Source organism: Acinonyx jubatus, chromosome B3 (assembly GCF_027475565.1).
Source record: "Acinonyx jubatus isolate Ajub_Pintada_27869175 chromosome B3, VMU_Ajub_asm_v1.0, whole genome shotgun sequence".
Lineage (NCBI taxonomy): Eukaryota > Metazoa > Chordata > Mammalia > Carnivora > Felidae > Acinonyx > Acinonyx jubatus.
This window is the reverse complement of record NC_069386.1, coordinates 138,875,204-139,016,591: the sequence shown is the minus strand read 5'-3', so window position 1 is coordinate 139,016,591 and position 141,388 is coordinate 138,875,204. Positions and strand designations below refer to the sequence as shown.

The 141,388-nt window shown below is 51.6% G+C and overlaps 1 protein-coding gene across 4 annotated transcripts; it reads left to right on the top strand.

Moving 5' to 3' along the window:
- The first annotated feature begins 32,842 nt into the window (after window positions 1-32,842).
- BCL11B (BCL11 transcription factor B) lies at window positions 32,843-130,497 on the top strand. Of its 4 annotated transcripts, none has more exons than XM_027066585.2 (4): window positions 32,846-33,978; window positions 47,498-47,866; window positions 74,484-74,696; window positions 123,346-130,497. In XM_027066585.2, exons 1-4 carry the CDS (start codon window positions 33,921-33,923, stop codon window positions 125,394-125,396), a joined length of 2,691 nt encoding a protein of 896 aa, XP_026922386.2. In that variant the 5' UTR covers window positions 32,846-33,920; the 3' UTR covers window positions 125,397-130,497. The 4 variants fall into 4 exon arrangements, with proteins under 4 accessions (XP_026922388.2, XP_026922389.2, XP_026922386.2 ...); XM_027066586.2 differs by having other exon boundaries at window positions 32,847-33,978; window positions 47,501-47,866; XM_027066587.2 differs by lacking the exon at window positions 74,484-74,696 and having other exon boundaries at window positions 32,843-33,978.
- The last annotated feature ends 10,891 nt before the right edge of the window (window positions 130,498-141,388 follow it).

The window sequence follows — 141,388 nt, the reverse complement described above, 5'->3', positions numbered from 1 at the left end:
GCTCCATCCAGAAAACACACTGGAGAAGGACCCAACTAGCCATCTTTCATCCCACGGCCATGTTTGGACCAATTACAGAGGCCAATGGACTCAGCCTGGACTGTGAGCTCATCCCTGTGGCTAGGAGGTGAGACCTATTTCCCAAACACCTAACTGGGGAGCTGTGCTAGGCTGAAAAGGCAGTAACAATGGGAGGAGTCAGAAAAGTGTCTGGATGTCCAGGGAATTGCCTGGGAATGTCTAGAGAAGCTCTTTGAGGACAACGAGGAATCTGGAACTGCCAGCGAGTAACCAATAACAGGATGGATCCCTCAGGGAGCCCCTGAATTCATGCTTAGAAATGTTTATTAAAATTATTATGTTATTAAATATATTATTAATATATAATTAATATATCATTAAATATATGATTAAAATAATAATTTAAATTATTTAAAATTATTTAATGTCCCATGGGGCACCTGGGTGGCTCAGGTCGTGATCTCCTGGTTTGTGAGTTCAAGCCCTGCATTGGGCTCCATGCTGACAGTGCAGAGCCTGCTTCAGACCCTTTATCTCCCTCTCTCTCTACCCCTCCCTGCTTGCACTCTCTCTCAAAAATAAATAAACATTAAAAAAATTATTTAAACTCCCATCCAAAGCCAAACGAAACTAGCAAAGATGCATTGTATGGCCTCAGTTTAAAGAGGTCAGGCCAAAGACTTCACCCATCCAGCCCGCCAGCCTGCCAGCCATTCATCAAATGTTTGTTGGGTACCTGCAAAGTGCTAGGTGCTGGACATAAATTGATGAATGAAGCAGACATAGCCGCTGCCTCAGTTTGCTTGATGGTGACACTCTCCTGCTCACAAACCTGCCAGGCTCCCTGGTGTCTAAGAGTGGGGAGGAAATTACTCAGCCGGGCATTTGAGGCATCAACTATCCAGTGCCCCCCTTCCCTTCTAACCTCACCCTCACTCCCCTCATGGGATGACCCATGGTTCCCCACAATCACTCTACCTTTGAAGGCCTCTGTGCTTTGGTCTGTGCTGTTCCTTCTGCTTGACATGCTCTCTCCCAGTCTCTTCCTAACCCTGTCTGAAGCCCCTTCAAAGCCTGTCTCTTAGGCCACCTTGTCTCTCAAGCCTGTGTTCCCACATCTCTTTGGTTGTAGGGAACAGAGTGTTGTGGCGTCAGATGCTGAGGTCAACCAAGCAATGCAAAGGGTCTTTGTGGCATGAAATGACGGACTTTTCTTGGGGTTGGATTCCCGTGAAGCCCTGGACACTGGGCCTTCCTGTGCATCCCCATTGCTTTCTGAGGTGTTCCATCCCGTTTTCTCACAGCAGGAACATTTGTTTACAGCTTAGTTACAAAACTGTTGGCCCATTTGGTCCTCCAACTAACCTGGAGAGCAGGGATAGTGGCCCATTTTGAAGATAGAAAAGCTGAGGCCCCAGAATTTCCATTTCCAGCAACACTGTGGGCCAAAAGGATGATTCTCTTACTGGAAGCAACTAAAAATCTTGGATTGAGAGAACCCTAAATGCATTTATGAGTTGGCAAGAAAATAAGGTATACTCAGCCAGGAAATAAGTGAAGACAGAGACTCAGGAAGGTGAGCAGAGGGTGAAGCCAGCTCGGACTTGAGGATGTTTGTTGAACCAGGTACAATTGCACATTGATTTCATATATTCTGAGATGAGGAAGTAAAAGTAAGAGTGAACTGGAAATCAATGTCCCCTCCTGAGACCACAAGGAGCACTGCCTGTCTTGGACCCGGGGCCGGGTGGAAGTGAAAAGGAAGATTCTTCTGAGAATTTGTCACCAAGGACAGTTTGTAGCCTGAATTAACACAACCTGGGAACCCAAAGAACTTCAAGCCAAAACTTTAGCTTAAAGTGGCCCCATCCTGGTAGTGATCCCGGGCACCTGAGAGGCGAGAACACAAATCCTCTCAAAACGAAACCACGTCCATCCTAGGCTTTAAGCACTTTCTATAAAGCTCCATGAAAATGAGCAACTCTGATTTAAAAATCACTAGACAGTGGCGCCTGGGTGGCTCAGTCAGTTAAGCATCCAACTTGTGATTTCAGCTTAGGTCATGATCGCATAGTTCGTGAGATAGAGCCCTGTGTTGGGCTCTGTGCTGACAGTGGGGGAGCCTGGTTGGGATTCTCTCTCTCCCTCTCTGTGCCCCTCTCCTGCTCTCTCCTTCTCTCTTAAAATAAATAAACATTAAAAAAAAGATTTATAAAAAATAATAAAAAAAATAAAAATCACTAGACATACAAGGAAACGGGACACACACACACACACACACACACACACACACACACACAGAACATAGAATCAGACAACCAAACTGAAAAGCTTCAGATATTAGGATTGTACAATGAATGAAAAAAGTACATTTAATATATTTAAGAAATAAGAGGAGGCTAATTTTTTTTAAGTTTATTTACTTATTTTGAGAAAGAGAGAAAGAGAGAGAGAGAGAGAAGAGGAGGGGTAGAGAGAGAGGAAGAGAGAATCCCAAAGAGAGAGAATCCCAAGCAGGCTCCACACCGTGTGGAGCCTGACTTGGGACTCAAACCCACGAATCACGAGATCATGACCTGAGCCAAAACCAAGAGTTGGTGCTTAACTGATTGAGCCACCCAGGCATCCCAAGAAAATGCAGGAGGTTTAAAATGAGTAAGTAAAAAGTAGATTAGAAAATGAACTCCTAAAAATGAAACATATATATAATCATTGGAGTTACAAATTTAATGGACAGATTTAATATGAGTTTAGACAAAGGTTAAGAGAGAAGTAGTGAATTTGAAGATGGAAAAGTAAAATTATTGATAATTAACCCGGATAAGGAGACAAAGATGAAAATATGAACATGAGGCTAGGAGACTTAAAAGATAGAGTGAGGAGTGAGAAGTAGTCTAATTACAACTCCAAAAACAAAGGAGAGGAGAGGAGAGAAGGGAGAGGAGGAGGAATACTGGAGGTGAGGGAGGGGAGGGAATGGGGCAAAGCCAATAATATGAAGAGATAATGGCTGAGAACTTTCTAGAACTGTGGAAAGAACAATCCTCAGAAGCCCTAGAAATTCTAAGCAGGCTAAATTAAAAGAAAAACATAATGCAATGCAATGATGCATAAACATCATTGCATAATGCAAAGAAAAACATAGTGCAATGAAACTGTAGGGCACCTAAAACAAAGAAAAGATTTTGTAAGCAGGAGAGTGGAGAGATTTAACATAAAAGAGGGACAGGCTGACAGGTGACTTCTCAACAGAAACAGTTGGAGTCAGGGCATAGTAGAATGACCTTGGAAATGTACTGGAAAACATCGGCCAATTCCATACCCAGTGGAAATATCTTTTAGCAATGGGAATAAATACAGTTAGTTTTAGAGAAATAGAACCCAGAAAATCTTCCACCAGTAGATCCTCACTATGGGAACTCTTAAAAATATACTTTAAGCAGATAGGAAATGATCTCAGATGAAAGGTATGAAGTGAGGGAAGGAATGAAGAACTAAGTAAGTGTAAAATGTGGGTAGAAATGGCTTTATATGGGGTATAGAAAACAAAGTCCAGGAGCACCAGCATGTACATATAGAATAGGTGTTCATCAGTGGTTGCAATGACAATGACGATGACGATGACGATGACGATGACGATGATGAAGAATACAGCTCGCAGGGTGGGTACACAGAATGGGTGCACGATTGATATCAGAAAAACTAGGCTTGATCATAAAACTTCCATTAATGAGCTGAATAAGTTTGAGAAAAATTGAACCGTCTGTAGTTTTGTCACAAATTAGATAGGGATAAAAATAGTGCTCATAGCGTTTTTTGTGAGAAATAAATTAGATAACGTGAGAAACAATCAGATCATTAAAACCCTAATCACAAGGCTTGGTGCATAGTTGGAACTTTGATCTCAATTTGAATCTCGACTTCTCAAAGTCTGGAAATAGAGGGATAAGAGGTTGAGGAAGATGGACAGGGGACCAGTCAGTTGTGCATATTAACAACGAAGGTGACCATGTATTGGGTATCTGCTATATACTAGGCACTGTGCCATGAACTTTGTACACATTTTTTAAAAATGTTTATTTATTTTTGAGAGAGAGACAGAGCGTGAGCAGGGGAGGGGCAGAGAGAGAGAGGGAGACACAGAATCCAGAATCTGAAGCAGGCTCCAGGCTCTGAACTGTCAGCACAGAGTCTGACGCGGGGTTCGAACTCACGGACCGTGAGATCATGACCTGAGCCGAAGTCGGATGCTAAACCGACTGAGTCACCCAGGCACCCCTGTATACGTTTTCTTATTGAACTCTTATAGTACCCTTGTGAAGTGGTCAGTAGCAGCATACCTAGTGTGTTTGACTCCTGAAGCAGGTAATTTTTTAACACTTTACATCCTCCATATAATAAAATTATTTTCAATAACAATTGTACAATAATCAGTAATAATTACTGTTTTCTTGATTGTTTTTCCATTCTAAAACAATTAAAAAAGAAATATCAATATTAAATACTTTTAAATTCAGTAAAATATTTTATTTGTGAACTAAAATTTTCATTTATCAAATGAAAATGCTAAACCTCTCAATTGGCAAGCCTGAACAATTCCCAACCATTATGCATTCACTTTCCAAATGAACACATGTAACTGAGTTCATGTGTATTGTGTACAAGTCTTTTAACTAGAAGTTCTTGGAATTAACTTCCTTGTAGGAGGCAATATTCAATAAAGGGTAAGTAATAAAATGTGTTAATTTGAAACTTGTCTACATATTATTAAAACTCAAATGTAATAGCAGCAATTATTTAGAGTTTAGACCAACAAAAATTTTGGGGTTTTTGCCAGAAGAAGTATTTTATTATTGTCATTATTTAGAATGACAAATGCATGGTGTTAATAACAAGCAGATCAACTTTTTGTTTGTTTTACTATTGTTTTAAAATTATCTGTAGATAATTGCCTATACACAGGGCAGACCATACTCATAAGCTTACACTTGATATGCCATGATATGCCATTGACTTAGGTATTTTCTTTGAAAATTTTCATATTGGTTGGGACTCTTGAATTTCACATTTATTGTATGTTTGTGCTTCATTCAAAACTATTTTTCATCTATCCATCCATCTAAAATGAATGTGTGTGTACATACATACACACACTTAAATGTATAATAAATAGATCATTTTGAAATTTAATATCATACTATATGATTTTTGTTGTTGTTGTTATTTTCCTTTGAGGTGTGTTAAGGACATTTTCTTTTTTCTTTTTTCTATTTAAAAAAATTTTTTTTTAACGTTTATTCATATTTGAGAGACAGAGAGAGACAGAGCATGGTGGGGAAGGGGCAGAGAGGGGGAGACACAGAATCTGAAACAGGCTCCAGGCTCTGAGCTGTCAGCACAGAGCCCGACGCGGGGCTCGAACTCACAGACTGTGAGATCATGACCTGAGCTGAAGTCGGATGCTCAACCGACTGAGCCACCCAGGCGCCCCTATTTTTTCTTTTTTTAATTTTTAAAATTTTTTTAATTTTAAATTTTTAAATTTTTATTTATTTTTGAGAGACAGAGAGAGACAAGGCATGAGCAGGGGAGGGGCAGAGAGAGAAGGACACACAGAATCCAGAATCCAAAGCAGGCTCCAGGCTCCGAGCTGTCAGCACAGAGCCCAATGTAGGGCTCAAACCCACTAACCGCAAGATCATGACCTGAGCCAGAGTCGGAGGCTTAATGGACTGAGACACCCAAGTGCCCCAAGGACATTTCAAATTAGTACATACATGGAAAGTTACACCCTTAAAAAATGGTTATGTGACATTTTATAGTGTAGACGCACCATAATTTTAAAAAAATGTTTACTTATTTTTGAGAGTGGGGTGAGGGGCAGAGAGAGAGGAGGGGAATGGAGGATCTGAAGTGGACTCCCCCCTGACAGTAGAGAGCCTGATGTGGGGTTTAAACCCACAAACCGTGAGATTATGACCTGAGCCAAAGTTGGATGCTTAACCATCTGAGCCACCAAGGTGCCTATATCACTGTAATTTTTAAAGTAATCTTTACCATCTATTTTCAAGCTATGTCTTTACATTTAATGTATATCTATTGCAGATAGCAGTTAGCAGGGTTTTGCATTGTTTTTCTAGTCTGACAGTCTTTGCCTTTTCATTTTAGTGTGTGATCCATTTTATTTACCCTAATTACCAATTTGGTAAGGTTTATGTCTATCATTTTTATATTTGTTTTCTATATGTGTCCTCTTTGTTCTTTTGTTTACCTTTTTCTGTCTTATGGGTTAATAAAGTTTTCTGATGTTTTATTTAAATTCATTTGATGGCTTCATGGCTATGTATTACCATTTTAATTTTTAATGTCCTAGAGATTACAACGGACATCTTTTATTTATCTACTTAGAGTTTATATTGAAAAATTTCAGATAAATGTAGAACCCTTGAAACAATGTTTTAATGTTATAATCATATATATTACCTCTGTACTGATTATAAACTCAACAATGCAGTGTTGTTACTTTTGCTTTAAACAATCATATGCCTTTTAAAGACATTAAGACAAGAAAAAATATATATCCTAAAATTTACCCACATATTTGACATTTCTGGTGCACTTTATTCTTTCCTATAGATTGAAATTACCATCTGGTGTCATTTCCCTTCAGTTTCATTTAGCATTTCTTGTAAAGTGGAACTAATTACATAATTTTTTATCTCTATTTTGCAGTCATTTTTGAAGGACAGTTTTTTGGTTGAGAGTTTTATTTTTCTTTGAGTACGTTGAATATGTAATTTGAATAAAATTTGAATAAAATTTGAATTTTAGTCTTCACTGTTCTTTTTTTTAAAGTAGGCTCCATGCCCAGTGTGGAGCCCAACAAAGGGCTTGAACTCACAACCCTGAGATCAAAACCTAAGGTGAGATCAAGAGTCAGATGCTTAACTCACTGAACCACCCAGATGCCCCTAGTCCGCACTGTTTCTGATGAGAAGTCAGCATTTAATTTTATTCTTTTTCCTCTCTATGTAATATGCCATTTTTCTTGACTGCTTTCAAGAATCTCTGTATCTTGGCTTTTAGCCTTTTGATTATGGGATACTTAGGTGTCATTTTCTTTGTATTCATCCTGTTTAGGGATTGTTTGGCTCCTTGCTCTGTAACTTAACACTTTTCACCAAGTATGGGAACTTTTAAACCATTGTTTCTTCAAATATTTTTCTCAGACTTCCTCTGTCATTGCTCTTTTTGAACTCCAATTATACATATGTTGGATTTCTTGGTATTGTTTCCATAGTTCTCTGATGTTCATTTTCCCTCAATTTTTTCTCTCTGCTTTGGATTGGATAGTATCTATTCATTTGTTTTCAAGTTCACTGATATGTTTCCTTCTGCCATCCCCAATATGTTGCTAAGCACCTCTACTACATTTTTATTTTTAAGTTATGCACTTTTCCTTCATAGAATATTTGACTTTTTAATAAAAAGTCAAATAAATCAAAAAAATCAAAAAGTCAAAAAAATCTTTACTGTTAAAGTATTCTGTTTGGTTACTTACTCAGTTGACATTTTTGCTTAATCTTTTAAAATACCACGTTTCCCTTTGTACATGTTCAATAACTATAATAGCTGCTTTTAAGTCTTTGCTTGCTAACCTGATGGCTGTACCCATTTGGAGCTTCTATTGATTGATTATTTTTCCTGCATGTGTGTCCCGTTGTCCTGTTTATTTGCCTGTCTAGTACTTTTTTTGTTGTTGAAAACTAGACTTTATAGACAATACATTGTAGTGATTCTGGACTCTGCTACGTTTTTTAAGGATTGTTGGTTTTTTGTCCTAGAAGGCAGTTGATCTGGCAGGTACTCAATCTTCAAACACCATCCCTTCCATCCTCAGTTTTTCCAATTCTCGCTGTATTTTCAGCTTGGTTCCCTGGGCACACCGCTGCATCAGCATAGTTTGGTGGTTGGCCAAGGATCTGAACAGAGTTTATGCCCACATTTTGGCATTCAATCTGTCTCTGACTTCCTTGTTCCTTTGGTTTTTCTCTTAAAATTTTAGCTGTCTGCCATTCCTGAGCTCTGAGCTCTAAAGCCAGTAAGTATTCAACTTTCTGCTGCCTGAGCACTCCGTGTGGGGGAATACCTTTAGTAAAAAATACAGCGAACTTACAAATCTTTTCCAGTGTAGTTCTATCTTTTAAAGGCAGACTCTTCTCTGATTTCTGCCTGCTTTTTTTGCTGGGCTCCTTGGTTTCTCCTCCATGCATATAAAATTAGCGATCAGCCAGGGATTTGGGCAGAGTCTAGAGTGGTATTTTTTGTTTGTTTGTTTGTGTTTGTTTGTTTTTAAAATAGGTTTCACACCCAGCATGGAGCCCAGCATTTTCAAAGTGTTATTTTCTTTTTTCTTTAAGAATTTTTGTTTATTTTTGAGAGCCAGAGAGAGCCAGAGTGTGAGTGGGGGAGGGGCAGAGGGAGAGGGAGACACAGAATCCGAAGCAGGCTCCAGGCCGTCAGCACAGAGTCTGATGTGGGGCTGGAACACTCGAACTGTGAGATCATGACCTGAGGCGAAGTCAGATGCTTAACCTATTGAGCCACCCAGGCGCCCCTAAAAATTTTTTTTCTGATGTTTATTTTTGAGAGAGACAGAGACAGAGACAGATTATGGGCAGGGGAGGGGCAGAGAGAGTGGGAGACACAGAATCTGAAGCAGGCTCCAGGCTCCCAGCTGTCAGCACAGAGCCCAACGTGGGGCTTGAACTCATGAACCATGAGACCACGAACTGAGCCGAAGTCAGACACTTAATGACTGCACCACCCAGGCGCCCCTCAAAATGTTATCTTATAGTTTGCTGCCGTTATAGAGAAATAAGAGTGATATCTTTATGTTGAGCTAGTAGTTGGCAATGTTGCTAACTTCCCTTATTAATTTTAATATTTGTGTCTGAATGACAGCTTTATCTTTTCTGATTCTTACATCCTTTATTTCTTTTTCATTCTTTATCGCACCATCTAGGATCTTCAGAACCATTCTGATATAAATAGTAGCAGTGATATCCTTGTCTTCTTTTCTATATTAATGGGAAAAGATAAGGATGATGATAATTACAGATTTTAAAATATATAATCTTCACCAGTGTTTGGAGGTTTAGTTCTATTCTGTGTTTGGTAAGATTTTTCTTTTTTTTTTTTTAACTAGGAAAGGATGTTGAATTTTATCAAATGATATTTTTTCCTGCATTTTCTGAGAATGTACTGGATCAAATGGGTTGATTTTCAAATATTAAACCATCCTTGCCTCTCTGAAGTAAATGATATAAGGTCATGATGCGTTATTCTTTTTACAAATCATTTGATTTGTAAAATCAATTTGCTTACACTTTGTTTAGGATTTGGGCATCTATCTTCAAAAGAGGAACTGACCTGTAATTTTTCATTCTTATCACATCTTTCGACAACAAGATTATGTTGGTCTTGTAAAATTAATTGGAAAGTATCTCTTCTTCTTTTTTTTTATTCTCTGGAAAAATGTGTGTAATATGGACACTATTTCTCATTTGAATACCTGGAAGAATTCACCCGGGAAACTGTATGTGCCAGGACATTTCTTTTTGGGAAGATTTTAAATTACTAAATTATTTATTCATTTATTCATTCACTCATTTATTTAAATGTATATTTATTAAAAAAATTTTTTTTATTTTACTTTTGAGAGAGAAAGACAAAGTGTGAGCAGGAGAGGAGCAGGAGAGTGGGAGACACAGAATCTGAAGCAGGTTCCAGGCTCTGAGCTGTCAGCCCAGAGCGAGACGAGGGGCTTGAACTCAGGCACCGTGAGATCATGACCTGAGCCGAAGTCAGATGCTCAACTGATTGAGCCACCCAGGTGCCCCAAATGTTTATTTATTTTTGAGAGAGAGAGAGAGAGACAGAGCACAAGTAGGGGAGGTGACAGAGAGAGAGGGAGACACGGAATCCGAGGCAGGCTCCAGGCTCCGAGGTGTCAGCACAGACCCCAACGTGGGGCTCGAACTCACGAACCATGAGATCATGACCTGAGCCAAAGTTGGACATTTAACCCATTGAGCCATTCAGGCGCCCCTAAATTACTAAATAATTTGAACATATTTATATAGTAGTCACATTTAAAATTCCTTCTCATGTCAATTTTGAACACGTTCATTTTTCTACAACTTTGGACAATTTATCTAAATATTCAAATGCTTTGGACAATGTTCATATTGAGTCCATGGAATCTGTAGTGATGCCCATTTTTTTCATTTCTAAGTTGGGAATTCATTGTTTCTTGCCTGATTTTTCTGAATGTTTATCAATTTTAATCATATTTTTCAAAGGAATATTATTTACTTTGCTGATTTTTCTATTATGTTTTTCCCCTCTTTCATTAATTTCTGCTCTCTTCTTAATTATTTCCTATTTCTGCCTTTCAGTGTTTCTTCTTTTGTCATATCTGCCTGTGAGACCATATATTCCCTCAGACTTCAGTTCCATGTCATGTTTTGGTTTGTTCTATTTTTGGTATCATTTCGTTCAGAATATTTTCTCATTTCTATTTTGATTTATTGTTAACCAAGTGGTTATCAGAAATCTTTTACTTCACTTCTAAGCATTTGGAGGTTTTCTGGTTTTCTGGTTTTTTCCCTCTGATTTCTGCCTTAATTCCACCAGGGTCCCAGAACAACTGAATTATTTCAATCTTTTCAAATTTGTTGAGAACGGCTTTATGGCCCTCCATCGTCCTGATGTCTTAAAAAATGTTTTTTAAACTTTATTTTGATGTTCTACTTGTTCTTCAAAGGCACATTGGTCTCCTGAAAGCAATTTCATCCTAGCTGAAAGCAAAACTCCATTACCTCATAATTTAATTAATCACACTTCTATTGGTAAACATTTAGTTAACTTCTAGTCTCCTGTAATATTAAAAACCCTGCAATGGACATCTTTGTAGTCTCTTTTTGTGCACTTCTGTGACTCTATCAGAGAATCAGAATTGCATAGCACAGTGGTTGAGGGCATGGGCTCTGAACCAGATTCCTGGGTCCAAATCCTGGCCCCTTATCTTGTCAAAAACACATTCCTCCGGCGCCTAGGTGGTTCATCTCTTGAGCATCTGACTCTTGATTTTGGCTCAGATCATGATCTCACAGTGGTGGGATCAAGCCTGGTGTCAGGCTCTGCACTGAGTGTGGATCCTGCTTGAGATTCTCTCTCTCCCTCTGCCCCTCCCCAGCTCATGCTCTTTATCTCTCTAAAAAGACAAAACAAAACAAAAAAACATGCATTTCTGGGCTCTACCTCAGACCTATTGAATCAATAGTATCCCAGGAGATTCTCATGCTTCTGTAAGTCGGGAAACTATTGTTCTAAAATAAAGGCTTGGGATGATGAAGACACATTGACTAGAATTGCCAAAGCACAACAGCAGGTCGCAGATGTTCTGGAAGGGAGGAGAGAGAAAGAATGAGGAAGAGAAAGAGAGAGAGAATGAGAGAGACGAGGGAACAGGTATACAGATATGTAACTGCCTTGGTTTCCTTTGCCTCTTCCCAAGTTGTTCCCGAACTTGTGTTATAAATCAGGCGTTCTGGGATCTTCCTTTGTCCTCCAGTCATGCTGATGAGGAAAAGCAGAGTATTCTCAGAGATAATATTTAGGGGGTTTTAACTCATAGTCCTGGGTCTTGGTGGGTTCTGGTGGCTGCTGGAGAGTTGATTTCCATTTCACCTTGGGGGCTAAGGAGAGACATGTCTCAGGCATTTCTCTTGGGGCCACACCAACAGCTGCCTCACTCCCGTCGGAGGTGGGGGTAGGCTCATCAAAACCAGGTTAATTCACGGCACAAGCTCCAGTGACAGCCTGTGGGGATTTTCTATCAGGATCTCCCCATTCATATTTGCTCTCTCTCTTTTTTTCTAGAGTTTATTTATTTATTTATTTAGCAAGTGGCGGGGGGACAGAGAGATAGGGAGAGAGAGAGAATGCCAAGCTAGCTCCATGCTGACAGCTCCCCAATGGGGGGCTCAAATTCAGGAACTGTGAGATCATGCCCTGAGCTGAAATCAAGTCAGACGCTTTACCGACGGAGCCACCCAGGCGCCCCTGTTTGCTTTTAAGTATTAATCTTGAGACCTTCACCTGAGAGATGTCTTTGGCTAGAGAGGACCTCATTTCTCAGGTTCAGCTTAACATTCATTTTTCCCACTCATTCACTCAACAAATATATATGAAACACAACTGTGCAACACATAGATTTAACAAATACTTACCATTAAAATTCAGTGGCAATTACTGTTCTAATTGCTGGGCACACAGTAGTAAACAAAAGAGATCCAACACTCTGCCCACATGGAGCTTATATTCTGGTAGGTGAAGACAGACAATAAACAAAATAAGTGAGACGTGCTCTATTGATTTGTTAAGAACTGTTACAGAAAAAAAAAAAAGCACAGGGAGGAGACAGGAAGTGATAGGAACATTTTACAATCTACTGCACTCACTGATTAATGAATTATCTGACATAATTTTATTTTTTATTTTATCTTTTAATATAAGAAATTTATTGTCAAATTGGTTTCCATATGACACCCAGGGCTCATCCCAAAAGATGCCCTCTTCAATACCCATCACCCAACCTCCCCTCCCTCCAACCCCCCATCAGCCCTCAGTTCATAATTTTAGACTTAACAGAAAATTTGCGAGAATAGTACCAAATACTTTTCAGACACTCTTCATCCAGGTTGCCCAAATGCTAATATTCTACCACATTTACTTCCTCTCTGTCTCTTCTCTTTCCACTTCTCTCTTTCTTTCTCTCCTCTCTCTCTCTTTTATGAACTATTTAAGAATGAAATGTAGATATGATACGACGCTGCTTTATCTCCAAATACTTCAGGGTCTTTACTTCCTAAAAACGAAGACTTCTCTTACCTGACTACACTCCAGTCATCAAAACAGGAAACCGATATCGTTATAAAAGTATTATCTAAATTGTAGTCCTTATAATGCCCTTACAGTAGAAGAACACCCAAGGTCATCCATTGTACTCATTGTCATCTCTTCAGTCTCCTATTTCATGACTCTGACACTTAAAAAAATTTTTTATGTTTATTTATTATTGACAGACAGAGCCTGAGTGGGAGAGGGGCAGAGAGAGAGGAAGACACAGAATCCGAAGCAGGTTCCAGACTCTGAGCTGTCGGCACAGAGTCCCATGCGGGGCTCGAACCCACAGACTGTGAGATCATGACCTGAGCCGAAGTCGGACGCTCAACCGACTGAGCCACCCAGGCACCCCAAACATTTTTTTTAATGTTTATTTATTTTTGAGAAAGACAGAGACAGAGCATGAGCAGGGGAGGGGCAGAGAGAGAGAGGGAGACATAGAATCCAAAGCAGGCTCCAGGCTCTGAGCTGTCAGCGCAGAGCCCGACACAGGGCTCGAACCCATGGACCGTGAGATCATGACCTGAGCCAAAGTCAGACGCTCAACTGACTGAGCCCCCCAGGTGCCCCAATGCTGACATTTTGAAGAGCATAGGCCAGTTATTCTGTACAATGGGCTTGTTGACGTCTCCTCATATTCAGATTCAGGTTGGGCACTTTTGGTGGGAAAATCACAGAAGGGACATGTCCTCAGTGCATCATATCAAGAGGCATACACTGTCATTTAATGGTAGTGGTGGTGGTGTTATCTTTGATAATTTGGTTAAGATGGTGTCTTCCAGGTGTCCCCAGTGTAGTTACGATTTCACCTTTTGTAATTAAGAAGTATCACATGGGGAGACACTTCGAGACTATGTAAATATCGTGTTATTCCTCACGCTTTTATCCATTAGTTTTGGCATCCATTGATACATTCCTGGCTGATTTATTTATTCCTGTCATCATTATTACCAAATGGTGACTTTCTAAATAGGTCATTCCTTCTACTTTTCTTAGTTGGCTTTCTACTGTAAGGAAGAGTTTTGGGTCTCATTTATTTTTTTTTTTACTTATGAGTCACAATGGCCTCGTAGATTCTTACTTTATTCTGTAGGTTATCATCCCTTGCTGCCATTATTTATTTTGATGGTCAGGTTGTCTCAGCTTGGTCCAGTGAAAGCCCCCCCAATCTGGCTATGTGCTTTTCACATGTTTCCATCACTTTGAGGTACCTCCTCACCTTTTGCCACAGGAAGATGTACCAAGCTCATCTCGTACTTTCCCTGCCATTTACTCCTTTTAGTGGAGAATGATGTTTATATGCCGAGATCTGGTCTATACATACGTGCCCTGCTATTCAGGTCTGTTAGCACAGAGAGCTGGGGAATTTCACGTGCACATACATACACACACTCATATACACAGTCATATACATTTATATTTACTTCTATGTTTAGCTATCCATATGTATTAAAACTATTAGTTCATATTAATAACCAAATCCAAACAATGCCTCATGGTCCATTTTATATATCCCCTCTCTGCATTGGCAACTCCTTTCTTGACAGTGAAGAGTCTGGATCCCACTGTCAACAATATATTTGTATATTTGTTCCATTCTGGAACGTGCAGAGAGTAGTTTCAGAATTGCTAACCCGTTTCTTTGCAGAAAGGAAGGCCACTAATTAGAATTCAGGATTTGTTTAAAGTCTTTTTCTGCTGTCTGGGGGCACATGATGCAAATACTGAGTTCGAAATTTACTTAGTTCTCCCCTTTGTTTTGTTCTCCCCTTTGTATTGTTCTGTGATGTCTGAAACATTGCTCTGTGTTGTTTATATTCTCATTTAGGTCCTCTTCCCCAACCTTGTTGATTTTTCTTTTTCTTTTCTTTTCTTTCTTTCTTTCTTTTTTTCTCTATTTCTCTCTCTCTCTCTCTTTTTTTTTTGAGTATGTGAAACATTAACATGGTCAGGGTTATACAAAATATTATAGTCAGAAAAGTACATTCCACCACCTCCCATCTTCCCTATTCTTCCCACTGCATTCTCACTCAAGCTCTGCATGCAGCTGTTATAGACTTTTAATGTACCTCACAAGTCCATATGGTGAAGCCCTAACCCCTGGTACCTCAGAATGTGACTGTTATTTGGAGTTAGGGTCTTTAAAGAGGTAATCAAGGTTAAGTGAGGTCATACGGGTGTGACCTAATGCAACAGAACTCTTTGCTTTTAGAAGAGGAGGTTACGACACAGATAAGCACAGAGGGAAGATGGTTATTTATAAACTAAGAAGAGAGGTCTCAGAAGAAATGAACTCCACCAACACCTTGATCTTGGACTTTCAACCTTCACATGTGAGGATATACATCCCTGCTGTTTCAGTGCCCCCCACCTCAAACCAATCTGTGATACTTTGTTAATGCAGCCCCAGCAAACATACAGTAACCAACCTCACTAGTCCTTCATTTCTTTCCTGTTTTTTTTTTTGTTATTGTTGTTCAAATGAGCAGGCATGTACATATTTTTTTATTTCTCCTTTTCTCTTACATCAAATGTAATATACTATAGTATGCTTGCATTTTTTCCTGTAATGTTATGTCCTAGAAATCACTCCACATCAGTACATCAACTGCTGAATAATAAGCCAACCATACATTCCTAGAGTAAATCCCACTTGTTCATGATGTATCATTCTTTTAATACGTGTATTAAATTTTCTAATAATTTGTTTGGGATTTTCACATCTATGTTCATTAGGGATAAAGGTCTGTAATTTTCTTTTCTTGCAACAATCTTGTCAGGTTTTGGTATTAGTGATATTTGTCCTCATCAAAGGAGTTGGGAAGTGTTCCCTCTTTCTCTAAAAAAATGCATAAAAATTGCATAAAATTGGTGTTATTTCTTCCTTTAATGCTTGGTAGAATTCACCGGTAGAGTCATTTGGGTCTTTTTTTTTTTTTTTTCTTGTTTGTTTTGTTGGGGAAAGGTGAGGAAAGAGGAAAGGAGAAAGGTTTTATTTATTTATTTACTATTATCATTATCATTATTATTATTATTTGAGAGAGAGCATGTGAGCAGTGGAGAGGGAGAGACAGACAATCTCCAGCAGGCTCCATACTCAATGTGGAGTCTGACATGCGATTCAATCCCATCAAGACCTGAGATGAAATCAAGAGCCAGGTGGTCAACCAACTGAGCCACCCAGGTGCCCTGAGGAAGGTTTTAAATTACAGATTCAATGTTTAGCAGACATGACTGCTACAGCTTTCTGTTTCTTCTTATGTCAATTTTTATTAGTTGTGTTTTTCAAGGAAATTTGTCCATTTCATCTAAGTTGTCAGTGTTTTAATGTACAATAGGCTGGTTCAAGAGAGCCTCTCTGCGACAGCAATATATGAGCAGAGACCTGAAAAGGGGGTGGGGGCAGCACATCATGAAGATACCTGGGGAAGAGTATACCAGAGAGAGAAAACAGAAGGTGCAAAGGCCTTGAGGCATGCATGTGCCTGGTGTGCTGAAGAACAATAATCAGGCCAGTGAAGAGCAAGAGTGAGAGAGAGAGAGTGATAGAGATGAGGTCAGCAAGGTAATGGAGCCCACACCACTTAAGACCATCTAAGCCATTGTCAGGTCCTTGGCTTTTGCCCTGAGTAACTGAGGGTTTTAGGCAGAAGTCTGTTGTGATTTGACTTATGTTCCAAAAGTCAGACTGGCTATTGAGCATAGATTCAAGGATGGAGAGGGAAAGACCACACAGGAGGCCTTTGGTCCAGGGAGGTGGCCGTGCAGGTTGTGAGAATTAGCACATCTGGAAGGTTTTTTAGCGCAGAACCAGTGGGATGCGCTGATGGCTTGGATGTTGGGTGTGGGACAAAGAAAAAGGGACAGGGAAGACTCTGAGGGTTTTAGCCTGAGCAATGACCATTTACTGGGTTAGGGAATATTGTGGGAGGGGCAGGTTTGGGGGAGAGTTCAGAACTCAGTCTTGGAAAGGTATTATTAGTTTATTATTAGACACCCAGTGAGGAGTTAAGAGCACGTGGTTGGGAATGTGCAAGCAGAGTTCGGGGTAGGGATAAAAATTAGGGAGACATTGGCATGTGGGAAGCATTTAAAGTCGTTTGATAGGTGGATGTCACCAAAGGAGTGAGTGAGAATTAGGAAGAGGTCTGAGGGATGACTCTGGGGCTGTCCTATGTCCACAGGTCGAGAGATGAGGGGCCAGGAAAGAGATTGCTGACCAGTGAGCAAGAAGAAACAACCAGGGGCATGTGGCCTCCTTGAAGCCCACTGAAGAGGAGGGAGGTCAGCCTTGCTATAGGCTGCCAATGGGTCTGGTACAGTGAGGATTGAACGCTAGCCATTGGATTTAGCAATGGAGGTCACTGGTGACCTTGACAAGAGCAGCTGGGCACAGCTGGAGAGCCAAAGCTGACAGAGTGGTTGCAAGAGGGAATGGGAAGACAGTAATTCATCTGAGTATGTATAGACAATTCCTTCCAAGAATCTGTTCTTCTTGGAGAATTGGGGTGGCACCTGGGGGAAATGTGGAGAAAGTACAGTATATTTTAATTAAAGCCACAAATACAAGAGCCATGTTCTCCATGCCTAGGATTTGTCATTGCTGCAGCACTCTGGGGACTCAGAGGTGATAGAAGATGCCATCTCTGACCACGTGGAGTTCAGCAGCAGAGATGGGTCTATAGAGATTGACAGCCCAATGCGTGATGCACTGCGATGGGTGAAGCCCACGGGCTGGTGGGAGCCCCGCCGTGGGGCCTGAAACCAGCTGAGCAATCCAGGAAGTCTTCCTGGAGGAAGTGGTGCTGGGCTGAGACTTGAAAGGGAGGCGAAGGGGCCTCCACCCTGGGCAGGCTTTTCCATAATGTGTCTGGTTGGTAATCTTGCCTTTGTTTTTGCACGGCATTCCCCATCCTTGTCTCCTTAGAACTTGCTTCATTCTGCTTCTATTGGTCATTTATCTGGATTCCATTTCTGGGTATCAGACACCTTCCATACCCAGATGCTAAGCTTGGTACTTTCTCCTGCATTATCTCAGTGCGTCTTCAGAGAAGTACCGAATTGCCCCTTGCCTTCCTTGATCTTTGAAGATTCCCACCACGCCCATCATTTCCCTGTCACCTGGTGTTGTCCTAGGTGACTGAGATTCATGGGCCTGTTCCAAGCCTTTGTCAGGCCTAATGGAGACAAAGTCCTATGGTTTCTCAACATCTTGTTTCTTATTGGTTGATGGCACATTTAAGAGAGAGTTGGGGAATGACTGGGGACGCAGCCCCAGGCCCCGGGATCAGGGGCATCAAGGCCCACCTAGAGGCCTCAGGCACCCGCTCTGGGCATGTGCCTCCTCCCCTGGCCTCAGACTCTCTCCTGAGGTAGGTGGACAGCATCATCTCTCGGTTCCTCCCAGCTGTAAAGTTCTCTGTTCTAAATCCATCCATCAAACACTATTTTGAGGGTTTCGAAGTGCAGCCTGGGTGTTTTACATTATCCCACACACCTACCTCACACCTTCCAGAGTTCAAAAGTCTCTTTTGATTGGCACGGGCGGCAAACGGTCACATTTCCGGACCAGAGGGGCTCCGTCCGCGAGCCTCTTCTGCCCAGGAGCTGACTGGTCGTCACCTCCAAATCCTGCAGGGTTGTGTGCTCCCGGCGGCAGGTTGCACAGCGAGGAGCAAATTCTCCTAAAGTTAGGCCTCTGAACCACCCGGAAGGGCCCTTATTTCTTCAGTGTGGCGCGGCCAAGCACAGGGAGAGTCGGATGAAGACACAGGGCCATCAGTAAACACCGGGGGATCGGGAGCTGGGGCGGTGGGAGACCCCGATTGGCTCAGCATGAGTAGCCTAAGTCCAATCATGTCACAAATCCTGCGTGTTATCACTGTCACGGAGCCATACTCCCGCTCCGCAAATTGGTGAATACATTTCCAGTTAATCCCCCTTTGCCCTTTCAGTCAGGACGCTCACGCGGTTCCTGGCTACGGTGGCCGAGAGGCACAGGCCGCCGGGATCCCACCCACGTTCGCGCCCACATCTCCCAGCCTCCCTTGCAGTTAGGCGGGGTCACGTGAGGAGCTCTGGCCAATGGGCTTGAGTGCGAGCGGGCTGAGGCCCCGGAGAGCCGGCGCGAAGCTACCGCGTCCTCCTTCCTCTGCGGTGGCCTCGGAGGCCCCGAGGTGTGGCTGGAGCGGCCGGAGGACCGTCCCGGAGCCCCGTGTGGACGCTTTACGGCCAGGGGTTGGTTTGTACCGCAGCCTGGCTCACCCTGACGGACATGAGGACGTGGAAGGGAATGACTCCCGAGTCCCTGGCAAAGCAGCCTGCGGGCCCCGCCTCTGCTGCCGCGGGCAGGGCGGCACTGGCCTGGCGCCGAAACTCGGGTGTCCCCTCCGCAAACTGGGATACGGAGTCTCACTGACAGGGCGGACGTGCGGGAAGAGAGGATTTGCACGTCCAGCTGGGGCCTGGGCCCCAGGAGGGGCACGGACCGGTGTCAGTTTTCCGCTCCCTCCGGAGCTTCGCGGCCTCGCAGGGAGACCAGCCCCTCCAAGAGCTCAGTGACATCAGCTTGCCATCCGGGCGTACGTTTGGTCAAAGGTGCAGACGCCTGTGCCTGGGCGTGAACCCAGCACTTCTCAGAAGTGTGAACTCTCCGCTCGCCTCCCCCGCGGCTGCGCACGCAGGACCGAAGGCGGCGGTGGAGCCATCCGGAGTCCGCCCTGCCCTTGGCGTCAGCTTTCTTAAGAGGGTAGGTGGACGACGAAGGTAGAGAGGCCTCTCCCTGGTCTTCCACATGTGCAGGAGCAGGGCTGGGTCTCTTTGCCTGAATGATACCACGGGTGTGTGTTGGGGGAGAGAGCAGTGCTTCCTCACTCGATTACATCCAGAGCAGTTTCAGCAAAAACTCAAGAGACCTGTCTTTTATCCAGTTCCATCTTCCTGAGCACTGTATGGTCAGTTACTACCACTACCACTTAGCAGTCGGTTCCTGTTGTGGGGGGGGGGGGGGGTTAATTCTTTGCTTGTTAAACCCCAAAGTGAAAAATGAAACCCAACCACCCACCAAGCTAACACCTCCAGTGGCGGAAGAGTTTCAGAGAGGTGCTGGCTTGTTTTGAGTGTGCTTCCTTGGGGGCTGTGATCGGAGGCTGCTGGACGGATGCTGGAAGCTCCCGGATATTTCCTCCACCAAGATGTGGCTTTTCCCCAGCTTCTGCCACTACAGTCGGAGTTTGAAGGATGCACCAAGCTCCCAGCTAGGACAAGAGGTTGGCGAGGGAGGCACGAGTGGGTTTCTGGGTGGAAGGATGAGTCTGCTTTCACCTTGGCCTCCAGATAGTCATAGTCCAGTCATTACTACCCTTTTTTGAGGCCAACAGTTCTCATTAACATTTTTGCAAATGCAACATTCATGAGTTGTAGGGAGGGCCTGTGGCCTCTGAGCCCCCTGAGGGCAGGGTCCTCATCTGTGTTGTTCAGCTCTGCTCCCCTGTGCCTCGTTCATGCAGGAGCATTATTACTTTCCTGTGGCTGCCGTGACCGAAGTATCACAAACTAGGGGGCTGAAAACAACAGGCATTTACTGTATCCCGGTTCTGGAGGCCAGACGTCTGAAATCAAGGCATTGACAGTGTTGTGCTCCCTCTGAACACTCTAGCTTCCCTCTGAAACCCTGTGTCTCCTTGCCTCTTCCAGCTGCTGGTGGCTGCTGGGCTTCCTTGGCATTGGATATATGACCTTTCCCCTGTGTGTCTACTCCTTTTCTTAAAAGAACAGCAGTCATTGGATTAAGAGTTCACCCTAATCCAATATAACATCACCTTAACTAATTACAGCTGCAAAAGCTCTATTTCCAAATAAGGTCATATTCACTGGTACAGGGGTTGGGGCTCAGCGTATTTTTGGGGGACACAATTCACCCCACCACAGAGTGCAATCCGTACCCACCAAGTGAAAGATCAGATGTTTGGGAGCAGAGAGGGCATGGGAAAATGAGGCAGAACGGGTCACAGAGAGATGGGCTTTGCATGGCAAATGTGCTTATGTAGCAGTCCACACACCGTGGTACGCCGTGATGCAGGAGAGAGAAATGCTTTTCACCCAGTTCGCCACTTTGCGGAGGCCCAGGGTCTTTCTCTTCTAAGGGCCATTGTGCACTTTTGCCATTCATTCATTCATTCATTCATCATTCATTCAGTGACTCTATTGAGGCCAAACCCCAAGCTGAGAAGTAAGGTACACTTCGCTCGCCCCAGGAGCTCCCAAGCGAACAGGGGAGGCAGCTGTGACAAGGATAATTTGGATATCTTGGGCCGGTAGATGTAGATACAGAACTCTATAAGGAATCTAGCAAAAATGTGTCAGAGCAAGGTTTTTTTTTCTTTTTAAACATGCCCCTTTTTTGAGTTTTATTTTATCCAGATCAGGACCCCTGGCCTGAAAGCTGTTTGACCTCATGATTATTGGGGAAAATCTGGGTGCCTTGACAAGGGTGAGGATGTTCTCTGCAAATATCAGAGCAGTGGCACTGATGACAAGGGCACTTCCCCACGACTGCTCAGGGCTGGAAGCAAAACATCTCGAACACAGGTTGTGAAGGTTCCAGGGGCGAATGTCCTCTGCAGGAAGAATAAGAGCCATCCTGTAGACTTCCCTGTTCCAGAAGGCTCCGTGGTGAATACATAATTAGGCCCTCTGTAATTACCAGTTTGAATCTGCCTAGGACACTAGGGCTCCCACCCCCTAATTTACCTTATAAATTTATTCTGCTAAAAAAGTCGAAAATGTCAGTCTTCTGTGAAAGCTGCATAAATGAATTATCTCCCCGGATGACAGAAGGTGGGAAGGAGGGGGAAGCTTCAAGAGGACATTCTTCATTGTGAGTGTCTAAAAGTACCCCACACTTAGTGTGCACCCAGCACAGAGCCCAGCCGGGCTGCTTTCCGAGGCCGAGGCCCAAGCTGTGTGTGGGGGGGGGGGGGGGGTGGGAAGCCTGAGCTCCACCAGGGCCAAGAGCATGAGCTCCACATCCCTGGTGGGTGGGGGGAGGTGGCGTTTCAAACCAGCCTCTGCGGACCTTAGAAAATCTTAGCTCTGAGAGCCGTTTCACATGCTGGAGGCCCCCGAACGGAAGGGAATGAGGGAAAAAAGAGGCAGCTTCTTGGGAAGGGTCTCATCCAGTCCGACAGTCCCCTTGCACCTAGGATGGCCCCATGCCAGGATGGGGCCCTTCTGTGACCCTGCATGCATCTCAAGGCCAGATGCCCCCATGGAGCTCTTCACAGCCCAGTGCTGGCCTTTTTAATTCTTTCACAAACCTATATAAAAAATGTATGGCGAGTCTTCAGTGACGTTTTAGGAGGTTTGGGAAATCAAGTTCTTCTAAAAGCCCTTCTAATGCCATAACCCTAGCATAGTATCGGCCGCCATTCCGGTATCTCTGTCTAGTCTTTTTTTTTTTTCCACAGGTGGCTTGTATGTTCCCACCCCCACCCTCCAAGCACTGCTGCTGCAACTTTTTTAACTTCTGGGGGCAGAAGTGCCGATCCTGGGGAATTTCGAGACTAAAAGGAGGGAGTGACTGGTGGCACTCTGGTCCCCATCTCTCAAGTGACACCCACTCACATTCTGAGAGGCTTCCTCCCGGCCTTTGTTCTGCGGGCTTGGCTCTTCCAGCTGCCGTTCCAGGTTGTGGATGTATGAGTCTTGTACTGAGATCTAGCTGGCTCATTCATTGATGACCTACTATGTGCCCACCGAGGGCAGGGGAGAAGAGGCACGTCCCGGCTGTCTGCTTGGAAGAAATCAAGGCCCGGCTCTGTGTGGCAACCCACTTGCCGATGAAGACTGTGGGGTTTTCCTCTGGGTGTTTCCAGAGGCTAGTCGGATCCGTGGCACATAGTAAGGGCTTCATCAGGATTAGTTGAATATGTTCATGAATGAAACCTGGGGAGGATTCCTCTCTTCCTTCCTGAGATGAAGTGCTGAAGTGCACGCAGGTTGGGTTGGATGTGGTTCTCCTCCAGAGCCCAGCACGAGGCCACCAAAATAATCATGTATGTCAGTTGTTAAATGCTTACCACGGGCCAGGCCCTGTGCAGATAGGTGACCTGAGGTAATCTTCATGATTGTCTCAGATGTAACACAGGGGGACCTAGGACGCCAAGACCAAGAAAAGAGGCTGTTGACCTGAGGTCTACCAGCCACCAGTGGGCACAGTGAGGCCTGAACCTGCGCCTCTTGGAGGTGTACGTCCAAGCTGCTTGTGCCCTGCCCTGCATATCTCACAAGGTTGCTGGAAGGACAGACTCAAGTCAGGGAAGTGGAGGGACTTTGTCCCCCGTGACGCTCTGTACTACTCTGAGTGAGTTGTCTGTTCCAGAACTTCAGCAGCAGAACCCCTGTCTACACCACTCCCTCTCCCTGCAGAGGCTCATTGCCTCTGTGAGTCCTTTTTGGGATTCCAGATCTTACTTCTCTCTCCTTCTTCATCCCATTTTTCTCTGCCTCTGTTATTTTGGTTTCAGAGCCATCGGTCATGTTTTTTCCCTGGATGTTGCCATCCCAAATGAAAGGGAAAAAAAAGCTGCTTCTGCTAATCCCATCGTAGACCTGGCTTCTTTTAAAATTTTCTCCTTCTTCCTCTGTCCTCATCCTGTGCTGACTTGGCCTTTGCTCTTGTGGTTCCGCATCTAGTAGTGTCCCCAGCTGCTCGCTGCTGTGGCCCTGCAGGAGGACTGGAAACCGAGTCTGGGTGGAGACTGGTGTGGTTGGACATGGAGACAGCCTGGGGTTCATTCTGGCCCTGCCTCTTAGTGGCTGGCCTTGGCTTTCCTGGGAATGAAGGTCCTTATCTTCCCAGGATTAGATCAGGCAAATGACCTAACAATGTCTTTAGACCATCGCTCTTTGACCTAGTAGGCCTTGAAGGTCTTGGAGAATTCTGTCATCTGTGACCAAAGACCCCCGCCCCCCATTCCTGTGCTCCCATGGCACTTAGGACACATGGGCTGGAGTACTTTTGGGGGGCTCTATTAGATCTGGCATAGTCCTGTCACTGTGTCATTGACTTCTGCTTTACCTTGTGTATTCCTCAGAGCAGGGGCGGTATGTGAAATTCAGGCTTGTCTGAATGAGGAACCCGGGTACTGACCGTCACACGATGCTGCCATCTGGGGCCCCAGCCCTCCACGTTGTGTCTAGCAAGCTGGCACCTTATCGGTGTGTGTTGTTGAAATGTTACGAAGTGACTGCCATGTGCCAGAGCCTGGGCCAGGCCCGCTCACCTCTGCTCCCACGGGTTCTGAAGCCCTGTCTGATGAGGGAGGTCACCCGGCAGAGAAATAAACTCCCTCTCCTCAGACCACCCAGCCGCTGGGTGCCTTTCACGTAGTGTGAGACGTCAGGCGTGCCCCCGGCTGGATGCAGCGCGGGATGGCGCAGGGTGGGGGCCTGTGGCGGGGGGACTTGGGGCAGCAGGCGGCCCTCTTGGCTGGTGGGGAGGGGGCTGACAATTGGCCTGGCTGTCACTCCTGGCAAGCAGGGCTCAGGGGGTGGATGCCTCATCCAGACCCAATGTCCATTTTTCAATCAGAAGGAACCCTCGATGGGCGCTGTGGTGGTGGCTGAGGCCAGTCGAGTGGCGCTGGGAGCCAATGTCCTTGTCACCTTCTAACAACTCACGGGGAGCTTCCGCCGGGTTACGTGGGATGTTCAAGGGCCATGTACGTCAGTGGCGGCTGTCACCACCAGAGGCCGGGCAGGGCACCGGTGCAGCTAGGGAACCTGTGCCACTGTGTGTGACCACTGCCCAGCCCGGCAGGTCCTTTGTAGTCACTGGGAATGTTGAAGTTAAAGACTTTGATGGGGAGCGGCAGCGGGGAGCAGCCCAGCACATCGCGGAGGAGACGGTGTTTCCTAACACTTCTGGAGGAGAGAGTGCCAATTGGCGTGGCCATCTCCGCTTCGGGGGTCTCCTGCAGCCTCTGCCCAGGAGTCTGGGGGCTCACGTGCATTTGCCCCTTACTCGGGAACCGTAACCCTGAGAGATCAGAAGGAGCATGGGAGTAAGACGATTCAATAAACTCACAATAAAACATCCAAAGCCTTTCATACTTTCTCACTTTCTTTAACTCAATTTATTTTTCATTTTGTGGACAGAGATTTAGTCTGGGTATTAGTTTATGATTTTTTGCTGAAGGAATTACTCAACACACACACATATAAAAAGGAAATATTATTTTTATCATTTATTTTGTGCCATGTATACCATAGGAGAAAAAAATGGAGCGAAATCACTTCAGTACCGCTGTGTTTTTCATTACAAAGTTATTACATATAGAAATTACTCCAAATTATCTGAAATGAATGGAAATTATGAGGTTTAAATTCCCCAGGTTACTGCAGGCACAGCTCTGGAAATTTATTTTGTCATCTTGCTGAACATAATTGCTACAACAAAATTTCTTCCATTTTACAACTGCAGCATAACTTATTTATACCGGTGTAGCTGTAATTTTACATCAATAAGTTGAATGGGAAGGAATACACAGGTGGTAATTGAAAACAATAATTTGTGCTGAGGTCCAGGTGGAACGGTTGGCTGAGGAAAAGACTCCAGTTACCATCGGCAACAGCTTTGTGTCACTGCGGCCTCTTCCCGTCCCGTTTGCCAACACCCGTCGCACCATCCAAACATCCTCAACCGTGTCCCCCGGGGCTGCCACCGGCAGAGCCAGGGTTTGCCCGGCTTCGAACGGTGGCCCGTAGATCCTGGTCAGGAAACTGAGGCCTCGGGGCCCTGGGGGGGATCGAGGGGCCCGTGCTGCCTCTGCGGCTCTAGTCCTTTCCTTCTCATGCTTTCCAACCTGCCTGTGGGTTGGGTGCCTGTAGGTACCCGCAGCTAATTAAGGTGTTTGATAGATTTCAATTGGAGTATGAGTTCTTGCCAGAAACATTGACAGTTCGATTCCCCGAACGCGACGCAGAGTGTTAAATCCACTAATGCTTTGTGCATTACTGTGTTCCTTCCCACCCGGAATGTGTGGTCTGGGTACAATCCCGAAACGGTCCCCAAGCAGGCGTCCTCACTCTTCAGTTCTCTAATTGTTCCTGTTAAGCAGATACAAATAATGAAACTGCAGATGCCAGAGCTAACTCCCAACAGCTGATGAATCTACCCGCATGAATACAGAGGTCCAAATTCAGATAAAAAAAAAAAAATGACCGTAAATCTGTCCTGTTTAGATTGCAGCCCATTGGAGACAGGTAAGAGAGAGGTGGGTGTCTATGCTCCCGTCTCGTGTTCCACTCCGGGACACGTGTGGGAGGGGACGAGGGGCTTTGTCACAAGGTCAAATGGGAAATGTTACTGCCACAGCCATATTTTAGAAGCCATTGTTGTTTCAGTGTTCCCAAAGGCTTAAAGTCACAGTGAAATCATCTTTTTTAAAGGACCCAGATTAAACTAATGCCAGAATGCACAGCAACCCAGCATCTCGGTTTTCCCTGGGTGGCATTAATTATCTTTTGTTGTAGCAAATTGTCTGCCTTGTAAATTGAGCCGAGAGAGTGTCTTCAAGCAGATGCAATGGTTTAATATGCGCACAATGAAACAACTTTTATAACTTCCATGTACTCTACATATATTATTCCATCCCCAATTATGTGCCTGCAGTTCAAACTTTGTCACAGAGGCTTGCTTGTCGTCCTGCACCCTGACCCCTTCTCTATGGAACAGAGGGGAATCCACTTAAGTGTTTTCTAGCATACAAAGTACCTTTGTTGAATTCACTGGGAAGCATTTGTGACTGTTTCTGAAACTACAAAACAACAGACGAGACCTCCCAGATCCCTCTTTCTTTTCCAGGTCTGGAAGGCATATCTGAAACAAGGTGTTGGCTGGTTCTTATTTTTATTTTTTTGGTAAGCGCCCCCTTGCAGCATTTCATTAGCTGTGCCTTCTGAGGGATGCTAGCCTGACTCATGCCTCTCTCTCTCTCCTTCTCTGTTCTTCCCTAAGCGAGTACTTCCCTCTCACTTCCCTTTCCCCCACTTCCTTTGTAGAGCGCATCAAGGCGCAGACAGGAGTTTTCAGAGCCTGGGATTGGGGGGGGGGGGGCGGGTGGCGGGTGGAGCTTGCAACTGAGTCACACTCACCTACAACTCCAGTTTAGCATTTCCTGAAACTTCCTCTTTCTCAAACTGCTTAAGGATACAAACTAATTAATCCTCACAGCCTCATAAAACCCTTGTTAGGAAGGTGATCATTATTGTCTCCAACCCCAGCTCCTCCCCATCTCCTATCACCAGACACCTCATTGTAGTGCCAGTCCTGACGACAGCGGTTGACAGCCAGACTCAGAACTGAAAATTCCCTTCTGGATCCCCGTTCTTTCTCCAAATGAACCATTTCAACTCTCTATCTCTTCCTTGTCTGTGCTCCAAATAGGGTGGATCGACGGTCACCAGACCACTAAATTCAGACTAGCGTGTGCATGTGTGTATGCACGCATGCATGTATGTTTTGCATTTTCAGTTACACAATTTGTAGGCTCGGTGACTAGAGGGAAAGCAGCATAGAGCCCCTTTCTGTGCAACACACACACACACACACACACACACACACACACACACACACCACCGCTCAGCCACTCTGTCTCTGTATAAGTAGGGGTGGGGGGTGGGATTTGGTGGAGTTTGATCATCTTTGTGAACAATATTTTTTCCCAAGTCGACCAACTGGGTGATGCCAGTCCCTACCAAATTTGAATTGATGACTCAGAATTAAAATTAGCAAGGCAAGAAAATTCCAAATGAGGTGAGAAAGCAGTAGAAATAGTTCCAGATCCCCTAGTACTGAGCCATTCAATATCATTTCTGATGACAGGGACAGAGCTAGGAACATTCCATGTGGGTGTGAGTCTTTTTCATATACGGAGAGTTGGGTAAGTATTTTTAAGGAAAATAATACATGAATCAGGAACAGTGAATTTGTTTTAACCCCCTGCAGGCTGCAGCTATAAAGACAGCAGGCAGTGATGTTTCTTAGTTTTCCTAGAGCTTACCTATGCTTCATGTCCTTAAAGCAATAGTTGGAAATTTACCAAGGTATCAAGCCCGTGTTTCTTGCAGAAACAAGTGAGGTGCAATAACCATGTTTTAACAAAAGCAACGTTGCTAAATTCATTACATGGAAAGAATCAAGCGAACAATTGCTGGAAGGCAAGTGTTGTGGTCCTGTCTCTGCAATAAAGTGACAATGCAAAAAACCCCTCCAAATCCAGCACAGCCTTAATTGAGTCCTTATGGCATTTAGAGGTTTGCTGTAATTTTCAGAAATGTCTTAAAATAATTCTAGAAGATATGCCAGGAAGCACAAAAGGCCTCTTTCGTCTTTTTATGCTTCTGGATTTGAGAGCTCCTAGAGATTCTAGAACTGTAAGGAAGGAGATAAGGGCCATTTTGAGAGCCTTATTAATATGTATATTAAGAGGCACCTGGGTGGCACAGTTGGTTAAGCCTCCAGCTTCCGCTCAGGTCATGATCTTGAGGTCTGTGAGTTCGAGCCCTGCATGGGGCTCTGTGATGACAGCTCAGAGCCTGGAACCTGCTTCGGATTCTGTGTCTCCCTCTCTCTGCCCATCCTCACTCATGCTCTATCTCTCTCTCAAAAATAAACATTACAAAAATTTAATATGTATATTAATATGATTTGCTTAGTACCACGATTAGTTTCCTCAAAAATTAAAACAAGTCAATCAATCCACTGATCAGATTGATGTGTTTTATATGTCCTCATCTTTAGTCAATAGTGTTTATAGATCCTGAGGTAAAGAAATTAACAGGCAGTTTGCTTCTGAGTTTGCTTTACACCCGTGAATATGGAAAGATCTGCCTTTTCTTTGCAGATTTTTTTTTTCTTTTTAAGCACCAGAAATGAAGCCCAAAGTAATTTGGTAAGATGTGTTGCTCAGTTTTCGCATTGCTACAAAGTTATTTGACTACATTTTAGAGGGTGGATCCCTGTTTAAAAAAAACAACAACAAATGAAATGTGGATTTTCCTTCTACAGAAACATTGGGAGTTCCCATTTCTATTGACACGACTTATCTTGGTTCTTTCCAGATTTTTGTAAAGACGTAATATAAAATATAACTGCTCAGAAGGCAAAGATAACATTGTAGGATCTCAAATAGAACCCCACCTCGGCTAAGAGCTAAATATTGAGAATCATTCAAAGAATTTCAAACAAGAAGCCTTGGCTTAGGGGGTCACGTGTGTGTTTAATCTGCCCCCACTGCATGGAATGCTGCATGCGCACACACAGGGAATCCGAACCCCACACAAGGTTAATAAAAATGCACTCTGATTTGATGAAATGATTTATGATTTTTGAACTACTCCTCTATAAAGAAATTTAAAGTGACTAAGAATATGGGGGATTATCTGCTGGAATGCACTGTGAAGCTAGAAAAAGAAAAGCAGGGAAATATTTGTGAGTTCAGAAAGCTTTCTGACATCTGCTCTTTCTCTGTCTCTCCCCTCCGTCTCTCATTCCCTTCCCCTCCTTCCTTCCTTCTTCCTTTCCCTCCCTCCCTTCCTCCCTCCCTCCCTCCCTTCCTTCCTTCCTTCCTTCCTTCCTTCCTTCCTTCCTTCCTTCCTTCCTTCCTTCCTTCCTTCCTTCCCTTTCCCTTTCTTCCCTGCAGAAAATACGGCATTTCTTTCCATCTAATTCCAGTCTGCACGAAGCCCCCAGTCTGGACCAGGCACACAGTAGGCCTACAGCACGTGCTGGAGAAATGAGTTTGAGGTATGGTAATATTACTTCAGGATCACATTTGTACCTGTACTTTTTCTTTTATATGTTACTGTGTTAAGCACCTGTGCGCACAAGTGAGTGCACACACACGCACACACACACACTTTTTGGGGACAGGACAGACTTTTATGTATAGAAATGTTTGGTAGATAAAGGGGTGGGGTGGGGTGTGTGTGCGCGCGCGCGTGCAGTGACCTTCTCAGAAGGGTACTGGACACCCCGCCTGTCTAGGGTCCTGAGTAAGGAGTAGGGCCCAAGCTCCGCCACCCCCTCTGGCACCGTCTGTGGTCTGGGCATCAAGAGAGGGGACATATTAGTGGGGGGCTAGCTGCCAAAGCCAGGCGGGGTCGAGGGAGAGGTTAAGGTCGGGGGAGAGGCGGCTATTGATCTTGCGTGGAACGAGAGACAGAGAGCGCAGCAAGACTAAAGGGGGAGCTGTGAGACCAGACATTAACAGCTTTCAGCGCTAATGATGCCCGTGCCAGACGGGCAGAGGGAAAAAAAGGAGACTGGAGCGGCAGCTGGGATTGCTCTCTGCCTGCACCCGGCCGCCTCTCGGGCGAGGAGGAGGGAGGTGGCGGAGGAGGACGACGAGGAAGGGGAGGAGGAGGGCGAAAAGGAGGAGGAGGGGGGGGAGGAGAGGGCGAGGGGGCCAGCCCAGGGCTGGGCAGGGGCAGGGCGGCCTCTCCGCGGCCGCCGCGAGGTGGAGCGCGCCGGCGGGTGGCGGCGTGTCCGGCCCTGCGCCGGCCCGCCCGCGCGTCCCTCTTCCCGCCGTCGGGGCAGCGCGGGGCCAATGAGGAAGTGCTCTCCGGGTCCGTCGCGGCCCGCGCCGCCCCCTGCCCGCTACTTCCTGCCAGGGGTGGGGCAGGGGTGCCCGGGTCCGCAGACCCCGCCGCCGGAGCTCCTGCCGGAGCTCCTGAGCGTCCTGCGCAGTACGCGGAGGGGGTCCCCTTTCTTGCAGAGGGCTGTCGCAGCCCCCCCCCCCCCCCAGGCCACAGACCGCGTCCCCAGTCCTGGTAATTAACCCCAAGAGGGCCAGGGTCGCAGGTTGGAATTTTGGGCGCCGGGCCACCGGCGGTGCCGAGCAACAGGCTAGCCTCGGCGATTTGAGTCAGACCTGCCCCAGGCGCTGTGTGACCTTGGACAAAGCGCTAACCCTTTCTGGACTTCACCGCGCCGGTTCTCAGACTGAGAGCTAACTCCCAAATTTAGGAGTGTGGGCCGGTTGGGATGACAGTTTATGCTTTTCTTAAGTTTATTAAAGGTGCGTGTGAGCATTTTTTATTTAGGCCACTTTCCTGGAAAGATTTTCACGTTGGGGCTGGATGGGAGGAGGGAGAGGTAGGTACTTCTGGACTTTGGGCCACGTGGAGGTGGGGTGGAGGGCAGCTGTGTGTAGTCGAGGTGGGGGGAATGCCGATTCCTACCCACCCCCTCCCTGCCCAGTGCTCACCTCCTCGGACGCAGACCCTTCAGCCCAGTCCTTAAAATTGCATGCTAGGGCACATTTTATTGTTATTAAATTAGGGGTGGGGGTTTGGACTGGGAGTTCACAGCGCTCTAAGTTGTTGGTGTCTTCGCCCCACCCAAGACCTTGGGGGCGAGCTAAAACTCCATGTGTCCCCCAAGGAAAAGGCCCCGAGGGAGGCGGCGCGCCGGGAGGCGTCACCGCCCAGCCAGTCGCTGGAGTGCAGCCGCCGGAGCCCGGCCTGGGGGCGGGGTGGGGTGGGTGCAGCTGGGCTCGCCCGCGAAGCCCAGCCCTGAGCCAGGCCCCGACCCGCCCTGGCCGCCTCCCGGCCCAGACCAGAGGAACCCTGAGATGGGAGAGGGGTCCAGCGCCTGGCGCTCCCAGCCATGGAGGCAGATCATCACATAAGACGAAGTTGGCCGCGGCCTGCGGAGGGATGGGGCGCGGGGTGAGGGAGATGTCCACGCGGCCGAGGCCTGGCCTTGTCCCCAGGCCACGGACAGGCCCCCACAACTCCTCTTGTCCTCGCCGGCTGGAGATCAAACGGCTGACAAGGCAGCTGTGTCCTTCCCAGTCTGACGGGAGATTTCAAGTCCTGCCCTGGGCGGAGGCGCACTGGGGGTGGGGGTGGGGATGGGGGTGGATGCTTACTTGCAGGTGTCAGTAGTTGTCAGGGGGGTGAGAGGGGACTGGGGGACCGGAGGGGGTCACCCACCCGAGTATCTTCAGCGATCCAGCCACGCCCACTTCTGGGCCAACCCGTGCATGTCCCTCTCCCACGCGGAGCACCCTATCCCCTGACCCCTACGCTTCCCGCAGACCCAGGCCTCAGGGAGTGGGACCCGTGTTTGACCTCAATGAGTTTATGGGGGAAAGGCACAGATTCGGGTGAATGAATATTCCCTCCGGAATGGGACTCACACAAGGTCTCACGTTCCCTTTTCCCCCAGTTGTGCTCTTAATTCTTTCCTTCTCTTACTGTCTTTTATTTTGTCGGCGTGGCTCTCCCAGAGTGTGTAATATAAGGATTTCTATAGGAGACATTTTTTGGAAGTTTAACCCCGACCCCCCCCCCCCCCCAATAAAACAAAAGTAAAAACAGCTAAGCTCTTCTCCAAGGGGGTGAAATAAACTGACCATGTCCCCTTGTCGACCTCAGTCCACTCAACACAGCCCTTCCTCCCTTCAGTCCAAAAGAGCTTTTGGCGGGGTAGGTGGGGACTAGCGTTGATTCAACTAACTTCCACGCACTCCCTACTCCTCCTTCCTTCTCAGGGGGTCCTGCTCCCCGGAGGGGAGGAGGGATGAACAGGGTTTTCTTTTATTTAAAAATACCCTCCTACTCCTCCCCTTTTGCGCTGCGGGTGCACAGGGAGAAGAGGAGCGCCCAAAAACGCTGTTTGCACGTGTGGCCGGCCTGGACGAGTGTGCGCACGGGCGAGTGTGTGTGTGTGTGTGTGTGTGCGTGCGCGCGCGCGCGCGCGTGTGCCTCTGTGTGTGCTTTCTTGTTCTCTTACAGGGTACAATGTTAAAAAGCCACCGCTAGTCGCCCCCAGTGCTCCGACTCTCTGGGTCTTTTTGTCTCTAGTGCAGATTAAACGTCACGTCCGCACTTGAACTTGAATTTTATCCCATTGTACAGAGGCAGCCCCAGCCATAGAGAGACCGAGAGCTCCCAGAGAACCCGGACTCCGCCATCTTCACGTTGCAATCTATAGCTCCCAGTCCGCGCCCGCACCGACCCAGGCGCACTGGGCGAGCCGCCCCTCAGCCCCGCTCCCCCCGGGCCCGCGGCGCCAGGGGAGCGCTGGGGAGCGCTCGCGGGGACCCGGCAGCTTCTCCGGCCGGCGCCAGCCTGCCAGGTGAACTGGGAAGGAGCCGCTCCTGGAGTCCCCCCAGAGCCTCGGAAGGGTCAGTCTCTGAGAAAAAAACAGGCAGCCCGCAGAAAGCCCAGAAACAACCGAACCCGGGCAGTTTTACATTGCTTTGGGTTTTTTGAGGGGGCGGGGTGAGGGGGTACGAGACAAGTCCCCAAGTTTTCTTTGCTTTTTTTCCCTTCTTTTATTTTTTATTTGTTTGCATTTTTCTCCCCCCCCACCCCCCCCCCCCACCCCCCCCCACCTCCTGGTAGAAGTGCGCTTTCCACCTACCAGACCCTGAAAGAAAGTGTCAGGAGCCGGTGCAAAATCCGGTTTAAGTTCAAGAAGACATTTGGAAGTCCAGGAGGCCAAGCAGTTTGAAGAAGTGTAAGCGATTTTTTTTTCCTTGAAAAGAATATATTTTTAAAGAAACCAGCCAGTCCGCGGCAAGCAACAGCAGATTTTTTTTTTTTTGCCTCTTTCTCCTATTTTAGATCGAGAGATTTTTCTTTTCTTTTTTTCCTTCTCTTTTTCTTTTTGCAAACAAAGCAAAAAACAGCATAGAAGAAAGAGCAAAATAAAGAAGAAGAGGAGGAGGAAGAGAGGGCAAGAGAGGAAGGGGGAAAAAAAAACACAAAACACCAACCCGGGCAGAGGAGGAGGCGCGGCGGCGGCGGCGGCGGCGGCGGCGGCGGCGGCAGCGGCGGCGGCTCGGACCCCCTCCCCCGGCTCCCCCCATCAGTGCAGCTCTCCGGGCGATGCCAGAATAGATGCCGGGGCAATGTCCCGCCGCAAACAGGGCAACCCGCAGCACTTGTCCCAGAGGGAGCTCATCACCCGTAAGTGTCCGCTGCGTGCGCGCCAGGGGCCGGAGGATGGGGCTCCGGGTGCCCGGGGCTGGGTACACCGAGCCGGGCGCTGCCGGGCCGAGCGCTGGGGCCGCCCGCGGGCTCACAGAGGCAGCTGCGTCGGCCCAGAGCATGGTGGGGGGCGGGGGGGGCATAGGAAAGTTTCTTTGCAGCCCCGAGAGTCGGAGCGCTGCGCAGGCAGACGCGCCTCGGGCTCGAGGGCCTGCGGAGCGGGCTCCGGGCCGGGGAGGGGGCGCGCAGGCTGGAGGAGGTGTGTGTGCACGCGGAGCCTGGCTGGACGCTCGCCCCTCCGAGCGGCGTGTGTGGCGGCGGCGGCGCTGGTGGCGGGGTTTGGAGAGGAGGGGGAGGGGGCTGGGGGAGCGGAGGGGGAGGGGGGAGCCGGGAAGTGGGGAAAAGTTGGCGAGCGCGTGGGTCCGCTCTTACGGCGCGGGCGGAGGAGAGCGGGGTGCGCTCCGGCCTAGGGGAGATGCGGGGCTACGGGCCGCCGGCGGCCCCGAGTCCCCGGTCGCTGCACTCGGCCGGGCAGGGCGCCGGCCACGCCGGTCCTAGCATTCCGCTGCCGCCTTTCTCTCCCCTCCTCTTGCTATTTGCAAAAGAATCCAGCTGCGCGGCTGTTTGCTGGGCTCTTGCCTCCCCCCCCCCAACACCCCATTTCCCCACCTCCGTCTGTCTCCTGGGATGATCTTGTCTTCTATCCCCCACTCCAAAAAAAGGTGGGGGGATTGGGGGCTGGTGAAAAAAACCCCGCCACGGGGAAAAAGAAGGATTGCCAGCCAGGATTGGTAAGACAGGGATGTGCTTGTAAAATAGGGAAAAAAAAAAAAAAAAAAAAAAGAAAAACAAAAAAAAGAAGAAAAAAGAAAAGGAGAGAGACCTATCAATCTCTTACCCATCTTTCTATCTCAGTATGTTTCATCTCGCTTCTCTAAATAAACAAGGCAGGTCGCCGTGGAAATCCGCCGGCTGAAATCGTGTGGATTTCCAGCAAGGGGCCGGGCAGGCAAAGTCAGGCAGCGGGGCAGAGACGCAGCAGTTTCCAGCGCCCCAGTTGGGTTTATTTAGAAAGGGGAAAAAGCGAGCGCGAGCCGGCCAGGTACGGTGTTTGCAGGGGAGCTCGCCCCGAGTGCCCGCACAGTTGCAGGGGGAAGGACGGCTCGCAGCGATCCCGGCCCGGCGCAGCCCGCGGGGCCGCTGATCCGCGGCGCGCGAACATCTCCCCGCGGTCCTTTTTCTCGCGGTGCCTACCTAGATCGCCATTGCTTTCTTTCTTTCTTTCTTTCTTTCTTTTTTTTTAATTGCAATAGAAATAAAACATCCTCAGGGTGCCATCGCGACCATGGACAGGTTGTGTTCCTGGAATCGTCCGAGCACCTCGTCGGGCTGGGGCCGGGCAGCCCGCGCGGAGGTGGAGAGGGCTGCGCGCCCAGCCGCAGCCGAGGACTGGCTGCGGGCGGCCGAGAGCCGAATATTTATGTTATATTTTAAAAAATTTAAATAAATAAATAAATATATAAAGGGGCTCTCCCCTCCCCTGAACACCCAGCATAGGAGCCATCTGCTCGGAGCATTTGCTGCTGCCGTCTCTCCTTTGTTACAGCAGATACATTAGTAAGAATTTGTAGATTTATTATTGTTTTTTTGGGGAGGGGAATAGATTTTAAAGCGGGGTTCGCCTTGGGAGAGGGATGCGTTTTTGGTGGGAGGGAACAGAACTTCCCTTTTATTTTGCACCATTGAAGACTCACTGGTTGCATTTAAAACAAAATGTTTTACAACCAGACTTGAGCATGGTTTGATTAAGGTCCCTTTTTGGCTGGTTGACATTCTGTCCTTTTACCAAGCCAGTAGCCATCAGCTTATGCCTCTGCGCCCCCCCACCCCCTTTAGATGGTGGACTGGTGGTTACAATGTCTATATTGGCAGAGGTTAATTTCTCTAGGAGGCAATTTGCCCCTCCATACCCTCTGTGTAATTGTGAGGGGTTTTGAGGAGGGGGAAGTTGAGGGGGGGTGTTCGGGCAGTGGGGAGCAATCTTAGGGCTGCATCGCCAGGCTGGAAGCAGCGAAAGGAGTCGGGAGTGTTTGCAGTTGTGTTTAAGGGGGGGAAGAAGCAGGTAGGTTTGTTTTGCCTTTGCTCTCTCCTCCTCTGGCATTCCTGGGACAACAGGAGAAAGCCCTGGTCAGGAAGACTGGTGGCAGCTGGGCGTGGGGGACAAGGCGTGCCTGGTGCAACATCCTTCCATCCTTCATTTGTTCCCCCTCTGTCTCTCAGCCTTGCTTGGAGTGGTGCTGGGGACAGACAGCCGCTGGCTGCCACTGGAGCAGGGCGGGAGGGAGAAGAGAGAGGCAAAGGAAAAGAGGGGCGAGAAGGAAATCTTGCCTGCCTTTCAGGGGCACATGGAGCTCAGGGCATGTGCAGGGGGTCAAGCAGAGAGAGTGGTCCAACCAGTTTTCAGACAAGGCTATTTATGATCAAAAAGCAGCTGGCTTTTCTGTTTGTCCTGTGTCACCCCGGGAGGTGGGAGGGCAGAAAGGGGAATGGCAAGAATTAGATGCAGTTTAGGCTGCGTGGCCTGTAGAAGTGTCTCTACACAGTGATGCAGGAGTCGTGGGTTTAGGGTGCTGGAGAGCCCTGGCCAGCAAAATGAGTGCTGTCACAGCCCTGACCCAGGGTTCGCATTTTAGATTTTAAATGTGAAAGGGACTGCCCCAAATGTGGTGTGTCTTCAGTGGGGTGGCAGCCCGTGGTTCTTTAGAGACGATGCAACTTAGCATAACTGCTGGTCTGGGAAACGGGAAGAGCACAGAAATAGCAGATAATCTTGGGGGGGGGGGTAGAAGAGCTCTGTAGTGAGCTGGTTAGATATACAGTCAGGGACGGAGAGAAGTATAAACCAGTGTGGGGGACAGCTGGGGATGGAAACCTGGGCTTCTGGTTTGTTTCAAAATATTTGACCCAGATGGGTATGGCTTTTAGAACCGGAGGACAGACACAGCTATTAATAAAAACAAACACAAAACAACACAGTGACAACAGTGAGGAGGGAAGAAGAAGGGGGCAGTGGCTGACCAGGCAGAGGGAAGGGTTGTGAGCCCACTGTGCCAGACAGGGAGAGTAGGGGGAATGAAATGCAGTCCAGTCCATGAAGGAGCTCCAAGGCTTTTCAGAGAAAATAAGATGTCCATGGCAAATTATACAACCCTAGCGAAGGTGATTTTTCAACAACCTACCAACAGGTTTCCTTGGAAGATCAGTGATTTTCTGTATGAATTCACGATTTTGCAAAACAACTAGAGACCCAAGGTTTGACACGGGAAGTTAGGCTAACTGTGTTAATTTCACGGTTGCCTTTTAAATTGGGTTTTGCTGTGGCTGTGTGTTTTGGAGGTGGCTGGCTTCACAATGACCTTAACTCTCTGGGGTATAGTGTATCTCCAGTTATCCACAGTCTTTCAAGATTGGGCCTCCGATAAATTTCACAAGCCATGGGCCCCTCTTTTTTTGGGGGGGGTGGTGGGTAGGGGGAGTGAAGTTTGTCTCCCACTCTGCACAGAAGGGAACCCCATATCATTAGAAGTGTGATATAAGTCAGCTGCTCTGATTCCACGGGAGAATAAAAATGTGTTCATCAGAGGTGTTATGCCAGGCTGATTTTATTCATTTGTAATTCACACCTGAGAGAAAACAGCCGTGAGCGTATTTTAACAACCCTTAATATTTTTAAAGGGTATTCTTTCCCTCCCTGAATATTATGTACATATGCATATTTCTTCCTTTAAGGGTGGGAGCTTGCTATCTGCCCGGACTTTGGCCTTGGCGATTTTTGTCTGGCCTTCAAAATATTTCGTAACCGAAAACGAATCATTTCTCAAGTGCTGGAGCGAATGCGGTGGCTTTGGTGAAGCCTTAGGAACATGGAGGGAGGCTGGGGTCAGACGGCTGGGGTGGGACACTTTGCTGACCACAGTGCAGGACCAAAGGGGGCTTCGTGACTGAAGAGAAGGCCAGCTTTAGGTGCATCTGACGGTAATTGGCGTTAGGTCTCAGGTCAGATGGAAACACGCAGAGCGGTTCGTTTACAGATGCCAGCTGCTGACTGTGGAGCGCACCAGTTTCTAGTGCCTTACCACAAGCGAGCTCTCGACGCTTTGAGCTTAGAGCATGTCTTCGACCAGCCTTTCCTTTTCTCCTTTTTCATCTCCCTTCCTGATTGCTTTGCATTCTCTGTTGCTTGTTGTGATAAAATACTTTTCCAAAACAAACTTTCAGTTGAATTGGCTTCTGGTTGATGGCAAGCCTGAAACGCCGCGCCGTGCCTGGTGCCACTTGGCAGCTAGGGGGAGCTCGGTGCCCGTGTCATGCCTTGGCGCCTCGCTACAATGGGCCAGGAGCGAGCTTCCGTGGGTTTCCACCCGCTGCCGCCGCACTTTGCATTGCTGCTGCAAAATGTCTTAAGTGTGAAGTTGTAATATTGATTTTCCTGCAGAGATTTGAGCGGGACAAAAATGAGAATATAAGTTTGAGAAATCATTTTCAAGCTATTGGCATTGATTTACAAGCCCTCACCAGGCAGATGGGGGCCTTTTTCTTTTTTCTTTTCCCGATTTTTTTTTTTTAAACAGTTAGAATGGTTAGTTCGAACGGGTGTGTTTCCCCCTATTAGTCTGTGGTCTTGACTTTCTGCAAATTCCATTAGGCTCTTAAGGCATCCGTGATCAGATTGAGGGCGGGACTCTGGGAAGAGTATACATCATTTTGTCCATTTCTGTGTTGTATGTCAGAGACCCGGGGAACGGTCAAGAATCACTGCTTTTGGGAGTCATGCTCCTAAAACAGCTTGATGAATGGAAATCCTTTTAGCTCAGGTTTTATAACACTTGGATTCTCAATTCCATTTATTAGGTAATGTTCCCACTGTACTAAGGGAAATAGCACCATTCCCCAAAGATATCAAATGCCAACTCAAATAATGTGTAAAACTTTGTTTGGAAGGAGTATAGGCTTGCTAGACCCAGCGTTGCTAATACCTTTCACCCCCAACAGTGCCCTTAATGGATGGCTCTTAATGAGACTCTTTCTCTCCTAAACATGTAATTTAGTGCTGGGGCATATATGTGCTTTTGATCACGGGGTTTCTGGATCTATCATGTCTTCTCCAAGTTCAAGAAATCTGCAGACAGCACAGTTAACCCCGAGTCTTGTGCTTGAGTTCAGTATATGGGCAGAAGAGGTTGCCCTGAGACTGGAAAGAGTGCTTTATTCTAACCTGAAAGAGAAATAAATTAGGTCAGACAAAAGCCTAGTGCTGTCATCAGCTGAGAAAGAGGCTTCACTCTCCAGTGCGGAGGGCCAGCAATTTATCTGATGATTTCTCTACTTCATTCAATGTTTGAATTGAGCCAGTCGCGAGCATATCGCGGCTCATTTGACAACTCAAGATGAAGTGGCACAGTCACCTCACAGCCTTGGGCTGGGCAGTGGCCTTCGGCCTGCAGAATATCGTTAAAAAAATTCAGTTTAGAAATAGCCAATCCTTCACCTTGGAACTTGGGAGAGTTTCGCGAGCTGTAACTGAACACGGACTGCAGATATGACGGTGCTTGACAAAAACAATGTATGTGGGGAGGGTAGAGATGGGGTTCTTGACCTTTGGGGACGGCCTCCTGCATCCCGTGTGGCTAGAGGAAGGCCCCTCTGACTGTCCCGTTAGGGCCTACCTTTAGCGGAAGCTCTCTGAGGACTTGGGACTCCAGGTTTAATGCTGGGGTCACATCTGGGAGGACAAGGAAAAATAAACGCTCCTTGGGGACTGCACCCAGCACCACACGGTCAAGTTGCTGATGCCGGCTGAGCATCCTTCTCTGAAGGTGGTGGTAGCTGTAGGCACACTGACGTATTTTTTCATGGGGAGAGGGCACAGAGAGATACTGGGAATGAATGAATGCCACCCAGCTGCTCTGAGTATGGCTTTGTCGCTTCGCAGTGCTCTCCATTTACTCACACGATCGGGTCTGGGGTCCTGCGTGCCCTGTGGGCCCCCCCACCCCATTCCCTCTTCCCACAAATCTCTCTTCCTTTCCAGGGAGGCAGTGAGATCTGCTCGTGTTCTGGTCCCCATTTCTCTACCCCTCCCCAAGAAAAGCTGTTTGTTGATTGCCTCTTGAGCAGTACTTTCCCCAAGGCGTGTATAAAAAGTGCCAAAAGCAGGCTATTTGGAGACCCGCGAAAGCACAGGGACACACTTCTTTCGTCTACTGCACGAGCCAGTGGGGGGGGGGGGGGTGCGGGGGGTGGGGAACAGCATCGGTTTTACTGGCAAAAGTGACACCAGATCGAGGTTTGATTAATGGTGCTGCGTTCACCGGGACTTTGCGTCCGGCATTTTGACACACGCAAGTCTTTTGTGTAGTTGCTGAAATTCAAGAAATTCATTCATTCTTTCTTTCTTTCTTTCTTTTTTTTTTTTTTTTCCCTCTAAGAGAGCTGATAATCTGCTTGGGTGTTGAATTAGCCAGCCCGAGTTATTTTACTAGAGTGAAATCCCAGACCACACAAAATTAAGTAACTTCAAAGTAAAAAAAAAAAAAAAATCCTCTGTTGTATACAACTTTTTTTTATGACCTCCTTCCACTGAACTGCAGAAATACAAATACATTTGTGAATGTGCTGGTGAGTTCTCTACTAAAGCAACGCGCATAAATGACTCGAGAAAGTTGAATGCCAGTGTTGCTGTGATTAGCGTGTGCTTCAGAAATGGATGTGCTGCTAAGAAAAAAAAATTTTTTTTTTCATGGGGTCATGTTTAAATTTCTACCTTGGAAAGGAGATGTTGAAAATGGCTTCTGTCCTTCCTCTGTCGCTCTCAGCCTCACAGAATGTCCTCCGGCTAAAGGCTTACAGGCTGGTGTCCTGTAAGGGTCCTTCTTTTCTGCTTAGCACCTTTGAAAAAGCATAGCATTAAATAAAACAAATCTCTTCATTTGGCCTCAAAGCGTGCTTTTATATCCTGTCATTATGAGCCCTGTTGTGGCTCTGCAGATTTAAGGCATTTGCAGCTTTGTGGACTCTGCTGAACGTGCTTGGAAGGGTTTCTATGGTGGTAAATCTTTTTTCTTTCTTTCTTTCTTTCTTTTTTTTTTTTTTTTTTTTTTTTACTTTTAAAGCAACTATTTTATTTATCAAAACATAAGTCACTCCATTCTCTGGTTTTGTGGAGTTGGCTTTTTATTAGTAACCTTTTAGTCATGGACAGGATCTGTGAGCGCACCTGAACGCTGTTTTCTTTATTCATTTCGCCCTTTTTTTTTCTTTGGCTGCCTTTGAATGTGTGAGACCAGGCCCCCTGAGCTCAGTTTTTGGAGTTCTGGAGAGGTGGATGCGGTGGGGGGGAAGGGAAGGTCGGGTGATGGTCTTCAGTGCAAGTTGGGATGTTTTTCAAGGAGCTGTTGTTGAAACCAGGCTGGGTTGTGTAGGGCAGTGTGTGCGTGTGGGGGGGTCCTCCTCCCACCCTCAGACCTCCCCATCCAGCCTCTGTCACAGGGCTGGGTGACTGAGATTCTTCCTGTACCCCCAACAGGAATCCCCGCCTTCCTGGAATGCAGGCCAGACTCAGGCCTTCCCCTGCAGGCCCCGTCAGCCAGACCCCAGGTCATGTCCACGGGTTGCCCAACAAGGAGGTGTCTTCAGTCTTCTCCCTGTCTTCCTACCCGGCTGCCAGAAATCTTGACAGTTTCACTGGAGGCTCCAGCAGGGTTTGGTGTGGAGCAGAAGGGGCCTGGTGGGGTGGTGGCCCCCACGTGTGCCCGTCCTGACAGCGGATTTGAGGGCGGTAGACAGGAGGCCTTTGGAGCATCTGGGAGAGGCACAGGGTCTCGGCCAGCAGCTCTGAGACCTGGACCGGCTGCACTGCTCAGTCCTCCCGAGAGGGCAGGGGGTCAGGTGAAGGAGCTCACCTGTGCCAGGAGGCCTGCTTATACCTGCCAGGCTGTGTCCTCCCAGGGCCAGAGGCCGCCCTCGGCCTTGCTGGCTGCAGGAATTCGGTGGGCAGACGGGGCTGGGGCCCGGAAGGTGGCTCCCACCCTCAGACGTGTTCTAACCCCTCCTGGCCCCGTGAGGCCATTCCTCCTAACGCATGCCTGGCTGGGCTGACGTTCTGCTCTTATCTCCGCTGCCTCTGCCGGGCACTTCATTATTCCCAATGTTCGGAGAACTTCATAAAACCTCTTGTCGTGCCTTTAAGCGCCATCTAGTCATAGATTATTTTCTCCACCAAGAATTGATTCCTTCTCTCTCCCATCCACCCGTCTCCTTCCTCCCCTCCCCACGGTTGTTATTTTCTCTTGGATCCAATAAATTAAAAATTGATGGCAGCTCAGAAAGTGTTGTGCTCCGTCGAGTGCGCGTGTTGGTGGCAGTGTCAGTGCTGCCTGGAGTCTCGGCCCCTCCCGGAACGTTCTCGGGGAGGAGAATGAAAAGATCCCTTCACAGATTATTGGTGAGCATGGCTTCCGTCTTCGTAGGAAGCAGGTGTAAAGTCTCCAGTCGGACGCAGAGCTCTGGCGGACAGATGCTGAACATTTCTCGTAAACACGTGTACACATCGTGATGGCGGCTGTGACGTTGGTGGCACACGATTTTAAGAGCCTGGCACCCCTCCCCCCACATCCTTCTCCTACCCACTCCCCCATCACCGAAACAATAATTCTTCATAGGTTTCTCTTGGACTGGGGCTTAGCGGTTAGGGATTTGGATTTGAATCGGTGCAGGGTAAGGGCGACATGGGCCTGTGTGCTGTATGTGAAGCAATGCACACACACTCTGGGGACAGCAGGCGGTCGGCCCCTTGGCTGGAATCCCCCAAAGGGCAGGTGCATGGGCAGTTGTTACAGATGGACCAGGGCGGGTGGGGCCCTTGGAGCCCTGCGTGTGGGGGAAATCACTGGCCAGGTAAGGCCCTGCTAAGCCTTTGCAGCTGCTGGGGGGTCCTGTTGGCTGCTTGGCCGGGTCGGTGTTAACGATGTCTTTCCATTTCTGTCTTCTGCCCCAAATTCCTTCCCAGCGGAGCTAAGGCATGGGGGAGTTTGTCTTAGGCTCAAGCGCTTCCCCATCTACTTGACAACAAATAACCATTATTATTTGCGAACCCTGATTTCATTGCTTCTAAATGCGTTTATCAGCTGGGAGGAGGCCTACCCTTGTAAATAAAATGTGGTTTTGTTGTAAAAGAAAATTAACTCTGTGTGTGTGTGTGTGTGTGTGTGTGTGTGTGTGTGTTTGAGAGGCAGGATATGTATTTGTCTGGGAGCTTTAGGATTTCGTAGTTCAGAACTCACCCCAATGTGACAGCTGACCCTGCGTCCACTCGTTTTTCCTCTTAATAAGTCAAACATTTTAGCAATCCCTGTACTTTATTTGGCTCATAATAGTGAGAGCAGCAAGCAGTATTTTCCAGAGCTGCCTGACAGTTGGGGAGCTTTTCACGAAAGCAGAAATCCTCCCAGAGGAAGGACCTCATCTCTGCCTTCTTTCTTTAAGGCCTGAGTTTGCCGGACAAGGCAGCCTGAGGGGCTGGTTTGTTGGGTGGGTCTGGGAATTCGAAAAGCTGTTTTTGTTGTGTGTCTTTTCTCTTTCCTGGTGGTTTGTTGTCTCTGGGTGACCATTTGGGCCGCTCCGGCTCTTCCAGCAGAGGCATGGGGTCAATGAGCTGTGTGGGGCCCTGAGGCCCCAGGTGCCCGCAGGACAGGGAAAGGAGGGTTCCCGGAGGGCCAGACGTGTCTCCCTTTGCCCTTCCTTGAGCGTGGCCAAGTGGCTTTTTCTCCTTTTATTTCTTCCAGCGTCGATACGGTTCTAAGAAGGGACGCACACGCGCGAGTGCACACGCACCCCACACACCCGGCTTGGTATCCGCCTGTCGACGGAAATGAAACCACAGCCCGTCTTTGGGGGTGTCTCCGAGGGCTGTGAGCACAAGCCTCCAGGCTCAGCCAGCTGTCTCGGTCCACCCCCTGCGACCCAAAACTTGACAGTTGAGGGGTTCATGCTGACTCTGTTCCCTGAACTTTGGGGGTGATGTTGCCACCTTCCTGGGAAGTATCTCACCTGGCAGGGCCCCACACCCCAGGGCTGGAGAGAGGAAACCCCATTCTTGGAGCTGTCATCTTTGAGTTTGACTTTCAACACTGACAGTGGGAGGCAAGATTTGTTTGTTTCTTTTGCCCCTGGCCCTCCCTAGGAGGCCGCTAGCTGGGCCCTGGGCCCTGGGTCTGGGAAGTCAGGGTTCAGAGCTGTTCTGTGGGACACCCTGCAGGGCTGGCTGCCCAGGAGGCTTGGCTGCAGAGGGGGGCTGGGGGGAGGGGCGGTGCCCAGAGTCAGGACTGCAGCACAGTGAAGGGTTTTGGATACTTTCAAACTCAGTGCAGGGTATTCACAGGGCCTGCTGCATGAGGAAAATGAAAAGGCGGAGAGAGCCAAATAAAGGAAAGAAAACCAGATGTTGCCAAAAAAAAAAAAAGAGAGAGAGAGAGAGGTTGAGAGAGGGAGAGAAAGGAAAAAAGTGTTGGTACCCAGTCCTTAGCAAAGGATAGTAGGCAGAGTCAGGAGAGCTTGGGGACAGGCAGGCTTCCTTGACCTTTGCTAATTCTGAAAGAAGTCTGTGTTTCTTTTGAATTAAAGGGATGAATTGAAATCACGTAGCTTAAACGCTGGGAGCAGAGAGGAGGTGTTGGAGCTTTCTAGAGCTCCTCCCAGGGGAGCGGACAGACAGGGCTGAAAAAGTTAATGAAAAGCAAAACAAAACACAACAAGGAAAAGAAAGATTAAACTATTGAGCAGCAGGAAACACCTCCCGGTCCTCAGCGAGGATGGTCACGCTGGAAGGGTGGCCGCCTCGGTGACGGTGACGCAGCAACGTGCCAGGCCTACTTGCGAGTGGCAGTTCAGACAGGACTGGGTCCAGCCACCCTTCCCACCACGGAGCTTGGAGCTTGCCCCGTCTGTCGGAATGCTCTGTTTCATTTTGTACTTTTTTTTTTTTTTTTGCTTTTCATCTCATTTCCTTTGTGCTTCTCTCCTTTTTTTTTTTTAACAAAACAATATTTTGACATCCTCCTCCTATTTATTAGAGCTCCCTCTCTAGAAATGGCGCACAATACATCCTTATATTACTAAAGAACTGTTTTCACAGCCCTCTCCTTTGGCTCTGAAATTATGTATATGTAATTGGTAATTAAAGGTGCGAGCTTTTCAATATAAACAGTATTGCTCAATGTTAGATCATTAAAGGGAAAAGAAGCACCGAATAATTACCTTTTTTACATTCTGACAAACCGTTCGCAGGAATCTGGGTCCCCCCTACAACCACCGTTCGGGCGTGAGGGTTGTGATTACATTTGAGCCATACCAAAGCATCTTTTCATAAAATAAATTGGTAAATTAATTATGTATCCAACTCCTTTTTCAGTAAATTCTTGATTTCTTTTTTCTTTTCTTTTCTTTTCTTTTCTTTTTTTTCTTTTCTTTTCTTTTTTTTTTAGAGTGTAATGAATGGTTCCCAGGGCTGGCTTGGTGAAAACTGTTTCTCTTACCTTTTAGGTTCTTTGTGTTAGAGGTATGCCGGCAACAGATTTAGGATTTCCTCATCTTCGTGGTATTTTTGTGCTGCCATGGGTCTCATGCATGTCTCCGTGTAATTCACGGAGGAATCGGTCTGTTTTTCTGTAACCACAGGCAGGATCTCAAATCGTAACTTCCCTTCCCAGCAACACCCGCGTATCAACCTGTCCACGCGGGTTTGACCATGTTCTGTGGATTACACAGCCCGTTCTAGATTCAGCATCACCCATGGACTCTCACAGGCCCTGAAGAAGCTGTGTTTAGAAAATACAGAACAGTGATTTATATGGAGGATAGAAGATGCCACAGAATTTTTTCCTTAAATTATCTGTTCTTTGGCTCTGGCCCGTCAGTCACTTCACTGCCACGGAATGTGTTTTCCTCCCTTCCATTCCTTCTCTCTGTTCCTCTGTGGTTTTCATCATCCCTCACTAAATACCATGCAACTGAAAATTTACCTGCCTCCTCGGGTCACAGACCTCTGGCTGTCCCTTGGCTTTTCTGAGGACCCCGACACTTGCTCTGTCTTTACGACCAAGTCGTTGGCTCCTGAAAAATTACAACCCAAGTTTGCTCAGACCCCGAGGGAGTGTGCAACCTTGTGGCCCACTTCCCTTATTTATGACACTTTCGGCTGCTGAGCCCTCCAGTTTTCCCCCTGGGGGTTGCTGCTTTTTGAGGCATTTATTGGCTTCAAAATATTTGGGTCCTATGTCCCCTACCAAAAAAAAAAAAAAAAAAAAAAAAAAGGAAATCTATCTGCTGCTAAAGAAACGTGAAAATGTACAGCCCATTGAAAGTGTGGCTTGTCATCTGCCAAGAAATGCGTTTGGAGCCTGAACAGTTTTTTTTGTTTTGTTTTGTTTTTTTTCCTTTTCTTTTTCTGGGAGTGAAAATAAAACCAACCAACAAAAAGGACAGTGGGGGAGTTGATGAGTGTTGGGAAATCTACAAAGCGGTGGAGGGCTGACCAGGAGCAGAGTGTTTGGCAGGAAAGCCGGCTCCCGCTTTCAGCCAGCCGACTCTCTGGGCGTCCTTTCCCCGGCATTGTGTTTTTCTTCAGCATTTCTTTTTGAACCAACACTCACTTGTTGCTTTCTGAGCATGCGGGCTTCTTTCTCTCCTAAGGACTGGCTGCCTGACGCCCGTCTGGGGTTCTGCTTTCTTGTCTGGGGTGCAGCCAGGTCTGAGGTAGAGGAATACAAGCAAGGCTCCCATGAATGGGGAGGACATGAATGAACGGTGGAAGGGAAGGGGGGAGGGGCGGCCGAGCCAGCCCAGGCAGGGGGAACCGGCTGGAAGCTCTCAGCCTCGGCTGCCCACTGGAATCACCTGAGGAGTCTTAAAAAAAAACAAAAAGACAATCTGACGCTTGGATCTCCCTGTAACTGGTCTGGGCTGCTGTCTGAGCACTGTGTGTACGTGTGTGTGTGTGTGGGGGGGGTGTTCGGAGCTCCCCGGGTGATTCTCAGAGGATGTAAAGTGGGAGAGACTCGTCTCTAGCTTGAAGCACTGGGCTCGTGACACTGAGCCTCTTGTGAAAGCGGGATGGGTGTTCTGTGCACACGCACGTGTATGTGTTTACATGCTATGTCTTGGGGGGGGTGCAGGGAGGGGGGGAAATCGACAGCAAATAAACTACAAAGCAGTCAGTTCAGCAGTTAAGTGAAGCAACAAACGGGAGCTGCGGAGTTGCTCCTGGGGCCTCAGTTTGCCCATCTGTGGCTTCCACGGGTCATGCGCGGACTTGGTGACCTCTAGTACCCTGCAGCAGAGGGGCCCCCTCTTGGTGGGGAAGGGTGGGGATGGCCGAGGGGTGCCTGTGATTGCCTAAGCCCATCTCTGTCTTCTCTACCCCCCTCTCCTCTCTCTCTTCCAGCAGAGGCTGACCATGTGGAGGCCGCCATCCTCGAGGAAGACGAGGGTCTGGAAATAGAGGAGCCCAGCAGCCTGGGGCTGATGGTGGGTGGCCCCGACCCTGACCTGCTCACCTGTGGACAGTGTCAGATGAACTTCCCCCTGGGGGACATCCTGGTTTTTATAGAGCACAAGAAGAAACAGTGTGGCGGCAGCCTGGGTGCTTGCTATGACAAAGGCCTGGACAAGGGCAGCCCGCCGCCCTCTTCGCGCTCCGAGCTCAGGAAAGTGTCCGAGCCGGTGGAGATCGGGATCCAGGTCACCCCCGACGAAGATGACCACCTGGTCTCGCCCACGAAAGGCATCTGCCCCAAGCAGGAGAACATTGCAGGTATGGAGCGTTGCACTGGCCAGGGCACCGCTGCAGCCACCTCCCGGGTCCCACGCCTGCCTCCCCCTTCGCTGTGCCGGGGGTCCGTACTGGGAGGATCTGGGGCCTATGGGGATAGGACCACCAGCCAGGGCTGGCCCTTTCTGAGGGGCCACTGTCTGGGTGACCCTCAGGACGAGACAGGCCTGGGGCTTAGAGAGGCACAGCTGGCCGCTGGTGGCTTTGCTTTTGGCAGTGAGACTGTGTTGTGGGGCCTAGTCCATAGGTGGCCGGGAGTACGGAATGGAAATTCGGAAGGCTGACTGGCCCTCGGTTTGCTGGTGTTCTTGGCTCAGTCTCTGGCTGTGCAGCCAGATAGTCTTGGGTTGGCGTCTGTGTTCACGACTTGGACAAATCAGTTTTTCCATCTATGAAATGGAGCTAATGAGACCTATCTCCGTAGGGTTGTTGTGAGGTGGAATGAGGTGTGGCCTGAGGGGAGGGCCTGGCAGGCACTTTGGAACAGGAGCCCTCGTTTCCTCCTCTTCCTCTCTCTGGCCTCAGATTCCCATCTGTAAAAAGAGGTGATCTCAGAGGCCCCTTCTGATGTTGCCTGATCCTTCCAGGAGGTCTAAGGAAGGGCCTGTGGGGACTTGTTGGAGCACCGTGCCCCTCCCCTTTGGCATGCCCACTCAGCTGACCACCTGGACAGCCGACTCTTACCACCTGGACGAGCAAGTGTCAGGTTGCGTCCTCCAGCTGGGTCTGCTCGCCACAGTGAATTGGCACCCGTCGGGCCATGGCTGTGGCACACCAGAGCCTCGTCCGGGGAGCCCACGCTCCGTGCAAGCTTCTGGTTCGTACTTCTGAGCCTGGGAGGCCCAGCAGAGAAAGAGGGCCTTGGTTGCCTAGAACCTACAGAAAGATGGCATCAGGGTGCCTGCAGATGAGGGTTCAAATCCTGCCGGTTGACATTGGACAAGCTGCTTCATGAGTTTAGGACTCAGTTTCCTCATCTGTTAACAGTGGGCGAAAATACCGGTGGGCCTGGGGTGAGGACTGAATGAGCAAGGGGCTCCATAAATGATTTGCTAGCGGAACTTTCCCATCGGGGTCCCCTCTGGTGCCTCAGTGTGCGAGTAGGCGCCGGCTGAGTTTTCGGCATGGCAGCTAGCGGAGGTGCTGGAGGGACCGAGGCTCTGGGTGTTCCTCCTCGGAGGGTGGGCCTGCTGGAGCAGAGGGCCCCATCACCCAGGAGGCAGTCAGGGCGATGCAGGAAGCAAGCCACCTGGCAGCTTGGAGAGGTTGGGCCTCAATGTGCCCATCTGTAAAATGGGATGAATGAGCTCTCTCTTGGGAAGAGATTGTGGTTGTGTGCAGACTCCCACTGGCACATGCCGGGTGCTGGGGAGACCCCGTCAAATCCTACTGGCCTGTGGGCTTTGCCTTCTGGTGGGGGTCCTGGAGTGACCCCTCTCACCTTGTCAAGTTGCCAAGGGCTCTGAGGAGAATGTCCAAACACGCTCAGGGCCATGGTCACGTAAACCCCGGTTTCTCAGAATGCCCTGTGGAGCTTAGTGATGCTGCCTTCGTTAGGGTTGGAACCTCCGGTCGAGAAAGGTGCTGGGTCCCTTAGGTTGGTGTTGTTGGTGTTCCCGTGGCTTTCTTTTCTTTGACACTGGGGGCGTAGTTTTCTCCAGTAGAATAAACAGCAGGCGTCAGTGTCCACAGACCTTTCTGGCACGGGGGGGGGCTTCTGCCCATGAGACTCTGGTCCCTACTACTGTTTCAATGGATGGAAAGGCATTTTGCTTTCACCAAAAACCATCCGAATCCTCGTTTTACGTTGAAGGTATTTCCCAGCGAGAGCCTGCTGATCACTGTGGGCAGGTTTGTTTAAGAAAGCCACCGAATGCGATTTCATAAAAGGCAAAAGTTAATCTGCAAGGCGGCTTTGTCCTCATCCCCCCACCCCTCCCTGCGCCCCTTTTCTCGGGTTCTAATACTGCAGCAGCCCACAGTATTTTTATTTTATGTGTGACGAAAGATATTCTTGGCCTTTTCTGTTCAGCAACAGGACGAATGGATTTCTTCATTCTCGAAGAAATATGTAAAATAATCCCTTAGAAGTCTAAAGAGATATGTTTGTTCAAAGCATTTAAAATGTTATTTTAATCAAAGGCACAAAACAGTCTCCATGCTGTGTCAGCTGAAGACAACCACGATGTCTAAAGACATCATGCTTTCTTTCCAGTCTCCCTTTTCCCTTTTTCCCCTCCCCACTTGGGCACCAACTTTTCTTTTTCTCCTTCCTCTTCTTCTTCCCCTCTTCTTCTTCCCCTCTTCCTCCTTCTCCTCCCCCTCCTCCTCCTCCTTCTTCTTCTTCTTCTTCTTCTTCTTCTTCTTCTTCTTCTTCATTTAATAAAAAGGAAAAGATTAAAGAATAAAACTTCAGTGGCTCCAATGTGTAAAGGAATTTAATATGGTGGGAGCATTAATTATTTTAGCTTAATTGAATTCTGAGGACTTGCATTACTTGCATTTCTGTAGACAAGCCCTGTTTATTATTTCTCTGTGTAGATTAACAGTAAAGGAAACACAGATAACTTTCAGTTATTTATTGTAAAATAAATGTGTCAATTCATGTGTAAAGCAAGCTGCTCAAAGATAATTGAGTCTTTATATTTTAAGAGGGGGACTAGGAATCACAGGCGCTTCTCCGCCCGGGCTTCCGGAAATCCGCACAGCTGCTGCCCAGGCCCGTGGCACCGCTGGCCTCGCCCGGGCCTCCCCTGTTCCTGCTTCCCGTCTGTGCTGGGGAGGGATGCGCTCGAGCAGCCCGTCTGTGCCCTGCTGTGCTTCCCAAGGCCGGTTGCCGGTGAGCCGGTGGCTGTTAACCTCTTGGGTGTTGGTCTCTGGCTTGGCTGTCGCGAGTGAGGTGCTCAGGGTGACCCCGAGTGCCTTTTCTTTCCTGGAACCAACAGTCTGTGTGTTGTCCAGACGGGTTCTAGCCCTCCATGCTTCCAGAGGCGGGGATCCCGAGATGGAGGGGCAGGGCTGGCCTGTAAATATGTGGGCTCCCTTCCACCCTCACGGCCCGCCCCCCCCAGGGTGAGATGGGGGTTGAAATTCGGTCAGTCATTGCACCCCGGTAGGACTCTGGATCAGCCCTTTCCTTGGGACACTGCAGTTTGGAGATGGGCATAAAAGGAGTAGTTAATTATTTCTTTTCTTTTTTTTAATGACAGAGAAGTAGGAGAGTGGCAGGACGAACTTTCTGGACTTTGTATCCTGGAGGGCGTTCATTCTTCGTTCATTCATTCATTCATTCATTCATTCGTTTGTTCATTTACTAAACAAGCAGCTGTTGCTCTTCCCCTGCCCGGAGCCTCCCCACCTGGCCAAGGGGTGACAGAACCCCCAGGGGGTGGGAGCATGGCCTTCTGGGCTGCTTCTCTGTCCCCCTTGGGGGACATGGCGGAGTATGAGTAGGTAGCAATCTCACTCTTGATGTGTGCAGTTACGGCCCTGGGCCCTGCACCTTGGCCCTGTGCTGCGGCCAGGGGAGGTCCATGGTGCCTGTGTCTGAGGCCCATCTGGGGACAGACGGGCGGGGGCGGGGGGGGGGTGGCGCTTGGGCAGAGGTGGGGGCTTCGGCCTGGAGACCTGACTCAGGGCAGGCGTCTGCCTCTGTAGGAGTTCTTCACATTTCCTAAGTCCCCTTCCCACTACATTCTCCCACCTGTGCGGAGGGTTCTGATGGAGCTGGGAGGTGAGGGTAGCAGATCCTGGGGTGGGGGGAGGGGGAGAGGAGGTGGGTTCCGTGGTTTGCAAAGAGCGGGAGTCTCTGAACCGTTATCTGGGACGGGTGACTTGAGGACGGGTGGGGAGAAGGGGGCTTGGGGTGCTTGGGGCTCTCAGCCTGTACCAGGGAGGCCACGTGCTGCCTGCCAGCCTTGGCCGGGTGACCTGACCTTCCAAGCTGCAGTTTCCTCACCCAACAGTAACTGTGGGGCGCGGATGATGTGTGCCTGGCACCCGGCCCACGTGCTGCGGCCTTCCGCCCCCCTCCCCCTCCTCCCCCTCCTCCTCCTCCTCCTCCTCCCTTGCTGGTGCTGTTACCCCAGCTCCATCGTTCCGTGCTGTTAGTGGTGCTAAAGTAGGCCTTCCAGGAATTGGGGAGAAACTTCCATTGGGCTCGGAGAATTCCGCCGTGGGAAACCGAGTCCGCACAGCTGTTGTGTGTCCCCGTCCGCCAGCCATCTTTGGTCACGTTACTGTCATGTGGGGACCGCGGGATAGTGGGTCACCCTGGGGAGGACCGTGGGCAGCATGGGCTTTGGTGGTGGTCGGGAGGGGTGCGATTCCAGACCCCACCCAGGCAGGCCGCCTCACTTTTCTGGGCCTCGGGTTCCTCCCCTGTACCTACTTTTCAGTCCCATGCCAGGGACAGACGGAGGCCTATAGGGCACCCACCTAATGCAGGGTCCCCCTGCAGCCAGATGCCTGACAGGCGGAAGCTTCTAAAAAGCTTTCTGAAAAAGTGTGGACCCTGCTTGAAAGCACGAGGTGTTTGCTCCCCAGTGAGAATCTTGAAAACTCACCTGGGGTATCTCTCTCAGCCATTTACACCGATTCCTCCTTAGAAATCCCCATTTTATAGCCACTGGAGGGAAGGCTCTTGATCACAGGTAATTCGTTTTTACGTGTTATCACCCCTTCCATAACCAAATGGAGCTGTAACCGGAGGAATGAGCCATCAGCTGTCAGTCATAGGTTTGCCTTTTGCCTTTTTTCCCTGTCCTTTCCCCAAACCCCAAATGTCAGATTTCTGGAGAAATGCAGGAGGCAGGCAGCGGGTGACAGGAGGTGGCAGATCCCCCTGGACTGGAAGGAGCAGGCAGTTCCCTGCTGCGATGGCCCCACTCGCTCTGCACATCTTCATCTAGAACCTAAGAAGGGACAGGGATGCACCTGGAGGCAGGAGAGGGGGGGTGGGAGGGGGTCCTCGTAGCAGGCGGGATACAGGCAGGGGACTTGGTTTGGGGTCCCAGTGACCCATCACTAGTCAAAATGTGTTGCAGAAAAGGGCTTCTGATCAGCCAGAGGATTTACATGCCGCTCTGCAAATGTGCACTTCAGACTTTAAAAAAAAAAAAAAAAAAAAGAGATAAATGTGAAAAGGAGAATATTAGCTTGGCCAGTGGAAGAAACTAAATAACTTGCTTGTGCTGGAAAATGGAGATAAACCCCACTTGCAGGGTGTCTTTAAAAACTTGCGCTTGATATATTTAGAGTTGTTATTTTGCCTCCAAATTAAGATTAGTTAAATCCGTGTGTGTTGTAGCATGGATTATATTTTTGTATTATTAAATTGTGACAGCTAATTATTAGTTCTGTCTGCACCAAGGAATAGTGGAGGGTGCTGCCTGAGAGACATGGCCCTGGGGCTAGGCATAGTAGGGCTGACCCCAGAACTTGGGCAGGGCTGGTGGCTGATGGGGAAGAAAGAGGGGGCCTACCTGGTAACCCACATCGTGCTAGGTGCTTTTCTTGGTTTATGTCATCTTGAAATAGATACCAGCCTTAAAACAGATACCTCTAACCCCGCTTTGAAATAGGTATTTCTAACCCCACTTTGAGCTAATGCTTGGAGGGGCTAAGGGGCTTGCCCAAGGTCACACGGCAAAGTGGAGTCAGACTCGACTCTGCCTGGCTACCTCAGGTAGCCCAGGGAATGGAGGTTTCTAGGGAAGCGTAGTCCAACGCTGCCTGGCTGGCGAGACCTGTGGGGGCAGGCGCTACCTCTAGACCCTGTCCAAGGTCTTCAAAGAGCATCCCAGGGTATGATACTTGCGGATATGGCCCAGGGCCTTCAGGCCCCAGAGGTCTTGACCCACGGTCTGTGGTAACATCATACTGTTGTCTGTACTTCGTGGTGAAGGTTTTGGAGAGGTGGGCAGTGGGGAAGAAGGCAAGAAGATATGAATGCAGATGGGTGGATCTGGGCTGGGATTTGGGGTTTGCCAGTGACTTGTTGAATGACCTTCAACCAGTTTTTCACCTCTCCAAGTCCCCATTTCCTGTAGCATGGAGATATCTTTCAGGCTTGTTGCAAGGTTTGATTTAGACCACGTATGCACGCACTAGGTCCTTGTGGAGTTGTTAGCTGTTATTAATAATGGAGAACCACTGGAGGGATCCGTGTGGGGATTGTGGCCTCTTGGCCTGAGCTGGAAGGGTCTCCTTGCTGACCCTCCCATTCTTACCTGGAACTGGTTACTGGCAGGGCTGAGCCCAGACCCCAGTTATCTGGAGTCAGGTGCCCTTTCGCCACACCAAGCCGTTGTGACTGGAGGCAAGCCCTTTTCCCTTGCAGAGACCCAGTTTCCTTACTTGTAAACGGGGGGCCAGAGACTGAAGGTAAATGGTACCAACGGCTGCAGAGTGTCAGCAGCTGTAAACATGACCGTCGCACTGAATTGTAGTTGAAAATTGTATCGAATTAAAAAGAAGACAAGGGACACCTGGATGGCTCAGTCGGTCGAGCGTCCGACTTCGGCTCAGGTCATGATCTCGCGGTTTGTGGGTTCGCGTTGGGCTCTGTGCTGACAGCTCAGAGCCTGGAGCCTGCTTCGGATTCTGTCTCCCTCTCTCTCTGCGCCTCCCCCGCTCATGCTCTGTTTCTCTCTCTCTCTCTGTCTCTCGCTCTTGCAAAAGTAAATAAACATTAACAATAAATAAATAAGTAAATAAATAAATAAATAAATAAAGACAGACAAAAAATCCTAATTAGCTACAGGGTCATTTTGGTTTTTTTCCTCAGGTTTCCTTTAGGTTTGGGGCCCTTATTATCTGTGATTTCCAAGCTTGCAGAGCCGTTCAGGAAGAGGAGAGGAAGTTAAGGAAGGGAGCGAGGGAAGGCGCTGGCTCTCAGGTGGGGAACCCTCAGCCTCAGTTATTATTATTATTATTATTGGGTTTTTCACTTGACAGTAAATAGTTAGCAGTTGGCGTAAGTTTTTTATTAGGCCCTTGACAGCTAGCCTTTTTTTTTTTTTTTTTTTTTTTGGCCAATTTTCATTCCTGACTGATGCATAACCATTAGCTGTAGAAACTGTTAGGAGGGGGCTCTGTCAGTAAACTATAACTAGGGCAGTCCCGCTGTCACCCCTGTGCCCTCGGGTTCGTCTTTTCCCTGAAGAAACAAAAAGACTGCATTTTCATATTTGGGTTTTGAATTTAACGTGTACTTACAAGAACTTACGGTGGGCCACTCACTGTTTGAAGGGCTTGGCAACTATTGACTGATTTAAACCTCCTCACACCTCCAGGAGCTAGGGTGCTGGTAGAAGCCCACAATACCAAAGAGGAAACTGAAGCACAGAGACGTTGAGTAATTTGCCCAGGGTCACACAGCTGGTGAGAAGGGGCCGAGGGTGTGAACTCAGGCAGTCATGCTCTTCCTGTGGCGCCGCTGTGCTTCCCGTGGTCGTAGTTCGTCCTCTGTTCCCATCCACTGTCTCTGTCCCATGAGAGGTGATACATCAGTTACTACTTTCGTTTTGTAGATGAGGAGACCGAGTCCTAGAGGGGTTAAGAGGCTTTTGCATAAACCCTTCTGGAGGCAGCGGCAGAGTCGAGCCTGGGCGCCGGGCTCCCGACTCCTGGCCAGTGACCTCCTCACAGGGAGCCCAGGGGACCACGAGGGTCTGTAACTGCGGCTGGCACAGGCCGCTTCTGCTGCCAGCCAGACGACGAGTGATCTCCACCCGGAGGGGCAAGCTCCGCGACGAGACCTGGGGTCTCGTGGGAGCTGAAGAAGTCGGGACGGTGGACCTGCCCCCACCCCGGCCCTGTGCACGTCGGTGGGTTTTGTGCCGACCGCTGTGCAAAGCCGCCTTGTTAGGGGCTGAGCCGGGCCTACTGAGTGCGGGTGGGGAGTGGCAGGCGGAGTGGGCTCGGGCCAGAGACCCGGGTACCTAGGTGTCCATGCCCTGCGGCTGACGGCGGTGTGACCTTGAGCGGACCCTCCCCCTCTTTGGGCCTGAGCTTCCTGAGCTGAAATAGGAGAAGGAGCTACCAGTGGTTTCCAACAGCTGCAGGCCCCCCCAACCCCCGCACGTGTGGGGGAGGGGAAGCTTCCTACCTACACCCTCCTACCCAGCGGCCGAAAGGCTTTCCTCCTTTGGGCTTAGGAAGTAACTTTCTTTGAAGACCCTGGTGGCCGAAATGAGAACTAGTTCTGCTCAAAGCTGCGGAGAGCCTTCCGGGAGGATGTGCTGCCTTCACGGAGAGGGTGACCTGAGTGTGGGCTCGGGACCACTCGTGTATGTCTTCCAGGCCCTGACCCTGATGTTGTGGGTGTGGTTTGGTGTTTTTTTTCGTTGTTGTTGTTAAAAGGACCTCCCTCCCGAATGGTATAAACCTCAGGCCCCGCAAAACCTGAAGCCAGCCGTGACCCAGGCGTTCCTAGGTGGTGACCGGTTGACCTAAGGGTGTGGGGGTGTCGGCCTTGCCCAAATTAAGCCCAAGAAGGAGCTCCTGGCTTCTGGTGACCAGGACTTGGAGGCTCCGAGCTGGACCCAGGGACCTGGAGGCCTTTCTGGAGAGGGCAAGGCTTCTAGGTTTTATTTTATGTAATTACTTTATTTTTTAGTTTGAATGCTTGTTTATTTTTGAGAGAGAGACAGAGACAGAGCGTGAGTGGGGGAGGAACAAAGAGAGGGGAGAAACAGAATCCAAAGAGGCTCTGGACCCCGAGCCATCAGCCCTAGAGCCGGACGTGGGGCTCCAACTCACAAACCGCGAGATCATGACCTGAGCCAAAGTCAGACACCCAACCGACAGAGCCACCCAGGCGCCCCCTTCTTTTATTTTTTTCATTTTTATTTATTTGTTTTGGGAGAGAGAACACGTGTGCGCACGAGAATGGCTAAGGGGCAGTGAGAGGAAGAGAGGGAATCACAAGCAGGTTCCAAGCAGAGCCTGATGCGGGGCCAAACTCATGAGCCATGAAATCATGACCTGAGCTGAAATTGGCCGCTTAACCTACTCAGCCACCCGGGTACCCCTAGGTTTCATTTGTAGTTTGTTTTTAAAAAATTTTTTAAACAATTTTTTTTTAAGTTTATTCATTTTTGAGAGAGAGAGAGACAGAGTGTGAGCAGGGGAGGGGCACAGAGAGACAGCGAGAGAGACGGAATCCAAAGCAGGCTCCAGGCTCTGAGCTGTCAGCACAGAGCCTGACATGGGGCTCGAACTCACGAACCGTGAGATCATGACCTGAGCTGAAGTCGGACGCTTAACCAACTGAGCCACCCAGGCGCCCGTTTGTATTTTGTTTTTAAGTGGGTTTCCTTAGGGCCCTCCTGGTGGTCTGCTGGTTTTGATCTGGAGAGGGGATGGCTTAGGAAGGATGATTCTGTGCTGGGGTGGGGGTGGGGGTATGAATGTGTGACAGAAGAAGGAGTAATCACTTGATGAGAGTTAGGTTGGGAGAGTGCTTGCTGCTGGTCCCAACTGCATGAAAACTGGGACCCCAGGCTCCTTTGGGTAGAAGGATATGAACAAAATGGCCTTTTGTTGGAGGTGAGAAGTCAGAACCCCCCATTCCTGCTGTGGAGAGAAGACAGCTGTTCAGATGCAATGCCGAAGGCAGGGTGAACCTCTCAGCTCAGGACAGCCACCTAGTTTTCTAAGCCAAGGCAACATTTGATCAGGGCTGTTGATCGCCCCGGGGCTGAGTACCCGCACACCTTCCATAACCTTCTGGTTGCAAGTGTGGACACAGCCTTAGATGCAGGCAGATAAATCCAGACTCAAAGGTACAAACAGGTGTGTGGGTCAGTGCCCACCCATGATGAACCCCCATGAACAAAGCCCTGCCCCTTGTTAGCCCCCGTGCCTGGATTGTGAGGAAGCTCCAGTGAGGACATGTGTCCAACCCTGCAGTGTCCAGAAAGCACAATTCAGCTTTTCTGACTTCAGGTACCAAAGGAATCCTTGAAAGTCATAGAGAAAGCACTCACTGGCTTTGTTTTAAAGACTTTTCCGGGCATGGCATCTGGAGAATGTAGTCCCCCAGCTGGGTTCTAGGGGTCCTCCCTTGGGGGGGGTTGGTGGCCAGGGACTGTCTGTCCTGGGCTTCCTCTCTAGCCATCTAGGGTTCTTTGTTTCCCTTATGGAGAAACAGGACAAAGCTTTGATGACCCCTTCCCACCCCAGCAACTGGCTAAAACGTTTGATTGAGGTTGGTAGACCCCACAAAACTAAGTTCTCCAAGGGAGCCAGAGTGGATTCCTTCCCCCTCCCACCGAGAGTTCAAAGCCAGCCAATTAAGAAACCTAAACAGTGTGGTCTTCTTCTTGCATCATTGACATCATTGGCTTGTAAAACTTTCCCTGCAAAGGAGGTGCCTTTATTCGCTGGGAAAAAGAAGTATATAATTTTCCTGACCTGGCTTTTGCTTTTGAGGGGAAGGAAAAGCGAGAGGGAACTCATTTCCAGAAACAAACAGGGCCCAAGATAGCAAACAAGTTCCACACTCCGATGTCCGGGACTTGCTTTCCCACAGCACAGCCATTCGGGACACCGAAAATGGCATTTAGTGGAAGACGCGAGACCCTCGGGGCTGCCTAGTGCTGGGGGTCCCTGGTGGGGGGGCGCCTTCTAAGACTATGGGGAGCGGTGGGGAGTTGGACATCAGAATCCAACCAACCCTGAGACTGAACTTCTGCTCCCATGAAACCAGGCGCCACCTGCCTCACCACCAATGCAATGTCCCGTGTGCCCCGACGGTTGCAACTTTCAAGACTCATCTTGCCCCCTCTCGGGATCTCCAGCGACCCTCCCCACTCCTGGCCTCCTCGCCTCCGTCCCTGACGGTGCCGTCTCTAGCAAATCATTCCCTTCCACGTGGGAGGGGGCAGGGGCAGAATTCCTGACAGGCCCGTCGGGGACTTCAGGCCCCGCCCCTGGGGGGGGCTCCAGGGGTCCGTAAGTCTCCCCTCCTCTCACTTCCAAGCCCGGGCACACCCGAGGCGGGTGGCGCACAGCTCAGGCGGACCCCGCGCGGAAACGGTCGGACACTGGCAACACCGTGATTGCACCGGGGCCTTCTCCGCGGTCGGTGCCCACCCCCCATCCGGCCGGCTGCGGTCCCGCGGGGGGCTCTGAGGCGCCGCTCCCGGGCCTTTGGGCACGCCTGGTCCCCTCCGGGCAGCCGGCTTCGCAGATTCGCCCGCGGCCTCTCCAGCCTGCGCCCCGGGGCGCGCGGTTAGGCGACCATCAGCCACGTCTCTTCTGCTCTCCCGGCCCTGGCCCGCCGCGCACGTTGATTGTGTCTTCTTGGGGCGGGAGGGCCGAGGGGGCTCCAGGTCCATGCATAATTCGGGGGCTTAATGGGCCAGCTGCCCGAGCGGGGCGGCGAGGGGCGGGCGGAGGCGCAGCTGACCCTGCCCGCGTCTGGCCTCGCCGGGAAGGCGCGCTTCTTTCTTCCTCCCGTGACAGCTCCCCTCCCCCTCTCGGCCCGGGTCCGAGGGGGGCGGGGAGTGGGCGAGTCGTAGGGTTAGCCCAGGGGAGGGGGCTTCCTCGGTGCATTCCAGCAACTTTTGCTTTGGGGGGCGGGGGGCGGGTGGGAGGCGTGCAGTGAATCGGAGCCTCCCCGGGACCTGGCTCCAGAGGGAGCCGGGGGAGTTGGAATGCAGGTTTCCTCGGAGCACTCTGCAGCCCTTTTTTCCGAGCCCCTTCCTCCCGCCCCCGGCGGCCCCTTGTCGGCCCCCGCCCGGCAGCAGCCCTGCGAGCTCGCCCTTGGCCCCGGGCCAGCCCCCTTCCGTGGCAGCGGGCGGAGATGGATGGAGGCGGAGACCCAAGGTCAAGGGCGGGGAGCCCGCCGGCCCGGGGCCCCTTTGTGCGCTCGGGCCCGCCCCTCCTCCACCCTCCTTCCCCTCCCGGACCCCCAGGCGCGCGCCCTGACTAGTGACCTTCCCGGGCGTGGGGAATTGCATTTCAGGACCCCTGAAAACTCCCGCCAGTGGCCCCAGCCTCAAAACCAGCGCGCGAGGGGCGGGGCTCCTCTCTGGGGTGGCGTTTCTTCCCGGGCATTTGTCTTGGGTCCTGGGGGCGCCCCGGGATCCCTTCTCCGCCCGCCGCCAGCGCTCTGAAAGGGTCGCGCCCGACCGAGCCCGGCATCAGCCCACCTTGGCCCGACAGAGCCCGGCAGTTCCCCGGATCCAGGTGAGGCCCGTTTGCAGGGAGCCTCAAAGAGTTCCTTTGTGCGTTTGTGTCCATCCAGGGCAAACAGTCCCGTCCCAAAGTGGTTTTCTTTGTAGCTTTCCACACCCCCCACCCCCCGGTGGGGGGAGGAGGGAGAGCCTGCTTTTCTAGAGGGAATTCCTGGGGGCTGGGATTTTAAAACACTCAAGAACAAAAGTGTTTTCCCAATTGTGTGGGAATGGAACCCTCTAGTAGAGTAGGGCACAAAGCCTCGTGGAATTACAGGGAATTAATGTCAGTCCTTCCTCCAGCCCGACTTCTCTTACAATAAGCACCCCCCCGAAAGAGAATTTGTATGCAAATGGTCACCTTGCTAGGAGTCTCTCTCTATTTTTGCTTCTTAAAAATTGGCCTCCAATTGTTTAAAGCACTCCAACAGACCCTTAAAGACCCAGAAAAGCAGTGGTTGGACGCCCAATGTATTTACCACAAAGCTCTTCAGAAAATGTTCAAACATTTTCCCAAAGCTGTTACTCCAGAAATAAAAATGTATGCTGTTTGCCTTTAGAAGATTAAAAGTTTACCTTCACTGTGACAGCTTTTCTAGGCTACAGTTGGAACCACGTCTCTATTTTCCATTATTCAGAAATAGGTCTGAACCAAACGGAATACATTTGCTGTAACAGGAGTCGAGGTAATTTTTAAAAATATGTATATACATATTTATTTATGATTTGGGCTGACCCAAATCATAACAGAATATCGCACTTTCTGTGCTATCAAAGGCTAAACTATTTTGTAAACAATGCCTTCATGGCATTTAGAGTAAGAGTCAGTCTTAAATCTCAGATTTAGCTATCCCGAACTTTGAGCAGCTTGCTTTTCTTCGGGAGGAATCTGAAGGCATTTGTCAATTTATTTTTTTGAAAGGCCTACAGAAAAGGTAACAAATTCAACACTTGGGAACTCAAAGCTGCTGGCAGTCCTGGACAGGAAGGTTTTCATATCTGCCTGAACTTGCTCGGTGATTTCTCAGACGTCCATTTATAACAGTTCCAACAAGATAGAATCTGCCTTTGAATATCTGTAAATATCTGTAAAGATCACAATCCGGCACTCGTAATGGTCCCAGCCTGGAAAGGCAGATTCTCGTGTTTGATTAATATTTATGTTACCGGATTCCTTTACAGAAAGAAAGATGAAACACTAATTATGTGTGTGTGTTTGAGGGGCCCCATCCTAGGTCTCTGCAGTCCCTTTAGAGGGATGTGATACATTTTAGGATTTTTGGAAACAAGGTGCCTGTGGGGGGAATTGTTCCTGTTGGGCTTGAAAGGCAGGTAACTGTGTGGTTGGCTGACTTAATGGCTATTACGAGGAGGAGGAGGAGGAGGAGAGGAGGAGGAGGAGGAGGAGGAGGAGGAGGAAGGCAGCTTATCTCTGCCTTCTTTATTTTGACGACTCCACAGTGATAAAAATTATGGGTGATTTCTCCCTCTAGTTTTAGGTTAAGCCTTGGGGCAGGGCAGCGGAAGTTCTCTGGTCTAGAATCCTCCTGGAAGAGAGGATTCTGTAGCCCTGCCTGGGTGCCCTCGTGCCTTCTGAGGGCACACACCAGTTTGTGTCTGAATGACGGGGTGGGCTGCTTTGTGTTGTGGTCTCTAAGCCACTAGCCCGGTCTGCGAGGTGCAGGTGATTTGCCCTGCTTTATTCAGGAGCCACGTGTGGGACATTTGCTTGGGAATGGGGGGTTTTGTCAGCCCTGATGCTGTTGAAATACCAATGGAATTGTTATCTAGAGGGATCCCGCAGAGGCCTCCTTTGGAGATGCAGTTAAACATCTTCAGTTTTATTTGAGAAATTGAGATTTCTGTGTAGGATTTTCTAGAAGCGTGGCCTCCCGGAGCAGCGCACCTGAGCCCCGGTTAGCCTTTCGATCCCATTTTGTTGCCACTGGAGTGTTAGGGGCCACTGAACTCGTGGAAGCACCGGAATCAGGATGTTCACACAGTCTCAGATGTGTTTGTTCCTAAACAGCCCCGGGCAGATCAGTTCGTGTCTTAGTTTCTTCACCTATAAAATGGGGATCTCCAATTGATTATGTTTCTGCCACCGTATCCAGATACGAAAACAAACCATTCCGCGAGAGTGAAGTAATTGCTGATTTCAGAGACATCGCTAAAGTATAGACTCTAATGTTGTTCAGTCCACGGGGGCAGGGTGACTAATTTGCAAAAGGGAAAGGAATCAAATAGCTACTTGTGTAGCATGTCATTTTCAATGCAAGGAGGAAGAATTAGGGGATTTAGGGGGGAGTCTAAGGGGGAGGGCTTGAATTTTCAATTTAGTAACCTAATACCAGTAGGAAATACTTCTCCCCGACTCCCATTCATTTTGGGGGACTGACACGCCACCCCAGCTCTTTGTTCCTGTTGGGGACTGTCACGTGATTCAGAATCTTAACACGGAGTGGGGTTAGCTGTTACTCTTGACCTGAATATACCAGAAGAGGTATCTTTACTGACGTTTGGAGTGTGGCCCCAGAAGGACAGGGGTTGGGCAGAGGGGGTGTAGACTTGGGGGTGCAGAGGAATGCATACAGCAGGCAGCATTTAAGCGCACAGTCTTGTTAGGTGCAGAGGAGGAAGGAAGTCCGTGCAGACTGGTGAGGAAATTCTCCTTTTTTTTTTTTTTTTTTTGGCCACCACCTCTCAAAGCTAACAAAAATAGGCATTTATGCTCCCAGAGCACACAGCTGGCTGTTCTGAAATGGCACCTTCACTGGGGAAACGGGGAGCCCTGACTGTCCTTTTGGGTCTCCATCTTACTTTTGGGTTGTTGTTTATCTTTTGATGAGGCTTGGTTCCTTTTTTCCAGCCAATGCTGAGTGGAACCTGAATTAGATTTTTAAAAGGAAGGACCTCTGGCAGGGCCCAAAACCTCTGGTTTAGTCTCACCAGTTAGAAAATACAGATGCTTGCTTTATGTATTTTGTTGGTTCACCCCGGCAGGACTCAAACCTCAGGCTTGAGTTTGGGGGTTGGCGGGGGGGGGGGGGGGCAGCGTGGCACTCTGCCTTCTCCACCGGGGACTTGATAGAGCCCTTGTTCCCTAGCATTAGAGCCAGGGTAGGGTGGGGGGCACAGCAGATACCCGTAGCCTGCTTTGGTGCAGGCAAGGAGCCAGAAGCTGTCTGGTGCTCCTTAATTGAATACAGATCTCGCTCAGTTCCACGTGGCCCTGTGAGGATGGGCAGGGAGGGCAGCAATACTTACCCCCTCTCCCCCGTGTCTGGACTTCGAAGCTCAGAACCTCCTCCCACCAGCTTGAGGGGCCTCAGCGCCTGTCCCAGCCCCCAGACCAAGGCTTTGCAGAAAGACCAGGGAAGTGGGCAAGAAGATTGCACGACGCCTGTAAATATTGTTTGCAGGAGCTGGGTCTTGTATCTTTGTTAGTGTCGGCTCGTTAATTAACTGGCATATTAGTGTTGCCTTCTTTTGACACATGCGCGTATTTCGGGGCAGAAGAATCTTGTTCTCCTAAAACTGAACCGAACCGTTTAGGAAGTCCTCGTACAGAACGGCCTGCCTCCTCTCTCTGTCCCCGTTGTCCCCTGCTCCCTCTTCCTGTCCCCTCCTCCCCACCCTTCCTTCAACCCAAGTGGGCTCCTAGTTGCATAGAGGACAGGCACGTTAAACACAGCTAAATAAATCGTGTTTACGCTTGGCATTCTTGGTAGTGAAAAATCTGTTGCCTGTTTTTACTTCCTTATTTCTCAGCATTTGCTTCCTACCTGTTTTTGAGCACATGCCCAGAAATAGTAGTTTTGTCAAATGAGGGGATAATGCCAGCCAGCCTTTCTTGCTGCCAAGGAAGCTGCTGGATTTTGCAAAACAGAGTGACGTTTTTTTAGTGACACTGATGTTTTTTTTCTCCCCCCAAGAAATTAGGATGTAGCATAAGAGCATTAAAATGCACTTGGGGAAGAAAAAAAAAATCCCATGCAGTCACCCCCGTGGCACAGGGACACGCGCAGAGCAGGTGCAGGTTTAGAGACAGGTCTCACGTTCGTCTCTGCACTTGGCGGCTCCAAGGGCAGGAGGCAGCCTTCAGATAGGAGAGGATGCTTAGGGCCTGGAGAGCTGAGTCAGGCTCCCTTCCCTTCAGCCCCAAGACTTCATTTTCTCTGCCATTGTGGATGATGTGGTGTAAAGATTCTGTTTTTCTTTTTTTCTGGTTGGTTGTGTGTGTTTCGTTTCTGAGGCCTTCTTGAGCAGTGCCTGCTCTGTGCTCTTCCTCTGAGGTTACCGTTAGATTCTAGTCCTGATCCGGGTCTGGAGCTATCATTGTTTATATAGAAGAGTGGCCAGGGAGACCCCTCCCTTTTTCTGCATCTTTATCCACCCTGTCCTTTGCAGGGGGGGGCGGGCGGGGGGGGGGTAATCTGAAAAGTCATTGTCATGATATGCTGTTTGCTGGGCAGAGAATTGCAGCCGAGACAACAGATTAAAAAAAAAAAAACATTTTTTTTTGAGCAGTTTCAAAAACCATTAAAAAAAAAAAAACGAAAAACAAACGCTGAACGCTTCTACCCCAGGCTTGTCTTATCCGGGAATCTTTCTTTGCTGGGTTTCTGCAGTGGGTTCTGTCTGAGGCCTCAGCACATCGGCTCCGTGTCAAAGACAGCCAAGGGAAAAAAAAAAAAAATTACAACAAAATCAAAGTCCGCGTGCTATGATTTCCCCCAATTTCTAATGGGAATACCCTGCAATAGAAATGATATTTCCATGGAGGACTGTGCTACCGGTTTCTTTAATTACATTAAATAGCGGCATAAACCTCAGCTGCTTGTAAACCTCTGTTACACTGGCAGTGGCTCGGGGAGCGTGGCTAGATTGAAGCCTAAGGAGCAGCGTTCCCCGTGTTAATGTGCTAACAATCTTTATTCAATTAATCCCGCGAAGTGTTAATTTTTACAAATTTTGTTGTGCACACACTGCATATCACCGTCAGTGTGTCAGGAGAAGAAAATGGATTTCACGTCAAAAAACAAGGAAGAAGGTGGCTGTCAGCCTGCTCCCTTAGAAGAAAATTTGTGATTGTAGCCGTCAAATGCTACCCATGCTGAAAGGAAGGCTCACAATATGTATATTACATGCCGTCTACATGCAGAAAACTCCGTTTAAAGGAGCTACTTTGTTGAAAGTAATTACAGGCCTGCTCAATGTTTTAGGCAGTGACATTTCAGACTTGGCTTGGAAACATAAAGAGGCCACAGAAAGATTTTGTTCTTACGGGATGCAAAGCAGCGCTACTCAGTATTCTCTATGTCCATTAGTAGGAGGTAAGAAGAATGAAAAAGGAGAGAAAAACAAAAGACTCCGTCAACAGCAAAAGGCAGGGGAGAGCTGGATTTTTTTATTGATGGTAGAGATGGTTGCACGTAATTCTCACACATGTAAGTGAAACCAACAAATGCATTTAAACTATAGCAGTGACTCCTTTTCTACAATTTGTTCTTTCTTTCCTCCTATTTTCCTTTCTTTTTTCATCCTTCCCTTCTTCCTCCTCCTCCTCCTTCTTCCCCTCCTTCCTTCCATCCTTCCTTCTTTCCCTCCCTCCCTCCCTCCCTCCCTCCCTCCCTCCCTCCCTTCCTTCCTTCCTTCCTTCCTTCCTTCCTTCCTTCCCCACCTACTCACCAAGTTCAATTTCTTTCCCTCTAAAACAAGAAACCCTGCTGGCCCTCATGGTTGCACATTCCCTTACTGTGCAGGTAGGGATTTTAGAGGCCAGTCTTAATAAAGGTTGATGATGCTCTCAACATTCCTCAAATCCACGACTCCGTCTGTACCTGGGACTGCTGTCCCTTTTCCTGGCTGCCTCTGGCTTGGAGTCCTTGCAGTAACCTCCTTTCTGGGCACTCTGTTTTCTTGATGTGCTTTTTTATTGGCTGTGCTGAGTTGTTTGCATTCTCGATTCTGTGGGATGCTCAGAGTTCAGACCTCCCCCTTCTATTTACTACATCGTGTTCTCTGCGCGTGGGGGCTGAGCCAAAGCCAGTGTTGGGAGTTTGTGGGGCCTGCAAACCGCAACAACTTTTTGAACTCACCAGTTTTTAAACATGTTCTGTAGAGGACCAGCTTTTTAACAAGTGTCAGGATTCAGTGTTTCCAGGTCATTCCTCAGATGTCAGGCACAGTGGATGCTGATGGGGGGGGGGCGGGGGCGGGGATAGTGTCCTTAGTTTAAAACTCACTGTAGGCACCAAATCTTGAAGAGTCATCTCATGGTGTATCCCTCCTGTGACATGTGGCTTCTGTCTTGACTGAGGTCCCTCCCTGTCCCCCCACCAACTCTAAACTAATGCACTCCACGGGGAGTGTTCATGGGGAGGGACATGCCTAAGAGATGCCTGGCCAAGGCTATCATTGGAGTCTGGCCACAAAGTGCCCATCTGGGAAAGGGGCATGGGATCCTGACCCCAAGTCCCAAATTCTAGATGTTTGGAATCCAGATGACTTATCTAGCTTTTTACTTCAGTTCATAGGATGCGCTTTGTCTCCAGGAGTGCTTTGGGAAGGTGTGCGTGATGTACTGTTAATGGCTCCTAGTGTAACGTAATAGGACATTACTGAAGGATCTTGGGTAAATCGCAGTCCAGGGCAGAAACTGGAAGAGTGAAGCAGCTACCCAGCTTCTGATTAGAAAGTCTGAATCTGGGGAAAAGGGGCAAATTTCTCTGCTGGGTATTGACCAGCTGTTTTTAATGGTGAGATTCAGAGAATCTGTCAACTCCTCTTTGTCCTTGGCCTCTGTGGATTCCCCGGTATGCATGGAGACATTTGAACGTGGCCTACGTTGCTGATATATGCATGTATGTGTGTATATGCATATATGTATCATCTCTGTCTACTAGATGTGCATATGCACATTTTTCTAACGGGTGAAACATCTGGTTTCACCTTCTGTTGTGCCCAGGCCTGCCCATTCCAGGAGCGTGGGCCCCGATCTGGTGGACCCTGACTGCTGAGGTCACCCGAGAGGACTCCTGTCTGTTTTTCTGTGTGCGTCTCAAAGCCGTGGTTCAGAGGCCTCAGCATCCCGGCCAGAGGACAAATGATGGCGGCTTATTTGCATTCCAGCAGCTGAGAGGGCTCTAGGGATTTCCCTGAATGATGAGCAGAAGAGTTGAAGCTGTACGTTTTCCCTGGCAGCTGTCCACTTGGGGGTGGAGTGGTCAGCCCCGAGCACTTGGTCAGTTTACCCTGAAGAGTTGGCAGAATATGATTCAGACACATCCTTCCTCCCGAGTAGCACCTGACATTTCCTGTGCTACTTTACCGGGCCTTTTGGAAGGGCCATAGAAGGTTTTGAAATTTGTGATGTAACCCTTACAGATCCTTGGCCCAGGGCGTTGCCCCAGAGTGTTTCGGCTTCTTGCATCTTGAGGAAATTGGGGTCGGTGGCCATTGAAACAGGCGTTTTTGGACCTGGCGATGGGGTGGGCGTGTGTGCCTGCTTCTGACTGCAGGATGCAGCGGCCGGGGACGACCTTCCCTTTCCAAACCTTGGTGGAAGTGTTGTCGAAGGGCATGGTCATTGCTTTGCCTTGCCTCTCCCTTTTCGGGGATGCATTAAATGTTCAGCATGCTGGGGAGCGAAAATAGTTGAAGCGGTGATTCACTGTGACAGATCTCAGGAGTGCGCGAAGGGGGAGGTGTGAGGCGGAAGGTGGCCTGTCTCGGGGTGCTAGAAGGGATTTGCTTCTTGCTTCCGCTCGGTGGCCCAGCCTTCTCGGCGCCCTGATGTCCACGAGGGCCATGAGGGCATGTAGGGGTCTCTGGATGGTCACTGGGGAAATGGCACTTGGACTGGCCTCAAGCCCAGAGATGTTCTTGGAGGCCCTTGGCAAGCCCACTGCTCCCCACTGCCTGGCACCCGCAGTAGCCCTCTCTAGGCCATTGGGAAACCAGGCAGGCCCTCTCACCTGCATGGGAAGGAATCCCCACCCTCCCAGCCATGTGAAAGGGCTGCCGTTTTTAGCAGGAAGCCAGAGTAAAGGCCCAGCTCCCATTGGAGCTTTGTTTTTATGGCCCCCATGTGATGGCCCTGAAGGATGTCTTTAAACACAGCTGTGCAAACCCTGTGAGACCTCATTTCCCCTTTCTGTTGCTTGTCTTATAAAGGACGCTAACACGTGCACCCCCGAACTCAAAGCCGTTGCAGCAAGGACCAGAGACCTGTGATGGGCACTCAGACTTGGCCTGACTTAGAAGGAGGATCCAAAAGTGGGAGGTGGGGACTTGGTGGCCTCAGCTCCACGCAGAGAATTTCTCGATCCTCCAAATGCTCTGGTGCACTGAGCTGAGCCGGGCTGCACACACAGCCTGCTCTCTTGGCCTGACTTGGGGACCTGTCCTGACATTTGTGGATTTTCATGGTGACTTACATGGCGTTCACGTAAATGCTTGGATTCCCTTTCTGCTTTGTTGTTCATGATGATGATGATGATGATGATGATGATGATGATGTATTTTATAACGAAATGAAAAAGCAAGTTCTAGCGTTTGCTGGTTACCAGCCCTTGGTGGTTAAAAATGAAGAAAAAGACATTAAATGATACCTGTGGAGTGAGGGAATTTATTTTCTGAGTGCCCCGCCCCCCCCCCCCCCAACTGGTGTAGCTCTGAAATTGAGTAACAAAGAAGGCTGCTTAGAATCCTTCTCTCTTCCTGCTGTCTTAGTCCCCCCCCCCCAAAAAAAAGAGCTGAGAGAGACAAATGGTGGGAAGGCTGGGTCTTGTGGGGTGAGTAGCCATTGCCTGTCTCATTTAAGGTGGTGCTCCACTTCTTTCAAATAGGAAATTGCCAAAATGGATGTCATCGGCTGCTAATTAGATGTATTTTAACTGCAGGATCATTTTACCAGCTAATACTGTTATTATGTGCTTCAATGTGAACCCATGGTGGAGCTGTTAAAATATGAGCCAGCGGCCCTAGCGCACAGCTAATGAAGCCTGCACGCCATCGGTGGGGCTCTTCCCTCGGTGCCTCTGAGGATGCCCAGGCCAGGCCCCGTGGGAAGGCTGAGTCCTTGCAACTTCCCAAGACATGCCCCCGTTTATTTCCTGTGACCACCTTGTTTATGTGTTTTGACCAGGGTCCGATTTCAGGGGAGCCCCTCAGCTCTCTAGATCTCACCATCCACCCTCTCAGGCCTTTGGGCCAGCCTAGAAGCGACTCATGACCACCCGTCCTGATGTGCCAACCCAGGCCCCATCACTGTCGGCGGTGGGTGCCCCAAAACAGTCAGGCCTGAACCTCAAGCATTGGGTTTTCAAGCCTGAGCTGGCTTCCCTCCATCCTCTCTGTCTAGCAAACCGGAAAAAGAGTCCTGCTTTCCCGTCGGTGTTGGGGGGAGGGGGGCTAGAATTGGGATGTTTCTTACATGCGAGCAGTGCGTTTGACTTTACTCGGTTCCTTGGTTCCTCGGTCTCTCTCCCCGCGCGCCCCCCCCATACATAGCATTTTGATCATCCTTAAGACAAAGTAGCTGGCAAAATATTTAAGCGATCCGAAAGAAATGTTTTTATTTGCCCGCGTGCGAGTTGGGTTATCTGCCGATCTTGTTTATGAAATTTGGGGCTGCCTTTCCAGCAGTCTCTTCGCCTCTCAAATCTTTCCCGGCTCACATTTCCATATTTCTGCGCGCATGTTCTTTGTTAATCACTTGGCAAGCGCTTATTTGAATATTAAAAATTTCTTTAATCATCAAAGGCAGGAGCACAGTCTCATGAATATTCATATTTTCCCCCCTCCTCAGACTGGATTCTAGTTCATTACCCTGCAGTAAAAGCCAAACAGCCATCAATCGCCCTCATTACAGGCTCTGGCGTTTTGATTGGCTGCCTGCTGCCCAGAGCTTTTTTTTTTTTTTTTTAATTTTTTTAATTTTTAATTTTTTTTAATTTTTTCCTCTTCTCCTATGAGCTGTCTTGTGCAAAAAAAAAATCAACAATGCAAGAATAAATTTCTCTGGTTGAAAAACAACTTTGCAAACTTGTCAAACAGCCCTCATGGCTTGCTGCTGCTGAAGCGGTCACCAGCACTACCCCCGCACCCCCTCTTAAAAAAAAAAAAGAACCCAGGAAAAAAAAGGGGGGGGGGAATTAAATAAATAAATAAAAAGGGAGAAACTTGAGCCTCAGAGATGAATATTTGTCAAGAGAGTTGACGTAAGTTTCATTTGCATAATGACTTTGTACTTCTGCATTAATAAAATTTGCATATGAAGCCATGTTAATTACTCCTGATCATGCTTTTTGCATTCATGCATAGTAATTTTCTCCGACTTGTGAGAATTAATGTCTTGGCATGGGGGGGAGGGGGCGCGGGGATTGTCAGGTTTCCTTGCTAGTGGCCCTCACTCACCAGCGCTCGCTCCCTGTCTGTCTCCCTCCTTGATCTATGACTCATTTTTGCGCTATCAGTAGGAGTTCTTGGCTTAAAAAATGTATCAATTGAAAAGCACCAGTAGGGAGAAAAATACACGTCTCCTGCACCGCGTCTCCCCGAGCGCCTGGCGCTGGCTGGGAATCTGGAACCCTCCGCGTGGGAGGGGCGCCCGAGGATTCAGCACTGGGAAAGGTGCTCGCTCCCCTCACGACCAGGCTCGGGCTTTTCCGGGCGCGTTTTTTTTGTGTCTACATGCCGGTGGGTGTGGGCGTGCTCGCGGGGTAGTGCGCATGTGTGAGTACCGAGCAGGAACATCTATCTGCAGGGCCCCTCTAGGAGAGAGCGCGGCAGGTTCCAGACCCCCACGGAAAGGATGCCTTGCAAACTGCCTTACATCCTGATTTGGAGCCTAAGAAACGTTTTTAGAGATCTTATTTTTGGACCTTTTGGGGCCTCTAGAGCAACATTCTAACCTCTGTGAGCCTCCATTTCTTCATTTGTGAGGGTGGGGGTCGCTGGCCCTAAATACTATGATACGTGTATTCGTTGTTTTTTTTTTTTTTTTTTTTTCTTTCCCTAATGAAAGTGAACTTCCATGACAAGGAATGGAGCCAGTCAGGGCTTTATTTTTAAGCCACCTGGATCCTGAATAAAGCTGACATGGCGTCTTGGTGTCCCTGTGCCACATACCTCGGTGCTGTTCCAATCCCAGAGGGGGAACCCACCTAGAATCGTTTGTAAAAGAGTGTCTTGCAGGGCTCTGCGGGTGCTTTCCAGAGCCAGGAGAGCACCTGGCAGGCATTCCCCGCCAGGCTGTGGGAAGACCCATAGGGAGCAGGAAAAGTTCAGAGTGGAAAATAAATGGACCATAGTAGCCGTTTATCCAGTGAGTGTTCGCTAGAAGCCAGGCTCTGGCCAGGCTTGCCCTGACCTTCCTTTAGAGGCAGGGCCCCGAGAAGGTGACTCGCCCCAGGTCACGTGGCCAGGAAATGGCAGAGGGGATTGGATCCACGCCTCTGCTCCCTCTGCTCCAAGGCTGCTTCTGAGCTCCAGGCTTCCTCTGTGTTGCCAGCGTGTTGCCTCAAGTGCTCTGTCAGGTGCATTCTCGATTTCCTGTCTGCACTTCTGAATGCACACACTTCTTCCTTGAGGACCGGTGAGGGCTGGGAGGTGGCCTGGGAGGCCTGCTGAGGCCAGAGACACTCCTCGCCTTGGACTTTGCCAGTTGAACGATTCTAAGGTGTGCAGTTGGTGATTTTGAGTATATTCGCGGCGTTGTGCGACCATCACCACCACTAATTCCAGAACCGTTCATCACCCCCAGCGGAAACCCCGTTCCCACCAGCCTTCATGCCCCTGCCCCCAGCCACTGGCAACCTCTTGTCTACGTTCTGTCTCTATGGATTTGCCTACTGTGGACATTGACTATCACACAACGGGTGGCTTTTGGGGTCACCTTCCGCTTTTGTTCTAGCTTCAGAAGAGGTTTTCTGGAGTATTCACCTTTGGACTGAGCTCCAGGTTTAAGTTGCTCTGGGTGAGGGGGATCCCCCCAGGTCGGAGGTCCTCGGAGAGCACCTGGAGTGTCCTCTGTGGGCAGCTTAGGGTTAGAAGCCACTCGCTCTTGCTGTCCTCTCCCTGCCTCCGCTGAGCCAGCCCCTAGAGCAGGTGGTCCTCAGGTTGGAATTCTTAAGGAGGCTTTTGGAAGCCCCTCCAGGGGGCAGCATGGCCCCCACTGCTACCTGAGTTGGGGGACGACTTTGCCTTTACAGGCCCTGGCCTAAGCCTGGCCCTTCCAGAAGGAGAGGTTTGTGGCTGGACCTGCCCTTTGACCCTTCCTCGCAACCTTGGAGACCCAGGTCCTGCTCCGTCACCGCTTGGGAAGACAGTCATCAGGCCCCGGACACTCCTGTCACTCTTTCTTAGCCATGGTAAATGGTGGTGGCTGTGTCACCGCTTCACCCAGAGCCTGGAGGCCTGGGTTTGCTCATTTTCAGCCTCCCGTGGCCTTACTGAGCCCGGGGACCCTCCAGCTTCCCTCTGCTCCACGCGGCCCTTCTTCTCAGCATCCCAGGGCACCCCGGTCACTCCACCCCAGCTGCAGCCCGAGGGCTGGCGGGACATATCCGGCCTTTGGAGATGCAACTGGGTTCAAGTCCCAGATTTCCCGGAGCTCCAGCACCCCCTCTGGGACGGGGACAGTTTTCCCTGCTGAGTGACGTATTGGTGGTGAACTGCCTGCTATGGTAGGTGCTCTGCACAAAGCCGTGTCGGGAGCCTTCCGTGGGGCGAAGCCAGACTGACGAGGACAGGGCCAAATGTGCAGTGTCCAGTGCTGGGGTGGGGGTTTAGGCAAGGACTGGCCAGGGCAGGCTCCTGGGAGGTGGCAGGTGACGCTGGCCTTAGGTGCCTACTTTACTTGGGGGCTTGCACCGAATGTGTGGCTGGAACTGTGTGGGGTCATTGGCCGTGCCCTCCTGGGACCGTCCCGGGCTCCGCAACGCCCCGGGTCCCGAGCTTAGCCTCATCCGAGGTCCTCATTGGCCCAGGGGAGCCCATGTGGCTTTGGCTTCTTGGCAGGACATTTGCAGGGCTTCTCAGGGGTCCCGAGGCCCCCAGCCCTGGATAGCACACGTTTTGTAGAGGCAGGTGCTGTAGCTAAAGAGTTCTGGTTCCCGGAGCCAGGCGGCCAGGGTTTGGCGGGGCTGGCTGCTGGCGTCTACAGTTTTCTGTGGTCACGTCACCGGCTTCCTGGTCTGCGCAGTGGGTCTCCCAAGCCCTGCCCCGTGGACGTGTTGGGAAGCTCACTCAGGATGAGGACTGACAGGATCCTGGCTCGAAGTGGGCTTGCAGGGTCCCGTGGTTCTCCTGGATGGGGGAATCCCTTGTGGGGGCCACAAAGTGGGCAGACCTCCGCCCTGCAGATCCGTGCGGGGTGGTGAGCGGCCTCGGGTGGCCTCCTTGGCAGAGCTGGCCCGGGGCCCAGCTGCCCCTCATCTCGTTGATGTTTTCTTTTTGTCTCCCTGATGCTTCCCTGCTCAATTATTTACCCGGGGAATTCGGGCTTCTTCACTTGTGGTTTTGGCAAGGGCTTCACACAGACTTTTGCCCTGGTGGTCTCTTAGCCATTTAAGATAAACGGCCAAATCAAACGCAGGCCTTGCTGGGGAGCCTGTGAGCTGTGGGGCTGGGCGGAGGCAAGCCAAGCTCCTGGCCCTGCGTCGTGGCTGTTAGACTGGGGGGCGGGGGGCGGGGCGGAGACGTCCCAGCCAGGGCTGAGGTGTTAAGAGGGGTGGTGGGCAGTGCCCGGGTTTTCCTGGGGTAGGGGGAGCGTTCAAAGCCTCTCGAAAGGCCTGGGGGCTTGTGTGCCGTGTGTTTCCTGCTCAAGTTGCTAAAGAGGACGCTGGGCTGGAGAGAGACACCAGCTGGCCGTCCGCCAGGCCGCAGGCTAACTGGTGCCCAGGTGCTCAGAGGTAGACTGAGGTGTTCGAGGCCTGAACACACAGCCCGTCCTGATAGGGCCAACGGTGGTGGCTTGGCACTTCCCAGCTCTTCCAGAGGGGGGTGGCCCAGATTTCTGGGAACGAATCCCCAAAGGAAGCCAGATCCAGAACACTCTAGAAGCCCCCACATGGCGGGTGGGGGGGGGTCTTCCTGGGTACAGGGGCCCTGACAGCTTCTTTTGCCCCCGCCCACCCAGGGATGGGAGTCTGGTCCCAAGACGGCCCAACCTGGCAGCTGTGGAAGTAGGACCCCCTCACCCCTCACCCCCCACTTCCCATGGCCTCTTCCCCGCTCCCCCAGCCTGTGCCCAGGTGCCTTCCCTGCAGGGAAGCCTGGCACCCCGGGGCCTCCCACTCTGGAAGGGTGGCCTGCAGCCCTCTGCCCCGGGCCCCTGTCCCGCACCCCGGGTCCCTTGTACGGTCCAGGGCCCGACTGACCAGTCTTTTTTATTGTTTTTTCTCCAGGGCCGTGCAGGCCTGCCCAGCTGCCAGCGACGGCCCCCATAGCTGCCTCCTCCCACCCTCACTCATCCGTGATCACTCCACCTCTGCGCACCCTGGGCGCCCCGCCGCCCTGCTTCCCCCTGCCGTGCTGCAGCGCACGCCCGGTCTCGGGTGACGGGACTCAGGGTGAGGGTCAGACGGAGGCTCCCTTTGGATGCCAGTGTCAGTTGTCAGGTAACAGACGGCCGCGGTGGCGGGGGGGCGGGCTCCCACGGGTGGCGGGGTGTGCCCTGGGCAGGGCCGGCCGCTGCCTCTCCCAGGTGGGCCGGGCAAGGTGGGGACCCAGGGAGGATGTGTGGTCCCACCCCAGTGGGGCACCGGGGAAGTGGTGAAGGACGTCAGCGGACTGCACACTGGTGCCCCTGTCCCCAGCACTTAGGAGGTCCCCGGACGCCTCCGCCCTTTGCGAGGGTCTCACTCCCAGAATGCATTCCTTCAGCTTCCAGATTTCATCTCTTTGGGCTGTTTAGCTAAACCTTAATTGGATAACGCTTAACATCTGAGGTTTTCTTCTGCCCCCGCCACGGCCATCCCCTCTCCCCCACCCTAGTCGCTGCCCCCCTCCCCGAAGGCAGCGCTGGGAGAAGATTCCCTCCCTGGCTGCCTGTGTCCATCGCTGGAGCCGTCCAAAATGCTGAGTTTCTCTTTGCCAGAATGTGTTGCCCATTAACTCTGAGACAGAAGAGTCACTCCGAAGGAGCCCTTCAGCTGTGGCAGTGGGAGGGGGTGAAGCCTTGTGGGGTTCCTGTGGGGTGGGGCTGTGCACACGCCTACTGTGCACCTCTCTGCAGGTCTTTGCGGCTGCTCAGTATACAGATGGGCAGACGGGGGGTCAGCACAGCGGAAAGACCTGTTTTCCATCACCCTCCCCATCTCCCTTCCCCGAACACGACCCGCACTCGTGCTGTGGCCCAGGGTCCCTGGAAATGGCAGGCCGAGGCCTCCCGCCCCCTCCTCTCCTGGTCAGGGCCTGGTGCCAGGATGCTGACATAGACACAGGTGGTGGCGAGGGCCCTGAGGCCTGGTTTCCAGGCAGGGGCCAGGAAAGGAGAAGGGTGGGTGCAGAGCTGGGGCAGATTCAGTTTGTCTCAGCTTTGTCCCCAGGCGTCTTACAGGCTTTCCCTTGATTTGGGTAGAGAAAGGAAAACGATTGTTACCGGACAGATTGTGCTTTAATTGAAACTGTCTGGAGGGACTGTCCGTGGTGGAGCCAGGTGGCCCTGGCTGCAGGGGCCAGAAGTCCCTAGGCCTTCCTGCTGGTCAGGTGGCCTGCAGCCTTCAGCAGCTCCCGCTCCGATGTCTGGTGGGCTTATACCTGGAAGTCACAAAGCGAAGACTAAACATGTATGTCCGGGAAGGGGTCGGCACCACTGGCAAAGAAGCCAGCTCCCTGCTCGCGGCCACCCTAGTGCCCCTGGGGGATTGGGGCTCCCGTCCCAGCTCTGTAGGTCCGTGCTGTGATCCCTGCTTGCTGAGCGAGGGATGCCTGCTTCATCTGGGCGGTTGCCCTGCTCTCGTGGCTTCCTGTAATTAGTGCTGCAGCCCCTGCAACCACGCGGGGGGTCGCGCTATCAAAGATCAGCCTGAGTGTTTATGACTAGACTCGGTCAAGGTCTGCGGTACAGAAGCATGATTTCCCCGGCAGAGGTGCACCCGGGGCTTTGCTTAACCCTCTGTTGGCTCTGGCTCTGCTTAGAAGCTGCCGCCGTGCTGAGTGGGAGCTGTTACATCCCCATTTTGCAGATGGGGAAGCAGAGGTTCGGGGAGGCTGAGTGGCTGTCTTCGGGATGCCTCCCACCCAGGTCACCCTCTTCCCAGGGAGCCTCGTGCCCCTGCCTGCATCCAGGGGTGTTCGCGCTGGATGGGCTCACATGCTCGCCCGCAGCCGCCCTACCGCCCACTTCCTTCTAGGGACCGTGTGTGGAGGGCCTGCTGTGTAGCCAGTGCGCTGGGCCTTTCGTGTGCCTTCTTGGATTCAGTTCTCATAGGAACCTTAGGACGTCACTCTCCCCACTTTACAGATGAAGACATGAGGCTCAGAGATGTGGAGGTCTGATAGCTCACATCCATTCATTCATTCTTACACGAAAAGCCCTTTCTTGGGCACCTAGTTTGTGGCACTGGGCAAGCCAAGGAGTCAGGCACGGTGGACCCCTGGCCTCTGGCAGCTTGCATGAGTGGAGATGGGGAGAGCGGGATTAGGGTCCCGCAGAGAGTTCGCTTTGAAGGGGGATGGGAGGGCAGAGGTGGGATTTGACCCTGACTGATTGTCCAGAACCTGCTTCATCTTTCGTATTGGCTCTGCTGGCTTAGAGGCCTTCTTGGGTTTTAGAGCTTGATACTCTGAAGGCTTAGAGTCTGTGAGCAGCCCCCAAATTGATGTCGGTGCTCAGGGAGGAGAGTGAGGCAGGGTGAGCTCTGTTCCTGGGGTCTCTGGGACCCCCCCTTCCTGACCCTCTTCAGAGGCCTGTCCTCGGCCTCTGGTGCTAGCTAGGCTGTGATTTCCAGGACCGTCTTCGTTCCCTGTCAGGTCCCCGTTCATTAGTCTGCTCCGGGTTGTTTCCCCCATCCTTTCTGATCAGTTTCAATACCTGAAAATATCCTGCTCCGAGGGTTTTTGTCCCTTTGTGGCTTCTGTCCCTGGCACTGGGCTGTTTGCTGAAGTGTTTTTAGTGCCTATTTAATTAGTAGTTGGAATGCAGTCATTAAATCCACAGTAACCCGTTAGGAAGAAGCAGTCCTCTGAAAAGACGGAGAGGGGCCACCGTCCTCACTTTGTTTTGTCTCTTTTCAGATCAGGATGCACTGAACCTATCTCTTCAAATTAATACGGAAAACCCCGGAGTAACCGTGTTTCACACAGGTTAATTGCATGCCCGTGAATGCGTTCAGAGTTATTTATAGAAGGATGTGATTTTATGGGGGAGAAAGCCACACAGGTTTGTGTGTTTGTGTATCTCTCTGGCTGCTAGTGTCCCAGACAGCCCCGCCTCCCAGGACCCCAACCCCAGACCTCCTGATGGTCATGGTGGCGAGAAGGGATTTGGGCTCTGTGTTGCTTTTTGACTCTGCTGAAATAATGGGGGGGCTTTGAGTCTGGGCATTCCTGGAAACTGAAGTTTCTCCCCCGAGAAATTTCATGTAGGAACCACTCCAGGGTGCGCCCGTGGCGTCCGGAACCTCGGCCTGTGGTCCTGGCCTTTGTACCACCTGGCCGGTAACCTTGAATAAGCCAGTCTCCCTCTCTGGGCCTGTTTCCTCTTCTGTAATAAAAAAATATATATGCCTATATGCACTTACCTAGGTATCATATCATCTATTTACATGACGTTTAAAAATGAGACTCCACGTTTGACTTCTAAAACAGATGATACTGATCATTGTAGTTTCAGTTACAGGCTGCTGTGGATGACTGGGCACGTGACTTGGTTAAGGTTCCCAGGGCAGGGGTGGGGTGTTCAGAGAACGGTTTGAAAACCTCTGGGCTTTGGCTCCCCTGAACCTTTCCCCTTTCTGAGGTTTCTAAGAGTGGCAGGCAGTCTTTAGAATGTAGCCACTGCCTGCGTGAAGGCTGCTGCCCTTTATGGCTTTGTGACCTTGGGCGAGTCATTTCCCTCCTCGCTCCTCAGTTTCCTCACCTATAAAATGGGGGTAATGATAGTACATGCCTTGCAAGATTGTTTTCAGGATCGAATGAGGTCCTATATGCCAGGTGCCGAGCCCAGTGCCTCACGCTGAGTAAGCCCTGTGGAAGTTGTGATTCATGCTCGAGCAGAACGGGTTTTACAACACCACGTCATTACGTGTCCCGCGCCGTGTGGAGTTTCACTTCAAGCTGGACCTCCAGGTTCCACTCTTAGAGGCCTTCAGCCTCTTGGCTGGCTCAGATCATGTACCAGCATCGTGAGGTGGACAGGGAACCGAGAAACGTCATTGCGTATTTAAAAGCCACAAATGGTCATCAGCCGCAGTGATTGATACACGCGCTTTCTGAAGTTCAAGGTCTCACGGGAGTGGAAGTGTTTGGATTTAATAGAAGGAGTCAGTTGCAGCCATTAGTAGATGCTGAAATCACAGGGCAATCTTGTAAAGTTAAATTCAATTTACTTTTCTACTGAAATTGTGCTTGCTGTGTTATTTAACTAATCTGGGGTTTCTTGGCACTGGTTAAAGGGACAATAAAGATAAAAGAATACCTGTAAGTAAATAGTAGGGTTTAACAGTAGACGGTATCGTGTCCTCCTTCAATTATATCCCAGTGTTCATTTGTGTTGGTTTTTATAACCGGAGCCATCCAATGGGACACTGCGGACTAGACCACCCTAGCTGTGGAAGCTTGATGCAATTAATACAGTCTGTCTGGAAAGTGGCCTTATTTCTGGAAGTTTTATGTTAATGATATGGTCTGTGCTTTGCACATTTTATACCAGAACAAGAAGCACGCTGTAGTTTCATTCTGGACTGGGTTTGATTAACACCGGAGGATCAGTGGGAAGCCAGAGGGTGATGCCGACCGAGGTGGCGGCACCAGCCAGGCCCCCACCGGCTCACCGCCTCTCTCCTGGTGCAGGGGGTGCAGGGGCGCCCCAGTAGGGCATGAGGGCCTCCCTGGAGACTCTGGAGGGAGGGGTGAGTATGGGGGTGAAGAAGAGAAGTGAGTGTTGGGGGAACGCGTGTGGACAGAAGCACTCCGTCTGGGGAAGGTTCGCGACGTGATCTTGCGATTTCCTTTGCAAAGTTGCATCTGCTGTGAGTCTGCCTGGGCTAACCGGGTCCCAGTGTCAGTGGGGGCTGGCTCGCTGCAGAAAAAGGGCTCGCAGGGGAGTCATTAAAAATTTAAAGAGTCATCTGTACGCCTTGCCATGTCTACCTTGCCGAGGGGGCCGGTGGTCCAGCATTTACAACCCATGAGTGATTCTTGCATGCCTGTTCCGCGTTCTTTTGTGGTGTCCTCCTGCCTCTTGGGATCACACCGCTGCAGAGGCTGCCCTGGATTGCCTGTCTTTAGAGCCCAGATGCCTCCTTCCGTGACTGGGGGAGGTACCAGGAGAAGCCACGGAGAGCTGGGGATGGAGGGAGGGGGGCAGAGGGCAGCAGGGCCTGGGAGCACCCCAGAAAAGCCCTCTATCCGGGAAGTCACGTCTGCTCCGACACCTATGGGATCCAAAGGCGCTGGGTCTCCAGGGACCAGACAGAGCGCAGTGCTGCCTAGTGGGGGAGGGGGGCGGGACTGAGGCAGGGGCACCTACCGGCATGACTGTCCTCGGATAAAAGGGGTCCCAGCAGCGTCCCGGAGAGGAGACGGCTGCAGCCACGCCAGATTCCATTTCACTCTGAGCCGGCCCTTCGGACGTTCTGAAGGCAGAGCTAAATCAAAGAATTCTGTTCAAATCCGTACAAGATGTTGCTGTTTTCCTGCTCTGACAGGAGAGGCATTTGGAAGTGCAGTTTCTTTCTTTCTCTTTCTTCCTTTCTTTTTCTTTTCTTTCTTTCTTTCTTTTTTTTTTACAGCTGTCTTAAAAAGGAGTCTGGCTGTTTAGCACAGCTGGTGCTCATTACATTATGCACTGGCAATAAAATAGCATGTGTAATTAATTTTTAATGCGGCACTGGATGCAGCGCCTTAAAGCAGTCAGTGGAGGTGAGGAACCAGCACTGGCCACCGACATCAGACATCTCAGAGCACGTGGCCACGTTCTGCGGCCTTAAAGGGCATCCGAAAGTGGCTGAGGAGGCTGGGGCCCTCCACGTGGAGTGGAGTAGTCCAGACGTGCGTTCGCCTCGGCAGACCTGAGGCTTGAGTTCCTGGCTGCTGACCTAGGACCAGGGGTCGCAAGAGATCACCCCGTCGAACGCCTTCATCATCTGGGTGGGTCACCGGGGCACAGGCTGCGTGTGACACGAGCTCTGGGTCCCTGATGCTCTGCCCGCTAGGCCCTGTTACCTCCTTGAGTTCAGACTGCAAACCGGGGAGGGGGTCACCGTCCAGCTGAAGCCGCGTGAAACGGACGATGTGAGTCGGCGGCAGGGTTTTTGCTCCGAGGAGCCCTGAATGTTCAGCTTCTTGGGCCCTCAGTGTTGCCGTCTGCGGTTGGAACACGCCTCGCCTCCGTGTGCCCTAGGCTTGAGACGTTCTGTGGTTGTGCTCTGATCCCTGGCTTCTGCACCCCTTCTCAGGGCTCTGTGATGCCGATTCGTGCTTGAAACGAAATGTCACTGCGGATGCGTACTGTGCGGAGAGCCGTGGGCCCTGTGGGACCATGCTCCGTCGTTGTTCTCAAGGTGCCTGGGTGGGGATATGTGACCCTGGGCTGGGTCTCAGTTTCCTTCCCTGTGAAATGGAGCCGCTGGAAGTACCTGCTCATCATCTGGAGGCTCCACCGCATGGCCACTGTGTTGGGGTGGCCACGGCTGAGCACCAGCGTGTGCAGAAGCGGAGGCAAGGGGAGAGGGGAGGGACAAGAAGGAGGCCGCCGGGCTGTCGAGAACCCTCGGGTGCCCCGTGCCCGATGCCCACGTGGCTGCCGTTTCTTTGCAAGTGTGCTTGCTGCCTGGGAGGTTACCGTTGGCCCTGCTCCTGTGACTTGCTAGTGTTTCCCACCGGGCCTACTGTGTGCCAGCACCATCCTGGTCACTTGGCAAACTTTGCTCAGGCCACCCCATCCTCCTAACGCCCCTAAAAAGAGGCAGCCCCCCCTCTCCTTTTGCTCACGAGGACCGTGGGGCCCCCAGCTTGTAGCTCTCCCCTCCTGTTTCCCGTTGGGGTGCACAGTGGCTCCAAAAGGGGCAGCAGGAACGCAGCTCGAGGTGGGAGAGCAGACCACATTTGAACATGGGCCTGGGAGCGTCCCCAAGGTCTCCCTTCGTTCGCCAGCCGTGCTGCTGCCTGATCGGGGGCAGGGCGTGGGGGTCCGGGAATGAGCGCAGTTGGGGGTCTTGCCACGGTGGTCGGGGTGCACAATGAACGTGAACCACGTGCTCTGGGATACCCTTTCTCTGCTGAAGAAAACTGAAAGGACCAGGCTTACAGGAGCAGGGAGGTCCCTGCAGACCTTCTGGGATTTTCCTGATGGGGAAGGTGAGGCTGGAGGCCAGGCAGCTTCTTCCAGCGGGTGCTCAGTGACAAATGTAGATGTGGGTGTCAGCTGGGAGGGGTCCTGCTGACCCAGAGAGCCCCCTCCAGCTCTGGCTGCCCCCGAGAGGTCTGAGCTGTGAGTGACTGCTAGGCACACAGAGTAACCAACCCTCAGGCCACCAGAGGGAAGGTTGAGGCCTGGGGCATGGGTATAACTTTTTCTTATGTCCTCGCCCTCACATTGGGTTTCTGGGGTCTGGCTGGGGGTCTGGGAGCCGGCAGGTGGCCTCATTGAAGCCTCTATTAGGTCTGTGTGACTCCGCATCTCTGGGTTTCCAGTGCCCGGGTGGCCGTGGTCCTGTAGGTGCCCCGGAGATGCTGGTAGATGGCCAGGCCCCAGGAGGGGTCGTGTTCGTGTCTGTGAGAGACAAGAGGAGACACAGAATGCTGTTAGTTACCGCCTCATTTTTGGTACACAGTCCCCTAGAAGCAGTTTTTCGTCACCGGAGATAAACAGACTTGTGTCGTCCTTAAAGCTCGAGGTGTTGTCTTTTTTTTTTTTTTCTTCTTGGTGGAAGGGAACAAACTGTGCTTGACTTTTTAAACCCGAGGGCCAGGCAAGGTGGAGGGGCTGTGTGCTGCTGTACATATTTCACAATCAAACCCAAATAGTCTAAGCCGTGAAATACAGTTTATCCAAACATAATCAAGGCTGGCCGGTTTAATCCAAAAATCTGTGGGGAGAAACCCTTGGTGGGCAGGGGTCCCTCGGGGTGGGATTTCGCACACAGCCTGCCATCACACCTCAGGAGAAGTGCCACCTGCTCACCTCTTCGGGCCCCTCCTTGGGGGTGGGCGTGTGACCGTGGTGTGTGGTCAGTGGGCGTGGGAATGTCAGCCCTGGCAGGGTCTTTCTTACCTATGGCAGTGGGGCCACCCGGTTACGGTCGGGTTACCATTTCTGGGCCCTCACTACGGGTCAGGCCCTCCGCAGGGCCTTCCTAGACATTTCAAGCTTCCCAGCACCTTCTTTCCCAGGAGGCAGCCTATTCTGTAGTTTGCAGGTGAGGAGACAGGCCGGGGAGATGGTAGAATGTGCCCGAAATTGCACAGCTGGTCGGCAGTGGACGTGGGGTTTGAATCCAAGCCTCCTTGGGTCTAGGGGACACAGCTTGCTCCTGTCCTTGCTCTCTGGCTCCCGGACCACCCTCCTGCTGGCCTGCTACCTGGCAGGTGTGAGTGGGAGCCCCAGAGGGAGAGGCGTGAACTAATGAAATTATCCTGGAGTGCTGGAGGGCTGGCCGGAGCCCTGGATAATAAGAACGCCTGTACTTGAAGACTTCAGCCGAAGGGGTCAGAGGACTTGGGACTTCTTGGAAGAGGTTAACGCAGAAATGGAGTCACTACCTGCAGAGACAGGGGCATTTGGAATCTTTTCGTAAATCCAGACATTTTTAATCCATGCCTTTGTTAATAGGAGGTGGGGAATGGCTGATGGGAGGGGCCCCTGGACGCACAAGTCGGCCCGGAGAGCTGTATTTAGCCCGTGCCTCCTGATGCACCCTTTCTGGACTTGGCGTGTGCTTTGTTAACAAGTGCCTCATTTTAGTCTTCTTTTAGAAAGTTTATTTATTTTGAGAGAGAGGGAGAGAGAGAGAGAGGGAGAGAGAGAGAGAGAGAGCGAGCGTGATCTTGAGCTGGGAAGGGGCAGAGAGAGGTCCCCAAGCGGGTTCCGCACCATCAGTGCAGAGCCCGATGTGGGGCTCGAACTCATGAACCCTGAGATCATGACCTGAGCCGAAATCAAGCGTTGGACCCTCAACCGACTGAGCCACCCAGGTGCCCCTCATTTTAGTCTCGATCTGATAGCAAAAGGAGCCACTGCTTGTGGGCCCACTGTGTGCCACGGGCTCTGTAAGTGTCCTCTCTGCCGATTCTTTCTCACAAGGGTGTGAAGATATGTCTGCTGGATCTTTTTTTTTTTTTTTTTGTAATCTGTGGTAAAGCGTACACAAGTTATCCTTTTAGTCATTTTTTAAGCGTATGGCTCTGCGACATGAAGTATATTCACATTGTTGTGTGTTCCAGTGCTACACCCCCGCCCCCACCCAGCTCCAGAACTTCTGTTCTCCCAAACTAAACTCGGTCCCCACTGAAAGCTAACTCCCCCACTTCTCCCGTCCCACATTCTACTTTCTGTCTCTACGAGTTTGACGTTTGTGAGTATCCCATGGAAGAGGAATCAGACAATGTTTCTCCTTCTATGACTGGTGTGTTTCACTCAGCACGATGTTCTCAGGGTTCGTGCCTGTTGTAGCACAGGTCAGAATTGCCTTCGTTTAAAAAAAAAAAAAGATATTTACTTTGAGAGAGAGCAAGCACGTGTGAGTGAGCAGGGGAGGGGCAGAGAGAGAGAGAGAGAGAGAGAGAGAGAGTCCCAAGCAGGCTCCATACCATCCGTGCAGAGCCCGACACGGGGCTCGAGCTCACGAACCGTGAGATCATGACCTGAACCCAAATCAAGAGTTGGACGCTTAACCGCCTGAGCCACCCAGGTGCCCCAGAATTGCCGGACGAATGCTATTGCCTTGTGTGGCTACGCCGCGTTGTGTTTGTTCATTCATCCTGCGAGGGATGCTTGTTTCTGGCTGTTGCGAGGGGCGCTTCTGTGCACGTGGAAGTGGAATCGCTGGACCGCGTGGTCATCCTCAGCTCTACTTACTGAGGAGCTGCCCACCTGTTTTCTGAAGGTGGCAGTATTTCACGTTCCGCCTCAGCAGTGCTCCAGAGTCCTGCTTTCTACACTTTTCACCTGATACCCGCCCCCCCTCCCCCCCCGCCCCCGAGACTCCGGTGTGGACAACAACTGGCCCGAGTTACGTGGTAAAACGGGAGGGTCTGGAATGCGGCCGGCTCTTGCTGAGCTCAGACGTGGCGCTTGTGGCTGTCGTGCTGGGCCACGTCCCCCAGGATGTTTCCTTTGAGGGTCTCTCACCCTGGGGTAAGGGTCTCTTATTTTTCTTCTAAGTGCTTCTTCCCAGGGACGGCCTGTCTCCCAGGCTGCTGATTTTTAGCAGTCAGCTAAACATTTTGCTAGCTTGAGAGTTTGGGGAAGAAAATTCTGCAAGTGGACAGTTTTCACTTTCCTTTCTGCTGTGTCCTCAGGGTGTTGGTTTGGGTTCGGTGTAGCAGGAAGAGCCGCACACTTTAGAGTGGGGACACCTGGGAGCAAGGGAGAGCCCGCTGGTGTCCTGGGTCCCGCCCTGCCCCTCTGCGAGCCTCTCTGGGTCCCCATCTCTTGGGTATCATCATGCCAGCCTTGCTTCCCCAGCTGGGCTGGGAGGAATGGGAAGGGCGGCCCCCTGAGTTGCACTGTAGGATGTCTGCCTGGGTCTGCCTCTGTGATGGGGTGGCCTCGGGTCCTTTGTGCAAGGGGGCTGGGGGAAGTGATTCTGGGGCTCAGTGACGATTATTATGTAAGGCTGTGGTTTCTGTTGCCCTGTATTAGTTCCTAGGGCTACGGTAGCTAATAACCACAGGCGAGGTGGCTTCCAACAACAGAAATTTGTCACCTCGCAGTTTTGCTGGCCACAAGTCCAAACTCAAGGTGTTGGAAGGTCTTTGCTCCCTCTGGAGACTCCAGGAGAGGATCAGTTCCTGGTCTCCTCCAGCTTCTGTGGCTCCCGGCGTTCCTTGGCTGTGACCACATCCTGTAGCTCTGCTGCTGTGGTCATGGCCTCATCCTTGGGGCCTGTCTTCTCCTCTCCTGGACAATTAAAACTAAAAGAACAGTTGTCATTACACTTAGAGCTCACCCGGATAATCCAGGGCGATCTTATCTCAAATCTGGAACTTAATTACACCTGCAATGATCCTTCTTCCCAGTGAGATCACGGTCACAGATTCCAGGGATTTGGTTATGGACATCTTGTTGGGGGGGTACCCTTCAACCCACAACATACCCCTTGCTGGATTGTAAGCCCCTTCAGGGCAGGAACCCCATTTTGGTGTCCCTTGTGAACAACCAAGTTTTGGGACCGATTCAGGCATATGCGACAGAGATGTACTGGGTTGAGCCTGGAGCCGGTCTTCAGTGAGATAGCCACCTTGCCCCCAGGAATTTGGTGATTTTCAGATGCCACCACCTTTGGGCAAAACTCAGACTTCTATGTTTTATAGAAGGTTGTGCACCCCTCCCCCCACCCCGAGTCCTGTCCCTGTGCCAGATCAGAACACAATTATTAACAAGGGGGGGGGGTGGCTTTAAAAAAAAGTCTGCAGTGATTATTATGAGAAAAAATTAGCAGAGCTGAATAGGAACTAAAAATAGCTGGACACATACTTGCCTATAATCTATTTTTTTTTTTAAGAAAATATAATTATTTTTGTAAACTGGCTCTGAGAAGCCAGGAGTATTTTTAGTCTGCATCTTCTAAGACGTGCATCTTTTCAGGAAGAGCAGCTTGGAGCCCACTGGAGTGTGATGTCACCCAGCCAGGCTGCAGAGGCTTGCAGAGCAGGGGCGGGGGTGGGGTGTGTGTGTGGCGGGGGGAGTCAGAGGGTCAGGACCCAGTCCCGGCCCCGGTTTGCTGAGCATGTATTTGATGGGGAGATGGTCCACGAGCAGATGGACTGTGGCCTCCGTGGGTGCCAGTTGCCTGGGATGTCCCATCCCAGCCCCACCGGGCCAGGGGCTGTTAGCATCAGGAGGATTGCAGCTGGCTCGCCACGGGGGTCGGGGTGGTCAGGGGTTCCTTGTGGGCAAGGCTGACCTGATCTGCCGCCCTTGCTTGATCCGGGTCTGAGTGGGCCTGCAAGAAAATACCCAAGACTTGAGGGAAAACATTCCATGGCTTTTTTATTTGGAGCCAAACATTGCCTCATGTAATTTTCTCCCTGGTTTTTCCCATTGCCTCTGCCAGTGTCCTTGGGCCTGGCACAGACCCTGTAAGAAAAGGCCCTGTGTGCTTGTGTGTTTATGTGTGAGTGTCTCTATGTGTGTGCCTGTGCGTATACGTGTGTAGTGTGTGTGTATATGTGAGCGTGTGGGTGTGTGCACGTACGTTGGCGGGTATGTGAACGTGTGTGTCTGCATGCACATGTTCATGCATGTGCACGTGTGAGCGCGTGTGTGGGTACGCGCATATACACACTCACGCGTATGTGTTTTCATGCGTACGCGTGAGTGTAGACAAGCAGGTATGGTGTGTGTGTGTATGTCTGTGTGTGCATGCATGTGTGTGGTGGCGGGGCACTTATCGGCACAGCACGGGTCACCTCCCCTCCTCGCCCAATGCAGGGTGTTTATGATGGAAGCACTTGGATTATTTTCCTTCCTGAACTTTGTAATTCTCCCTGGATCGCGGAGTGCGATCGTGTTTCAGTACCGAGGCCTGCTGTGAGAGGCTTTGAGGGCGAATCTCTCTGGGGGTGAATTTGTCTTCTCACTCCCTTCCAGGGGAGGCCGCATCCCCGAGCCTGCCCCAGCCTCAGACAGGACCCACTGTTCACAGTGCTAGAAGACGTGGCTGGCCATGCTGGTGTGACCCACCCAGGAGGGCGTGCGTGAGGACCACAGGCTTTGGATCCAGATGGCGAGTTTGAAATCCCGGCTCTGACATGTACCAGCTCTTTGACCTTGGCGAGTGACCTAGCCTTTAGGACATCGGTTTCCTGGTCTGTGAAATGAGGTGGTGGCAGCTTGGTGGGACGGGTAGCAGCCGGCTAGCCGTTTAGCGTGGGCTTCACCCTCAGCACCCCTCACCCGGCCTCTGCAAGGCAGGCACTGCCGCTCCCGTTTTACAGATGTGGAAACTGAGGCAGCCTGACTTCAGAACCCTTAACTGCACTATTAGACTTGAAAACCTCTCCCGGTTACCTTCTACCACCTTCAGCAGCGGCTGGTGTATGAAGGTGGCGAATGGCGGCAGGTATTACTCTAACGTTTTTGCTGTCATTATAACTATAATTATTACTATCACAGTCATCATCATTGCCATTTCCCTGGGTGGAAATATTCCAGCATCCACGTGGCTTTTCCCCTTGTGGCCGAGTCCCGCCTCCCGACATCTCTGGTTTCCGGGGAGGTCGTTTTCATCTCGTCCTACCCACGGCATGGGCATTCTTACCTTGCATCCCTTGGCCCGTCCCCCTGTCATCCCCCCTCCCCCCCCCCACTTTAGGGTCTGTGTGCATTTGAGTTTTCAGAAAGTCTTTCTCCTCTAATCGAGATAATGAGCACAGTATTTCCAGAACCGCTGCACTAAAAGTCAAGTGCAAAGTGATGGTTTTCATTTGTTGTTCTCTCTCCTTCTCTCTCTCTTAATATGCATCTCTTTAAGGAGGGGTTGGCTGAAAGCAAACGGCTAATAACCTATGGATTTATGGAGCCAGCGCGAGCCGGCTTAATAAGCTTTTATACCTGGAACCGGCGTTCTGTCCCTTTAAGTTGAAACTCCGACTTGCTTGGTATTTTACAGTGCCTGGTTTCATTTATGCTGGAGCCAGACTTACTATGTGAGAGCCGTCCGCATGCTGGAATTAGTCTTAAGCTTGCTTCTGTGGCGTTGCCAAATTCCATGTTTGTGTTTTATTTAGAATTCTTTTCACGGCCAGCCGATTCTGTTCCGGCACACACAGGCGCTGTTGCGCCCCATGGAGAAAATAAGCAAGCTTGCGTTTTCTTTGGCAGAGGCCGCGGCCACAATAGACTGCGGTCTCCGAAACATTTTTTAAAAGCTATTTTAACCCATAACAGATGCATAAAGTCGGCACAGGCATGCCAGTTTTCTTAGTTTTAATTAAAAAATAATTACAGTCTAATGGGATGTTAGTGACACATTTGGATGAATGGTGGGTGACATTATCTGCAACTTAGAAACGAGTGCCTCTCCCTTGGCCGGAGCAGAGGTGGGGAGGAGTTGGGGAGGGGATCTGGATATCTGTTCTTCATTGCAGGATGGGGGTTGGGGCAGTGGGTGCCGTCCTGGGCACCGTGGGGTCCAGTGGAAACCTCCGTGAGCGGTGTGCCACACTCAGAAGGGACATCCTGCTGTGGCCAGCCGGGTGACAGAGCTCCCGGGACGTGGCGACGAGCGTCCCAGGAACAGTGGTATTTTGGTGCAGCCTCCGTCCTGGCATGCTCGATGGGGAAATTCTCACCTGCGGGGCTCCTCAGCAGGCGACAGTGGTACCTGGGCGCTGTGGCCTCAGATCAGCTTCTCGGCTCCCGTGATCCCCCTTCCCCCTCAGGAATGACCCATCAGCTCTGGGACCTGCTGGGGGCCGTGTAAAGTAAGAAGATGCGTCTGAAAGGTACAGAGGCAGAAAGACTATCTTGCCCGGTACTGCTGTTTCAAGAAGTCTGCCCCCCAGATGCTCATCCTGGGTTCCGTTTTTATGCAAAGCTTGACTCTCCTCGGAATCCAGAGTAGAGTGTGGTGGGCTGGGACATCCCCGGGAGGCAGGGTCTCTGTGGAGACTCAGGGCGGGGATGTGGACGGAAGCATGCGGACTTGGCCAGGAGGAAGGGATCGATGAAGGGATGGGCGTTTCTGGGGCTTCTGTGATGTCTCATTACCCCCACTAACTAGGCAGCCCCCACTAGGGGGTGGCGACAGGTTGTTCTGACCTCCGAGCCTTGGTTTTGTTGGCCCGTACCCAGCGTGAGGAGCACGCCCTGGGCAGAGGGAGGAGTCCATGTCCTCGGGCTTAGTCTCCCCGGAGCCAGCTCTGCTGGGAGGAGGACCCCGTAGGGTCGGAATGATGGGGGCGTACCTCTCTAATAGGCTCTGGGAGCTGTGTTATCCAGAGCCTTCCAGATCAAGAGGAAGATGCCTAGCCTAGCTGCGCCCTTGCACCCTTCTTACTGTTGGACAGCCTCATGTCCGACTCACGCAGCACGCCCTGTCCGGGCCCCTGCGCAGCATTACCGGATGCCCTTCAAGTGGGCACCCCCGCGGAGTGCCCCAGAGACAGGCAGGTACTGGCTCCAGGCCACCACATTGAGTTAGGGCCTGCCTGGCTGGCCTCAGACCTCTGAGCAGGCCCACGGGGGACCACCCCATGGCTCACAGTGGGTTCTGAGAGACAAGGGACAGGCTGGAGACCTTTATTTTTACTTCGGGGGTGTTGCAACTTACTGTCGGTGGAGTAAAACGAGCGCTTCTTAGACAATGTTTCCCTGAGTCCAAATTCCTCAGAAGTGAAAATTAAGTTCCTCTATTAAAAACATGAGTCATACCAGCCCAGATGAGAGCCATCGTGGCGTTCCTCGAATTTTTGGAAGGGAAACATCGCATTCATGTTAATCCTTTTCAATTATACCTCATTGCTGACAATCCACTGGGCGTTTCACATCGCGGACCTCTGCACTCTGATCGCTGTGGAGGCTTGCACACAGCACCCGAGAGAGAGAGAGAGAGAGAGAGAGAGAGAGAGAGAGAGAGAGAGAGAGAACGAGCACATGGGGCCTCTGTTTCCCTTCATGTGGGCACACCTAGGTCCGGGAGCCTTGCTGCCTAGCGCCCCAGGGCTTCCTTCGTTCCCTCTGCAAGGAGGGAATCTTGGGTCTTGGGTATCTAATTGCTGCAAATGATTAATGTCCACTTGCAAAGATTCCATGTCTGTCTGCCCACGTGAACTGGAAGCAGATGGGAGTGGGGTGGAGTGGGTTCCCTGCTCCATGCCTGGCTCTGGCACAAAAACCCGGGGTCCCCTCTTCCTGGTGGGTTTCCTGCCCGGGTGAGGGTGCAGACAGGCTAGGTTTTTTTGTTCCCTCAAGGAAACTGGTCTGTAGATTTGGTGTTATTGTATCCTTCCCAGAATGCCTCCAGTAACCAAGTCGGGGACCAAGATAGGGAGGTGTCACTGGTGGGGCAGGGACAGACCCAGAGACTTCTTGTTTGGGGGGAAAGCAGCCAGAGATGCCGGGGAAGTGGGAGAGGGTGGTGAGGCTGGGGTTAGCTTCCCTTGGCTGTCGCCTCTCACCTTGACCATCATGACCCACCAGGCCTGGGCCACAGGTGGGCTGACCTTCGGCCCCAGATGCAGCTTGCAGGGGGCGGGGGGGGGGGGGGAGGGAGTGTCCTCTGGGAAACTGCAGCTTTGCATATGTGAGAAATCTGAGACTTGCAGTTCAGCAAGACACAGCTGTCAGACCAACCCGGACGGAGTTCTGTCTCTCCTGCTTGGGGTGTGCCGCTTGAGTTTTGGAAATTGAACCTTTTTGGGGAGAGGGTCCATTTTGCTTCTGCTTCTCTTTATTCAGCAAGATACTGCACCCTGCCCGCTGCTCAGGTGAGTCCTCTGGTAGGAGGAGCAGTGTTGAGGGATGCATCTGTGGAGGATGGAAGATGAGTGGGGCACGTCAGGACAGTGGAAGTCATTGACCCGAAGGGGACAGGCTCTTGGATTTGGAATCGGATACAAAGTGTGGTTTCTGAGTTGGGAACCATCACGGTTTTTTTTTTTTTTTAAATGTTTATTTATTTTTTAGAGAGAGAGAGAGAGAGAGAGAGAGAGACAGAGCACGAACAGGGCAGGAGCAGAGAGAGAGGGAGACACAGAATCTGAAACAGGCTCCAGGCTCTGAGCTGTCAGCACAGAGCCCGACGCGGGGCTTGAACCCACAAACCACGAGATCACGACCTGAGCCGAAGCCGGACGCTCAACCAACTGAGCCACCCGGGTGCTCCTGGAGCCATCACGTTTTGAGGGGGGTGATGTGTGTGGGAGATTGGAGGGGGCTGGACGTCAAGTTCATTTACTCCCGTTCAGCCGAAGTTTCCTCTTTTTATAAGAACAAGCCCCTGTAGCCGATGAGAAGGTCAGGCCAGAAAGCAGACAGTGTTACTCATTACATCCCTCAGAAAGTAGACAAGGACTCAGAATGGTGGCACCAGCAGTGGGGGCTCCAGAGAGCAGGGAAGAGCATGATGAGAGCCCCTGGACGGGAGGTGGGCCAGCGTGTCAGCTGTGGGACCTCTCCGTCGGCACATTCATTAACCTTAAGGAGGTCAGGGGAGTAAGAGTGACGGCCCCATGTGTCCGGAAGTGTGTGTGTGTGTGTGTACATGTGCACATATGGGTGTACGTGCATATGTGTGCGAACGTCTGGGACCAGGCTCCTGGCCAGCTGCTCTGTGGTGCTTTGTAAAGGGCCAGGGAGCAGACCAGGAGGCAGTGAGGTGCCCAAGTGCCACCATGGGCTCTCCTGAGGATCCCGGGATCCTTACCCCTTTGGGTGCCCACAGACTGCCCTGAGGCTGCTTTCAGAGGCAGAGCCTGGTGGGCAGAGAGCCCTGCCGGGGACCCACCAGGCCTGAGATTGCTCTGGCTCTGCCCTTGCCTCACTGGGTGACCCTGGCCCTTTACCTCCATCTTGGAGCCTGGGTTCCTTGCTCACTGAAGGGAGACGGTGAAGGGTGTATGCCCAGTGCTAAATACAGGGCCTGGCATGGAGAAGGCCCCAGCGAGGGGAGCGATTACTGATCTCATGATGACAGTTGTCACCGTAGGTAGAGGACAAGGAGTCTTCTCCACGGTGACCCAGGAGTCTGCAGTGCTGCTTGCAGCCGAGCTGAGCCGGTGGGGGTGAGGGCTGGGCTCCCTCCCACATCCTAGGTGTGGAGCCCCCAGGTTTGGGAGTGTCCAAGTCCCCTCTCCTGGACCAGTGTGAGCTGTTCTGTGGGGGCAGCAGTAAGTGCATGGATTCAGTTTTGGGGGCATTCTTGTCCCTAGAGGGGAGCCCTGCCCTCAGTCTCTCTGCTTGGGCCACCTGGAGTCCCCTGCCAGGTACCGGCTTTCCAGTTTGCTGGCCTGTGTCTGCTTCTTTCCTTGAATGGCCACCCACACCTTACCGTGGACTCAGACCTCAAGCTGTCAGCTTCTTGGTGTTCGGGTATGAGCCGCTGGGGCTCCTTAGGGGCCTGTTCCAGGCCTCGAACAAAGGGGCTGGAGCCAGGGAGCTGGCTAGCTGAGTAGAGAGCTCTATTCTCAGTAACTTCTCCCTGGAGAGAGCCTTCTTAGTAAACACCTCTGCAGTCAAGGTGGACTGGAAAACTGTGCCCTTGCATTTACTGTGGCTGATAAAGCCCAGAGATGTGTGGAAATTCTAGGCAACTCTTCCTCCCCTTCCCTGGTTTCAGCCATTCTTTTGTTGGAGTAACTCTCCCAGCTTTCCTCTTTTCTGCAATCTTTGTTGTGTCTGTTTTTGTGTGTTTCCCAGAAGAAAGGGGATGCTGTGGTCCGGAGATGTGTTAGGGTCCTGTGTGGATATAGCAGGCACACCTCCATTGCTGCCTCCTATACCTGTGGCAGACATCACTAGTTGATCACAGCACCTCTTCCCTCTGGTGGCGGGGTAGGGGTGGGGGGGCTGGACGCCTCAAGCGGACAGGTGAGGCAGCCACTACTCATCGATCACACCGACCCAGAAGTTGAAACTCATTTCCATCCTGGCATGCCTTTGAGGAAAAGTCGACGTGCAGACTTAGGCAGAGGGCATGGTCGACCTGGCCAGTTCAACCCTGGGCTGCGGTCTCTGGGGTCCTGCCTGGGCCTTCCTCTGATCTAGCTTCCGGGAGCAGTGGGTCCTGCCGGCCTGAGGCCCAGGTTGCCCCCCACCGGGCCTGGCCAGGCTCCCCAGGGGTGTGTGTTCCAGCGGCACCTTGTTGACATCACTGTGAGCCCTGACGGGTGAGCTTCTCGTTCCCTCTTGTCCCAGTGCCACGGGGGCTCCGTGGCTGTTCTCTGCTCCCAGCCGGGAGCCCTTGCACTGACCTTGTCCTGGCCTGGGACTTGGCTTGTTCTGTCACATGGCCTCTGTGGTCTCCGTGGATTTCCACCCCAGGGCCGTGGCCTGCTCTCCGGTCGCTTGAGAATTCCCTGCTGATGTCAGTGAGGCTGTGTGTTTTGAACAACAAGCAGCAGAGTTTTGGGGTCTAGTGTGCACGGGGGCTGAGAGAGGTGGGATGGCAGCTGCGTCTTACAGATGAGGAAACTGAGGCTCAGAGAGTCAAGGCTCCCCTTGGAACTGCACGGCTGGGAAATGGCAGCAGAGGACTCCGTGCTGGTCGCGAGGTCCCAGCCCTTCTGTCCTTCTCGTGAGGCACGGTTTGAGTGCAGAGCCTATCCTGTGCAGCTGTCTGAGTCTCATCCGCTGTCACTGTGCTGTGCCTGGGACACGTTATGGCTCCCCTGTGGAGCTGCCCCCACCCTCTCTCCGCCTGGGCGTCCTTGTTCCTGTCCACGCTGGACTTGCCAGCTGCAGTGTTTGTGCCTGTGTGTGTGTGTGTGTGTGCATACGCATGCACACCTCCCCTCTAGACCGGACCTTGGCTGAGGCAGGGAAGGTGTCTTTCGACCTGTGTATCTCTGACACGAGCGTCGTGGATGGGTATCAGACTGATTCTTCCAGCAAACACGCCTACCCCATTGTGCCTTGGGCCAGGAACGTGTCAAAATGGGGCCCGGCCAAATTCTGAAAGGGGCTTTGCCCCCAGCCTCCCTAGATGGGGTGGAGGCAGCTGCATGTGTCGCCTTCCAGGCGAGCGTTGTAACCAGAATCGTGAAGTCTGGAGCCACAGGGAACCTGAAAACCTTTTTTCCTCTTGTTAAAGGCCACCCCGTACTTGGTCTTGCTTTGGTTGGTTCCCCGTCTGGGCCGTGAAGGAATGGCTCTTAAGCGCTTCTGGAGACCTCGAGAAAGCTAGGTGTGAATATTAGAGCCTGCCAACAGCCAGTGGCAGCAAGTTCCTAATAAACAGACTCCCAAGTAAATAACGTGGTGATTATCAGGCCAGCAGCCCCAGAGACGTTGGGTTCTGTGGGGGCTGGTCCCCGCCCGCACCTGGGATCCAGGGCTCAGGGCCTGTGGCTGACACCCCAGCTGTCAGCCTGGCTTTGCCGGAGAGGGAAGGGATGGGGCACCTGGGCGAGCTCAAGTTCAGACTGTGTGGCCCAGAAGGACGAGGGCTGAGGTCCTTCAGCTCTGGCTTTGAAGGGCTCAGAGTCCCCCACCGGAGAGTGAACTCCCTCTGGCTGCGTTCATGGCCTCCAGGGCCCGCTGGACTCCTCTCCCAGTGCTGCCTGCTGTGCTCAACCATGCTAGCCAGGCCTCTGTCGTAGCTTCCATTTGTTATAAGATGCCCACTCTGTGCCAGGCCTGGTACACCTGTTATCTCATGTCCTCCTCAGGCTGCTACTGTGATATTGGTATGAGGAGGCGGGGACGTGGGGCCTCTGTGACTCACCCGGAATCACCCATTAACACATGGCGCGTTTCCATCTGGAGCTGTGGGACCCTGCTCGGCCAGAACCTCAGTGCTCAGGGCAGGTTACTGTCATGTGTCTGAGCCTGGCCTCATGGGCTTCTTGCTCTCTCAGTGGGCCCTGGGTACCTCTGCCCTCCAGCCTGGCCAGACTCTGTCCAGGGAGTCCCTGGGTCTCCAGGCAGCCGGGACCCTACTCGGTGAAAAGCTCCCCCAGGCAGCGCTCAGTACACGCCTGTGGGCCCAGCTGGTCAGGTTGTATCCTCCTTGTGCGGGACAGCAGGGCTCCCTGGGCACAGGGTGTGCTTCGCGTGTCTGCCTCTGGGTCTCAGCACTCAGTGCAGGACTTGGCACCCAGGAGGGTCTGCATGAATGAAGGGTGTGTTTGGAGATTTCTTGCTGCCAGGAGTGGGTGGGGGACTGGAAGTGGCCGGAGTGAGTGCCTGAAGCTTGCTCAGCTGCATCGTATGCAAGAATTCGAGCCCAGAGGACTGGGCTGGAGGGGGCTTAGGTAGGAAGGGAAGGAGTGGGGGGCCTTACCCAGGTGAGGTCTGAGAGTGGCGTCTGCAAAGGCTTATGGTGATGCAGAGGGACCCGTGAGCTGGAGTGCCATCCTGTTCTCATGCCCTCTTGTGTTATTCATGCCGTAGCTGCTTCCATAATAAAGCGATGTGAAATCTCTTACTTTAAGTAAACCAGTGGCAGGAGCCTTCAAACAGCCATAAAAGGATGGGAGTCATACAAGCAAGGAAGGGACTGGAGAGCTCGTCCGGGAACCTGTATTTCAGTGGAGCACAGAATTTGGCTCTGAGCCTCCTGGCAGCCTGGCCACAGGCTGAATTCTGCTTTGCTTAGGAAAGAAAAATGGTTCAGGATAGAGAGATTTTTGCATCAACCTCAATCCTGGGAGACTTCCTCCCATGGTTTGTTAGCTCAGGTAAGGCCTTTATCTAACATGAAAGTCCAGATAGTAAATATTTTAGCTCTCCGGGCCAGTGACCTGTCTTGTAGCTAATCAGCTCGGCCATCGCAGAACGAGAGTATTCATGGACAGTGTGTATGTACCCACTTGGGTACGACTGTCGTTTCAATAAAACTTTATTTACAAAAGCATGTGGCCAGTCCATGGCCTGTAGTTTGTGGATCTCCAAGATAAGGAGTAATAAACGTGATGCTGAGGGATCGTTCTAACATTAGCACACACAAAAAGCAGGCATCTTCTCATTGACCTTGGAGGCAGTTGAGACAAAACCTAAGTAGAGAGTCTGATCCGTCTTCCATGAGACCTCCTCTGTCCAGACCATCTCCCAGACCTCATTCTGCCTCTGGAGAGAGAGAGAGAGTTACCTGGATATCCGGTCGGGGGCCACTGGCCCAGGCGTTGCCCTCCCAAAGCCTCAGCCTGCAGGTGGAAGGCAGCCCTGTGGGCTCCCCTCCTGTGGGACCAGGCTGTCCCTGTGGGGTTGATCTTCCTTCAACAACTTGTTTCTGCAAAACAGATACGTGAAGGAAGACCAGCAGTTGTTGGAGGCAAAATAGGAAATTTCTGTGAATTCCACATATTACCACATACTTTTTTTTTTAAATGTTTTTATTTATCTTAGAGAGAGAGAGAGAGCCAGAGTGCGAGCATGGGAGAGCAGAGAGAGGGGGAGACACAGAATCCGAAGCAGGCCCCAGGCTCCGAGCTGTCAGCACAGAGCCCAGCGTGGGGCTCGGACTCATGAACCTCGAGATCATGACCTGAGCCAAAGTTGGACGTTAACCGACTGAGCCACCCAGGCAGCCCCTTTACCACGTCGTTTCAGTTTGGTTGTTTACTCACTCCTGACCCCCGTTCCACAGAGGCTGTGAGGACTGCATAGACGTGCGTTTTGCTTCTTTTTCTTCCTCTGCAAAATGGAGGTTCACAAAGCACCAGGACAGGACAGGCACACAGGACGTGCAAGGAATTACTTTTCTTCTTTCCTTCAGTGCTAGAGTGGCCAATGCCTTGTAGTATGGTTGCATTTAACTAACAACTGTCAGAAGTGGGTGGTGCAGCCTTTGGGATGATCCTTGAATTTTTCCAAAACTGTGGAAAACCTGAATGAGGGCACCAGAGTAGACAGGAACTCTCTGGGGGCCCAGCTGGCTCTGGCATCCTGGGTGGGGAGAACCTCTGGCCACCGGGTAGAAGCACTGTCTGTCGCTGGCAACTCCGGAATTCTCTCTCAGCTGCCCAGATGGTCTTACTTTCACGGACCTGCATTATTTTAATTCTCCCTTCCCGCTGCTTCGAAAGATCGCGTTTCCATTAAGTAATGATCATTGCATCCAACTGGGACCAGGTGGGCAGAGTCTCGGATCACCTGCGGGCAGGTGTTCAGAAGATGTGCCTCCAGACTCTGCCCGCCTGGTCCCAGGTACCTGTCGGTGAGGCAGTGGCAGTAACAGTCTTGTCGCACCAAGTGGGCTTAATTTAGGTTCTAAGCCAAGCGACTGTGTTTTACTTTGCCCTTGCGGCCCTGTTTTGGATACATTCATAAATTTCTTTAACATTTTGAACAGTTTTAAAAATGTTTATTTACTTACTTTGAGAGAGATAGAGAGTGCGTGTGTGTGAGCAGGGGAGGGGCAGAGAGAGAGGGAGAGAGAGCATCCAGAGCAGGCTCTGTGCTACCGGCACAGAGCCTGACTCGGGACTCCATCCCACGAACCATGAAATCACAACTTGAGATGAAATCAAGAGTCGGATGAGCCACCCAGGCGCCCCCTTGAATATTTTTGAACAGCGTCCTTCATGATGACCTTCAGGGACCCAAGGATGGAATTAGGACACAGGTGCTCAGTTTTGTCCGCTTGGGCTCAGGCTCGTGCTCTGCCTGGGAATGAGGCGCATTGCCCATGAAGAAGAAGGGTTTAGAAGTCTTGTCGGCTCATGTCTGTGCCCAGCTCCCAGCTGCCCAGCACTGGCCTGGGCACGGAGGATGTGCTCGGTGCCCTCATGTGTTGGGAAGGCAGCTGAGGGGCCACTGAGTGCCCACCCGCCTTCCTGGGCACTGTTGGGGGGAAATTCCGGGGCAGGGGGGCAAGCTTCTGAACCCGCCACCTGCCTTGCTGTGCCGGCTGCCCCGTCCCCCACCCTGTGCTGCACCTGTGGTCACTGCAGACAGGAGAGACTCGGGGCCGCTCAGGTACAGGCCAGCAGCTCACAGCTGCCTCAGCCGCTGTGCCGATGATGCCAGGGAGGGAGATGCCTTCGCTCCAGATGCCTGACAAGTGGCTGGCCCCCAGAGTCCACCGGGGACCTCCCACACAGCTCAAGTATGGGTGCCGTCTGCAACAACTTCCTGGGACAGTGGCTGTCCCCCTTCAGCTGCACACCCCCCGTCATCATACCCGGGATGACCTTTTCCATTCCAAGGCTAGGATGTGACTTGAGCAGGGTCCCAGAGGGTCCGTGCTCTGTGGGCTGGGGCTGGGGCAGTGGGAGAGGTTGGGGTTGTCCTCGAGAGGTAGAGAGGGCCACTTCCTCCGGTGCTGCGCTGCAGTGATGCTTTTAGGGGTGTGTGGGGGGGAGGTCCCTTCATAACTGCGCCCCCATCCCCCACCTGAGACAGCCTGCTGCAGAAGGTGCATATAATGGACCCATTTGTGAAATGAAAGAGCAGAGAATGAATGAAAGAGTGAGCTCTTTGAAGGCGGTCGTCTTGTCAGGATCCCCACGGTGCCTGGCGCGTAGTAGGTGCTCAGGAAATGCCTGTTGAACAAACAAACAGAGGAGGAACCCGTTTTGAACTTGCTTTTGAGAAATTAAGGCCACGGACACAGCACCGTGTGTTCTGTCCGTCCCACATCCTGAGGATGTGTGCGCTGTTTCTGCTGAAGTGTAGACAGGATTTACAGGTGCGGACCCTCCATTTGGTGCCTGCCGTGGAGACCTGCTCTGCCCTGCCGAGGCCGCAGGGGACGAGAAGGGGGCCGGTGGGCAGCGGTGCTGCTCTCGGGTCCTCTCCAGTCTCTGAACCTCTCTGGGAATGGGCGATCTTTGAGATAGCGCATGGAGGGGCCCTGCCTCATGCCTGGGCCCGCTGGGGCTTTCTTCTGTCAGAGCGGGGTGTGGCTAGTGAACGGCCGACGACGGGGGTGAAGGGGCCCCGTGGGATTCTCTGCGGACACAGTTTCCAGTGGCTGCCCCTCCCCCAGAGCACGTGGGCCACGAGGCCAAGTTGTCTGGTCCAACTCCCTGCCCCACCGGAGACCCAGGTGCAGGGAGGGGAAGGGTCTTGTTCGGGTCACTTAGCAGGGGTGAACTGCATTAGACCCTAGGCTTGTTCCGCCTTGCTGCCCCACTGCCCCCGTGGTGAGCTGGCCTGAGCGAGGCTGGGGTCAGGGGTCACACTGCCTTGCACTCATGAGGGCTGTTGGACGTGGCCTCCAGTGGCCACGAGGTGGCTTCTTCTGTCTGCCCAGGGCTTTGGAAGGATGCAGGCCCTGCCCTGGCCTTGTGGGGAGCTTTTGGGGGAGGCGCTCTTGCTTTCCCCTCGGCCCCGTGAGTCCTCCCCTCCATCCCTTGAGCTGTCACGTGGTGCCGTGGTCTGAATATTTGTGTCCCCCTGCCTCCAGTTCATGTGTTTAATCCTAGCCCCCAAAGTGATGGTATTAGGGGGCAGAGGCTCGAGGACGCGATTGGGTCACGAGGATTAGTGCCCCCTTTTGTAAGAGACCCCAGAGCGTCCCCGCACCCCCAGTCTCTTCAGCCACGGCAGGAAGGCTGCCGTCTGGGAACCAGGCAGGGGGCCCTCACCCGACACCACATCTGCTGGTACCTTGATCTTGGACTCTCGGCCTGTGAAACCGTGACAAATAAAAGTTTGCTGTTTGCAAGCCGCCTGGTCTGTGGTGCCGTCAGAGAGGCCCCAGTGGACTGAGACGGCTTCAGGACGGGGAGCCCCTGGGCTTTCCTTTTCATTCCAAGGCACAGTCGGCTGCCCAGCCAAGTGCTCCCCGGCACCCTCTCTGACCAACGCCAGCAGACTTGGTGAGCTCCTCCTGGGCTCTACCCCATAGAAAGCTTTCACAAGAACAAACAAACGACCCCGGGTGTTCGCACGGAGGCCAGCGTGTCTGACTGGTGCTTGGGTGCGTCCCACTGGGTGGTACCTGAAACCCTCGCCCCTGGAGGCACCAGGGTCCCGAGACAGGTGCGGTGCCCAGAGGTGCCACAGAGAAAGAGCCAGGGGACCTTCAAGGAAGGTGGGGAGCTCTGGAAGGGGGTCTGAGCCGGGCGTGAAGGAGGCAGAAACATTCCCCAGTGGTACAGAGCGCGAGAGACTGTGTGAGGCAGAGGGACTGGACCGCCTGGGGTGCGAGGGAGCAGGAGACTCTTCGGGACTCAGGAGTAGCTGCAGTGGCTCGATGTGGGGTGCCTGTCAATGAGGGCAGAGAGGGTAGAGAAGGCTGCTGGCAGCAGATGAGGATGAGTTTGGGGCCCCGGTGTGGGGGTCTGCTGTTTCCCCGGGAGGCAGTCCTTGGTAGGCCCCTGGGGGCCCCTGGCTGTGTGACCTTGGATAAGTCACCTCACCTCCCTGAGCCTTAGGTTCTCATTCATAGACTGGAGGGACCCCGCCCCCACCCCACCCCCACAGTGAGATGATGATCGTGCTGATGAGGACGGAGATGGTACCTGCTTCATCAGGTGGTTGAAGGTTTGAAGAAGGGTCTAGTGTGAGTGTGCCTAGTATTCGGGAAGGTTGCCCTGATACTGTGTGGCCCCTCAACTCCCCCAAACCCCTAGTATTTGAAGCATAAATTTTGATAGTTTTTCTTTAAACAATTTTTTTTAAAAATATTTATTTACTACTGAGAGACGGAGGCAGAGCGTGAGTGGGGGAGGAGCAGAGAGAGAGGGAGACACAGAATCTGAAGGTGGCTCAGGCTCCGAGCTGTCAGCACAGAGCCCGACGTGGGGCTCGAACTCACAAACCGCGAGATCGTGACCTGAGCCGAAGTCGGACGCTTAACTGACTGAGCCACCCAGGCGCCCCAGTTTTGTGATAGCTTTGCAACTACCGATTGGCTTTAAGCACTTGATGGTCAATTTGTTTCTCAGACATTCTTTAAAGTGAGTCTTGTTTGGCTTCCAGGACTAGGAATCTCTGGCTCAAGTTGCTTTTTCCTTTGTAGAAATATTTGCATGGGCCACTGGCCACTTCCCTTGGGCAACTGGGTGCTCTGCGGTGTGGATCCTGCCCTTAGGAAACCACTGGGTGTCTGAAAGTTGGGGGTGATGTGTGTCCACTCTCTGACTTAGGCAAGTCAGGCGGACGCCGGGCCTCCTCCCCACCATGCTGGGCCTGGCTGTGCCAACTTCTCTGTGTCAGCGGAGTCTGGTCTGGGAGGAAAAAGGCTCCAAGGGCTGCCTGAGGTAGCTGGCCGAGGATCGGGAGGGAGGGGGTGCTTTGCATTTGCTTTGGGTCAGCAAATACTGACCAAAGCTTGCTCTCTGCCAGGCCTGGGGGAGGCCCTGTCCTTGAGTGCAACCATTGTGGTCTCCCAGTTTCCATTGTGGGTTGGTCTGGAAGTGTCCGTGCCAGCCTCCTGCCCTATACGTGGGCAAGTACATTTGCAGGGGAGCCCAGGGCCCTCCCTGGCCATGACCCTGTCTGGAGGAGCGGGCCCCATGGGGTGAAAACAGATGGCCTTCCACCCTAGTCAGGGTCCCATGCAAGGTGGCTTCCTTGGGCTGGGGCAGAGTGTCATCTCCCTTTCTGGGGAGCAGATGAAACGCCTGGACCCCAGAAATAGGCCTGTCATGATTGAAGGGCTTCCAGATGGGGGATCCTGAGCAGAGCGTACTGAGTAGACCCTTTGCCCGATGGCTGCTGTGCCTGGGCCTCAGTTGCCACCCGCATCCCCCGCCTCCGGCTGTGGGCGCTGGCCTTTCACACTTGGCACCGGCTCAGCTCTGGGCTTTCTGAGCAGGGATGTCAGAGTTCCAAATGGGACTTCTGCGGGGCCCTCCCCTGCCCACCAGGGTGGAGCTGGCTCACCCCTCAAGTCTGACCAGGCCTGGCTTTGGGGGCCAGGGAAGTGGGTGGGCTCTCTCTCCCCTGTGACGTGGATCCCTGCCACAGCCCAGATTTCTAAACACTCACGGGTGGGCCTAGTGGGGTTTCACTGCTCACCCGTGCTGTGTTAATAAGATGGTTTAAAAAAAAAAAAAAAGAAAAGAAAAAAGACAAGAGCCCTGCCTGCGGTGGGATTTGGTGCCTTTAGAAGCAGAGGGACAGAGAAGTAAGGGGGAGCTCTTCCACAAGAAATAGACTCTCACATCTTGGGATTTGGGGAAACAGAACAGGCGAGGCTTTTTTTTTTTTTTCTTCCTTCCTTCCCAGGCACTCCGTATTATTAAGACACTCTGTCTTATAAGGGATGCCGGATAATTAATCCTGTGGCGAGGCAATAGCAACAAACGTTAGAATATATTTAAATAATGAGGAAGCTCTTTAATGTGGACCTGTAGAATAATTGTGGGCCAGTGGCATGAAGGAGCGGGGATCCAGATTTATTGAAATGTACTCACCCCTTCAGAAGACGGGGGGTGTGTTCTTTTGTGTACATGCACACGCACACGCACGCATGCACACACACAGCGTTTAGCCAGAACCCTGCTAAGTCTTTTCCCTTTTCAGTCGAAAGGAATCAATTATGCCTTGTGGTCGCTTTCCAAAAACCACTTTTGATTGTGTGATTTTGTTTCAGTCGAGAGCTCCAATCAGCCCCTCAGAAACAAGCCGGGGAATAAACCCTCTCACCAAATATCTGGGCGTCCGTGCACATTCTCAGCAATTGAGAATATTGACAGCGATCAGAATTCCGTGGCTGTTGAAACCTCGCCTCTAATTGAACTGGGAAAGGTAAACCCAGATTCAGGGCTCTGCACGCTGTAATTGCAATAATTTAATTTAGCTATTTAACCTGTAATTCAGTGGTATTTATTAAGGAGCACGGGAGAAAATGAGGCCATTAGGAGCCAGAGATGAATACATTGAAATGAAAACGAACACTTCTAACTGCCAGTTGACCTTCGGTTTGTAGCAGTTTTTATTAGGCTGGTCACGGTAATTACCAGGACGTGAATCAGGGAGGAAAGTGAATAATTCCGTAATGAACATTTTTATTCATTATCTCGCATTTTCAGGAAGCGGAGAAGCACTGTGCAAAAGTATCGGCAACTCGCCTTTTCTGTTTGTTTTTTGAAAAATGATTGTTTGTGGACAATGGCCCCGTGCACAGCGTCATCCTGAGGAGGGAGTTGGCAGCCCGGGAGTCGGGAGAGAGGCGCACGGGTGTGTCGTCCGCGCTGGGCAAGCTCCTGGGCTGTGCCGGGGAGACTGTTGTCCAGACGCGGTGGGCATCCACCCGGCAGGGACCAGGAGAACCACATGCCTGCCGGGCCGGCCGGGGACGCTTTTCCAAAATTAGTGATCGAATGGGAAGTGTTCTTGACGTGTGCTGACCCAGGCGTGGGGTCAGCTAGCTGTTCTTGCACCCTGTCAGGGTGAATGGTCTAGAGGTGCAGGGTTTCGGGGGCCCGGGGGATAGCTGGGAACACGTAGTGAGATGCTTCATACCCCTGGACCTGCATATGGGGCGCCATCCTGAAGGTTCGCCAGGGATGTGCGGGAGAACGTGTACACGCGCCTGCAGGCTCCTTGTAATGGTGGCAAGTTCTGGAAGCAAGTAGATTCCAGGAGGGAGGAGGATAGCTAGAAGGTGCAGTCTCCCGGTCGTATGGTGGGACACACAGAGCAACCAAAAATAATGACTTCACGGTGTCTCTAGCGATGTGGGAAAATGCTCCCAGTGTAACTCCAGAAGAGAAAAGCCCACACCAAAACTGTACGTGGTATTTCTTTAAAACTCAGAAGACCCTGTCACGTTGATTTCAAAAGTTATGGTGACTTTTGCTGATTGGAAAGAGAAGTTTCTAGCCGGGCACCTGTGATTTCATTAGCTCCTCCTGGCACTTCCCAGAAAACCATCCAGCCCTTCGATGTAGCAGGGGCACGTACATGAGCTGAAGACTGTGTCAGCCCAGCCGTGGGGACAGCTTCCCAAAGTGGCTCAGTACCCTTGCGCCATTGGGAGGTGCCTTCGGGAGGCGCCTTCTTTCATTGACATTATTTCCATTCTCTGCTTGTGGCTCCAAATCGGAAGTCAGGGCCTCCGTGGTGCCCAGGCCTTCCTCCTCTGGGGTTGGGGTGCATGCATCCGAAGTGGGACATCTGTTGAGTTGGTGGCCCTGGTCCCTGCATCTCCTCTTCTGCTGCTGCGCACCACATCTCTGGCTGTGGTCCTTTCCATTCAGATAGAGATGTTAGACTCGCACTCTCTAAATGCAGCTAGAGGAGCAAGTGTAGTGTGTACGTGTGTGCGCATGTGTGCGTGTGTGCATGTGTGTATGTATGCATGCATCTGTGTGTATGTGTGTGCATATGTGTATGTGTGTGCACATGTGTATGTGTGCGCACGTGTATGCATGCATGTGTGCATATGTGCACGTGTGCATGTGTGTGCATGCATGCATCTGTGTGTACGTGTACATCTCTGTGTGTATGTGTGCATGTGTGTGTGCATGTGTGTATGTGAACGTGTGCATTGTGTGCATGCATCTGTGTGTATGTGTGTGCATGTGTGTGTATGTGTGCGTGTGTATGTGCATGTGTACGTGTGTGTGCATGTGTGTATGTGCACGTGTGCATGCATGCATCTGTGTATGTGTGCATCTGTGTATGTGTGTGCATGTGTGTGCATGTGCATCTGTGTATATGTGTATGTGTGCATGTGTGTGTGTGTGCATGCATGCATCTGTATGTGTATGTGTGTATATGTGCATATGTGTATGTGTGTGCGTGTGTGCAAGTGTGCGTGTGCATCTTGGTGTTGTCAGAGGAACCTCATTAGATACACGGATGATACCCACCCCGCCTCAACAGGGTCTTCAAGTCCTCCCTGGAGGCTTGCTTCTTGGGGGAGGGGGGTTGGAATTCTCTTTCCAATTTCTAATTTCCCAGCTCCACTCATTTTGTTTCTTAAGTGCGCTATTGGTTATTGGGGGAAGAAATACAATGACAGGTCCGCCCTGAATTCAGAGTGTCTGGACCCCCCTTTGTATAACAACCTCGGCTGACTGGCAAGAAGGGGTGAGGGGGGTTCCTGCAGGCCCCAGGGCGGTGCCTGGCACGTGCTGGGCCCTCTGCCCATGTGCCTGTCTGCCTCTGGTCTCCTTCTTGCTCATCTGCCTACTGCGTCCGACCTGATACCTCCATCTGTAATCCTGTACAGGCGCCAAAGAGATGACTATTGGCAAAGGCAGTGTCGGGTACCTTCTTAGAGCACGGGCTAGGGAGGCTGGAAGGCCTGCCATTGGCTTCTGGCTCTGCATCTCGGGTCTGGGTGTACTCCCAGGTGTGAGAAGGAAGTTCCCGAGATTATGTCCATGTCTTCAGGCCAAGTTCTAGCACAGAGTAGGCTCCTGGTGAAGGTTCCTTGTTCCCCCTCCAGCTCCGAGCTTGCTATTACCATGCCCAGCATGATAATCACAACACCTCCCTAACTGCAGAGGGCCCAGTGGCACCTTGGATGTGAAAACACCCGGCTTATGCCAGATGCCCATCGAAAGAGCTAGCTGGGCTTTTGAGGCATCTAATATGGCTTCAGAAGCATTTGCATTTTTCAGAGTAGATGGGTGCACACGCTCTCTGCACACAGGGCTTCTGTGTCATCGTTAGGGTCCCCAAGATCCCCTTGCCATCTCTCCCTGTCCTGTGGACACAAGGTATGTCTTCTCGGCCATGGGCACATATTTCCCCAAAGTGCAGCCGAGCCCTCTGAACCTCTGAGGCTGTGGGTCTCCTGGAATCTCGGGAGCATTTGCCAGAACAGCTGCAAACGGTGCGCGGCCAGAGGGAAGGGGCCGCTGCTAAGTAGGAGCCTGGAAAGGCTGTGTGCGTCCTGGGACGGACCTTTGGCTGAGGATGCATTGATGGCCATGGTCGTTGTTGGAGGGGGCATGGGGCTGTCTCCTCGCAGAGCTGGCTGGCCCACCTGCCTTGTAGGGGAAGAGGGAAGGCCAGAGCATCTAAGCCTCCGTGTTGGGGGGATAGCTAGGGCACCCCCTCCTCATTTTCTTAAGGTTCAGAAGAGAGGGTCACGGCGCCGTGTCCCAGCAGCCACCATAGCAGAACGCGGCCTCCTCGTTCCTGTGGAGGAACTTTGGAACCTTTCCTCGTGGTTGCCTGGTTACAAGATCATCTGCCCAGAGTTCCCCAGAAGGGGCTTGGCTGGGGAGCCACAGGCAGGGGAGTCGGGGGAGAGTGGCTGCTGTTGGGAATGCAGTGAGTACATTCGATCATATCTAATTCCCATTTATGTTACGTCGGACAGCCCCACTGCCCAGCTGCCCTCTTGAAGCCTCGGACCGCTGGGGTTTTTTGATGCATGAATGAAGCCTGGGAAGTGGGCCAGGACTTGGCTCATGGGCTTCTTCATCATTTATTAGCTTCTAGTTTTAATTGTTTCCCGACTTCTTTCCAGATATTTATCTAGCAAGAATTGTCAGTCCTTGCTGCGCTGTGCAGACGCAAGGGGCGTGCGCCAACTGCAGAATGTTAACGGCTCTTCTGGGCGGCGGGCAGGCATTTCAATGGAGTCAAGCAGGTGTCGGGAAAGCAAGCTCCTACTGTGCGTCGTCAGCCGGCGCCGCGTGATGAAGGGGCCCGGATGGACCAGACGAGGCTCCTATTACAGAGAGGCCTGCTGTCCCTGGGGAGGAGGGGGAGGCAGGTGCTGTCACATAGAGACGTACATTTTGTTTGGAGTGCCACCTGGGTTACAGGCCCCGGGACGTGTGGCTTCAGGCAGAGACCTCTCTGAGCCTTGGGTTCTCTGTCTGGGATCTGGGTGACAAGCCTAGCAAAGGTTACTGAAAATGCTGAGATACTCGGGAAGTGTCTGATTGAGGGGACAGGCAATTGTTTGGGGGGTGCTGTGTCCCAGGGAAGTGTGGTGGGGCAGGGTGAGGTCAGGACGCTGGGCTGCGGATGTAGACATGATGTATCACCTGCCATTTTGTACTGGTCCCACCCGGTTCTGGGGGAGCTCGGCAGACGACCTGTAGGGCGTGACGGGGGCGCCACTGGCAACTTCTCTTCCTTCCCTTCCAGAAGGAGCCCTGGGTCTGCCATGTTGGTGCCTGAGGCGGTTTGGGAAGGTTCCTGAATCAGGAACCAGGGCTTGGCTGGTGTGTGACCTTGGGAAGTCCTTTCTCCACACCGGGCAGCCTTGGTTTCCCCATCTGGTACTGGTTGGGGTTGGGGACTGAGCGACCTTGCTTGTCACCTACCCTTAGTTTCACGATTTGGGTGGCCTCAGGCAGGCGTGAGTCAATCCTCAGCCTCGGCTTCCTCGTCTTTGAACCTCAGTGAAAATCCGTACTTCAGGGACCGCTGTGGGGGTGGAGAGGGGCCCTGCTGACCAGGTGCCCGAGATGCAAGTCTGTCGGCTCTCTGAGGGTCACCGTCATCAAGGGTAGTCGGCTCTGTGGCGGAGATGATGGGCTCTTGTGCCAGACTGTCCAGGCCTGGGTCTCGGCTCCTGCATTTCCCTTCGGACCCCGGGCTTCGTAAATAAACCCGTTGAGTCTTATTTTTCTCCCCCAACGAGAGAGAGATGAGCTTACTGTTGAGGCCATTTTACCGATGAGGACTGAATGAGAGGCACAGAGAAGTTGAGTGCCTCATCCATGGTCGTCAGCTAATAACTACTGAGCCTGGACCAGAAACCCATAGTACACATGGGGCAGCACTCCTGGGGGGCCAGCCTTACACCCAGGCCCCTGGCTCTGCCCCCACTGTAGAACAGGGATCCAGAAGTCCCAGCTCCTTGGCCGGCCTGGCCCACCAGACCTGGGTGTGTTTTCTGAACCAGTGCAGGCCATGCACTGACAGCTTCCTCTGCCACTGGGGACACTCTGGGACTGGAAATGTTTGTCTTCCAGAGGGGGAGGAAGTGGGGACAGGCACCCCGTGTGGCAGCCCTACCCCCAGCCCTCAGTTTCCTGATTTTGCTTCTTTCCCTGTCATGTTTCGGAGATTTATGGTGGAGACCAGATGCTTCGTGTGCAGAGACATACACGTTTGTCACGGAGTTCCCATTCCTTTGGGAACCTGTTGAATTTGCAATTTGCTCTGGGGCCGTATTGATTGGCAGAAACCATCAAAACCCGCGGTGCCCTCGTTCATGTTGACAAGCGCGGGGTCCGAGAAAATGGCTGGATCTCGTGGCCCTAAGGCCCTGGTCTGAGGCGGCTGTAGGAAAGGGGGGGAAATAAAATCCCTCGGTTTTCAGCTTGCTTCTTGAGCGGGAGGTTAAAAAGCCCATTTTCGACGTGGGGTTTTTAAAGACCGATCCCTTCTGAGATTTGGCCCAAATGATTTGAAACAAAATGATCATAGGGTTGATTAAAAAGTGTTCCATCAATCTGTCTTTGTGGTCTGGACTGAAGCCCCTTGTTCACAGTGGAGTTTGTAAATGTTGTGTGTTTGACCATTGTTTCTTCAGTCAGTTATGTTTCTTATCCTAGATTTGGGTGTACACACTTATTTCTTAGAAGGGAAAGTTTTTTGTTTTTTGTTTTTTGTTTTTTGTTTTTTTTTTTTTGCAGAAGGGAGTGGTGAAGTGGATGGGGGAGTTCACCCCTCTGCAGGCAGAAGCTGAGTTCTCTAGCATGTTCTGCCCAGCCGATGGTTATTATTCCCCCAGAAAATAATGTCCTTTTTTTTTTTTCTTTTCCAACTTGCTTTTAACATTCTGCCCTTGGCATCTGTTCTAGGCATTGTGGACGAACCGTAGACTGTGTTCTGACAATGGGTTAAAGCAAGCACTTATTGAAAAGCATTCTCTACTTAATTACATTTCCTTCTTCTGGAAGCTATTTTAATTTTTTTTTTTTTTATAATCACATGTTAATTGTGTATTAGCGGGGCCTTTCTGATTAGTTGAAAACATAATGAAACCTTTGTAAACAACACAGAGAGAAAGAAAGAAGGAACGTGTGAAGCACAGGCAGTGCTGAGAGGCCAGAATGAGTACATTTCTTGATTCTGGGGAGGGGTGGAAATTGTACCTGGATGTCCCTTTTTTGAGTGATGACCCCGCTGCCCCAACCCCCCCGGTTGGGGGAGGGGTGCGGGATCATGGCTACCGATCAGTGAAGGGAGGAGGGGTAGCTTCCTGAGGGGTCCTGCTCTTCCTGCCTCTGAGCTCTGTCCTGCTGCCATTCATTCATTCCCTTACTCATTCATTTCCTTTGCTCATTCATTCATTCACTCATTCACATTCTTAGCAGTAGCTTCCTCTGCTGAGCACCGATCAGGTGCAAGTTTCTTTACACGCACGCTGTAGACCCGCGTACAGGGGTTCATGCCACTTGTGGAGAGGGGAACTTAGCTCACACTTGAGTTCACTCATTCACGTTCAGCCGAGCCTAGAAGCCGGAGAACCGGATCTGTCAGGCCCAGGGACCCACATCCCCCAGTGCGGTTCTGAAGTCCCTGTGCCCCTTCCTGCACAAACTTCAGCAGGCTCGGAGACAACCTGGTACCTGTCTAGAGGGCAGATGGGTAGGAGGAGCCAGCCGGGCTGGGCCTCTGCCCGTGTGTGTGTGTGTGTGTGTGTGTGTGTGTGTGTGTGTGGTGGGGAGCAGGGGGCGCACGGAAAGGAAGCGTGCACCCGTCCCCAGAATGTGGCAGCATTGTTTCGTTTTCCACCTTTTGACATCTTTATTGAAAGCCGCAGCCCCCGTTTACAGCCCCTATTGTGGCGGGAGGGGCCCCGAAAGCCCTGCTCTGTTCCCCATTTGGAGGGCTGGGCTTACAGGGGTTTTGCAGTTCCCAGGCTGTTATTAGGGAAGCGTGGCCGGGGCGTTTGAAATGCAAGCGCTACTGTGAGCGAGCGCCAGGTTCACCGTGCGCGCTCCAAGGAAACGCGGCCAAGGCAGTGTTGTGAACAGCCGCCAAGCAAAACACACGCATGCCGTCCAGCGGAGCCAGCTCACTTCTGCAAACAGAGGAAAAATTGACTTTCTGATTTGGAGTGTTTCTGCAACTAAGAAGAACCACTCCAGTGATTGTTCTAAAAATATTCTGGAGGCAGCACGTTCTCGAAGACCTCGGGATTCTGAGCGGTCCTTAATTGTACTTTTTATGTAATCTCTCTGGATCGTGGTTTTTAAAAAAAGGAATTTGCTTAAGCCCGTGCGGTCATCTTCCTGCCCCCCCCAACCCAGCCGCTCATGTTCCCCCCCCCCCCCGCCGCCCCCCCCCCAAGTATTGCTGCAGCGTGAAAGAGTGCCATACACAGCAGAAATTGTATTTTTATCTCTTTGACTTCAGGAAGTATATTTGGGTTTTCATCTCCTGCAGCCGCTGTCGCAGGGCTCACATCTGAGCAGCCGAATCTAGGGCAGCCCCTCACGTCCCTGCTCTGGTGGCCGAACCCAGTTCTGGAGGGAGGCGTCCCCCAGGCGAAAGGGCTTCTCGAGGAGGGCTGGGGCGAGGGGGTGCCGGCACCTTTGATGCCCCTGCTCCCTCTGCCCGTTCAGCCTGGCGTCCCCCTTCACGAGGCACAGAGCTCCCTGGGAGCCCCGGACCCGCCGTTCCCGGCGACTGTGGGATTCAGATGATTTCTGCAATAATGAAGCTGACTGGGTTGCCACCAGCTCCTTTACTGCCAAAAAAGTAAACGATGTCAGCCCCTCCTCCTTCTCTCTGATTCTCTGTTTTCTCTCCACCCTCTCTCCCCACCCCTCCTCGCTCTCTGCCTTTACCCCGACTCCCCACTTCTCCCTGGCTGTCTGTTTTGCAAGTTCAGCCCACAGCGCCTACAAGGCTGGAGGATTTCTTGTCGTTGGGTGTTGAACAGCATCCCTGCCTTGACCCAGTGCCAGTGACACCCTCACCTCCCCCAGTCGTGGCAATCAGAAATGTCTCAAGACATCGCCAGTCCTCACTGGAGGGTTTTTTTTGTTTTTTGTTTTTTGTTTTTTTTGTCCCAAGCTCTCAATCAGAAAAAGGCCTGGAGATTATTAGGACCTATTTTTAGGCTTACAAATAAGCAATAATAGGGTGGGAGCAAAGGCCTTGGAAATGGAGAATGAGTCCCCACTTGAATTTCACCCCCCAGAGTGAGTTTTTAAAAAAAGAAGTCGCAGGATGCTCCTGGTTTGAGGGATGGCGCCGTGTGGCCGATGAGGGGCAGTGAGCTGTCCCTTCACAGCTGTGTTTGCAGGAGTTAGAATGGCCAGTCTGTGCCTTCACGTAATCAAGCTGTTTTCTCTAAAACGTCTCCTGTGCTGAGCTTATCAGACAGCTTTGCTAGTGTTAGGTAACTGATCACCTTATTAGTGAAGTGACAATCGAGAGGAACTTGCCAGTGGTTTTGGCATCATATGCCAGGACTTGCTCTGTACGATTGCCCTCCCTCCCTTCTTCTTTCCTTCTCTGCCTCCTTTCCTCCCTCTCTCTCTTCACTTCCCCCCTTCCCTTAGAGATTTTTACCCCCGTGGTAGGAATCAGACGTCGCCTGCTCACTGGCAAGCACCTCATTTTGACGACACAGGCCATTCCCCGTTTGCAGGAATCCCGTTCTGTGGCCTTAAACGCTGACTCATTACTGGGGCAGCCAGGAGGGGTCAGGTGCCAGGTCATTTCGCCCATCGGCAGACTCATCTTCGAGGGATCTGGAAGTGGGTGGTCAGCGGGTCTCGTGCCGGCCTTCCTTGGGGCGGTGCGTGGCCAAGGATGCGTGTGACCGCGAGAGAGCGATTTCCTGGGCTCAGCCAAAACCCATGCTTCCGCCGGCTTCTCTCCACCAGCTGGCCACCAGAGCCAGCCTGGAGGTGCGAGAGCCATTTGGAATCACAGGACTCCACCTCCCCTGAGGCCTGGGCTTCTCGGCTTCGGGTTCTCCAGTGCGGACCGGACGGCACCACCCTGGGGGCCTCCTGGCCCCAGATTGTGCAGTCGGTTTGGGCTGCTGGTCTCCTGCGCACCCCCCTCACTTGCTCCGCCCACCCCCTGTGTCACTAGCACGGCCCCCTGCCCCTTGGCATTGCTGCTGCTTTCATGTGCCCTTTTGGGGGGGGCAGTGCTACGAGAACCAGCTGGCACCTGCTGGGTGTGCCACCGGCAGGAGCCACATCTCGCCCAGCCCCCGAGCCGTGGTTGGCTCTGGCCATTGGGCCTGCCCAGCCACCACGCTGAGGCAGCCGGTGTTTCCAGAGGGGCCATGTTGTAAGCGTGCCCGTCATTCTCTCCCCTTCGCAGGTGTGCATGCGCGCGTGTGTGAGAACCCGTGTGTCTGGGAGGTGGAAGGGTTAGGTCTGTCTTTTCCATAACCTCCGAGGCACTTGCTACATCTCTGAACCCTCTGATTTTCTTGGCGGCACCGGGCAGCTTGGCTGCGCACGGAGCGCCCCGCACTGTGGACGCGGTGCGGCGCCTGGCGAGGATGACCATCTCCCCGGCTGCCGGCGGGGCTGGAGGAAGCTGGCACCGTGGCGGAGGCGAAGCTCTGCAGAAGTGCCGCGGGTTTTTCATATGGAAATGTGAAATAATGGGGTGATTAAATAGAGCTGTATATTAAAGTACATCTGACATTAGAATTACCATAATGTGCTGTAGCCTTAGGCTGAGTACTTTATTTGCCATCTGCGTCGGCCCAAAATCCCCCGGGGAAGCGCTAAAATATTCTGAATAAACTCAGCCCGAGTTCTTATTGAGAGTAAAATACCATTTGTGGCACGTCGTATTGATTCGTCTTAATTGTGGTGCAGAAAAGAACATTCACTCGCTGATGACTTTTGTGCTCGGTGACAAGCTGGCTGGAGTAACTCAAACACTGCAGTTGGTTAACCTGGACGGGGCCAGGCGGGCACCTCGGCCCCAGCCAGGGTGCGGCGGAGCCCCCCCCCCCCCCCCCCAGGGGACGCGCCACAGCTGGGGCTCCCCACCAGCCCCACCGCGCTGTTCTCCAGGGAGGGTGCCCGGGAGATGGGTGCCCCATTCGGGGGGCAGGGGAGGTTCCCGCGCTGCCTGCGGGCCCCTCGCTGTGCCTGGCCTTGCCCCTGCACCCGGGGGAAGCGCTGACCGGCTGTGGAAGGACGATGTGTGGCCCGTTGTCCTCAAGGGGCCATGGCTTCCGTCTCAGCCTGCGGTCGGAGAGGCGTACTGTGCATATTGAAGAAAACAAAACTAAAGAGAAGGAGAAGGGGAGGAACCCACCCACCCAGGCAAACCCAAGCGTGGCCGGTTGCCGGTTAGTGGCGGTGGGACCGGGTAACCGTCCCTGCAGCCCTTTGGAAGGGGTGGGGGGAGGGAGGGCAGCACAGTAAAGACAGATGACTGGTTGGTGGGAAAACACTTGGTGATCCAGACAGCGCTCCCCCATTCGCGCGGTCCAGTTTTTATCCTATAATTGCCTATCATTATACACAATTTAAATATTCAAACATTCTCCACAAACCTTGGGCTAGCGTGTTTTTATTACAAATTCAGAACAAGGGAATAACCTTTAACTTCAGAGACAAATGAGACAAATTTACAAGTGCATGTCTGCTGTTTTCTTGTGTTTTATCAATCCCCGTGGACCGGAACACTTTTGCTATAACGCCACTCTGAACAATATACATATATTACTACTTGTTTGTAGTGTGTCGGTAATGAGTCCCCTCTGCATTCGCTAACCTATATAACTCGGCGTCGAGGCTCTCCATAACGTCAATTATCTCCTCGGAGCTAAACGTACACTCCATTAAAACGAGATTTACTGCCCCTGCAATACTTCTTGGGGTGGAATGCGGAGATTTTTGTGGATTTAAGGAAAGGAAGGAAGCCTTCTTCCTGCCTGGTGAAGGAAGTCATGAATAATGGAGAAGCAAGACTTCCTGTGTCAGCCAGAACGCGTGCGTGAGGCACCACGAGGTGCGCCCACGTCTGCTCACAACGGCTCTCAACACACACCCGCGGCGCGTGCCTTGATTTTTTTTTTTCTTACCTGTTCGTTTCTTAATTCACTCTTTATTTTTCCATTAAATGATAAGGAGGATTTGCACCATGCTTCCTCTTCACATCCTCTGCTAAGTTCCTGTCCCCAGAGTGCCGGAATCCTTTCAGGAAACCTCATATTTGGGGGAGGGGGGGTTGGGAGGGGGGGGCCAAACCACCAAAATACGTTTATCTGTCGGCCCACCACATCCCACTGTTGTAGGTCCTTTTCAGAGAAGTCTGCAGAAAGATTTCAAGGGAATCTGACGACGCGTTCGTCTATTTTGGGGAAGACATACTATTTCCAGCTGATTTGAGCGCCTTATGCAAAGGGGGGGGGGAGTTCTATAAAGATGATCTTGAGGAATGTGCCGTAGTTTTTTGAGGGTGCTGTAAGTGAGTTGCCACATCTCAGATCACTCTGTGTGTCCTGCCTCTGGCTTCTCCATCTGACTAGCACACAGTGCTGTTCTCACCCTTCCCCGAGATGCCCCCGCGGTCAGCAGTATTGCTTTGTTTCAGTGCTTGGGTGGCTGTTTCCTGAGCCTGAAATGCACACCTGGTCTGACCACAGAATTGAGCAGTTGAAATCGAGACTGGGGCGGGGGGGAATCTGGGGTGCATGGTGTCAGCAGCTGTAGTTGAGTTCTGATACTTTGTTCCACTGAGAACCTGGCCCGCCCTGTTCCTGAGGCTGGCTTACGGGTCTAGGGGGTTCAGATGGGAGTCTTGCTGGAATGATAGAACTCCTGCTGGAGAGAGTGATTTAGAAGCCACCTTGTCGGGCCAGCGGTCCTCACAGATTGGATTTTAAATTCCCTCCTTGCATTTCCCAGGCCCCCCTGGCTTCCTTTCTTTATATCTTATGGTTTCATAGTTGGGGAAGGGTGGATCTGGTCTCAGAAAGAGCCATCGAAGGGGTTCTCCTGTGTCCTTTGGCTGTACTGTCATTTTGTTGTATGGAACAGTTTCTGACTCGAGTAGGCCTTGAGTGTGGGTTTAGAAATCTTCATATTAAAAAAATATATGTATATATCAAAGCTTTCACCGTGATGGAATTTCTAGCAATGGAATTTGTTCTGTAGCCAGCTCAGTTTCTTTGTGGGTTTTCAGAGCCTCCTCAGATTGATCCCAAACCACATTTTCAGTCCCGTATCCTTTTCCTCGCCTCTGTGAGTCTGGGGTCCCACGACCCTTTGTGCATGCCGTTTCCTCTGCCTCGCACCCCCTTTCTCTCCTTTCTCTGCAAGATAGACTCATTTTTCCATCAGAATTCAGCTCTAGGACCTCCCCTTCTGAGAGGTCTTCCCTGATCCTCCCACACTGCCAATCTCTCCCTCCTCTGGGTCCTGTGCCACATGTCACACTGTAGACCTCGTGGCCTGAAGCCTTACTAGAAACGTGTGGAATTATTAGCTCTTGAACTCAACTGTGGGCTCCATGCGGGCAGATGTGCATTTCTGTGTCCCTTCACTCAGCACGGGGCCTGGCACGCAGCAGATGGGTCCTGCATTTGTAGAGCAAAGGGAGGAGGGGGGAGGGGCATATGGCTAAATGATATTGAAGACATCCTTTCATCCCCAGCCCCCTACCTGTGGCTTCCTGGAAGGGAGGGGTCACGGCCGGTTCCCCTGAATAGTGCCTGCCAGGTTGGCATCTGGTGCATGATGGCCGAATGGAGAATGAATGAATGAATGAATGAATAAGAAGGGCATGTCTCTAGAGCATTTGGGGCACAGTTAGATTTCCTTGGGTTCACTAACTTCCCAGGTGTGCCTCTTTTGCTGGAAGCAAGATTCGGTGGTGTTTTTGTGCACGACCAGCTGTCTAGGGGAACGATAGAGGCTGTGGGGGAGGCTGGAGGCCCAGTCGCCCAGCCCCGAGTTAACTCCAGGCATATGAAGCGCACAGCTTACCTGGGCCGCAAGGATGCTGGCAGGGTCGGCGGACTGTCCCCCCAACACTGCGAGGCTGCGTGAAGTTTTCCCACCCGTGTAAGGTCTCCGTTCTCAGCCAGGGTACGCGTGCTGTCTTCTGCGTGAAGCCCGCAGCTTGTTGGTGTTCACCAGCAGGTAGAGTGGTTTGCGTGCCTGCTCCGGGTCCCTCCCCGGGGCCGGTGATAGTGGCCTTTGTGGTTCCATGGACGGGGCAGCCAGGTGCGTGTCTGGACACAGCACAGGCCCTGGGCTCAGACCCTGTGTGAATCTGGGGTCTGTGAACCATAAGCCGTGCGAACTCACCTGTGATGAGACTTAGTTTCTTTTTTACACCAAGTCTGGATTAAAACCCACTTTCCAAAGTTGCCGTGAGCATCTGCCTAAGAGCACAAGTCCAACACTGGCACGTGCAGATCGCAGGCAAGTTGAACACTCCAAGGTCAAGGACAGATTATGATAGTACGAGCGATCAGTATCAGGTAGTATTCCCTGGATGCTGTGGGAACATACTGGCGGCAGGGTGGTGGGGTGGGGGTGTGCTGGCTCTCACAAGACGTTTTGCAGGTGGAGAAGCAAAGGCAAGTATTCTGGGCACAGGGAAGGGCGGATGCAAGCTGGCGTGCATACATGAGGACTAAATGGGGCCGTGCAGACGAGAACCCCACAGCGCAGGCTCTGAACCCAAATGCAGCCGAGCCCAAATATTCTCCCCTCTTCCGGCACCACGGCTGCCTACAGAGCAGTGCTCGTACTTTTCATCAAATGACTGAGAGGGGGCATCAGGTGTTCCGTGAGCTCTGGCCGCCTGGGGAGAGTCCCTGGTGGATAAAGGGTGCCCGGCTCCTGTCTGTGCAGTGAATGAATGAAGAGCCCCCGTGGCCTTTGCCCTCAGCAGGACACCCACTGCTGCCTACTGAATTCAGCCCCGTCTCACCGGGCTCCCCACTTACCGGGCTTCTGTGGCCCGGGGTCCACAGATCCCAGACAGTGGCATGCTTTACGTGGTGATGAGGGTCGAGAGGATTCCGAGGCCTGGAGGGAGAGCGCAGGGATGGAGCGGCCGTGTCTGTCACAGGCACTGGCGGAGGGCGTGGGCTCCGCTAACCGAGCCAGCCGAGGCTGGCTGAGCACCCAGGAGATCGTACAGGATGGTGTATGGCTTTTATCACCGCCACCAGGACCCAGAAAGTGCATCTGTTCCCCAATCAGCGTGACTTCACAGAGTTACCGCGGTGCCAGCCCAAAGCAGCACACCTCCACTTTTGAGTTAGCACACGGGCTGGAATGAAAGGTCAGGTAACCAAGGCATAGCCTCCCCATTACCATGTCCAAGTGCCTGGGCCGGGGCCGAGGTCTGTACATTCTCTCCCTTGACCAGGCTTTTATCAGTCAGCACGTAGCTCAAGAGCACGCCGCGGGGCTGACCGCCTTCTTTCTCTCTTCCAGCCCTCCGTGTCCTCATCTGTGACACGGTGCCTGGGACACCATGTCCTTAGTTGGGGGTTGTCTGGAGCCTCGGCTGAGGTCCCGTTCTAGTCAGCTGCGGCAGGCTCGTGTAAGGATTTAATGGCAGTTAAGTTACTGCTGTCATTATGCCCGTAGCCGTACCTTCCTGGTCCAAGAGGCTGAGGTTTGACAGAGCACGTTCAGAACGAGCAGGGGTGGTTGTAGATTTTGTAGATGGCCATGCTCAGAAATAATACAGACGGCAAAACCCACGAAAACCGCTGGGGTGGCCAGCTGACATTTTCTCTCTGGGATCACGAAAGGGGAGACCGACTGTATTTAAACTAAGAAGGGGTCTGCACATTGGAGGGATAATAGTGATGATAATTATTATCATTTTGGAACCGTGGGGATGGTATTGTTAGCAGTCACAGACACTGGAGGAGGACTGGGTGATTGGCTGGTGACCCAAGTGCACCCTGATGTCCAGAGACAGGAAGGGCCTGCTGTAGGAGGACCCTGAGATCCAGCATCCTGCCCCTGCATCCAGGTCCTGGGTCCTGTTGCCCCCCCCGTCCCCCGCCATGGGCTTATTTGCTTTGTGAAACGTCTCCTTCCAGGGGCAAGGCCTGCGGTGGCCCCGAGTGGGTTCCATAAGATGATCGGTACCTTTCCCTGAAGGGACACACAGTGTGGCAGGTGAACCTCTTTTTTGGGCATTTTCATTGTAAAACAGGCCCTGACAAGCGTACAAAGAACCATCCATCCCTCGGTGGCACTGTGTGCTGGAGAGACGGCTGGGACCGAGTCTGGGGTCTGAAACCCTGAGGACGGGCACGGCCCTCTCCCTGCTGGCTGTGGGACTCTCCCTGTTTCTCGGAGCTTCCATTTCCTCACGTTCCGGCAGGATGCAGCCCTTGCCTGGCCTTCCTCGGAGGCCATGTGAGTAACGATGAAATGTGCTAATGCACGCAAAAATGCCAAACCAGCTGTAAAGCACTTTGCAAACTGTGGAGGGCTGTGTGAAGCCAAGACCCAGGTCTGACCTCTGCGGCCGGGTGTCTGGATTCTAATTTTGCTGCCGGCTTTGGAGAACATGGCCCTGCTCGAGCTGGGAGTTTAGGTACCCTTGCTGCCCGCCTCTGAGCAGCAGTGACCCGCTGCGTCTTCCACAGGTCCGAGTGCCCTTCCAGGTGGTATCAGCTGGCCTTTAGAGGGACCTGTTAAACTAGCACGCTCAGTTATGGCCTTTTCGTTGACTAATCAATTAAAGGTGTTGTTTTAAAAAAAAAATTTTTTTTATATTTGTTTTTTTTTGAGAGACAGAGTGAGACAAAGTGAGAGTGGGGGAGGGACAGAGAGAGAGGGAGACAACAGAATCCGAAGCAGGCTCCAGGCTCTGACCTGTCAGCACAGAGCCCGATGTGGGGCTCGAACCCACAGGCCGTGAGATCATGACCTGAGCAGAAGTCGGACGCTCAACCGACTGAGCCACCCCGGCGCCCCAAGGTGTGTTTTTTTATTGAACATCCCCAATACCTTTATTGGTGTTATTAGAGTAACCGGCATACCAAGGAGGAACAATTATTTAAATGCTCATTAAAAACGAAACAAAACAAAACAAAACCCCTCCTGGCAGAGGGAGACTCTCATTTCATCTGCAAGAGTCCAGTTGCCTGTCGGTTCCCAAGAGGCACAATGAAAAATGATGTTTCCTCGACGTTTGCAAGTTCTCACTTCCCCGGAACCTCTAATGCATTAGGCAGGCCGCGTTACAATTCCTCCCAGGTTTCATTACTGCCAGACTTACACAGAAAGGCATCGTTGAAACGTGGATGCACCTGCCAGGTACGAGGATGAACACTAAACACCAAAACCTACAAACTTCTGCACAGTGGTGCGCGATTTACGGCGTGTGTCCACATACAGGGTCTCATTGGATACCTCCAGCCCTCTTTGGAGGCAGGCGTTATTATTCCCATTCTACTGATGAGGAAACCGAGGCTCAAGGAGGTTGTGATCTGATCGACTTCACTGAGCTGGAAATGTCAAGGCAGAGGTGTGAACCCATGCCGCCGTCCAGGCTCGTGGGAAGGGAGGGTTTCGAACTTCAGAAAAACATAAGGACTGCCTTTAGAGCCGTTAAAGCGAAGAAGCTCCAGTCTGGGTTTCTGCCAACTGAGGAGTAAAAATGTCTGAGGAAGGAAGCAAGCAAGCAAGGACAGACACGGGCCCTGGCTTCTGAGTTGCCAAGCCTGATTTAGTGATGCAAGTACAGCTGACATTTCTAGGTCTCTAGGCCGGGTCTGACGTCAGTTCAGAATAATCTAGGCATCCACCTGTCACTCGGAACCTCAGCAGCCCCAGCAGCAGCGTGGTGGGAAGTGGATCCTGTCTGGGCTGCTGGCAAAGTCATCGCCTCATGGAGCCTCCGGCTCGCCTCTGGGCAGGTGGCCCTGAGCTTGAGGAGGGAGGGGATCATCACCTCTGGTCCCTGGGAGGGGAGGGGAGGGGAGGGGAGGGGGGCTGGCCCTTTGGACAAGAGTCTTCCCTTGCGTCTAAAAAAATGAGGTGTCCGTGACTGGTAGGCCGCGAGTGTAAAATATTTAGCGAGTTTTCGAATAGAAAAATGTTCTGAGTGGCTCTTCAAAGACTTCTGACACTGTTCACTTGTGAAAAGTGAGCAGCCCCTAGTGCTCAAGGCTACTTCAAGGCAAGAGAGAACCGTGAACTGGTAATGTGGAAATGAACGTTTTATTACAAAAAAAAAAAAAAAAGGTTGGGGAGAGTGGAAAGGGACTCGTCTAGGGAGGGCCTCTGAGGGCTGTGAGATTTTTAGAAAAGTCAGAAGCTGTCAGGTCCCGGGAAGGCCGTCCCTGGCAGTCTTGCCTCCGCGAGGAGGAAAGTCTGGGAGCCGAACCACAGCGGTTCATTCAGGGGAGCGGGAAAAGAAAGGGCTTCCTCCGGCGTGAGGAGTGGCCCTGGGGTCTGATGTGACAGACGCCTAGCTCTTCCCCACCTGACAGTGGTTTACGGACAGGTGACCCCCTCTTTCAGCCGCTCCAGAATTTTAGGGGGCATCTTTTTTTTTTTGTTTTTTCCCTTTTCTTTCCTTTTCAGAAGTGGAAACATCTGAGCTCTTTAGAACATGTAGCTACATGCTTCCCAGCAGCTGCCATTTTGAGTTACAAAAATGTTTTCATCGGCCATTTCGGCTGAAGAGCAGTCTTTATTCCTGGCCTGCCAGGGAGTTCTGCGTTTTCTTCTGACATCCCCCTCCCGCACCGGCGGTGGAACGTTTAGAAAACGTGTGGCCATCAGAACAAGAAACAGGAAGTGCTCTGGAGTTGAAGCCCAAGGAACGAAGATGATGAACAAAGAGTTGGGGGGGGGGGAGGCGGAAGGAGGTGGCCCCACTTAAAAACATGAAGAACAGCTGTGTGCCATAAATCGATTAGAGATTCCGAAGCCAAGGTGAAGGGTACAGAAACGCTCTTTAATTTGAAGATCTATGACCTTGTGGGATGTGGCACTTCATTTGCGTTATTAGCTCCCGCGTCAGAAAGGGACATTTTATTTATCTTCTTGTTATTTATTACGTATTTATTCTGCCTTGCTCTAGAAAAGGATTTGAGCGGGACTCTAAATATTATGGCTTCTGGCCAGCTCTCTTGTGAGGCAGTGTGAGGCGAAGGGTTCTGTTCTCCCAAGTACATTAACTAATAAGCTAGGACGGGAGATGGCGTCGTCTTTGCCAGCTGAGGGACGTGTGCTGGAAGGGAAGGCCCAGGGCCGGTCCTGCTGAACGGCCTCCCGGGAGAAACATGGCGGCCCAGGGCCTTGGGCATTTTCCAGGTGGGCAAAAGTCTCCTCAGGGACTCCCAACACGGGGAACTGAATTACCCAGACGTACTGGACACACCGGAGGACGAGAATTGCCTCAGCGGATCTACTTGAGCTGGTTTTAAAAGCGAAGCGAAGTTGAAGCTCAGAATTCTTTTTTTTCTTCTCCGTCCTTCCCCCCTGCCTGCTGGTGTCCTTGCCACCACACATGTATATACAGACTAGGAGACGAGAGTGGACTGATGATTCTTGGAGGACACCAAACCTGGAACGCACGTCTTGGTTGCCGGTGGGGGGTGATCTGGCCCGGTTGGCTGTGTGGTCTGGGAGGATCTCCACCTGGCGCCATGGGATGTGCGCACACTGCGCCCCGAAGCTGTCCGGCCTACCCTGCGTAGGACTCGGGCCGTTGGGTCTTTGAGTCGCTTGCTTTTTACAGCTAAGCATGAAGTCCTCCGGAAACATAATTCGAACAAGTCAAAATAAAAACAAATCTCTGCATGGGATTTCAGAAGTCCTCAAGTCTTTGGGGGAAAGGTCGAGACGGAGGGGTCTTCTCCACTCTGCACTGCACTGTGTTCTCACGTCATCTTCCTGACTTGGGGCGTGGAAATCCATCTGCACCTTTGGCTTCTCCAGGGAGTCTGCGGCTACCATGCCTTCTCAGCGTTAAGAGCTTCCAGCTACAGGAAAGCTCTTAAAAGGGGTTTTTCAAGATCGAGGCTGTGATGTCTTGTTCTCTTTTCCTTCCCGGCCAGCGAGCAAATCTCAGGGTAGAAAGCAGGGCCCGCCCGCACCTGCGCCTTTATAGGAAGCCCGAGCAGAGGTTCAGACGGAAAAGGCAGCGAGTTTGGCCCGCAGGGTGAGGAGGGAGGCCACGAGACAGGTTCTGGCTGAAACATTCAGCCTCCATTTTGTGACGGCCCCGATGATGGACAAAGACAGTAACGTTTTTGGCTCAGTGCCCACAAGTGTCCACTACGATTTGCTTCCGACGCCACGGGAGCCAGTATGTAACAAATCCACACTTGCCACCATTCATCCTGACCACCCCATCAGATTTGACATTCCCCCGTGCGGTTAGCATTCTGGCAAAGGACTTCATGGAGGCCAGTGGCCCCCTATCCAGCCCCCTCCCAGCGGCTGGTGGAGGCCGGCTTCCGTGGTTAGGGCCATGGGAGGAATGGGGGGGCCTCCGTGTGTGAGGCCATAGGAGGAATGGGGGGGCAGCTGCCACACAGCAGCGATCTTCTTATGCTGAATTCCTTCTGTTCCTTCGTATCCACGTTTAAATTTGATGGTGCTTTCTGCATGTAGTGTGGTGTGTGAAACCCTAGAAGGTCCTGTAGCAAAAATCCCAAACGATGCAGAGGGATCAGCCATGTCACTTCAAAACGACGTCTGCCAGGCAGTTGAGTGTGACTTGTGTGTTTTAGAACCTCCTTGGATCAAGTGTTGACTAACCAGTGGTTCTAAAGGGCGGGGGGGGGGGGGGGCATTGAGCTGCGGTTTTGCCCCCACCAGGGGACACTTGGTAACCCCTGGAGAGTTCTGTGATCCTCATAACTGGGGGAGGGAGTGTGACTGGCTTGTAGGGGGTGGGGGCCAGGGCACAGGACCCCCTCCCCCAACACGGTCGTCGAGATCCAAATGTCACCAGTGGCCTTGGTGGATAAAACCCTGGTCCCTCACGGTTGTGGTGTCCCTGCTGTTTTCTCATTGACATCGGTCATTCTCACCAACGCGGCCTCATTTGGCTTCTGAGGCAATGGGGATAAGAGCGCCTCTTCTTTAGGGAAAGCAAGCAGAAGTCTAGGAATTTGGGGTTGCTTGCTGAGGTCGTGTGGCCGATCTGGGCTCCGCGGGGGCAACCTGCCCACGGAGCCAGCTTGCCTCAGCCTTCCAGCCCCGTGGAGCCTTGGCCGGAGCGTCCAACACGTCGCCGGCCTCGGCCTGCTCCGAAGGGGCCCCGAGGCCGCCCTCCAGAGCCGCGCGGATCCGGGACTCGCTTCGCGCTCCTCCCCCCACTGCCCCACCCCCCCCCCCCCCCACCGCCCCCCTACATCCCCACCGCGCGCCTTCAGGTCCGTGGCCCCGCAGCGCGCGCGCCCCGTCCGCTTCTCACGCTCTCTCTGCCTTTCTGTCCGTGTGTCTCCCCAGGTAAAGATGAGCCTTCCAGCTACATTTGCACAACATGCAAGCAGCCCTTCAACAGCGCGTGGTTCCTGCTGCAGCACGCGCAGAACACGCACGGCTTCCGCATCTACCTGGAGCCCGGGCCGGCCAGCAGCTCGCTCACGCCGCGGCTCACCATCCCGCCGCCGCTCGGGCCCGAGGCCGTGGCCCAGTCCCCGCTCATGAATTTCCTGGGCGACAGCAACCCCTTCAACCTGCTGCGCATGACGGGCCCCATCCTGCGGGAGCACCCGGGCTTCGGCGAGGGCCGCCTGCCCGGCACGCCGCCGCTCTTCAGCCCGCCGCCGCGCCACCACCTGGACCCGCACCGCCTCAGTGCCGAGGAGATGGGGCTCGTCGCCCAGCACCCCAGTGCCTTTGACCGAGTCATGCGCCTCAACCCCATGGCCATCGACTCGCCCGCCATGGACTTCTCGCGGCGGCTCCGCGAGCTGGCGGGCAACAGCTCCACGCCGCCGCCCGTGTCGCCGGGCCGCGGCAACCCTATGCACCGGCTCCTGAACCCCTTCCAGCCCAGCCCCAAGTCCCCGTTCCTGAGCACGCCGCCGCTGCCGCCCATGCCGCCCGGGGGCACGCCGCCGCCGCAGCCGCCGGCCAAGAGCAAGTCGTGCGAGTTCTGCGGCAAGACGTTCAAGTTCCAGAGCAATCTCATCGTGCACCGGCGCAGCCACACGGGCGAGAAGCCCTACAAGTGCCAGCTGTGCGACCACGCGTGCTCGCAGGCGAGCAAGCTCAAGCGCCACATGAAGACGCACATGCACAAGGCCGGCTCGCTGGCCGGCCGCTCCGACGACGGCCTCTCGGCCGCCAGCTCCCCGGAGCCCGGCACCAGCGAGCTGGCCGGCGAGGGCCTCAAGGCGGCCGACGGCGACTTCCGCCACCACGAGAGCGACCCGTCGCTGGGCCACGAGCCCGAGGAGGAGGACGAGGAGGAGGAGGAGGAGGAGGAGGAGCTGCTGCTGGAGAACGAGAGCCGGCCGGAGTCGAGCTTCAGCATGGACTCGGAGCTGAGCCGCAACCGCGAGAACGGCGGCGGCGGGGTGGCCGGGGTGGCGGGCGCGGGCGGCGTGGGCGGCGCGGCCAAGACGCTGGCCGACGAGAAGGCGCTGGTGCTGGGCAAGGTCATGGAGAACGTGGGGCTGGGCGCGCTGCCGCAGTACGGCGAGCTGCTGGCCGACAAGCCCAAGCGCGGCGCCTTCCTGAAGCGCGCGCCGGGCGGCGGCGACGCGGGCGACGACGACGACGCGGGCGGCTGCGGCGACGCGGGCCCGGGCGGCGCGGTCAACGGGCGCGGCGGCGGCTTCGCGCCGGGCGCCGAGCCCTTCCCGGGCCTGTTCCCGCGCAAGCCGGCGCCGCTGCCCAGCCCCGGGCTCAACAGCGCCGCCAAGCGCATCAAGGTGGAGAAGGACCTGGAGCTGCCGCCCGCCACGCTCATCCCGTCCGAGAACGTGTACTCGCAGTGGCTCGTGGGCTACGCGGCGTCGCGGCACTTCATGAAGGACCCCTTCCTGGGCTTCACGGACGCGCGCCAGTCGCCCTTCGCCACGTCGTCCGAGCACTCGTCCGAGAACGGCAGCCTGCGCTTCTCCACGCCGCCCGGGGACCTGCTGGACGGCGGGCTGTCGGGCCGCAGCGGCACGGCCAGCGGCGGCAGCACGCCGCACCTGGGCGGCCCGGGCCCCGGGCGGCCGAGCTCCAAGGAGGGCCGCCGCAGCGACACGTGCGAGTACTGCGGCAAGGTGTTCAAGAACTGCAGCAACCTGACGGTGCACCGGCGGAGCCACACCGGCGAGCGGCCTTACAAGTGCGAGCTGTGCAACTACGCGTGCGCGCAGAGCAGCAAGCTCACGCGCCACATGAAGACGCACGGGCAGATCGGCAAGGAGGTGTACCGCTGCGACATCTGCCAGATGCCCTTCAGTGTCTACAGCACCCTGGAGAAACACATGAAAAAGTGGCACGGGGAGCACTTGCTGACTAACGACGTCAAAATCGAGCAGGCCGAGAGGAGCTAAGCGCGCGGGGCCCCGGCGCCCCGCACCTGTACAGTGGAACCGTTGCCAATCGCGAGAATGCTGACCTTGACACTTGCCTCCGCGTCTGCGCCACTTCGGCACCCCCCCCCCCGCCCCGGGCCCCCACCCCCAACCCCCGCGCGTCCCCGGGGGCCCCGGGGGAGGCGGCGCTCCAACCTAACCTGTGTCTACGAAGTCCTACGGAAACCCGAGGGTTGATGGAGGCAGTAAAAATTGTGGAGCCTTTTAACTGTGCAATAATTTCTGTATTTATTGGGTTTTGTAATTTTTTTGGCATGTGCAGGTACTTTTTATTATTATTCTTTGTGTTTAAATTCTTTTAAGAGATTTTGTTGGGTATCCATCCCTTCGTTGTTTTTTTTTTTGTTTTTGTTTTTGTTTTTTTTTTGTTTGTTCGTTTGTTTTTTTAAACCCAGTAGTAGCCTGAGCAATGACTCCCGAGCAGTGTAGAAGGGAAGCTTATCTTTTAAATTATAATTTGGGGGGGAGGGCGCTGCTTTTTTGAAATTTAAGCTAAGCATGTGTAATTTCTTGTGAAGAAGCCAACACTTAAATGACTTTTAAAGTTTACTTTTTTTAATTCCTTCTTTGGTCCTGAAATAAAAAGTGGCATGCATTTTTTTTTTGTTTTTTGTTTTTTGTTTTTGTTTTTTGTTGGTTTTTTGGGTTTTTTTTGGGGGGGGTGGATGTACAGCGGATAACAATCTTTAAAGTCGTAGCACTTTGCTTCAGAGTTGGAATGGAGATGTAGCACTGATGATGTCCTGAGTAACAGAGGCCTTTTCTGCAACCTTTACATTATACAAGGAAACGTTTTAGTGGTGGGGGCCCCCACCCTGAAAATTCCACACTGCCGGAGAAATGCCAGTTTTTGAGAGCTGCGGGGGGGGGGGGGGGGATGGCCTGAGAGCATTCTACAGTGGTGTGGCATCAGCAGATAACTGTCCTTTTTTTGGGGTGTGGGTGTGCCCTGGGGTGCCGTCTTGGCTCTTTGCTGTAGATTAGGCTACATAAAATGGGCAGAGGGTACCTTTTTTTGGGTAAACGGTGATCTGCAGTGACACAGGAAGAAGGCCACCGTATTCTTTCAGGCTTCTTCTGGCTTGATGGCTTCTCTCTCTCTCTCTCTCTCTCTCTCTCTCTGTCTCTGTCTATCACCCCCACTACAAAAAGTCCCAAGTCCTATGTTGCTACAAGTGATAATTGACCGTGTCTCAAGCAGACAAGTGCCCTGCCGAGGTGAATTGAGAGAAGTTAGTATTCTCTCATTTAATGCACACTGATGACATTGTACGGACAGGGGGGAAAATCTTGCAAATTTCTGTTCCCTTTTACTGGAAAAGCAGGGAAAAGAGTTCCATCCGAAGGTGCCCAGCGCTACTTTCCATTTTTTTTTTTTTCTATCCCATTAGGTTGGAAGGTACTAAACATTGGACTGTTAAGATTAGACATTGGAATTCTGTTGACCCGCACTTTAAAGCTTTTGTTTGCATTTAAATTAAATGGCTTCTAAACAAGAAATTGCAGCATATTCTTCTCTCTGGCCCAGAGGTGGGTTAAACTGTAAGGGACGGCTGAGATCGAGTGTCAGTGTTGCTAAGCATGGCATTCACAATACTGGCACTATAAAGAACAAAATAAAATAATTTATTGGACAGTTTTTCTACTGCCATTCAATTTGACGTGAGTGCCTTGAAAACTGATCTTCCTATTTGAGTCTCTTGAGACAAATGCAAACCTTTTTTTTTTTTTTTTGGAAACGAAAAGACTTTTTAAGAGTAAAACAAGAAAAGTACATTCTTTAGATACAAACAAAGCCACCTTTACCTTTAATTAGATTAAATTTTAAAAATCCTGGCTGAAGATAGAGGACGTGAAAATGCCATAAGGACCCAATCAAATGAAGAAATAAACCCAGCACAACCGTGGACATCCTTAGCTGAATTATCCTCAACCCCTTTTGTTTTTGGGACAACGCTGCTTAGATTTGGCGTGGAGGTGATTTACTGCTGAATTAAAACTCAAGTGACAGAAGTTACACGCTGATATCGTTGAATGAAAAACAAAACAAACGAAAACAATTCAGGAACAATGGCTAATTTTTTTTCTAAAGTTAAATTTAGTGCACTCTGTCTTAAAAATACGTTTACAGTATTGGATACATACAAGGGTAAAAAAAAATCGTGTGTATGTGTGTTGGAGCGATCATTTTTTTTTTTCAAAGTTTGCTTAATAGGTTATAAAAAAAATGCCACAGTGGCTGCGTGTATATTGTTTTCTTTTGGTGACGGGGTTTTAGTATATATTATATATATTAAAATTTCTTGATTACTGTAAAAGTGGACCAGTATTTGTAATAATTGAGAATGCCTGGGCATTTTACAAAACAAGAAAAAAAAAAACCCTTTTCTTTTCCTTGAAAATGTTGCAGTAAAACTTAAATGGTGGGTCTATAAATTTGTTCTTGTCACAGTAACTGTAAAGTCGGAGTTTTAGTAAATTCTTTTCTGCCTTGGGTGTTGAATTTTTATTTCAAAAAAAAATGTATAGAAACTTGTATTTGGGGATTAAAAGGGGATTGCTACACCATGTAGAAAAAGTATGTAGAAAAAAAGTGCTTAATATTGTTATTGCTTTGCAGAGAAAAAAAAAAATCACATTTCTGACCTTGACCTTATTTTTCTCTTCCTGCCCCCTCTGGAATGGATATATTGGTTGGTTCATATGATGTAGGCACTTGCTGTATTTTTACTGGAGCTTGTAATTTTTTAACTGTAAGCTTGTCCTTTTAAAGGGATTTAATGTACCTTTTTGTTAGTGAATTTGGAAATAAAAAGAAAAAAAAAACAAAAACAAACAGGCTGCCATAATATATTTTTTTAATTTGGCAGGATAAAATGTTGCAAAAAAAAATTTGTATGTTAAGTCCTATTGTACAGGAGAAAGAGGGTTGTTTGACAACCTTTGAGGAAAAGAAACAAAAGGAAGTCGTTAAATGCTTTGGTTCACAGATCCTTTTAGTTGTATATATTTTTGTCGGAATTGGCCTATACAAAGGACTGTTCGAGCAGGGCTTCTCCCCGAACGCCCCGAACCTTGCATCAAGGCTCCCTGGTGTGGCCACAGCAGACCGGATGGGAAATCCTTTATTCGCGTTGAGTGGGAAAATCGGTTTTCGTAAAGATGTTGGTGACATCTCGCAGGGTCCTCTTGTTCTCTGAGAGGCCATCTGTAAGATGTCGGGGGTCCGAGGAGAGAGCGAGAGCATCTTCCTTCTCTACCGTCCATCGTGGCGGTCGCCACCACATCTCCCGCCCGTAAGAGCAGAAAGAAATGCAAACCGAGCTTTCTTTAGTCCTTGGGAAAACCTGAAACAGACAAACGGAAGATGTAACAAGAGCTGGTGAATCAGCTAGGCACAGGTGACGTGAGCTGCTGTTGAGAGCAGCACACACTGGATTTCAGGAAGGAGTCCCCGTCACAACCAGGGCCTTTCATGCCGCGGAGAGTGTTGGCCTGTTGTCTTTCTTACCTGCTCTGCTGCTTTTCTCGCTGAAACCTACATTCCGTCAGTTTCCGAGTGCCGAGGGCCTGGGATGAATTCGGTGCCTTTCCATATCTCTCTCTCCTTCCTCTGCGTTTCCTCTCCATTCCTCTCTATCAGCCCGTTGTTTGTCTTCTTCGTCTTTATTTAATTTCTTCTCTTTCTCCCTCCCTGTACCCCCCTTTTTCTTCGTCCTCTTCTTTTTTTTTCTTCTTCCTTCCTTTTCTCTTTCTTTCTCTCTCTCTCTTTCTTTCTCTCCCTTTCTTTGTTTCTTCTTTCTTTCTTTCTTTTTTTTTTTGTAAAGCCAAGTAGCTTTAAGATGAAATAAAGTGGTGGTTTTTTGGATGAGGGAATAATACATTTAAAAAAAAATACCTATATCAGGAAGCCATTTTTTTATTTCAGGAACTGTAAAAACCATTATTTCAGGTTGTGAAAGTATAACCAAGCATCTTTTTGGGCAATTTCTTTACCAAATGCAGAAATCTTTCTTCTGGGAGCTTTTCCGTTCAGTACGCCCCTCCCTCCTTGCCACCTACCTTTGCAAAGTGAACAGAAATGGGGAGGAGGGGAGAGAAAGCTGAGATGTCAGTTTCCTACCTGCCCGACCCGACCTGAAGACCCAGGGGCTGCCCTTTCCTTCGGATGCCCTGTTAAGGTACTTGAGAGCCTCCAAGGTGGTCCTCCTGTCATTGCGAAAGCTAGCCAGCCCTCACCAGCTTACACAAAGTCACCAGAATGCCAGGACTAAGCCATCCTAAAGCACAAAGATTGTGTCTCTGTCGACCGCAGAGAAAAGCGCATTATGCTTCTCTCATGTTTAAGAAGCCAACACTGGAGCAGATGACGCAGTGAGAGGGGCCCCGAGCCTGGGTGACCCAGCCGACCTCAGGCCGGGTTCCATACTGCCACAACTTTGTTCAAAGTTGCCCCAAATTGGAACCTGCCACTTGCCATTAGAGGGTCTTTTATGGGGAGAGGGGGAGGCTGAACTACTCTAAAGCAAAATGTCAGAAAGTAAGGAAGCCAGCCTTTCATCCCGGTCCGAAGCGACGTAGCGAAGGTTCGGTTGCACACAGGCAAACCCGTGATTTTGGTGCTCTTTGTATCTCAAACCCTGCAAAGCAAAGTTCCATTGATTTAAGTTGTTTGCATTTGTACTGGCAAGGCAAAATATTTTTATTACCTTTTCTATTACTTATTGTATGAGCTTCTGTTGTTTACTTGGAGGTTCTGTCTTTTACTACAAGTTTGGAACTATTTATTATTGCTTGGTATTTGTGCTCAGTTTAAGAAACGGGCACTTTTTTTTTTTTATTATGGATAAAATGTTGAGATGACAGGAGGTCATTTCAATATCGCTTAGTAAAATATTTATTGTTCCTTTAATTCTCTGTACAAGATTTTGGGCCTCTTTTTCCCCTTAATGTCACGATGTTGAGTTCAGCATGTGTCTGCCATTTCATTTGTACGCTTGTTCAAGACCAAGTTTGTTCTGGTTCCAAGTTATAAAAATAAATTGGACATTTAACTTGATCTCCTAGCCTGGTCCTCTTCTGTGTCTTTGAGGGGTGGGTGGGGGGTGGGCAGCTCATTTCCAAGGGGGGACTGAAGGTCTTTCTCCATTTTCCTCTCGACCCAAACCCTTGCGCCCACATCTGGGAAGACAGGAAATAATGGCCCGAGACACCAACAGTTCTCTTTGTTTATCTTGCGGAGCCGCGTGATTTGGATCAGGGGTCCTCAGTCCTCACTGCACATTGGAAGCACCTGGGAGGGTTTGACAGTCCCAGTGCTCGGGCCCCACCCACACCAGCTTCTATCAGAATCTCTGGAGGAGGGATGCAGACGTCAGGGTTTTTGAAAGTGATCCGGGTGATTTTCCTATCTGGCCACAGTTGAGAACGAGGGGTTTAGAAGAAAAGGCACTTGTCTGGGAATGGCAAGACTTGGGTCTAGTTTAATTCATTTTTTTTTTTTTTGAAATTTATTGTCACATTGGTTTCCATACAACACCCAGTGCTCATCCCAAAAGGTGCCCTCCTCAATACCCATCACCCACCTTCCCCTCCCTCCCAACCCCCATCAACCCTCAGTTTGTTCTCAGTTTTTGAGAGTCTCTTATGCTTTGGCTCTCTCCCACTCTAAAAGGTCTAGTTTAATTCAGCTAACATTTTCCGACTCCCCAGTGAGAGCCACTGGGTGTGGCACTGAGAGGTCAGAGTGGGACAGAAGCCCTTCTCAAATGGCTCTGTGCCCTCGGGCAGGTCCCCCGGGTCCCCCATCAGTGAGGTGAGGTTGTTGGACTGGAGAGCATCTCTGACCACCTGTGACTCTTAAGAGAATTACCTTCCCGTCCCATGTGCCAGATGTTAACGGACTTGAGGAAATGTTCTTTGGGGATAATCTCACAGAGCCAGAAGAGGAAACAAGGCCTTTCAGAAGGAAAGAGCTTTTAACTTGATGTTTCCTAGTGCCCGGCCTGGAGCAGCCAAGGTGGAGAAGGAAGGAGGCATTCTTCTGGGTTTCAGCCAGTTAGGCACACAGTTCCCTTCCGCCTCCTCCTCGTGAGTGAGCATCTGAGCCCACGGCTCTGGGTGAAAAGGGATCAAAGGTCCCCTGGGTTCTTGTCCGCTCTTCTTATGTTTCCTGCTCTTAAAGACACAAAGAACATTCCACGTGAGTCATTTCGGCAACCTCACTGGGCACCACCGTGAGCCAGGTCCCCACCTAGGCAGCCCGGGGAATCTTGGCAAGGACGCTGCAAAAAAATGAACACACACCGTGAAGCCATGCTTTGTGGGGGCTGTGCCCGCAGAGATGGGAGGAGAAACCCAGCCGCGCGTTCCTCTGTGTCCCGTTTTCACCCCAAAGAGGTCACTTCTCCCGAGGCCCTGCCTAAGCGCTGGAGGACAAGACGTGGGATTTGAACCACAGCACCAAAAATGGTAGCCATTCAGAAGACCTGCCCTGCTTTCTAGGGGCTCAAGGAAGAAGAATCCCCAGAGAGGAATTCTCTTCTTTCCCGTGGGCCCTGGGCTCCGAGTCTTTTCCCAGCTGGCTTTAAAACGCAGGTGTCCGAGACTTTGTGTGTTTTCCCACCCAGAAAACCGGGCAAGGGACAGACGTGAAAGGCTCACCTGCTGTCTTGTAGCCTGTTCCCTCCCTCAGCCCTTCTAAGAAGGCCACGTTTGGGGCTTGCCCGTGGGGGCAAAGGAAAGGCTCTACTTGATTCTCACCGTTGTCCCATAAGTAGCCCTACCACCCCAGGTCAGTCCTTTCCCTTTTCTGGTCTCAGTTTCCCCACCCGTAAAATGGAGACTTAAGGTGATCTGGAAGGACACCTTTTGCCTTTGAATGGTTGGACCCCGATGACCTCTGTGTGCCCAGAGTACCAACATTCGGTGGGCATGTGTATGTCAGAAATGTTCCCCATTCTGATGACACAGATCAGGGCGAGAGTGAGTTTCCCGGGCTTTTGCTGGTCGCAGTGAGGTGTCCTCAGCCACCCTGCAGGTCACAGATTCTGGACGTTTTCCAAGGAGTTCCTCCTCGTACTTGGGGCATCAGAGCAGGCTGCTGAACACCTGAGTCCGGAGCTGTAAGCTCCTCAAAGTTAGAAAACATTGCCTTCTGCCTTGGAGAGAAAACGAGGTGGATAGAACCTCAAAAAATGTTAAATGTGAGGGGCGCCTGGGTGGCTCAGTCGGTTAAGCGTCCGACTCTTGATTTCGGCTCGGGTCACGATCTCACGGACTGAGCCCCATGTCGGGCTCCACGCTGAGCATGGAATCTGCTTGGGTTTCTCTCTCTCCCTCGCTCTCTCTCAAAATAAATAAATTAGCATTAAAAAAAAATGTTAACATGTTAAAATATATGACGAAACTTATGTGACCTCCGAGCCAGGGAGACGAGGATTCTGACCTCTTGTGTAGATGAAATCTGGGTTACCAGCTGCCTGCATGGCATAGCCTTCAAACCAATTTTTACTGGATTCTGGTTACAGACCATCTAGGATGCTCTAAAGAAGTTGAAGCTGGTTGAGATCAGGAGTCTATTTCACTCCCCAAGCAAGGCCTGAGCTGGGTATCAGGTCTGGGCACGGAGGGAGGTCTTGGGCCCGGTCTTTCCTCTTAAGCAACTCCTTGTTCAATGAGACAGATGCACTATGAAACCAGACTGCAGGACGGGGTGGTGTGGGCAGTGAGAAGGGCGCAGGGGGAGGACAGCTGATCAGCTGGGGAGAGGGAGGAGTAGGGAAACTGTGCAGCCCTTTAAAAGATGAGTAAAGATTCACCACGATGATGAGGACAGTGAGGGAGAAAAGGCACGTTTTGCAGTGGGTATGACAGGGGAAGATGCATGGATATTGGAAAAGCACAGTGAAGCCCACGGACAAACAGAATTTTATAGTTGGCTGAGACTCTTAAAGGTCATCCTGTATTATCCCATATAACATGGGAATTCTCTCCCAAATCCTAACATATAGCACACCCATCCATCCACCCATCCATCCACCCATCCATCCATCCATCGATGCATCCACCCATCTACTCACCCATCCATCCATCCACTCATCCATCCACTCACCCATCTGTCCATTCACTCATCCATCCATCCACCCACACACTCACCCCATCCATCCACCCACCCATCTGTCCATCCATCCATCCATCCATCCACCAACCCACTCACCCCATCCATCCATCCACCCACCCACCCACCCATCCACCCATCCACCCACTCACCCCATCCATCCATCCACCCATCCACTCACCCATCCATCCATTCACTCATCCATCCATCCATCCATCCATCTGTCCATCCATCCATCCACCCATCCGTCCATCCACAAATAGTTCATTTAATAAACATTTATCAAGGACCTATGCTGTGTCACAGACTCTTCTGGGGAGCTACAAATCAATAAGGTGCACCCTTGCCTTCCAGAGGTTTCCCTTTCAGTGGGCAGGATAAGACACCCACCATTATATTCAGTTATTTGTTCCCTTAACTGTCCTGGGGTTCCTACAGAGTGCCCCCATTCATAGGCCTTGGATACAGTCATGCCCCGGCTGACTCTAGTTAGCTGGGGAGGCAGAAAGTGAACAATCAGCATTCTTTCTTTTGGATGGGAGCATGGGCTCCAGCAGGAAGCTGGAGGGGACATTAGTGTTCTTCATTACAGATTAGGAAACCCAGTCTTCGGCCCATTTCCTACTGCCGCCATCTAAACTGTCTTTCTTTACTATGGCTTATTCCTCACAGGCTGTAATGAACATATATTTGTGTTTCTGTCATCGCTTATAATTCAACATTTTTAGAGTAAGAAATGTCCAATTTAGGACACATCCCAGCATGGGAACCCAAGGCTCCTGTCTGGAGGAAGTGGTGGTTACTCTTCCTGTCCCAGTTCCCACATATGATAATGGTGCTGGCATATCGCTGGTGAGACAGGCCATATGCAACTTCTTTTGGCTCCAGATGCACGGCAGGCTCCAAAGGGGAGGCTGGTCTCCCACCACCTTCGGCGCTCAGCACGACCTTTGTTTGGAGGTACCCGTGAGAGTTCAGGTTTGTTCTCTATATCATGTTTCAACCACATTCTCCCATTTTTCTCTCAAAAGCCCTGGATTAGTGCGTACCAAAAGCCTAATGATATCCTGACTCTTTGATCTGGTGATGTAATCCTCAGAAACGATACTAAGTATACTAGTTAGCGATTTCTTGAGAGAGACCTATAGACAGGTTGCCTCAACATTTCGTTCAATTCCTTATTAATAATTTCCATCCTTCGTCCCCCCACAAGGCTGTGAGCAGGTCAGTAGGAAACATAGTAAAATATGAAAAAGCAGTAAAACATCAGGAACAGAGAGATGAAAAGACAGAGTAAAATGTAAACACCTGCGTAAGAATATAGCCTAGAGAAACAGGCTATATGTTGCTACGCTTAAATCATGTATTGGAGCCTAAGCTTCTTGGGAGCGAAGGGAAAAAAGAAACATAGACACAATGCTTATGATTCAAGAGGAGAAAACATGCCAGCCAATGACACATAATAGCAAAATTTTCAAAGCAGCCTCTGTGTTCAACAATAAAGGAGTGAGTGAATGAGAAGGTCCATTATGGGATGTTTATATCCCCCTAACACGAGAGGTTGAAGACTTATGTAATACTAGGAAAACTGTGCGTGAGATAATGTTCACTTTCAAAAGAACGGAGACCGTGCGCGTGCTAGGGTTCCACACGATCGCCGCATGACGCGGTGTCGATGTCTCTCAGATGCGAATGCTGGAAGGAAAGCCTCGACAGAGGTATTTTCTCCTACCCCGAAGTTTCAGGGGGCTTTGCCCTATTGCTTTTGCAACTGAAAATATTCGAGTGGATACTGGGAGTTAGGCCCTCCCAAACGCCTTCCCAGCATTCGCTGCCTCTTGGAGCCATTTGTTCTGGGTAATCATTCCCCAGGAGGTGCACAAGTGGGGCACACGGTCAACCACTGGACAATATGGAAATGCCCGCACATCCCATAACCGAGCACTGATCGCAACAGAAGCAAACGTGTCTTTTTTGATTAAATAAGCAAAAAGGGTTTTTTTTTTCAATTTTTTAATGTTTATTTATTTTTGAGAGAGAGAGAGAGAGAGAGAGAACGGGGGAGGGGCAGAGAGAGAAGGAGACACAGAATCGGAAGCAGGCTCCAGGCTCTGAGCCGTGAGCACAGAGCCCGATATGGGGCTCGAACTCACAGACTGTGAGATCATGACCTGAGCCGAAGTCGGACGCTCGACCGACTGAGCCACCCAGGCGCCCCATGATTCTGGGTTACATTTCAGTGAGCCCCTTCTGGCTGCATGGGGTGGGCCGACTGTCATGGGCAGGAGGTAAAGCAAGGGTTGGGGAAGGAGACAGGAGATTAGCTTGGACTGACATCAAAAGAGGCGGAGGTGGCCAGCAGAGGTCCGATTCAGGACTCCTTCTGGAAATGGAGAGAAGGAAATAGAGACGTGCCGAGGGATTGGTTGCAGGTGTGGAAGAGAGGTCGCCATCACGGATGACGGTGCATTCTTGGCCCCAGCAGCAGGTGCATGGCCACTCACGGACCTAGGGGGAGACTGGAGGTGAGGGGCATCATGGGGCAGGTGGGAAGGGGCTCGGGGTTCTCTCTGGCCTGGGAAGCTGGAGGTGCCCGCTGGTTAATTGCTGGTGATGCCTCTCTCACCAGGTTATCAAGGGAATTCAGACATAAACATCTGCAGAGCAACAGCAAGGCACCGTTAGTGACCGAAGACACTAGGGGTACAGACTGCCTGTGTTCATAGCTTAGCTCCGACACCGATGAGCTGGAGATCTTGGCCCAATCACATAACCTGGTCGTGCCTCAGTTCCTGGCCCGTAAAATGGGGATGCTAATAGCGCTTCCCTGTTACAGACTGTTTGTGTCCCCCACAAATTCCTATGTTAAAACCCTGACCCCCCCCCCCCAGTGCGTCGGTATTTGGAGGCGGGGATTTTGGGGGGTAATTGTGGTTATGTGAGGGCATGAGGGCGGAGCCCCTTATAAGAAGAGGCACCAGAAGCTTGCTCTCTTACTCTCCCTGGGCACACAAAGACAAGGTCATGTGAGCACCCAGTGAGACGGGAGCCAAGTTCGGAGGCCTCAGCGTGAAGTCTACCCACCGACACCTTGATCTTGGACTCCCAGCCTCTGGAACTCTGGGAAGCAAATGTGTGCCTTGTGAGCCCCCCCCTCCCCACCCCAACCCCCCCCCCCCCCCCCCCGTCCACACAATTCTGTTATGGCAGCTGAGCTGATCAAGGCAGACTCAGGGTTATGATGGGGATGTGCTTAATTATTATTTGCTCATGTGCCTCTGTATCCGGTGACCCAAGCACCTGGAAAGCTCTGGGCCACTGTGACTGGGCTTCAAGTCTGCCCCCTTTCTCAGAGGACCAGGTCTGGTGTTCTCACCGGCGTTAGCCCACACTTATCGGTGAAAGTAGCCCGCGGACCCTCCGTGCCCTCTGAACTGGACGTTCGGCTCTCTCTTCCAAGGAGCACATTGCACGCCTCGAGATTCACCGAAGCTCTGCTCTACCCACGTCAGCCCTCACCACCAGGTTCACTGTGATGTTATGTTCTCATCTGCCAGCGACGGTCGTTTCCAGGGCTGGCCACAGGAAGAATCAATCACTGTCACCTAGCGGTTGTCTCCACCACGGCCAAAGAGAACCAACGGGCGAGTTGTTTAGGATGCTTTCGGCCGCGTGGCCATCGGTTCTACGGTTTTGCTGCTGCTGCTCTGGGTTCTGTCGTGTCGAGGATGCCTCATGGATCTGATGCCCTGGTGGCTGGTGGTTTCAGATTGTGAGCTCATCTTTGTGGGTCTTCCCTCGGGGTAGGTCCAGTGAGGTCGGGTTATAAGAATGTCCTTCAGATCACCTCCTGCTCCTGTGGGAGCCCGGGGTCTTCGGCCGGGAGAGCGGGTCTGGGTCCCGCACGTGCTTTTTTCCCACCCAAGCCCCAGGAGGGCCACAGGCTTCATCCCCAGCGGGTGTAGCGTGTCTTGTTCTGTTGTCGCTGATGGTAGCAGCTCTCAGAAATCCAGGTTTTACGCAAGGGGTGCCCAGCTTCCCAGGGGCTGATGCCGAACTCCAGCGCCTGGTTACACAGTCCCCTTCCGGGTCTGAAACCCACGAGCTACGGAATCAGCTCTCCCAACTCCGGCGTCAATTTCTCTCACTTTCAGTGATTCCCTTTCTTTCAGATTTAGACACACACACACACACACACACACACACAGTTTGTATAACCATATACTATAACCGCGCATTATAGAACTCTACCAATATAGTCCTGTGTGTATAACTATATCTGCACCAATGGATACACACACCAGCTGTATAATTATATAGTTATACAGTTTGTAACTATATTGTTATATATATACACAACTAGATTGCTATACACCCATATGTTGCATATATAGTTAGATACATGTGTGTGTATAACGATATGATAGGATAAGGGTTTGCGACATTTTATTCATCTGGAAGTCTCATCCATGATCTCTAGGACTTGGCATTGGGAAATAAAAATCTCTCTTGATAAGTCAGTGGGTTTTGTCTTGTACCAGAGTCCCTCTTGTCCTCAGTTTTGTTCTCGAAGGTTCCAGTTACCTTCCGTCAACTGCGGTCTGGAAGCTGGTGAGCCTCTGTACTGTCAGGAGTAGTCTGACGCTCCCTCACCCACCTCGCTTCACCCCCCGCCCCCCCACGTGGGCACTTAACCATCTCACATGGTCACAAGCAGGGTGATCACAGCATACTAAGATATTCTGAGAGAGAGAGAGAGAGAGAGAGAGAGAGAGAGAGAGAGACCATGTTCATATAACTTTTATTACAGTAAATTGTTACAATTGTTCCATTTTATGGTTAGGTATGGTGGTTCATCTTTCACTGTGCTTAATTTATCAATTAAACTTTATCATCGATACGTCTGTACAGAAAAAACCCGTGTCTATCGGATTCGGTACTATCTACGGTTTCGGGCAGCCGCTGGGGGTCTTGGAACTTATCCGCTGCCGATACGGGGGACTTCTGTGTTTGAGTCATGTAACTGGTTGTGTTTCCCTTTTCGCCACGACTTCCAGGAAGCCCAGGGTTAACGTCGGGGTTCAGTCCAGTATCCACGTATATATGTGATCTTACTGTTGCCTCTTCACTACTTTTGAGAAGATGGTAGGGCAGGGAATGAAGTAGGCAACTCCCGTCACCCCCGATGCCGTCACGCGGCTCTGCTCTCGCCCAGACCCCCGTCGTATCTGAAGCTTCCGGTCTACGGTCCGCCACGCCTGCCTCGTGGCCGCTCTGATATCACTAAATTGCACGGTTTAAAAATCTAGCGTCCTGTTCTCTGTCTTCTCATCAACTTGGACACTTCAGTGTGGCGGAAGGAAGTCCACACTCTTTAGGATCGGACACACTGGAGGCTGAGTAGGAAACTGAGCTCTGCCTCTGACCAGCTAAATGCCTGGGCTCTGTAGTCTCTTAGCCTCAGTTCCGGATCCGTCATACGGGGCCGAGGTATCAGGATCACACAGGAAGACGTAGATAAGGTACCTGGTGCATGGAAGGCGCCAAGAGAATTCCATTTGCTTTTCCTCTCGCTTCCCAGCTGGGGTCCTGTGCTCCTAGCAAGCCCCTGACCCCACCCCACCCCACTCGGGGCCCTTCTGCCGGCTGCCTCCCGCCCCCAGGCTCCCCCACGCTCTGCAGAGGCCCCGGCAGCTTCTGGCCTGCCTCCTCCTCTCCTCGATCCCGCCCCCCCACCACGGGTGCGCCTCCGGGGAGCCTCGCCTGGCACAGTCACAGAGACACCCACTTGGCACAGCCCCGAGCGCCTGGCAGCTGGGCGGGGGGTGGCTGGCACGAGGGAGGGGGCCGGCTCCGGGGGTGGGGTGCCGACCCGGCCTGGGCTGCCCCTCACTCGAGGGAGGGCTCAGAAGGCCCGGCAGATGGGAGCACGCCCTCCCCTCCCCTTCCCCCCACTGTCTTGCTCTGTCCGTCTGTCTCTCCCTGAGTCTCCCTCGCCGCTGTCTCTTCCCTGTCGCTCCTCGTGTTCCCGATGTCCGCACGGTCCACCCAGGGCCCCCGTCCCTCCTCCCTGGGCAGCGCCCAGCCTGGGCCGTTTGGAGGGCCCTGGGGATTGGTTGGCCTTCCCTAGAGCCCCACGGTCTCCCCGAGGACTTGGAGCCCCCCCAAACCTTATACTGTGAAACCCTTTGGGGCTCCCTCCAATGGAGCCACTGCCTTCATTCTGGGGTTTTCCAGGACCATCCTTTGGGTTCAGCCTCAGGTGGCTCTGGGGCCAGACCGACTTGGGTTGGGATGCCAGTCACCCTCTTTCCATACGTGAGACCACTCTGTGCCCCTCTTTCCTCCTCTGCAAACCGTGGATCACGGCAGCACCTCCGTCCTCCCGCTGACACGAGTCGGACTCTCGGGGCCACTCACGCCAGTGGCCGCCACCCTCCCACCACCCCAGCGACTCGGGGAAATAAACTCGGTGTCGTCCCAGGCCCATAAAGTGGATGGCGGGCGGCTTTCTGTGTGGCGACTCAGGGCCCCGGCCCCTTCCGTCTTGTGTTCCCGCCGTCTTGTCTTCTAGAACTGCGCTGTCCGACGAAGCAGCTGGCAGTTAGTTACATTTAAATTAACTAAAACATCAACGGAGCTAAACGTTCGGTTCCCCGGTTACACGAGGCACGTGACAAGAGCTCAATAGCCACTAATGGCCGTCGTGCCGCGCGGCACAGACCCGGGGCCTCTCCGCCACTGCGGAAGAAAGTTCTACCGCCTAGCACCGCTGGAGTCTCTCCCCGGGGGGCCCTCTGCACCGAGCCCTCTGCAGGGGAAGGTATGGGGGCCCGCACGCAGGGTCCTTCCGGGCCGGGCTTGGGAGTGGTGAGTGCCACTCCGTCCCCACCCCCTTGACCAGAAAGCAGTGACATGGCCCCAACCTAGAACTTCAGGGGAAGCTGCCGAGGCTTCCGCGTGGCATTCAAGTCCTCTACGAGTGGATTCAACGTATCTCCTTCTCTTCCGTTTCCCATCCCCACCCCACCTTTTCTCCCTCACCCCACGTGGTCCTGAAGGAGAGAGGGCACCGGTTTCCAGAAGCTCTCTCCGGGAAGACAGAGAAGCCCCCTTTCCTAGAATCCGCTGGCCAACTTCCCTCACCTGGAAATGGACCACATGGCTCTTCCGGAACCAATTCTTTGGCCAGAAGAAAGCCATAAGCCAATTGGCTTAATCCCGGTTTTCGAAACCAATCAAGGTAGCGGCGGGGGGAGGGGTGGGGAAGATAGAATTGGAACAGAGACTGGGGGCCATGTTCCCTCCGCCCCCAGGAGATAGCTGCCGCCCAGTGTGGGAGAGACGGGAGGGATGGGGGGGGAGGGGGGCACCACCGACGCTCTGCTGGGCCCTGGAGGTGTGGGTCTGACCCGAGCCTGGTCCCTGCTGCCAGCCAGGTCAGAGCCAGGTGGAAGGAAGTCTGAGAACCTGGCACGGGTGAGGGTCCGAGGCACGCTTATCTGGACTGCACGGCATCTCCAAGCACGTTCGGGAACCTGGCCGCGTCGTGTTTAGATGCTCTTCTATGCTTTATAGGTCATCGGTCACCTCCGGCAGGAGGAGCCAGAGTGAGTCAGCTTGGCTGATGCTCATTTCTCTTCTCTTTCTGTTTCCCCGGGTCCTTCCTCATCTGCCTGGCGTTCCCTGCCCTCCTTCAGCTAGGTTTTGGCACCCCGGGTACTTTTTTGTATGTTGTTCCCCCCCTAACGAATGCAGAATGCTTTATTTACTTATGTTTACTTATTTATATATAAATATATAAAATATATAAATATATTTATATTTATTT

Bases quoted from the DNA above. Each gene is read 5' to 3' on its own strand.
- BCL11B (XM_027066585.2), top strand. From the start codon at position 33,921: ATGTCCCGCCGCAAACAGGGCAACCCGCAGCACTTGTCCCAGAGGGAG. The intron at 47,867-74,483 runs GTATGGAGCGTT...TTTTTTCTCCAG, and splicing joins CAAGCAGGAGAACATTGCAG to GGCCGTGCAGGCCTGCCCAG. The intron at 74,697-123,345 runs GTAACAGACGGC...GTGTCTCCCCAG, and splicing joins ATGCCAGTGTCAGTTGTCAG to GTAAAGATGAGCCTTCCAGC.